General features: G+C 43.4%; 1 protein-coding gene across 5 annotated transcripts; it reads left to right on the forward strand.

The window, feature by feature from the left end:
- Positions 1-5,983: 5,983 nt before the first annotated feature.
- Positions 5,984-98,963, forward strand: FBXW11 (F-box and WD repeat domain containing 11). Of its 5 annotated transcripts, XM_081855541.1 has the most exons (15): positions 14,505-14,632; positions 27,843-27,922; positions 44,470-44,571; positions 63,667-63,729; positions 66,504-66,729; positions 75,858-76,044; positions 77,042-77,132; positions 85,629-85,766; positions 87,342-87,460; positions 89,197-89,446; positions 90,246-90,364; positions 91,276-91,386; positions 91,501-91,579; positions 92,475-92,662; positions 96,492-98,963. In XM_081855541.1, exons 3-14 carry the CDS (start codon positions 44,521-44,523, stop codon positions 92,634-92,636), a joined length of 1,596 nt encoding a protein of 531 aa, XP_081711667.1. In that variant the 5' UTR covers positions 14,505-14,632; positions 27,843-27,922; positions 44,470-44,520; the 3' UTR covers positions 92,637-92,662; positions 96,492-98,963. The 5 variants fall into 5 exon arrangements, with proteins under 5 accessions (XP_081711669.1, XP_081711665.1, XP_081711666.1 ...); XM_081855539.1 differs by lacking the exon at positions 27,843-27,922 and having other exon boundaries at positions 14,291-14,632; XM_081855542.1 differs by lacking the exon at positions 44,470-44,571.
- Positions 98,964-144,179: the final 45,216 nt, after the last annotated feature.

The following is a 144,179-nucleotide window of genomic DNA, read 5'->3' on the forward strand; positions in this document are numbered from 1 at the left end:
TCCTTTTATTTGATATGCATCTCTGGGTTATTTGTGGGGCATAGCTATTGGTTCATTTCCCCCTCAAAATAATAGTCCGGCCCCCTACAAGGTCTGAGGGACAGTGGACTGGGCCCCCCTGCTGAAAAAGTGTGCTGACCCCTGCTCTACGACTTTGCAAAAGTCAGAAGCCCTAAATGATGTGCAAGCTCAAACTTCACAAAACCACTAGGTGGCACAAGAAGATGAGGGAAACCCAAGCCACAATAGTACAGGATAATACAAAAGTTTTGGTTGGGATCTTATCTTACCTGTGTCCCCCATTGCATTGCTGTGTAGCATCTTTCCTCTCCGCAAACTGATCTGACAGGGATTCAGGAATGATCTGGGCTAGAATATGGAAGGGAATGTTGGCAGAAAGCATCTCCCTTTCCGTGAACAGAAGAGCAAACAGATCTGAGGTTATAATAGCCATCATGATGAGCAGCTTCTTGCAGCAAGGGCACTTTTTAACAAGTCATTTCTGGAAGACTGAACACCTCCGCCATGTTATTCTGCAGTCGGTGTCCTCCATGCATGTAATTGGGCTGAAATAAGGTTGCTCTTTTTCCTTCTGCCTTTGTCATCACCTTCAGTTTAGGCCAGGCATGTCCAAAGTCTGTTTTGGGGGCCTAATCCGGCCCACTGGTTGATCTAATCCAGCCCCTGTGACGGTATATGTCCTGGGTTAAAATCCTTTAAAAAGCTCAACAGCTCTGGGCTTAAATCCTTTTTAAAAAGCTCAATTTCAATCCTAAAAAAAGCTCGACAACTTCGGTTAGCCCTCATGCATGTTGACTTCATCAAATCTGGCCCTCTTTGAAAAAAGTTTGGGCACCCCTGGTTTAGGCTGATTGGAAGAGCATGCAACCTTTTGAATTTCACAGAATAGAAATTTCAGGTGGAATGGGAAGGGAGCCAAATCTTTGGCCTTTCAAAGCTGATCTAAAAAAAAAAATCAAAAAATCATTTCTGATAACAACCTGTTTATTTTGCATGTGGTGAATATTGTCACTCCTAGGCTGGGTCCAGGCCACCAGTTTTGCTAGCTGCAAGTTGCGAAAGAGTAAATGGATGGCTATGTGGTGCAGGTGTATGTCTGTACACCAAAGGAAGAATGCAGCTCTCCCCACATTAGGCTAGTTTTTCCCCATGGAAAAAGAGAGTTCCTGCATGCATGTTGTTGGCATCCATCTGCCTTGAGAGACAGTGGCGTCCGCCTCCGGGGGTGAAGTCAAACTGCTGCCTTAGCAACACCAAAATGACCTCCCCAGGGTGCAAGTCTGGGCAGTGTGTATGGAGGTCCTGGTCTGCCCAGATGATAAGACTGCCCTCAGCCTCACTGATGTGGCCCAAAGGGAAGCAGACCAAGACATTTGGCACCAGCTTAGCTGCAGGAGTTGTTTGGCAGGAGGAGTAGAGCCTGCCATCCAATTGTCTTCAGGACTCCACTCTGGAGTTTGTGAAGGGTTTACTCCTTAACCTTTTCTTCTCCTGAAGATATCCCCCAAAGCAGTGGAGGTTTAGGATCAGAGTTTTCCTTCTCCTAGATAGGCTACCTTTACATGTTGTCAAGCCCTATCTGCCCCTCACTTCCCTCTACAGTGGGTACAAAAACTGCCTTCTTAACCGTAGGACCCACAAAATTGGTCTCATGCGCTCAATCCACCAGAGCCTGTCTTCGCATGCTGGGGAAGTCCCCATCGGCCACCCTCACCCAGTTTATCTTTCCAGTCGAAGCCATTTCCTGGGCTGTGGCCACTGTTGCATGCTGACAGCTTCTAAGAGCCACAGGTGAGAGCTGAGTGCAAAGTACCCCAGGGGGAGCATGATGTGCCCCCCACCAGAGGTACTACCTCTCCTCTAACACGCACCCCTCCTGCATGCATACAAATAAATACAGTGGTACCTCAGGTTAAGTACTTAATTCGTTCTGGAGGTCCGTACTTAACCTGAAACTGTTCTTAACCTGAAGCAACACTTTCGCTAATGGGGCCTCCTGCTGCTGCTGTGCCGCCGGAGCACGATTTCTGTTCTCATCCTGAAGCAAAGTTCTTAACCTGAAGCATTATTTCTGGGTTAGCGGAGTCTGTAACCTGAAGAGTATGCAACCCAAGTTACCACTGAATGCACACTAGATATAAATAAGTCTGTCATTTCCAGTGTGAGAGATTTTTTCTTTCTTTTGGCAACCTGTGAGAAGGCAGGTCTGAGCAACTTAAGGTGGGTTAACAACTTTATGTTCACCACCCAGCTGTTTGCCTATCCCTTCCATTTTTTTATTTTTGTCAATTTTTTTTTCTTAATTTCCAAATTTGTGACAAACATATAACAACAACAACAAAAAAAAATCAAAAAAATCAAAAACAAGCAAACATAAATCCTAACTGTAATAATTCCATTTTTGTTAACATTGTTGGGTGACTTCCTCGAATCCCCCTGGCTGAATTTCCATATATATCATTGTAGCAGTTTTCCAAAACTAATTTAACCTAAAATTTACATTGTCAATTAACCCCTTTCTTTCTTTTCATTTTAACTTTAAACATATTATTCTATAACATCACATATTTAAATCCTAGGCCAATCTGATACTTGCAAGTAATTTTATTTAAGTTATCTTAACATATTTAGCTAAATAGTCTTTAAATTTCTTCCATTCCTCTTGCTATTCCTCCTCCTTCTGGTCGTGGACTCTTCCGGTTGGGTTGGCTAGCTCCCAAAAGTCCATCATCTTCATCTGCCATTCCTCCACTGTTGGGACTTCTTGTAATTTCCAGTTTTTGGCCAACAAAATTCTAGCTGCAGTTGTGGCGTACAAAAACAATCTAACATCCTTCTTGGGCAATTCCGAACCTGTTATTCCCGGTAGAAAGGCTTCTGGTTTCTTAATAAATGTATATTTCAACATATTTTTCAATTCATTATAAATATTTTCCCAGAAGTCTTTCACCTTGGGACAGGTCCACCACATATGATAGAATGTATTTTTTTTCCTTTGCATTCCCAACATAGATTATCACTCTTATGGTAAATCTTTTCTAGTTTTACAGGGGTTAAGTACCATCTATACATCATTTTCATGACATTTTCCTTTAACACCGTACATGCAGTGAACTTGACCCCTTTCTTCCACAACCTTTCCCAATCTTCAAACATTATGTTATGTCTGACATCTCTTGCCCAATCTATCATCACAGATTTCACTTGTTCATCCTTTGTGTGCCACTCCAACAATATCCCTTCCATTCTAGGCAAAATTTGAAAGCAAAACTCGCATCTGACTCCATTCTTCCCCTCCAAGTCTGGTGATGTCATAGTGGAGGGTTTATGACGGAAGGCGACCTATCCTCTTGCTCAGTGGTTCTGAGCGCTTTCTGAAGGAAGGGGCCGGGTTGCTGCACTAAGGCTGGGTATGTCTTTCTGGGGTAAGGACTCGGCGGGTTGGGTTGGATGGTGTTTGAATCAGTTTTCAGAAAGGCATGGTTTGCCCTCAGTTTCTGACACTAGCCACTGAATCAAAAATAAGGAGCCATGTAAGAAATAGTTTCCCCAAGATCTGATACAAGAATCAATAACTTCTTTAAAGCTACCATATTTTTCACTCCATAAGATGCACCCGACTATAAGACGCACCTAGTTTTTAGAGGAAAACAAGGGGGAAAATACAGTGGTACCTTGGGTTACACACGTTTCAGGTACCACTATAAATGCATATTAGAAAAAATATAATTGTTCTCCAAGCTGTCGTCAGCAGTTCAGAATGAGTCTCAGAAGCATATGAAGTGGCAAGTTGAGTATAGAATGGCATAATTCGTTCCAGAGGTCCGTTCTTAACCTGAAACTGTTCTTAACCTGAGGTACCCCTGTATTCTGAATGAAACAGTGGATGTATGATTTTTGTGGTTCATGCTGTGGCCACAGACATGTGATTTGACGGTGAGTTTGGGGTAGCCCAATGCAAAAATCCTGAGAATCCATGTGGATCCGTGCTTTGTAACCATGTTTCTGCGCCATTGCATCTTATGGAGGTAAAAATACGGTAAGTTTGCTAGAAGGTATAATTGGGTTGGTTGGTTGGAGGCCTTAAATCTGAAGTGTACCATAATTCTGGTGGGGTTATCGTCCACAATTGTGCGGCTGTATGTTCAGACTTTTCTAGGAAAGAGCTTCGGGGTTCTTGAGCGGTGATTGCTGCGTTGCACTAGATGACCCTTTAGGTCCCTTCCAACTTTACAATTCTATGACTTGCATGATGATTTTCTTCTTCTTCGTTAAATGATAGCAATGCAGTTCTTTGGGCATTATGAAAGTCCACAAGGCGGGCTCTTCTATAACCGTTCCACCTGCTTGTCCTTTATTTCTATGGTAGTTTCCAAAAGAGCATTGCTAGTTTCCCTCATTCTAGTTTTCAGAGGCTGTAGCTGATTGATACACAAAGTTCGCATGCAAGCTTAAAAAAATCACCACCACTGTTGTTTTAGGTTCAAAATCAGGAAATTGGGCTACCATCCTATTATCCACATATCTGGGAGTAAGCCCTGTTGAGTTCAGTAAGTTGATATGCAAAGGACTGCACGGCTGGTTTTCTGAAGGTTTATACGATGCTTGCTTTTGTACCAAACTTAGCTGCTGAAATGTGTTGTTGTTGTCTGAAGTCGACCCATTCCTCAGGCAAAATAGATGACACAAAATAGAAGAGACTGAAGTTGACAACTAAGCCTGGTTTTTTTTAGGACACAAAGTAGCTCTGAGATCGTAGACAAATTTCCCAGAAGAAAGAGCAAGATGTGTTTTGATTCATCCGGCTTACTTACTGGAAAGAAGGCTGAAAGGGTCAAATTTAGACAAATTTCAGAATATTTACTTGGTTTTTCATTTCTTTCTCATTACCCAGATATGGATAAATAGTGCCTGAATAGTTTGGGGTCGGGCTATGCCAACTATTAGGTAGAGACGGGCAGCAAGTGATACTGAGGGGACAGGAAATGGTTGTCAGAGAGCTGTGAGTGTGTCATGATTCTCTGACTGACGGTCGAATAAAAAGGTTGATTGATTGATTGTGTCATGTTTGTGCCCCTAAAGCCAACTGGCTGCCCTCAGATGGTGGATGCATCATTCTTCTCCCATCTTATCCTTACAACAACTCTTTGAGGCAGACCAGACTGATAGCGACTTGCCCTAAGGTTGGCCCATGGTCCTCATCCTTTAGCGGTGACTAAAAACTACTTTAATAATAATAATAATAATAATAATAATAATAATAATAATAATAATTTGTTTATACCCCGCCCATCTGGCTGAGTTTCCCCAGCCACTCTGGGCGGCTCCCAATCGAGTTTTAAAAACAATACAGCATTAAATATTAAAAGCTTCCCTAAACAGGGCTGCCTTCAGATGTCTTTTAAAGATAGGATAGCTGCTTATTTCCTTCACATCTGATGGAGGGCGTTCCACAGGGCGGGCGCCACTACCAAGAAGGCCCTCTGTCTGGTTCCTGGTAACCTCACTTCTCGCAATGAGGGAACCGCCAGAAGGCCCTCGGCGCTGGATCTCAGTGTCTGGGTTGAACAATGGGGGTGGAGACGCTCCTTCAGGTATACAGGACTGAGGCCGTTTAGGACTTTAAAGGTCAGCACCAACACTTTGAATTGTGCTCGGAAACGTACTGGGAGCCAATGCTGATCTCTCAGGACCAGTGTTATGTGGTCCCGGCGGCCTCTCCCAGTCACCAGTCTAGCTGCTGCATTTAAAAGAAGTGCTTCGCAAGTGTCTGTCCCCGGGTGCTAGCTCAGAGCAATATCTGCCGGCGATCTCTGGCAATTCTTGAGGCCATCAGCACTTGCTATGTCGACGGCATCACATTTCCTCCCGAGTGACCTTGGCCGTTCATCGTAGCACCTGAACTTTTAATTGCCATCGGCTTCTCTCCCTATGCTTACGAATGCACCAATCCATCCAACAGCTTCTCTCGCTGCCAGGGCCCATCGGAGAGCAAGTTCAAGCTGTCAGCCTACATCACACTGATGGAACGGATAAAGGATCATGACTAGCTGGCTGGGAGCAGGAGCCGACAGCTATGTTAGCTGACGGGCGTTTGGGAAAACAAGTCTTTGCTAACAATGCACTTTGCAGCTTTCGAGATCGGATGGGGCCCGCCTGCCACAACCCTGCTCTCAATCTGTGTGTCAGAATTTCTTGGTGAGTGTGCTTTGTTCAATGGGTCCCTTCCTCTTTCATCCGGGAGCATTCCATTGATACTTAACCAAGATGAAAAGATCCCTACAAAACTCTCAGCACCAGGGGAAGCAAGTTTCTGGTGCCCTTGACATGGGCTTTCATTAGCAAAATGAGGTGTTAGAATGGACTGTCCCACTTAAACTGCCGGGCTCTGGAGGACAGGAATGGGAGAATCTGTCGTTTTCAGTTTCTCCAAGGTTCTAATTTTTCCAGCCAAAGTCAGTTCTCCATAATCCTTTGTGATATTTTTTTTAAAACACCCTCATAAACCTTAGTGTGAATTCCTACTAATATACACGTTTTTGTCTGCAGTTTTGCCTTTTGCAAACCAATCCATGAAGCATGTTTTGTATGTTGCTTTCCCTAACGTGTTTCACTCGTATGTTACTTTCACAAGCCATTGTGACGTAATGGTGAGAATGTTGGACTAGGACCTGGGAGCGCAGAGTTCGAATCCCCACTCAGTCATGAAGTCCACTGGGAGTAACTGTCAGTCACTGTCTCTTAGCCTAACCTACCTCACAGGGTTGTTGTGAGGATGAAATGGGGAAGAGAAGAACCATGTGCACCACCTTCAGCTCCTTGGAAGATAAGGGTAGTATATAAATGTCAATTATTATTATAATTTGGGATGCGGGTGGCGCTGTGGGTTAAACCACAGAGCCTAGGACTTGCTGATCAGGTTGGCGGTTCGAATCCCCGTGATGGGGTGAGCTCCCGTTGCTTGGTCCCTGCTCCTGCCCACCTAGCAGTTCGAAAGCACGTCAAAGTGTAAGTAGATAAATAGGTACCGCTCCGGCGGGAAGGGAAACGGCGTTTCCGTGCGCTGCTCTGGTTCGCCAGAAAGCGGCTTAGTCATGCTGGCCACATGACCCGGAAGCTGTATGTCGGCTCCCTCGGCCAATAAAGCGAGATGAGTGCCACAACCCAATAGTCGTTTGCGACTGGGCCTAATGGTCAGGGGGCCCTTTACCTTTACCTTATTATAATTACTGGGTGGTATATAATGTCAATTCTTATTCTTATTATTATTCTTATTATTATTCTTATTTATACGCACACTTTAGTATATGCTCTTCTATGCACCTTAGTTGGGGGGAGAATTTCATTGCAAAATTTGAAAGTGTGCAAATTTCAAAGGCCGGCTGTGTTTCGGTTCACATGCTTTTTCAGAAAATGTGAACTAGGTATGTTCACCTTTAAATACAAACTGGATTGATTTCTCCCCCATCTCAACTGGAGGGTTTCTGAATGTTCCCTTATGTAAACAATGGGGGTGGGGGTGGAAACCACACAATTCCTGTGTAAGTATCAAATTAGCACAGCACAGATTGAGCAGGATTCGAGCCTTTCTCCCTGATATCCCAGGCTAGGGCTCTTTCCCCAACTCCTCTTTGGTGGGAAATATTTTACAACCAATAAAGGCACCCCATGCATAGTGGCACAGTCCATGGTACAGGCCCCTCAAATTTCTACCGCCTCATTATAGACCAGGTCTAAGCTAGGGGTAGGGACGCGGGTGGTGCTGTGGGTTAAACCACAGAGCCTAGGACTTGCCGATCAGAAGGTCAGAGGTTCGAATCCCTGCGACGGGGTGAGCTCCCGTTGCTCAGTCCCTGCTCCTGCCAACCTAGCAGTTCGAAAGCATGTCAAAGTGCAAGTAGATAAATAGGTACAGCTCCGGTGGGAAGGTAAACGGCGTTTCCATGCACTGCTCTGGTTCGCCAGAAGCGGCTTAGTCATGCTGGCCACATGATCCGGAAGCTGTACGCTGGCTCCCTTGGCCAATAAAGTGAGATGAGCGCTGCAACCCCAGAGTCGGTCACGACTGGACCTAATGGTCAGGGGTTCCTTTACCTTTACGCTAGGTGTATTTAAAACCACTGGTCTGCGGAAGGATCATTTTTTAAAAAATAAAAATAAAAATAAAACCACTGGTCTGAATTGTCCTGGGGAATCCCAGTCCTTTACCAACTCTGTGGGAGAGGGTAGCTCAGAAGAGGTCACCAACAATCATATTGAGAGACTGGCAAGTGGTCTCTCTACTCTACAATGGAGATGCTGAAGAGTTGGTTGGCAACCCTGCCTACAAGCTCAGTGGTGAAAACCCCCATTTTCATTCAAACATTGGCCAAGCATGGAGACCAGATATATAGGATGGATGAGTGTGCTGTGTAAATTCACTGCAGTTGTTATTATTATCCGCACAATATTTTAAACATACTGACAGATGGAACATCACTGAACGTAAAGGTTAATGTTGCTAAAGTTATAACCACCAGTGGAATCTCTTTTAAACAAAATGATTATCGGTGCAGAATTCAGACACTGAGAAAACAGAAAAGCATACAAAACAAAGCAAAACTTTGCCTGGGCACTGATGGCAGTCAGTGCACAGGCAAGCTGCAGAGACCTTTAGTTGCTTTCGTAAAAGCATTCAAATCAAACAATTTAGTAAGAATTAGCTCTCCCCAGACAGACTCTCTGACCTACAAATTCAAAATGGACACTAGACTAGTCCAAAGCAAATTAAAAAACAGAAAACAAAACAGATCAAAGCCCAAAGTCATGGGACAAACTTGAAAGAAAGAAAAAGATTAAATAAGGGAGGGGTGACATAATTTTTAGCTAACTCCAGACCTCAGTTCTCAGGGAGCCCTAGTGTTACTTGATCGCCTAAGATGTAAAGCAATTTCTTGAACAATGAAGAGCCTTGTGGTACCTTAAAGACTAATGAATTTATTGTGGCATAAGCTATTGTCTGGTGCATCTGAAGGGGTCTCTGGTCCATGAAAGCTTATGGCACCATAATAATTTTTTAGTCTTTAAGGTAGCACAAGACTCTCTTTTATTTCTGCTATAACAGACTAACATGGCTAGGCCTCTGGAAGTAATTTCCTGCAGGAACTTCATAGGTAATAGGATTACATCTCTAACAAAGAAATAAGCAGAAACACTCTGGGTGGCAGGTTTAGCTACCAAGACTTACACAAAGGAAGGGCTCCGAATTTGATGGGCCATTGATTTGGGCAAAGGAGTCATTGTAATAACCAGGAAGAACCATTTACACTTGGCAAAAATCATAAAAGGATGTTAATTAAATTCTAACCTACATTTTTTTCTATAGAAAGCGCTCCCCTCCCCCTGTTCTGAACCAGATACATCAGATCGCAGCAGCTGTGATGCTCATGGTATATTAGCCAATAATATACTACAACTGTAGAATAATATTCTGTAAACAATATTCCACAGAGTACAACTAGAATTCCTTCATAACATGAAATATTTTTATGACGTGGAGCTTAATCTCCTCTTTCGATAGCGCCATCCTATGCATGTCTTCTCAGAAGCAGGCTATATTGAATTAAGTGGTATTTACTCCAACCTAAGTTTGCACTGGCAAATTGGGGGTAGTTCAGCCATTCATCATGTCAGGGAATAAAAATTAATGTAACATTTTAGGGATTTAGTGCAACTAAGAATAGCAGTGGATATCTGAAAATGTTTTAGTTTAGATTAAATGTGAAGTTTAAAAACAGGTGGATAATTTCAAATAGTCATTGAATATGGATCCAAAACGGTCCATAGTAATTTCAATTGCCAGAGTAGGTATGGAAAAAGGTTCCTTTTTAAAAGCAAACTTACTGTTACTCTTTGTTGCCCCAGGGGTTGTTGCTTTTTCCTTTGGAAAATGCACATTCTTTTGAAGGGAGAACTGATTTAAGTTTACTCAATCATGTGATTCTGTCTTAAAATACCAATGAACTCCGTCCATAATGCAATTTTCTCCTTATTGTGTGCAGATGCCCTGAAACATAAATATTCTATATATAAACGATGAACAAGCTATAACCATATTAATCACAGTGTCTGGGAAAGAATCATGTGAACAGGACCTAAAAGTTAGGAGCGGGGCTTTTGTTCAGCCGGAACTCATCGGAACGCAGTTCCGGCACCTCTCAAGTGTGCGCCATTGCCATTCTAAGAGAAAAATGGAGGTGTTCACGGTGGGTTTGGTTTTTCTAGAAAAATAGCACTGGTAGGCTGCTTTGCTCTTCCCAGCTCATTCTGCTTCTGTTCTGTACTGAACCAAGACATAGTTTTGCTTGAGTGTCATCTGAATGTGGGCTCATGGTTTAGCTCTCTCCGCACAAATCACAAGCTGTAACCAAGGCTTGTCCTATGGTTTACACTGGCAGGGGTTGGCAAAGTTTTTGTGGCTTGGGCCGGTTCACGGTCCTGCAGACGCCGCGGTGGGCCGGAGTGGGCATGCATACACACACACACACACACACACACACACTATTTCTGGAGCTTCCTGCAGCCAATGGGAAGCTGGCTAGCATCATTGAAGGCGGTTCCCGCTCTGCTCCGTGCCGGTTTAGTGCGGCACACGGGAGCCGTCCGAGTGGGCAGTGGGGGTCCATGGGCCGGTTAAACAACCCCCATGGGCCGCTTGTGGCCCACGCGCCTTAGGTTGCTGACCCGGTTTACAGTCTGGGAGTTGTCTAGTAGAGCTAAGCACGAGCCTGGGTTTGAATGACACACTAAGCCAAACCATAGCTTAGCTCAGTACTGTGCAGCAGCAAAATGATCTGGAGAGGAGCAAAGGAACCTCAATTGCCTCTTTGGAAGACATGGGTTGGCACAGAGCGACATGCAGACTGGGCCAGAGTTTGTGCAGAGACAAACAAACACCTTCCATCAGATCTTAGGATACAGGCAGGATATGGGAAATGTGGCTACCCAGGTTTAAATTCCAGCTCTGTTATGGACCGATGATGCTGGGAACTGCCTCCCTGTAAGGTGGTTCTGTTGTTTTTGCAAACTAAGGATGAGTCAGACATGGTAGTTTTAGTTTCAGTGACTGTTTCGAGAAAAACTTGCAACTGAGATGTGGCTCTCACTTGTGGGTGGATCCATGTCCTAGAATCCACGTGGACCAACATTTTAGCAATCCATGTGGACCAACATTTTAGCAGTCTAGAGTTTGATATTCAGTGGAAGACAAGAGTGCCTGGAGCGCTCTGGTCCATGGGGTCACGAAGAGTTTTAGACAACTAAACAACAAAAACAAAGCTTGATATTATTAATGCAGAAGCACAAGTGAAGGACAAGTTTCCTGTATGGTAGTAGATGACAATACTCTTTTCTTGATTCATTTCAAGTGTGTATGTGTATCATAATTGGACCAGGTAACATAAGACTACTTAATATGTGAGACTCCTCCCCTTGCTCCTTTATAGTGCGAAGGAAAGACCTTTTTGGTGTGGCATCTCTGAAGTTCCTCCTGCCAAAGACCTTAAGAAGCATGCCAGTCACCTTCAATCTTTTCAGACCCTGGACCTGACGTTTAGCACAAATATTGAGACCCTTCTCTTATTTTATTTCCCATACATTTGATGGCGATAGGGTTGCTTTTGCACTCCATGTTAGAGGACAACACTGTCCAGTTCACTTCCTTCTTCTTTTGATAAATCCACCTTCACCAGGAGAGGGCTAGGCCGCTTTTTCTTCTTCTTCTTTCCAATATGGAGATTTCCGCAGCATTTTTCTTGTCACACTAAAGTCAACGCAAATTGACTGGTTACAGTGCACTCGGCCAGCCTGGTGAATGGTTCAGATTCTAGAGTTCTCTTAAACACACCATTAGAAATTTGGGCAAAACTTGGTGTTCACGAAATCTGAGAAAATAATGAGTTGAAAAAAGTATGCTTCATTGCAGATACAGCTCTGAAAAAATGTTAAAAAATAATTTTCAGAGCTATATTGATTGCCACTTCAGCCAGTTTTTTAGAACAGGTATTTTCAGACCCAGAAGTCACTTTTAACCCAAACAGGTATTTGGAGACACATTTATTAATCTTCTACCATTTGGTAGTGGTCTGGTCACGACCCATTTTGGATCAGGACACACACACCCAGTTGAAAACCAGCGTTTTAGCAGACGTACTCCCTTCTTTTTGTTGCCTGGCATGACTCCAGGTAAACGCTGCCTAGGGATCCCTGTGCCAATCTCAGTTGTGACGTCTTTTCCTTTTAAGAATTTTTTGTAAGCTATGCAGAGAGACTCTGGCTGGCTGCTCCTGAGAACATGATGCTGGAATGTGGCCTGATCCGCTGGAGCTCTTCTTGTTCTTTTGGGGCCTTTAAAACAGGATTGGAATTGCTGTTGTTTCACGTTGCCATTGTGTTATGCATTGGATATTTTCATTTCAGATTTTTACGCTGTTAACTTCCGCAGTATTTAAATTTGATTAATGAGGGTGATGTACAAACGGCATATACCCAACTCTTGCTGTGGAGCAACCCACCCTGGGCCACTTTCAGACCCTCCCAAATGTCCCTGGATTTATAGAAGCCGTCCCAGTTTCTGATCTGATCCTGGAACATCCCGCTTTCCCTTAGGACATCCATATTTTCATTGGAAGGTAAAGCAAATAATTTAGACAGTGCCTATATGATATCGAGCAACAGAATAATCTGGCCACAATAAGGAAATTTTGTCCATGGCATGATTATTTTCCACCTGGTCATTTTGACACTTTGGCACCCTGTTTGAAAAACACAGATGCGCTTTCATTTCGCAAGATTGAGGCTGTACTTGAGGGTTGATTTCAAAAAATTCCACTGGGAAAACGGTTACGTCCATGTGGAGATGGCAGTATTGAGTCAGTGGCTCATGTGCTTTTGGCTTGCACTCTTTATAGATTTGAGGAGTGAGGTTATTACCTCTCTACTATTGTCCATGACGGGTTGCTCAACCATTGCTACTGTGTCCTTTCTTTTAGCAGATCAAGATGATCAGGTGACAGCAAAAACTGCAAACTGGGGGCGATTAGAACAAGAGCTATTATTTTATTATTGATGTAAACCCCCAAAATGTACTTTCTATAGTTTTTACCTCTATTTTCAGTATTGTATTTTATTTTCTTGCTATGGCTAGTGGCTGATGCAAATAAAAGATTCTTCTGCTATCAGAGGATATGCAGTTTTGCGACCCTTGAGTCAAGGAGATAAGGGACTATATAAGATGTTTAATGGCAGCCCTGCGTAGGGAATTTTTAAAGAAATGTTGAATGTTTTATTCTGTTTTTTATATGTGTTGGAAGCTACTCAGAGTGGCTGTGGCAACTTAGTCAGATGGGCAGGGTATAAGTAATAAAATTATGATGATGGAATAGACACCCCTATTTTCATGGGAGAATACCTATAGCACAACATATATAAAAAAGCATAATAAAGCATTAAAAATATGTTATGCTTTATATATGCTGGAAGCTGCCCAGAGTGGCTGGGGCAACCCAGTGGAATGGGTGGGGTATAAATAATGCAATTATTCGTATTATTATGGAATAGGATGTCCCCATTTTCATGGGAGAGTAACTATCCCCACAGGCTTATGCTGCAAATAGTCCTGTGAGGACGAATATAAATGAAGTGAACCGATAAACATACATTGAGAAGCGGTAAATTACGGAAGGTGGGCGGTATACCAATGTAATACACAATAATAGCAATAATATTAAAGGGAATAGCCGCCCTCACCCTCTAGCGCTGCCATACACCAACGTGGGGCCCTCGGCGCCCTCACCCCTGAGGTAAAGGCGCCCACGACGGAGCCTTTTGTGAGGAAACAGCGGCCTGAGGCGCCATGAGGCAGCTCCACTGCGCCTGCGTTCTGGGCGCCTGCGGCCTAGGCCTGCTTTCCCCCCCGTCGCCGGCAGCAACCGGGACCCCCAAAAAGGGCCTCGCCCCGGGCAGCTGGGAAGAAGCAAAGGCGCAGCACGTTCCTTCGAGCCAGTTCTTTAAAAAAAATTAAAATAATCCGCCGTTGGGGGGGCAAAAAAACCCCTCCTCGCCACCGCTTTGCATGCCGGGAAACGTAGTTCCTTTAGCCCCTCCGCCGCGGGGAGCGCGAAGCACTCCCCCACCTCGGCGCTATGCATGCCGGGCCTTGTGGTTCTTTTTCCCGCCGGCCGGCGCAAAGCCTGTCGGGAGCCGTAGTGCCTCTCCTCCTCCCCCTCCCCCTTTGGTCGCGACGGCGGTTCCGACGCGGCTGCTGAGGGGGAAACGGTCGCCGCCGTTGCTAACGTTCGCCCGCCCGCGCGCCGCGTCGGCCCTTGCTGCGTCACTTCCTCTTCCGGGCGCGCGGCCGAGGAGGCGGCGGCGGGTCAGTCGGTCGATCTATCGGCAGCCGGCCTCCTCCTCTGAGGGAAAAGGAAAAGGTGGTGGTGGTGGTGAGGGGCGGGGGGTCGATACGGGCTTTTCTCTCCTCAGCCGCCGAGGAGGAGCCGCCGCCGCCATTCCCGCCGCCGCCGCCGCCGCCATGGAGCCGGAGTCGGTGATCGAGGACAAGACCATCGAGTTGATGGTGAGTATGAGGGGGCCGAAACCGACGCCGGAGCCCCTTTTCTAGCCGCCGCCTTCTTCCCTCAGGGCCCCAGAGGCGCGGGCGAGGCCTCGCGAGGAGAGGAGACGCCACAACCGGGCCGGGGGGGGGGAACCGGGCGAGAGAGAGAGAAAAGAGAAGGAACGGGAGGCGCCGGCGCGGTGGGAGCTGGTCTTTTTGTAGGCCTCGGGTTTCGCCTGCGCATCCTCCGCTCCCTCCTGCCTTTTCTTCCGTCCCCGCAGCGGGGAGCGGGGGGGGGGGGAGGAGGAGGGGGCGGGCCGGCCGGCCTCGCACTTCCAGACCCAGGTTTCTTTCTCTCCTGCTCTTTCATTCGCAAAAGGGATCCTCGGAAAGCCGCCTTTCGACGCTGCCCGTTATGTGTCAGCTGGGAAAGATGGGGTGGGGGTGGGGTAGAGATCCTTTTGGCCCCCCTTCTTTTCCCCACCACCCCGACCTCTACACACCCAGGGTGTTTCGCCTCCCTCCTCCCCTGTTGTAAGCCACCCAGAGTGGTTGGGGGCAACCCAGTCCGATGGATGGGGGTACAAATAATAAAAATTATTATTATTATTATTATTATTATTATTATTATTATTATTATTACTGTCCCAAGCAACCACAAGGTGTTGGGCATCTACGCAGGTGAAAGGCCTCTGGGTACATGTGTCGCTCCTCACCCCCTAAAAAAAGAGAGAGAGAATATGCTGAAGGTGACATTTGCGAGCCAAGTTGTCTCTCGCAGCGTAAGAGCCCAGTTTCGCAAAGCAAGGGGCATGGTTTGGAGGGGCGATGTGCTTGGGCTGTTGCTGTGTGTACATTCCAGCTTCCAGGCTCCTTAGGACTGCAAAGCTTTGATCAATCAATCAGGGTGATTGAACAGCCTAGTGGGTTAGATTCGGCCCCTTCTCTCATCCCTCCGAAAAAGATCATTGTTGGGGTGGATGACAGGCAAAGACTTTGGGCCTCAGGACTTCTGTGTGGCCTACTTGCCATGCAGAGAGGCTTGCACAGATGTGCTGGTTAAAGATGGTGGGTGTCCCCCCCCTTGCAGTGTGGTAACTTAAGATTTCATAATCATAAGTGACCATCTTCCAGAGATGCTGACCTCTTTCTTTAGAGTACCTTTATTGAATGTTGTTGATTGTGTGCACTTTCAATTGTAATTGGGTAATTAAAATTGGTCATCATATAAACATTAAGATGGTGATGCTGAATTGATTTTAAATCCTTTGTATCAGTTGGTAGCCTTAGTTCTCTTTGGGTACATTTGTTTTGGATGACTACTGAACTATGCTCTACCACCGTAGAAAGATAGAAAGCTAGTGTTCTTCTTGCTTACGTACTTATTTATTTTGGTACTTCGAGTTTTGTTTGTTTTTTAATGCAAAAGACTCTTTAGCAAGCAACACTTTGACACTTTTAGCCAAAAAGGGGAAATGTCTGTCATGGGATGTTGTGGAGCTGTGTTGTATATGCGCAATATGCAGTGGTCTGAAATGTGGCGTGCTCAACATATTATGGAGCACGCTCCCAGCCCTCGTGCAACATTTCTATGTCCAGAGGCGGACACAGAAAGTGGTTAGTTTTGCTCTGATCCTTGTAACTATGTGTCCTTAATGTCAGCTATACACCTTCTGAACATTGAAGAAGTTGGAGGTTTTCTGTTCGTTTTGTTTTACAATTAACATAATAATGAAAGGGCTTTAAAAGAAATCTGTTTTGAGTGGAATAATGTTTATACAAAACAATGAAATTTGTTATCTTACAAATCTGCCTTTGCTGATGGTGATTCCCTGGAGATCAGTTCGGGTTTTGTGAGTTCAAGTATGGATCACAACCAAAGAAGTCCTTAGTTGCAGTCATTCTTTGTCAAGGAAAGGTGTATAAAGAAACTTTCCATTTGTCTCTGTGATGGGGACAACCCTTCACATATGTTCTGGAGCTATTAAACTGGGGCCAGTACCTGATTATTACATTTTTAGTCACTTTCCTGTTGTCTTATATACAAACATGGTTGATAATGTGATGAATGTTCTTATTTGTTTATTTTTTCTTGGAAATTTTGTTTCCTTTTGTGTGTCAATACTAAAGCAGAAGCTCCTTTTATGGACTTCAGAAAGTGTGCAGAATAAATGTAGAATGTTAAATTTGTTTATCTTCATTTTACATTAATGTGCTGAATTTTCCTCAGTCGAACCATTCGTTTTACAGAAGCAGTATAATTTAGTGAAGTGCAAGGGCAAGACTGCTCAATTCTACATTGTTGGAAAAGCACATAGCAGATAAAATGGCCACAGGGAAAATGAAGAGGGTAACATTGCTGTAACAAACCCAAAGGCCCAATAGTAAAATTTGGTTAAGTAGAAGCATTTTTTTTAAATAAGAATGGGGTGAAGTGACTTGGCAGTGATCAGGAGAGTGCTATGAATTATATGTATATTTTATCTAGCCTTCTCTGTAATGAACATTTTACTGAGTTGTTGACACTAAACACTGCACTTTGCTACAGTTGGGTTTTGACAGCAGTTGGGATTTATTTAAGCTGACAAGCAAACTGCTAGTTTTAGGAAACATGTAAACTCCGTCTTAAGAATTCTAATCATGGTCAAACATTACAGTAATATTATGGTTGTGTGTTCTTGTATTTCTTAATCCATTAGTGCTGGTCAATATGCTATAGTAGCAGTATTTGCACCCACAGAGTACCAGATTCGGTATCGGGCATCATTATTAAAACGATTTTAGGACTAGGAAAGATCTGTATCTTAATACTTTGGAGAGCTGCTCTTAAACTATGCCCTCTAATGTGACTTGAGTGAAGCAAGCTAGCACCTTTCCCTTCCAGAAGGCTGTGGCAAGGTGGGTGGGAGGGACTGAATCCTAATACAGGTGACTTTTTTTTATCCTGGCCTTTCTCACCCATTGGGATCAGTGTACTAGTACAACAACTTGCAGTGGTTACCTTATAAGGTCCAGTCTGTTTTCTGGACAGCAACCCTCCCACCTGGAGCAGCCTGGAAACCAATTGGACAAACTGGGTTTCATTGCTGGGTAGTAGCTTTTTTCCCACTCCCAAGAAATTCTGTACTGGCGCAACCCCCACCCCATACAGATATGCTATTAAATGTTAGGAGAATGAGGAAATCCCAGTGAGTGAGTCATGACAGTGCCATAGGGAGGAGGAAGTTCTATGTCCTGCTCTGAAAACCTTAATAGTCCTTTCTGCACATTATATCCGGGAAGCCATAGCTATTTGACAACTCAAAGAAAAAAAATGTGTAAAATAAGTACTGACAAACAGCATTGCAGATTCAAAATAAGTGAACTGAATTATAGGGTAGTATGTTGAATTTTAGGGAGGTTTGTTGTAGTGCGGATCAAACTTACACTACATAGATATTGCCTCTAAGCACAGCCACATTTTTGTGGTGTTCTTGGAGCAGATTTTCCCCACTTGCTTCTCTTTTGGGTATGATTTCTTTCAACTCTTGACTGGATATTTGGTGTGGGAGTTCAAAATCAGAACGATGAAAGAAAACATTAAGATAGGTAAGGTACTCAAACAGACTCTGCATTTGTCTTGGACAGCAAGTCGAAAGCTCTTTTTGTAATATGAAATACGACACTGGATCAAGGCATTTTTTTTTTCAGTCTTCAGTGAGTTTGTCACATGGCTGCAGCATTTACTTTCAGTAATTGAATCATCAGTATGAAGAATAATTTGTTGAAGTGTTTGAACTTTGACAGTGTGGTGTTGTTGTTGACTGCTGCTCTTCAGTTTTGATAACATAGCAGTACTTTTTCTAAAAAGCGCCTCTGTGAAAACGTATACTGTAAAACTAGCATAGACAGGTATGATGAATCAAGCAGCCAATTCCAGGTGGCTTAATTTTGCCATTATTAATCTTAAGCATTCAAGTTATTACAGTGGTACCTCTGGATGCGAATGGGATCCGTTCCGGAGCCCCGTTTGCATCCTGAGTAAAACGCAAGACACGACCGCGTGTGCAAGTTGTGTTTTGCCGCTTCCGCGCATGTGCGTGACGTCATTTTGAGCGTCTGCGCATGTGCGAGTGGTGAAACCCGGAAGTAATGTGCTCCATTACTTGCGGGTCGCCGTGGACCGTAACTCGAAAACGCTCAACCTGAAGCACATCTAACCCGAGGTATGACTGTATTCTAAAAGTGCCAAAAATTATAGGCTTGTGGTGATCTCCAACATTTTCATGCTTGGAGTAAACGCGTTGAAATTGATGAACATAATCTGAAGTCCATTAATTTCAGTGGCCCTATTCTGTTACTAACGTTAGATACCATCCATTGTTTTACTGTCTTTGGATTTTAGAAAGGTGAAAAGCAAGCGTTTTGAACCTGATGTTCAGACATGATTTGTTTTTATACCAGCTTATTTATGGTACATTTGCTCGTTGTCTGTTGACTTTAAGGTGAAAGCTTTTTTTGGGAGAGAGGGGGATGACTCTTTGATTAATTACTTTTACAGATGTTTATAATTAAAATCAACATTATTTTTGTTCTTAAGCTTACTTTCGAGCAAAGCAAAGGAAGGAAATCTCTGAGGTTTTTTTTTTTTTTAGATTAATGGTTTTTCAGAGTTTTTAAAACATTTATTATATATGAGAGGCATAATGCAAATATACATGGAAATTCCATCTGACCTGCAAAATCAAGCATACGAACTACCTAGGTAGATCACCAAACATTAATGTTTTCTACTGTGGCTGGTCTTGTGCATGCAGCTTCTCTTTCGCCTGCCCTCCCTGTCTACCCATAAACAGCAGAAGAATTGCTTAAACATTAATCTTGCTTTCTCTCCCTCTCTTTCACATACTTCTCAAGAATTGCATTTCTGTAGTGTTCTTATCCAAGTGAATCCCGTTCACTGCCTAGAGCCCCTCCAGTTAGAAAATGTGAGCTGGGTGAGTGAGTTTTGCTCCTCTGTCACCTGGTGCCCTTCCTATCACAAAGAATTTGTCCTAGAGATCCCCACAATGATGCTTGGGCTATTTCCCATTTCCTGATCTTGCACTCCTTATAATCCCAGCAGAGGCACTTGTGATCTGTTGCTACCCAGCCCATCAGGAAATAAAGAATGCTTGGTTATCAAACTTGAGTGCCTGCTGTATTTGCTTAGGTAGAGAGAGCGAGCAGGACTGTGCAGGACTGCCTCAAAGGTCAGCAGATTTCTGAGGGGGAGGGCAGTCCAATTATATGTGGCCAATATTTTGATTGAGCTGAATACTAAACTAATCTAAGTTATATCTAAAATAAAATCTAGACACTGAGAACGCTCAGCTCCCAGTGGATGCGTACACAGAAACAACGCAGCATAAGCATTGTTTTGTAATATATGTAGAGCATACAAAAATGAGTCAAAATGGGAAAAGACAGTAACAATCAGTATATTTAGGAAAATAATAACTGTAGCTCAACACAATTCACTGTAAACTTTGCTGCTGCTCATTAACCAGGGCCTAGATTCATTTCCCTAACACTCCCATCAAGCTGATTGTGTTGGTCATGTGCATGATGAGAATTGATATGTAGAATTCATGTGGCAGTGATTACTGGAGACTTAGGTAAAAGATTTTTGTACCATATTGTGCCACTCTTATTATATATGAGACCTTTCCCGGATGTTGATCTCCACATGGTAGTGTGTTTTTGCATGCAGATGGTCCTTAGTGTACTGGGCTGCCACACGAGAGCAACTATGAATCAAAGTGGCCCCAAGCTTGATAGAGGACTCCAGGCAGGTCCCCGTTTGCACAGGGATTGTGTTCTTGGTCATTGCGTGCATCAGCAGGGTAGGCATAAGCCCACCTCACCTTGTTCCGGGGCCAAAAACGGCACATGTGTCAGGGGTCATGCATGTCTTCAGTACGTGCAAAGTGGGATTTGTCTGTACTTAAAATAAGTACAGCGACTATACTTCCCCATATGTTTGATGAACTGAGTAGTTGATGTTATTACGTTGGTCTTGATTTCTGCTAAGCATTCTTTTTCATTTTGATAATTTTCTTGTTTCCAGATCTTTAATCAATGGCTGTACCATATTCAGTTTTTGTTGTCATCCAGCAAATCCTATGCAATATTGTTTTTCACTTGTATATTTGCCATAGCTTACAGTAGCCTATATATTTCCATTAATTTTAAATTTTCCTCCATATTCTGTTAGGTTGCAATTCTGCATGAAGGCACTCTAACTGTAGCAAGAAAATGTACTGGTTTTTACCCATTGTGTGTGCATAAGCAGAACAAAGTTGCAATTTCTATGTGGGATGTTGTCCCTCTGAAGCCTTCTCTCTATACCCCCAAAATCTGCTCTGAATGGTCCCCCAGCCCTCTGGAGCAGATCTGAAGGAGATGTGGGGATTGCAGGATGGGGGAGAGGAAGGAAAAGTCCCATTGCGTGCACAGAAGTGCACTAATTTGCATTAATATATACTTTAGCAATAAGCGAAAATGAACAGACTGTAGCAGAGCATATTTCCATTTTCTCAGGACTGAAATTCAACAGAATTCGATGACAGTAATATTATGACATTAGTTTTTCTATATGTTTCACAAGTCTTTGCCATCTTGAACACCTTCTATGTGTATGAAATAAGGTTGGGGAGAAGGAGAGCTTTGGGAATATATTTAAAATGAACATTATATGAAGTTCTTACTTCTCTGTGTGTCTCTAAATCAGTTGAAGGCTGTTGCCTAGCAAGAGTGTAATTAACAAATGTTTAAACAAATGAAAAATCACAACTGAAATGCCTTCTTCCATGTACCCGTCTCCATCCTCCTCCTATCTTTCTGTCTGTCCAGCATTGGCGAGAAAATTGTTTTGCCCGTAACTAGAAAGGAGTTACTTTCAAAGACCAAACCTACGTAATACTTTGTTCTTGTACATTGTATGTCAGTGAATAGCAGCCTAGTTAAAACTATCAGAAAGAGCTGATAGTTGCAAAAAACAATTTACGGCTAGTCTGCCATTTTGTGGGTTTCTGAAATTCTGGGAACAGTGTTGCCTTTTTACAATGTGCTAGCAAAAAGCTGGCTACAGCATTCTGTACCAATTTTTTAATGATTGGCTGTTAACAGCTAATCCTTTGTGGGGTTTGCAGGTAGTCTAGTATAAAGATAATTGATGTTAATCATGATGTGTACCTGACAGGACCTTCTTTTATTGCTATCTCTATTCTGGATAAGTAGATGTGACAAGCTATTACTTGAATTTCTAGACAAAACAATGTTGCGAAGTCTCTATCAGTGGCTTAATTTTCTTGGTCTCTGTTAAAATTTAAGTGAAGGTGGCAGTGATAAATTTCCACGTCCTAGTAAGTTCTAATTCAGGTTTTGTATTACAGCAAAATTTAATCACACCTATGATGACCACATTTAAAGTTATGTGATATGGCAACTTAGTCCATGTTTCATGTTTTTTGTTACAATTAAAAATTCAGCTTAACTCTTGCTCAGACATAAAACAACTTAAGTTGGAGTAATATGCATTAGTATGAGGCAATGAAAGTGAGACTTATTGAGACTCATTCAGGACCTATGGATGCTGCATTAGACAGGACAGCCTGATATAGAAATTCAAAGTATCACAGAAATCTATGGGGGAAAGTGATGTAATTTTGACGCTAACCATGCATGCCATGGAGTGAGATAAATTAAAAAATGCACTGTACAGAAATACTTTTGCTTTTAAAATTATGACTGGATTGCTCAAGCAAAGCTATTAGGCACCTATGGTTTATAGTAGTACCTGGTGGTTGCTGTTTTTTTAGTAATCACTGCAGATATGATGGGCAAAATAGTCTCACTGTTATATTTATCGGAGATGGAAATTATACCGTTAATTTTTATATCTCAAACAGAAGTGCCATTCTGGATCATTCTTTCAGGGAGTCCTTGAGGAGGCATGAGGGTGACTGCTTCTGTTTGTTCCCTGCCTCTAGTGCTTAGGTGTATTCTGTCACTGTTTTGGATGTTCTGATTAGTTTTATCAGCTAGTAGCACAATGGCTATCCTCCATGATTTGGATTTTTAAGTTGTCTATCAGTGCAATCCTCACTGCATCCACTCAGAAGCAAGTCGCAGGTAAGTGGGATTATGATTGCAGCCTAGTTGCACTTGGTGTTAGTGAGTTCTGAAAGTTAAATTTGAAGAAATGTCACTCGTCTGTCCTGAGCCTACTGCCAGTCAACTTCACGGTGTTTGGCATTTCTCTGCTGAAACACTTTCCCTGCTTAAACAAGTAGCAACATGGTTACTTGTTACGTTGCAAATTATAGATGCTGCACTTCATTGCACCTCGGCAGACTCCTTGTTGCAAATGGTTGGTGGAGCTATGGAGGTGAGTATAAGTTCAGGTCAGCCTAGAATCATAGGCATGCTTACTGAAAGTATGTTTCAGTGAAATCAATGAGATGCTTGGTCATAACCAGTGAAGTGGGAATGAAAATTTTCTGCTGCACTTGCTTCTCCGCTGAAATTTTACCATTTATAGATATGTATGGTTTTATGAAATTAATTAGTAAAATAATGGATGTGTACAATACCAATAATATTTGGTGATCTAAAATCAAAGCTTTTAACTTTTTCAGGTGACTATCCCTAGGAAGTAGTTTCTTTATACATTTGGCTCTTAAAGATTCAGTGCCTCACATTATTTACAGTTTAAGAAGTAGAACAAAGTAAGGGAACTGATGGGAGTTGTAGTCCAAATATTCTGGAAGGCACTGGGTTGGGGATGGCTGTCTTACAAAATTGTGCATCGTGTGGAAAAAGAGGACAGAGAATTTCTCTCCTTGTTCGTAACACAGAAATTTGGGATCAGCCAATGAGATTAATTGATAGTAGATTCAGGATTGGAAAAAGCAAGTAATTATTCACAGAATGAATAATTAGCTTTACAGAATTTCCTGTTACAAAATGTGATGAGTGCCATGAGCTTTAGTCACATTAAAAACAGCTTAGACATGTTAATAACTGCTATTTAGCATTGTAACACCATTATTTTTTTTAAAAAAAGGATTTGGGTATTTAGAGATTGGTTAGCTTAACATTTGTTCCAGGAAAACTTGTGGAAATCATTATTAAAGTTAAGATTACCAAGCATACAGAAGAACAAGTCTTGCTGAAGAAGAAGGAGTGTGGGTTCCACAAAGGTAAGTTGTATCTAAATTTTTATCGGAGAGTGTCAAGAACATGTAAATAATTAGTGGACGTTGTGTACTTGGACTTCCAAAAAGCTTTTGGTAAAGTTCTTCTCCGGAAACTCTTGACTAAGTTTAGCAGTCATTCTACAGACCCTCTCAGGAAGGTCTCTTAAAAGACCAAGATGCAGAGAGGAGGTATAAACAGAATGTTCTCACAGTGGAATGATGTAAGAAGGGAGATCTCCCAAGGATTTGTAGTGTGACTGGTGCCTTCTAGGTGTTTAAAATGAAAAAGGGCTGTGAGCTGCTCCAAAAGGACTTATTCATACTGGGTGAGTGGGCATTAAAATGGCAAATATGATTCAGTGTAAGGAAGTATAATGTGATGCTCATTGGATCAAAAAGTTCTAACTTCAGTATGCCAGTGGAGTCTGAACTGGCACTGACTGACCAGGGAAGAGATATTGGAGCCATGGTGGATAGTTTAATGAAAATGTGGACTTATTATACGGCAGCTGTGAAAAGGGTGAATTAGAAAAGGGATTGAAAATGATTTTGCCAATATAATAATATACAAATCTGTGACGCAGCCACACTTTGAATACTCTGTACAGATGTCGCCACCATATCTCAATAAGGTTATAGTAGAGCCAGAAAAGATTCATAAGAAGGTAACCAAAATGATCAAGGGCTGGAGCAGTTTCTTCATAATGGAAGGCTGTCTGCATCATTTGGGGCTTTTTTAAAAAAAGGTGTAGCAGGTAAGTGTGTGATAGAGGTATATAAAATTCAGCCCAGAGTAGAGAAGGTTGATATGAAGATGTTTCCCTCTTACTTTCAAAATATTCGAACCCAGGGTTAACCGATGAAGCTGAATGTTGGAAAATTCAGGACAGATAAAAGGAAGTTCTTCACACAGCACAAAGTTAAACTATAGAATTTGCACCCACAAGATGTCGTGATGGCCATCAACTTGGACAGCTTTAAAAGGGGATTAGACAAGTTCATGAAGTTTAAGACTATTCATTGCTGCTAATCATGATGTCTGTATACTACATCTAGTATTGGAGGCATTGAGTGAATGAGTTGGCATCCATCTGTCTCTGGAGACAATGGAAGAGTGCTGATGAAGAGTTTTAGCACATGTTGTGACTGTAGAGACCAACTGAGGCAGATGAATGTGTTTTGGTTTACCTGCTACAAGTGCACCATGGCGTTCCTTCTGTCTGTGCTCCTTCTGGTGGTCATTCCTCCTTTGGTCACTGCTGTGGATACCCGACCTGACTGCTTGTCTCCAGGCACTGCAATCATCAGCAAGGGATTCCCACATGGCGACGTTAATGTTGCCAGCCTTCATGTCAAGTTTGGAAACATCTTTATAGGAGTTGGTCTGCCATAGGCCTAGTGACGGAAGCCAGCTCCCTGTAGAGCATGTCCTTGGGGATCCTGCCATCTTCCATTCTGTGTACATGACCAAACCAGCATAGATGTCACTGGGACAGAAGTGCGAACGTGCAAGAAATGTGTGCTTGGGAGAGCATATCTTTGTTTGAGACTCTGTCCTGCCATGTGATGCCCAAATCTTCCTGACACAGCACATATGAAAGGCATCATAGGCGTATATCTCTGAATACCAGTTGCTAGAAATTGTAAGTGGGGAGAGTGCTATTGCACTCAGGTCCTAATGGGCCTTTGGCTTGATCCAGCAGGGTTGTTCTTAGGCAACAGCAGGGGAGACTTGCTGCTTTCAGGCCCTACTGATAGGTGACTTGTGTAAGAAATATGATGACAGGATGTAGACCAATGGTCCGATTCAGCAGTGCTGTACTTTTGCAGACAGACACTGCATATTTTGACTTGATAGGGTTTGCGGAGAATCTGAAGCAGACTTGAATGAATATCTCTTCTTGGTGTGTCACGAGACGCCTTCCAGCAAGGCTTATTTATTGGACAAAAGGTTACAAAATGTGGAAGTTTCAATTGCAGTATCCTTATAAAGGTAACTATGTGTCTTTCTAAGAACACAGATGGGAATACTTCACGTAACTGAGAAATTGGGGAATATATATAAAAACCATGTGTTTCCATTCTCCTTTCTTAGCAGAGGTATGGGAGTGGATGGGATGCCGTTCTTTCCATACCTTCATACTTAATGTGCTGTTTCCCTCTCCATTAATGGGATTCAACGAAGCTTTTGACCCTCTGCAGTTTATAGTGGGAAGAAGAAAACAAAGACATAACATGTTTCCTAACTGTATTTAATTTTGACAATAAATGTATCATGTGGTTAAACAGATCCTCTGGTGACCCAACATCCATGCAGTCTTGTGTGTTAGCTTTACCTGCTCTGTCTTAATCTTACTAGTGACTTAAATCAACCCACATATATTGGGTAGTTGTGCAAATGCATCTGCAATGATACTTCCGTTGTAAATATCCATTCCAAGTGTTCTCTTGTTAAAAGAGGCTTCAGAATGTAAAAACCAGGCTTTTGTCCTAATCGCTAAGAAGTATCTAAAATAATTGATTATGCACAGAGTGCAATGAGTGGCAGCTGCTATTTTTCAATGTTTTTCTTTTATCCTGAGTTGATGTATCTGACAAAGGAGTTTCCATGAGGCTTCATTTGTCATCTTCATGGGCAGCACACTAACAAGCATTTGGTGAACATTTATATCTGGATAATCTAAGCAGCATCCGTCAAGGGAGCTAAATCTGATACAGTTGTCAAGGACCTGTGCTGTCAAGGACCTAGTTCACTGAGAGCTGTTGACCCTACATTGTGTTGAAATGTAGCCTTGAAGTGTGTGTGTGTGTGTTTCAGTTAAACCAGGTTTGGAGAACCTTTGGCCCTCCAGAAATTGCCAAACTACAACTTCCATTATCCCATGCCATTTGTCCTGCTTGCTGTGGCTAATGGCAGTTGTAGATCAGCAATATCTGGAGGGTCAGAGTTTCCCCACACCAGATCAAAAGCGAGGTTTGTGTTGGCAGTAAGAAAAAATAGGCACCAGAAGGCTTGTCAAGGACAGGTAGCAAGGCCTAGCTGGTTGCATGCAAACTGGGAAATGATATAATTAAAGTTTATAGGTTAAACAGAATAAGTTTGTCTGAGTCAATAAATAAAATAGGACTGCTTCCTTCATTTTTACCATGTATAACAGTGTATAATGATTGCATTCTCTATTGAAGGTGCCATTTTGTTCCCTTTTTAAATTTCCAGAGATAAGTGTTGCCACTTTTACTTAAGCTGATTTTAGATGTAGGGTCAAATCATTGGGCACAATGTCTTAATGCAGTCTTAGGCATTATTGGTTAAAACAAGCACCATGGGTACATACATGACATTGTGATAAGAAAGATGTAATTTGCTATGATCCAAAGAACATAGAAACTAGTTCCATGAGCCCAAGGGAGCTTTGGGCTGGCGTATCTTAAACAGTAGCTCCCATCTTCTGCAATGCTATATAGAATGCCTATTGGGAAATAGAAGGAAATTTCAGGAGTTGTTTGTGATTTGGCATGGAGGAATGCCCTTTCAAAGAAGAAAAAATAAAAAAATCATACTTGTCACACCAAAGTCCATAAGCACACTCAGGTTAACTCTTTTATTCCTGGCTATGGTTTGTGGGTCTGGCATAGATAATCTATAGGTACTTTGTATTTTAAAGAGAAATAGCATTTTTTTTATCCTATTGAAATTGAAGTTAATGCTTTCCTTAGGCCTGTACTGTTGTTTGAGATGTCATAGCAGCATGCATAGTGCATAACCAAGGTCATTTACTCTGGATCGGTTTTCTCAGGTATGAGGAAGTACAATTTCTTGTCTTTAATGTAGTTTCTTGTCTTAGATCCACCAATCCGGTGACCCATCTGATTTAATGGCTACCGGAACCCTGCTAGCTGTACAGGTTTCCTTGTCTTTCTAACAACATTAGGAGTGCATATTGGGATTTCGTTCAAGAAAAGAAGTAGATACACCAAGCTGAAGATGATTGGCTGCTCTCTTTTGACAGACAAGTGTGAAAAGGAAACCCCATTCGAATTTCCATTCATTCTGGATTGGTGGATCTGAAGCACAGAAACAGAGTTTCAGGTAAGATATTCCCTGTACTCAATAGTGTTACAAATGCAGAGTTTGGTTAACCAAAACTGACTGCATAGAGTTTATAAAAGCATTTAAGCCTTATATCATGGCAGGTCTGTTCAGTGTATTTATTTCACTATACCGCTTTCCTCATGGATAAGATTCCTAAATCATTTATCTCCAATGAAATGTCATTGGTAGATCTGAGTAAAATATGTGATTCTCTTAAAAAAATAAGGAAAGTCTGTTGAGGTCTAGTTTATGACTTTGTAGTCTGAGGGCTGGATTTTACTATCATTTTAATTTGAACAGCTGGTTGTAAAGTGTTCATAAGCTTGGTAGTTCATGGCGTACAAAAACAACTTTTAGCCAAATGAAAGCAGCTTGATTTTTAAGTACAGTGGTATGACATGTTTTGTCTTACCTTTGGAGAGTTGGAAACAACTTTGACACGCTTACGGTCACCAACAGTGTAATCCTATGCATGTTTGCTCAGAAGTAAGCCTATCTCTCTAAAGTGGAATTTACTTCCCAGTAAGTGTATTTAGGATTGCATCTCTATTTTTAAAGCTGTTTAGACAAAGCTCTGTACAAGGCTAACTTGTGTACCCCTTGTTTTCTGGTAGAAGTGACAAAAGTTTTCATTTTGGAAACATTTTTTAAACTTTGAATTTAGCGTTGCATGATTCTCTAGCCTGGGCTGAAGAAAGTGAGCAAATGTTTAAAGATTTAGCATTGCAGACCCACAAAAATTGCTAGTTCACCATTTTTAAAAACGACCGGGTACTCAGTTGTAGTGAAACATTTTCCCAGGCTTTTTATTAGTTTTTTATGTGCTCCCACCGGTGTTTGAAATTTGGTCCTATTCATGCAAAAATGCATGTGGTAAAATCTGTTGCACTCAGGTTTGAGTTCATTTTTCACTACAATAAGTCAGTTGCACACTATAAAGTCTAAAACAATTGTGCGGCAACTTGAAACGATTTGTTTTCACTTCCAGCAGTTACTACTCTGGAAGTTGTTTCATACAAAATCATTCTCCTGCCTCCAGGCCAATCCTTAACTACTGGTACTGAAAGGGGTCTAAGAAAGAACAGTTCTTGATAACACTCCCCCCCCACCAGCCATTTATTGTTATTTGAGAAAATTACCGTATTTTTTGCACCATAGGACGCACCAGACAATAGGACGCACCTTGTTTTAGAGCGGGGAGAACAAGAAAAAAATATTCTCCCCCTCTCTGCCCAGCGACCCTTCAGCAAAGCTGCAGGAGGTGCTGCGCAGAGAGGGGGAGAATTTTCCCCCTCTTGTTTTCCCGCTCTAAAACAAGGTGCTGTTTAAGGTGCATTTAGGCGGCTACCTTGGAAGCCTGGAGAGCGAGAGGGGTCGGTGCACACCGACCCCTCTCGCTCTCCAGGCTTCAGGTTCCTTTCGACCTGCTCTTTGGGGCTGGCGGGGGGAAGCCCACTACCAGTCCCAAAGAGCAGGTCAGGGAGCAGCGGAAAGGCGCAGCAGAGAGGCTGCTGCCATAGTCGCACGTCACTTCTCCAGCTGGGAGAGGGTCGCGGGGCTATGGCGTCTTCGCTCCATAGGACGCACACACATTTCCCCTTCATTTTTGAAGGGGATAAAGTGTGTCCTATAGAGCAAAAAATACGGTATTTCTGGCTTACAATACCGTCGTTCTGATCTCCTGCTTTCTGAGCCTCATATTCTTTCTCCACTGGTCTCTGTTTGACACTGATCCTCATATATGTAAGTAACTCCATTTGATAAGGGGATGAATTGAGTGAGCAGCCACTCTAAAACACAGATAAGCTTGATTCAGATGCCAAGCCAAACAAAGTGTTTGGAAAATGGACCTGTGCTGGCACTTTTAAGTACCTGGTGATTGCATCCAGGTGAGTTTTGAAATACCTTTTGCAGTTTGAAAGACAACCCCCACCCCTGGGGGAGAGAGAGAAGAGAGCAAATTGCATAATGTATTTTGGGGTGAAGCCTCTAAAGGCTACTCTGCAAAAGAAATTGAAAAATCCAATAGGGGTTGCAGAAATCGATTCTATATAGTTACTTTAAAAGCTATTTAGCATTTGACTCTTAATTTTCAAAGGGAACAGTATTTTGGAAACGTCTGCCCCATTCCCATTTTAGAGCATGATAGGCTTTTGCCTAAGGTCATTCTTAGATGCATGTTCTTACATTGGGTGAGGAATCTCCTGATCCCAACTGCTTCACACTTTTCTGCTTTTCTCTTTTGCTGTGACAGCTGGATCTGTTGCTGGACAAAATTGCTCATTCACTGATTTCCTCATCCCTCTTCCTTCTATAGCATGAATCACGAGGCTGCATAAAAACTGCTGCTTACTAGCTGTGTTTTTGTAGACTAAACTCTTGGCTGTGATATGAGTTTTGTTCCTACTACAACTTGTTCAGATTCCTTCTCTTGAGGAATCTCTTGATAGACATTTTACTATGTTTTGATATGTGTTGGAAGCTGCCCATAGTGGGCATCATCATCATCATTGAGGAATCACTGTTTATCTGTAGTACTCCTTGTCCATTTCCCATCTGAATGGTCCGTGTTTACAGCAGCATTTTTTGCAGTTGTGTTAGCCTTGAACAATGCTAAAGTCGCTACTGGCCTTGAATGTATTGAAGTGCTTGAAACCACCCCTTTCTGATTTTCTTTTTCTAGACAGGACTGGGGAACTCATGGCCCTCCAGGTGTTGTTGCACTAGAACTCCCATCAGCCCCAGCCAACATGGCCAGTGGTCTGGGATGATGGGAGTTGTAGTCAGCAACATCTGGAGAGCCAAAGGTTTTCCATACCTGTTTTGGACACTCTTATTTCTAAGATTGTCGTTTACTTGCTACATCCCAAGCTTTTCCAGAATCAAATCCAGTCAAGTTGTTGTCTAAAATGGCAGCTTACCAGTACTCTAGATCAGAGTTTCCCAAACTTGGTTCTGTTTTTGGATTACAACTCCCATCATCCCCGAACTAATTCCGGAAGTGGAGGAAGCGATACTTCTTAGATAAGCATGCTTTTGCATGAAGGTCTAGCAGGAGTGGGAACATTTTTCAGCCTCAGAGCTTCATTGAATGTGAAGCAGGGAGGAGCTATGAGTGAGGGGTGTGGCCTTGGAAGAGCATGTGCAGTTGAAGAAACTCAAGAGGGCCAGATAGAGACTCCAGGAGGACCATATTCAGTCCCCAGGCCCGAGGTTCCCAACCTTGATCTCTAAATTTCCAAGGTTTATTTAACCCAGATCTTCACTTTGCAACCTGTGGAACTAGCTTTTTCTTGATGAAGAAAATTTTCTTGCATGCTTAAAGAAAACACACTTAGTTGATTCACTCGGGAAAATAAATTTACATATACTTTATAGATACAAGGATCTGTATATTCAGGCGGCTCCCTCCATCTGTCCCACTCCTGGCAGTATGGGAGTAATGACAGTGGCTTATCTTACAGAATTATTGTCATGATTATAGCAGCATGTATGTTACGTAAATCCCTGTATTGTTGTTAGAGCCTGCATCTGATGGCTCAGGGTTAATTGTTTGTACGTTCAGTTTAGATTTTAAGTTTTATGGTAACACATACATGCCAATTAGACAGGATTAAACAAGTCAGGTGTTTGTGGGTTTTTTTTTTAATCTGACAATCACGGAAACATTCTAACACAGAACCATCAAATTAAGTGAAATACAACTGCTCTTAAGTTGGTCACATGCAGTCTGGAGATGGATGGAGTGTCTCTTGTGTCTTTGGGAGCGATCTGCCAGGTGTGGGTTTACACTGTCCAGCTGTGCATGCTTGCACACACACAAACACACACATACAGTACAGTGACAGCAAGAGACAGGAGACAGACATGGGAAAGAATGCACTGATGAGTCTGGGCTTGGGGCCAAACTAGACATGATGGTGACAGGCCTATGACTTACCTCTCTGCAATCTGTCTCTCTTGGGTACTCTTCAGTGTCAGAGCTTGGCTGAAAATCAGCGAGCTCAAGCTAGGAGGAAAGCATTTGAGAGGAGAGGGTATGGAGAGATGATTGACAGTTGTGGGCCACTTTCCTCACCTGCTTGCCCCCATTTACCTTTGAAATGCTCTGTAGGGGTGTGGCCTGCATTTAAACAAATGGATCAGCTACTATTGTGTGTGCCATTTGACCTGTAAGGGAGCCCTGGGAGCTTGGTTTTGGAGACTGTATGACAGAAATGAACAATCCATTCAGTTGTTGCATGTGAGAGGAGCAAACCACCAACACTGGCTTAGCACTATGTTCACACCAGAGATCACGGTTTGCATTGTTCCAAACAAGCCAAGGTTTGCTCTTTGCTTCCTGATCATGTTTTGTTTGATCAAACTAAACCAGAATTCTTGGTTCAGACACAGCAAGTCAAGCAATTACTGGTTTCACTTGCACTAGAGGAGGAGCAAGGTGGGAATGACATCAGTATTCATGATAAAGCATATGATTAGCATATGATTTCATGTGATGTAAAAACTGGGTTACTAGCCATGCTTAAGAGCTAGCAATTAAAGGGTTTAGGGGTCCCCAGTGCCTTTCTCAGCTTGCTCTAGTTTTTCCATACTACAGAGTGTTGAGCTGAATCAAGGAAAGAAATGTACCCATTGTTGTTTGAGCTGTTCCTAGATTTTGGTAGCGTAACTCCTGACTGATAGCTTCTGGAAGTAATATGCCTCCTGCTGCTGGTCCCTTATTGCTCACAATCCTTTGCAAATAACATGTTTTTATATCAGTTTTAACTTTGAAACGTTACTGCATTAGGTGATTTGCAAAGTTAAAGTTTTAATGCAAATATTTTATCAACTCAGACAATCTTACAGTTTCCATTCTTCTTACATACACATAGGTTTTGTTTCTTTGTTGTCTTGTATTTGCGAATGAAACTAGAACCCAGGTAGGCAACATGGTGCACTCCATATGTTATTGGACTCAAGCTCCCATCAGCTCTAGCAAGGATGGCCAGTAGTCAAGGATTATGGGAGTTTTAGTCCACGGCATCGGAGGCAACCACACTGCCTATCCTCAATTTAGAAGGAACACTTTGAAAACAATGAAATTAGTACCTTGCTGTCAGTTTGTACCTTCCTGTGTTGAATAGCTAATAATAGAAACATCCTTAGTAATAATGCTCTAGAAAGACAAAAACATGTGCCTTGAAGCTGATGAACATAGTTGACCTTGAACATCAGCAATTATTTTGGGGTTGCTGGCATATTGCTGCTAAGAACATCACTTCTTGACTTTTTATTGACTTAAGACTAATCTTGAAATGTAGTTCTTGAAATGCCTACTTGAATAAATAGTCTAAAACCTTTCATATTGAATTGCTTAGAGCAGCAGGTATAAACTGATTCTTGTGAAGTTTCTCTGCACTTTAGAGGGAAAGCAAATAATAGCTTAACAGAGATTTTTGACTGCAGGGTCTCATATTCTGTAATGGTATTTTGGTGTTCTAGGTGGCTTGGAAATATACCAGGTCCATGTATGCATATCAAGGTAAATCCAGGATTCCTGGTTTATCCTGGCATACTATGAATGAGCAACCTGCTCGTCTCTCACGCTTTGCTTTTCCCTTTGTGTGAGCAGCTTAGACTAACCAATAAGCCAGAGGTTTTCAACCTTTTGGTGTTCATGGCTCCCTTGGCCAACTGCATTCTTTCTGTGGCACCCCTTTGGGGCTCAGGAGCCCATTATGTCACCCCTCGCCTGCAGATCCAGCAGCCCCTCACCCCTTTTTGAACACACTCCTTTGTGGAATGTTCCTTCAGCCTCCTCTCTTCTCCCCTCTTCTTCAGAGTCCTCTGGACAGCCACAGCTGCCACCCCTGGTCTCTGAGCTGCTGCCACCCCCCCCACCCCAAAGAGAGGTGCCTTCTCACACCACCCAGCGGAGGCCTGGGAAGTACCCCCTGGCCAACACCAGAGGCACCATTCGCCTGGGGAGCTTGTAGCCGGACCTGCTGCAACAAACAGCTGTGCATGCCTTTGGGAGGCAGAGACCCAAGAGAGCATCAGGTGAGGGAGGGAAGGAAAGAAGGACAGAGGCCAGTGTTGCCTGTGGCACCCCTGAACATCATTCAGGGAACCCCAGGGTGCCATGTCACACTGTTTGAAAACCACTGCAATAAGCGATGGCTTATCATAATGTGCAAGCTTAGCATCCTGGGTTGTTGCTTCCAAACAACTAAACCAGGGTTTAATGTGGGCTTTCAGATTCTAGTTTGTGTGGGAGCAAGATTACAAATTACTTATTTGCAATGTGTAATATCTGCAGTTGGGTTTGGCTCATCCGTACATTAACTGCATGATTCCCTTGCATTGCAAGTGTGGCATGTGCCCACATGGATTTCCGTCAGGGCTCAACAGGTCACTACATGAGACTGACAGGGAGTTCCAGCACAAAGGTCTTCTTTTTGTTAAAAAACCAGATTGTACAGAAGAAGGAAGTGTTGATCTCCTGTCCCATCAACAGGAGGGATAGGGTGGACTCGAAACCCAAGTAAACAAAATGAAAAACAGATAATTTCCCCTGCTATTGTGCCCCAATGAACACAACATAGGACCGTTAGCTGAACTGACTGGTTCATTGTTGCATGAAAGGATTCATGAAGAAATACAGTGGTGCCCCGCAAGACGAATGCCTCGCAAGACGGAAAACTCGCTAGACGAAAGAGTTTTCCGTTTTGGAGGTGCTTCGCAAAACGAATTTCCTATGGGCTTGCTTCGCAAGACGAAAATGTCTTGCGAGTTCCTGCGGGTTTTCCCCCCTCCCCCCCTTTTTCTAAGCCGCTTATCTGCTTATCCGCTAAGCCGCTAATAGCGCTAATCCGCTAAGCCGTCAATGGGCTTGCTTCGCAAGACGAAAAAACCGCTAGACGAAGAGACTCGCGGAACGGATTCTTTTCATCTTGCGAGGCACCACTGTACATATAGATGCTGAAGTTGAACTGACCCATATGCTGCAATCCTAGATCTACCTATCTGGGGGCAAGCCCTATTGAACTCAGTGGGGCTTACTTCTGAGTAGTTGCTCACAGGATTTCACTCAGTGTTAAATCACTATCCTGGATCCAGTGAAGTTGGCTGGAAGCTAAAGAGGAAAACCCAAGATGGTTCTGCTTACTTGCTGTAGTTTCCTGGTATTTGTCTCCTCAATGATGCTCATGTTGGAAGAAAACAACAGCCTCACTTTGAAGAACAAAACTGCCCTTTGTGACCTGAGAACAATGTGGCTAAGTACCATACTTAACCTTCTGCACTCTTGTGACTTGTCAACAAATGAAAATAGAATTGATGTAGTATGTCAGTAGTGTCAAGGAGCATATGCTTAGCATATATGCAAAATGAGTCTGGTACTTCTTTCCCAATGTTTCACACGTGACTTCTGGTGTGGCATTCCTTGGCCTTGAGTTGGGGGAGCGGAAGGGAGTCACTTTTATTGGGACAGTAGTGTGGGTTCCAGAAGCATGTTTTCCTACGTAGACCAATGAAATAAAATTGCTGTTGCTAAATTGGGTTGTTTTATGTGTGTTTGTATTATTTTTTTACTGCTGGTTTTCCAAGGTTTTTGATGTTTTTTGTTTCTAATAGTTATGAACTGCCTCCAGTACGGAAGGTGGGATTAGAAATAAGCTCTCCCATGAGTGGTCAGCCCCCGTAACAAGGTTGTCATCATTTAGCAGTCAAGGCTTCACAGTTGCAGTGCACATGCAGTCTAGATTACATACAAAATACCTACATTTGTATACAAAATCCACATCTTGACAAAAATTTCCTAGGGTCACCAGGGGCCTGTTAGAATTATTAGGGGACTGCATCTGCCTGGGGCCATCTCAGCTGTCAGGGGGAAAAAACCGTACTGAACTTTAGTGGCACTTTCCAGGCATTTTGCCCTTGCGCATTTGCAATCACGGAAGGGGAAGAATGGAGCTGAATTTGCTCCCTCGCCCTTGCCATTCATGCATTGGGGGAGGTTGGGAGCAGGAGAGTCTGCTGCATACATGTAGGCTACCCACGCAATTTACTGCTCTAGTTTGCAGGATTAGAGATCGTAAAGGTAAAGGGACCCTGACAGTTAAGTCCAGTCACGAACGACTCTGGGGTTGTGGAGCTCATCTCGCTTTACTGCCCGAGGGAGCCGGCGTTTGTCCGCAGACAGTTTTTCTGGGTCATGTGGCCGGCATGACTAAGCCGCTTCTGGCAAAACCAGAGCAGCGCACGGAAACGCCGTTTACCTTCCCGCCGAAGCGGTACCTATTTATCTAATTGCACTTGGATGTGCTTTCAAACTGCTAGGTTGGCAGGAGCTGGGACCGAGGAATGGGAGCTCACCCCGTCGCGGGGATTCGAACTGCTGACCTTCTGATCGGCAAGCCCTAGGCTCAGTGGTTTAGACCACAGCGCCATAAGGAAAGCCTATAAGTATACAGCAGGCTACTCACTTCAGACGTCCCTCCCTCCATGTGGATTATGGGAGTGGTGTCTGTGAGTACATGGCAGCAGGGGTAGCAAGTTCAGCCCTGCTCTCCCCCTTCTCATTTGTAAACACATGGAAGGGAGAATGCCTGAAAAAAGCTATGGAGAGCAAGGCATGTAAATGTGTTACATCAGGGGTTCTATGCCCAGAAATGTATTGTCACCATCAGAAGTGATGGTGCTTTACACTGGGTTAGGCCTTTCTCAGTCTCTTCCCTGTAACATCTGTGTTGTAGCTGAAAGAGGCTCCTTGGGAAGCAGAGGTTATGGGCAGGGATCCAAGGAATTGTGGGATTAATTCCATGAGCCCAAGAGGGCTTTACACTTTTAACAGCAGCCTGCCGTTGTGCCTGGCAAACTGAGTTTTTGAAAACTATGAAGGATTTCAAAAGCACTTTGTCACATGATGTGGGGTGTGGGTGTGTGTGTGTGTGTGTGTGTGTGTGTGTGTGTGTCAGCTGTTTTCAAAGAAGAATGAGAAGCCTCAAGTTTCATGCAAGCCCATTCTGTGAGTCTAAGCAGCTCTTTAGATCTCAACCAGCAGCCCTGTTCCCTGTAAGATGCAGTCTGTTGCTGTTGCTACAGGACTGGTCCATATGAGCCAAGAGTTGAGACCTCTCAAATTGAATGGTGCTTTCTTAGTAGACTGGAAAAAAGGTGCATATACTGTCACCTATAAAAGGAACCAGCACTCCTTGCTGCTTAAGTCCTTGGTGATGTTTTAAGAAATATTTGTTTTTTATATCTTGTAGGGTTTTTATAAAACTATTGATGATGCAGCCAACTTGCAACCACATCTGTTACTGGCTCTCACTTTTAGAGCAATTTTCCTTCCTACCATGAAGCAATACATACAGTCCTTGTAAAATGGCCGTAATGATATGAACTCAGAAGTTGCCACTGATGTGACCAGCAGCAACCCATCATTTCTCTCCCCTCCCCCCCCCCCCATTTTCAAGGTGAATTTTCTTTAGAGTTAAGGGGAGAGAAGTCTTCTTTCCGCTACTAGTTAAGGGAAACTTCATTTGACTGGGACACCGTGTGTGAGTGTGTGTGTGTAAAATGTGAATTGCCCACATGTAAAATATGTGTGTGAAATACGTATTGTCTTTGCTCATCCTCTTGCTGCTCCGCTGTGTATGGAACGTCCTTTCAGATTGCCTGTGTGGTGCCATCTCTTTTCCCTTCTTCAAATCCCTCCTCAAAACCCACTTTTCCTGTGAAGCTTCCAGCTTAATTTCTCTTCAGTCCTTATCCCCCAGTGGACAAGTGTGTGTATTTACATGCTGCATTCATACTGTTTGCATTCATCCCTTGTTCACAGCTGTCTCTCCTTGTTGCCTTCCTCAATGTCAAAAGTTAGGCGATTATGTCCTATGGGCAAAAATATGTCTCTTTTTGTTAGTTGTTCTGCAGAAGAGATGTACACTAATGGTACTGTGTAAATGATGCAGTGCTGAGAGTGTGTTCCCTCCTAATAACACCACACTAATGAACCACTTGCAACTTCTGTCAAGTGAAATTGAGGGGTTCAACTAAAACTTAAAAGCCAAGCAGACAAAAGTCAGCCACGTAAGGCTAAACAAAATCTCCCTGGCCATTATCCTTAAAGGTAAAGATAAAGGGACCCCTGACCATTAGGTCCAGTCGTGGCTGACTCTGGGGTTGCAGCGCTCATCTGGCTTTATTGGCCTAGGGAGCCGGCGTACAGCTTCTGGGTCATGTGGCCAGCATGACTAAGCTGCTTCTGGCGAACCAGAGCAGCGCACGGAAACACCGTTTACCTTCCCTCCGGAGTGGTACCTATTTATCTACTTGCGCTTTGACGTGCTTTCAAACTGCTAGGTTGGCAGGAGCAAGGACCAAGCAACAGGAGCTCACCTCTTCGCAGGGATTCGAACTGCCGACCTTCTGATCGGCAAGTCCTAGACTCTGTGGTTTAACCCACAGCGCCACCCAGGTCCCCTATTATCCTTAAGGAGGGTTAATTCTTTCTAGGTAAAAGGAGGCACCTCATCAAATGACCACAGGGTTCTTCTTGCTCAGCTGTTCATTTCTCCCTGCCCAAAGACTTTTTTCCAGTCTCATCCTAGAGACAAATAGGGAGGGGATGGCATCAGACCAGAAGAATCTTAGCATATTGTTAAAGTTGTGAAGGAATGTAATGGCTTGATGAAACACACAGATGTTATGTTACTCGACTTCTATCAGAGCTGTGCAAGTTGTTAAATGCTTCCAATTCTTTGTTTCAAATTTAAGGTTTGCGCTTTCTCCCTTCCTCCTTTTTTTCATTTTGCAAGAAGGGGGAGGGGGACCCATTGCTCACTGATAGAGAACCTAGTTAGCACGTAGCTGGTGTCAGCTTCAGTGCCCAACATCTCCAGTTTGAGCAGGAAACCTGTGGCTTTCCACATGATAATGGACTTCAACTCCTGCCATTCCTGACCATTGCTCATGCTAGATGGGACTGATGGGAATTAGGAGTCCATCTGTGAATTAAATTATCTTGGAGAGCAGAATATAGAAGAACCCTGAGGGGAGCAGAATATAGAAGGTTCCCTGAGGGGTTGGCCAACAGAGTTGCCAGTACTGGTCTTGATGGGCCAGTGATCTACTTACCTGTAAGGCATCTTCAGATGTTTGTTTTTTACAGGAGCACTACTATTCAAAGCGTTTGCTGAGCTTAAATGCCAAAATGCTCTAGCTTGAACTAGTGTGTCTGCTGCCTACAAATGAACTGCCTATATTACAATGAAATAATCCTGTCAGTCTAAAAAGGTGCAGAAGGTTAGCGTTAGTAGCACACCAAAGTACACGAGAGCAAAAATTACGTTAATGTTTTAGAAAACATTAGAAACTTTTGAAGAAAGTTGCTGATCACATAGTCAAAAACAGGATGACCTGTACTGATAGGAATGCATTGGGTTGTGCATTGATCACCACTTGAAGCATGTCCAGTTTATGGCAATATGTTGTGATTGCAATAATAAATTCCCTAAATTATGTAATCACATTTAGATCACTTTTCAGAAAGTTCACATGTTCCATAAATGTAGCATTAAATGATTGTGTTTAATGTTTACTGCTAAATTAGTTTAGTTTGCTTTCGAACTGTGTTACCTTTAACATGTTTGCTTCCTGCTGTTCAATGCAAAATTTACTGATAGTTGATCTACCCTATGTTTTTCCCCCTTACTGAAAGGACTGTAGTGATTAGACTTACTTAGCCAAGAATGCTGACCTGCACATGAAGCACCAGTTCACTATGCTGTAAAATATGGGGAGATGTATGCCAGTAATTAAATTAAATAAATAAGTGCTAGCTGGCCAGCATATGTTGTTCTGGGAAGACATGTTTTTCCAGGAAAGATTGACCAGCAATACTGATGGGCGGTGTGATGCCCGCTTTGCTTTCTTGTTCTATAGTGCTTGGTTTGATTTTATTGCATTGACATCTGTGCAAGAACCATCTTTGTCTTGTGGCCCACTGTGATCTGGACTAATTGGGGAAAGGATTGCCTGTTTTGTGTAGATAAGATAAGCCTTTGAACCCTTCCAAAGTTAATTCTCTTGCTCATTTAAAAACAGACCTGATAGCAACATCCCCCCCCCCCACTTGCATGGGTTAGCACTTTTATTTACCGTATTTTTTGTACCATAACACTCACTTTTTTCCTCCTAGAAAGTAAGGGGAAATGTCTGTGCGTGTTATGGAGGGATGCCTACGGGTGGCGGAGGGGATCTGCTGCAGTCGTGAGCAGAGGATCTATGCTTCCCCTTCCTTCCCTCCTCCGTGGCTCGCTTTGAAACAGCAAAGCGGGAGAAGAGCCGGTGAGTGGGGAGGAGAGAGGGACAGAGAGCCTGCTTCTTTAAAGGAGCAAAGCGGGAGAGGAGAGGAGCTGCTTACACGAGTGTAAGCGGCTCCTGTCCGGTTGGTTCCTTTAAAGCAAGCAGGCTCTCTGTCCCCCTCTCCTCCCCACTCAGCTCGCTAAATAGCAGCAAAGTTTTTCAGCTCACTAAGCCGGGGATGAGCGGGGAGGAGGGAGAAAAGCAGAGCCTGCTTGCTTTAAAGGAGAAGAGAGGAGCCTTCTCCCCTTATACCCCTCTTCTTCATTATTAGCAGCATCCTTCTCCACCTATCCCACACATGCTCCTTGTCCCTTGAGTGCTTTTCCTTCCCTCCTCACTTAAAACGTTTACAAAGCACAGATCCACATGGATCCTCAGGATTTTTGCACTGGGTCACCCCAAATTCACCATCAGATCACATAGCATGTCCATGGCTACATCTTGCACCCAAAAAATCATGCACCCACTGTTGCCTGGGGCCGCAGTGGTGCAAAAAACGTGGTTACAAAGCATGGATCCACATGGATCCTCAGGATTTTTGCATTGGGCTACTCCAAACTCACTGTCATCACATGTCTGTGGCCACAGCATGAACCACAAAACTCATACATGCGCTGTTTCGTTTAGAATATTTTTTTTCTTGTTTTCCTCCTCTAAAAACTACGTGCGTGTTATGGTCGGGTGCGTGTTATAGAGCGAAAAATACGGTAATTAATAAGCAATTTACCAATTTACCAAAGTTGTGCAGGGACTTGAAAGCCGGACTTTTTGCCCTCTTATTCACTAGCATGAGAGGTAAATGGTAGTACCTGATGACCTTCTTATGACCACATGACTTGTGGCCTTAAATTGAAATAAAAGTACTTGATACGAGTCAGCAGTACTAATTTGCAGTACAGTGGTGCCTCACAAGACGAAATTAATCCGTTCCGTGAGGCTCTTCGTATAGCGGTTTTTTCGTCTTGTGAAGCAAGCCCATTGACAGCTTAGCGGATTAGCGCTATTAGCGGTTTAGCGGCTTTTAGCGGATCCGCTGATAAGCGGCTTATCAGCGGATCAGCTGATAAGCGGCTTAGGGCTTAGGAAAAGGGGGGGGAAGGGGAAAAGCCCCGCAGGAACTCGCAAGACATTTTCGTCTTGCGAAGCAAGCCCATAGGGAAATTCGTTTTGCGAAGCGCCTCCAAAACGGAAAACCCTTTCGTCTAGCGGGTTTTCCGTCTTGCGAGGCGTTCGTCTTGCAGGGCACCACTGTATTTTAAAATGCAAGCATTCTTGTATAAAGCAATAGCATTATTTGACCCATCCAGGGTGAAAAATTGACCAGTTTCACAGACACAGGAGCCACTCACACAGTACATTTGTCTTACCAGGATTCAAGTTCAGCTTGTTTTTCCTCATCCATCTCAACATTGCTTCCAGGCACCAATCCAGGGACTGCATGTCTTCTCCCAATCCAGATGTAATTGAGAGATAGAGCTGAGTGTCATCGGCATACTGATGGCACCTTGCCTCAAAACTAATGACCACTCCCATCAACTTTAGATTTGCATTTCTCAAACTGCAGCCCCAGTTTCTTCCAGTGCAATAAACTGCTTTTGAAACTTGGGAGTTTCAAAAGCAGCTTATAGTATAGTGGTTTGTTCTTTGCAATGCATAGATTTCTGTATTAAAGCCTTAACTTTTACATATTTGCTGATGTCAGAGGTGGTGTAAAATCTATTTACTATAAGTAAATATGCCTGTTTAAATTAAAGCCAGGGCAGTCAATGCTCAGAGCTTCCCTGGTGTTTATTACTGGGGGCGGAGGGGGGGGATGACTGGTTTTAGGTTTATTTGAAAGCCTATGATCCATTTTGAAACTTTAAAGTCTTATGATTTTAAACTCATTTAGTTTATGACCAGGATGAATTATCCTTAAGTTGCCTCTCTGTTAAGTATTTGTGACCTGGGTAGACTTACTTGGCCTGCCAAATTATGTAATCTGATGTTAAATTGTTTGGCTCATTAACAACTGATTGGGATTATGTGCTGTACAAGTTAATAAAATCTTAGTAGGGCTCAGTCCTCAACATCAACTTTGACAAACTTCTATTTTTCTTTAAACAGTAACACTTTCTGTCCACCATAACAGAAGAGCTATGTAATAGGCTCATCATAACTGCCTGCACTATTCAACTTACTTTCATTCCAAGTTAAGTATATGAGACTCGGAATGAATCATTAGAAATAGTTGCAGAGAAACTAATTGATTCAACGGCAAGTTACGCACAATAGATCAGCAAGTTTTTTCAAACACAGCAGTGAGAAACTTATGCGTAAAACACTGAATCAAGTTCCTCACTTGTATCCCAGTGCCAGATTTGTGATTCTCTTTTTTTGGGTAGTGTATTGGGAGTGGCTTTGTACAAAAAGTGATTAACACTCGAGAGCACTCTGGGCTCCACTTTCAAGGGCTCTGTTCTCATTTATTTCCTTTCGGAGCTCATAAATGCTGAAGTGGTTAGACCAATGAAAGTTACTAGATAATTGCAGCACTAAGAATTGCTACTCTGCAAGCTCCATTTCATTGGGGCTGTTGAAAACTCCAGTAGATTGGCGGATAAAATTAGTTGCATTTTGGTCCCATAAGAAATCAACTAGTTTTGACAAATTTAGGATCTGTTTACATCACTGAGATTCAAGAGCAACTAATTTGGGGCTTGTCAACACCAGTGTTTACTGTATTACCTTTTAATTTGCATAGTCCACATGCAATACCCTCAAACAACACCTGTCTCAGATTATGGAGATAATCTGAAAAACTGAGGGAAATTGGGTTCTAAACCACTCTCCTCAGGGTCACAGATGATTTTATTTGGGTGTTTTTTGGCTGGGTGACTCAATTTTCACTTTCTTCCATTCCCCTGTCCATGCCCACTACTTCCTTGATGCTCTCATTTCTTTCTGCCTGTGCTCATAACTATTTCCTGTGAGCTCCTGAACGGAGGTTCTTCCCTCCACCCCGGCCTTTGATCCCCATGATTTGCAGAAAACCGGAAGACTGCACAAGCAAATTTACAGTTGCTTGACTTGCCCACTTCATAAGTGGGTGGTTGTTTTTGTTTTTTTAAAAAAGCTGTCTGTGCACATGCATTGGCATAAAACAGCGGTGGCCAACTCCCAAGAGACTGTGATCTACTTACAGAATTAAAAACTGGCAGTCATCTACCCCCATTTTGGGGGGGGGGGCGGCGGTTCAGGTTAAAGTTATTGAGATTTTTTTTAGGGAGGAGGAAAGCCCCATTTTTAAGGGTTTTTGGGGGAAAAGAGGAACAGACACTCACTAACCAATTGCTAGGGAAACAAACAGCCTCACTCTGTAAACACCATCTTCCATTCTGCAGATGGTGCAGCAATGGAGGGCGGGACAGGAATCAATTTTAGCACTGCTAAGGAAGGGGACCCAGCGATTGACCGCGATCTACCAAAACCTCCCAGGGATCTACCAGTAGATCGTGATTGATTTGTTGGGACATCCCTAGCATAAAAGAATCAACAAATTAGACGGTAGGGACACATCCCAAAAGGAACACCTATTAGTTGTTTCCCATGCACAGATTCAAATATAGGCATTTGTGGACCACACTAGCCTAATGTGAATGGAGAAAAAGCACCGTATTTTTTGCTCTATAAGACGCACCAGACCACAAGACGCACCTAGTTTTTGGAGGAGGAAAACAAACAAACAAAAAAAAACCATTCTGAATCTCAGAAGCCAGAACAGCAAGAGGGATCTCTGCACAGTGAAAGCAGCAATCCCTCTTGCTGTTCTGGCTTCTGTGATAGCTGCGCAGCCTGCATTCGCTCCATAAGACGCACACACATCTCCCCTTTTTAGGAGGGAAAAAGTGAGTCTTATAGAGCAAAAAATACGGTAGATTAACAGCTAATTCATGCTCAAATGTGGACAATCTCTCGGTGTGAATTCAACCCAATTTATGCTTCAGATAGGGTAGGTTATGTATGCAATTGTAGTGTTTGGTGGATTCAGCCCTTGATTGATGATCTGGCTAAGCAGTTTGGAATGGGATTAGATGTTTTTGGTTGCTTGCCTTTGGTTATCCACTTTAACATACTAATAAGTTACCTGCGTTCAGTAACTTGTGGCATCTAACTGCTTCTTCTCTTCCTTCCTTTTTGTCATCCTGCAGTGTTCTGTGCCAAGGTCTTTGTGGCTAGGCTGCTCCAACCTGGTAGAGAGCATGTGCGCACTGAGATGCCTGCAGAGCATGCCCAGTGTCAGATGTCTCCAGGTGCCTTTCTTCTTTCTTGTTGTAAATGTGTTATGCTTATGCTGTGGTCATTGTTAAAATCTCGCTGGGTTCAATTTAAATATTATAGCCTTCTGAATGTTTTCTGTATGATCCTCTTCAGTTTTTTGTAGGAGCCCTCTCTGCATGATAAAACTCCTAATTTGAAAGTAGTACACATTTTGCTCTACCTGTTGCCTCCAGTTGCGATGCAAATAAGGCTTGCATGCTGCCTGTTTTTGTTTGTGAGTTTCCACAGTAAAATCATTGGAATAATTGATGAAGGGTGGTGTGAAAATACAAAATAAACAAATAAATCTGCCAAGCAAATACAATGATACATCAGTTTAATTCCTTTCTCGACTGCATTGAATCCTCCATGTATACAGCAAATCTTCCTGAGAAAGTTTCTGTAATGTTCAGAGAGAAGAGATTTTTAGATGGAAGAAATCAGGGGCTCTCTTGTGCCAGTGTTAAAATTCTTACAATAGTGCTAGCATGGAACCCACTTAAATGGCTTGAGTTTCTTTCAAATGAATGAATTTATTTCTTTTTAATTATGGAGCTTGAGAACATGTGTAAATAGCAAGATCACTAGCTCTGATTCTCTTCACAATGGTACATTTAGTTTTGTATAGGTATTGCTAAATAATAGCATATGGTAGTGGCGTTTCTTAAATTTTGAGGGCTTCGTTTGTGGACATAGCTGAACTAAGTATGGCAAATGATTAGTAATTTATTTGGGCCACTGGGATCATTTTAAATTGTCTCTAGTGGCCAAACTCAGTGGCTTATCCACCAGTACCTTTGTGCACTTCTCGCTCTGGGATTTCACTATGTGGGCTTAATTGGTCTTTCCCAAGTATGAGAAATAACTTTCACATAAGTTAGGCCACAGGCCATGCAGCAGGTGGATGGGACATATATTTGTGCTTTGAGATTTGAGGCAGCCCTGTTCTCTCTGTGTGTCTCTCCCTCCCCTACCCCTGTACCTCAAAATGCACAAGGAGAATAACTAGTGTTTTTAGGTGTGTTTTTTTCTGTTGACCCTAATAAATATCATAAATATGAGTTGCCCCAAGTCTTCTGAAACATGAATCCTCTATGCCCACAGAGAATAGTGGAATGTTGATCATAATGTAAATCGTAATTCTCTATGTTGGATGCAAATTGTATGTGACATACTGGATTTGACAAGGTGATTGGGTATGTTGTATGGAGGCTTTCCTGGGAATTTAAGGATACAGCCCTCCTTCTTCCATGAGTCATACAGTATAGTGAGATAAAGAAATCAAATAGGTTTCCAGTCCAAATTGTTAACCAGAGCACAACAAAACGCTAACATTTGTTTACTTTCTCTCTAGCTTATTTGCACCTAGATTGTTGATATGAGACTTTACTAAAAAACAACAACAACCAGACAATTGGTGTTTTTTGTGGATGCTTCCACCAGTGTCATGCCTTAGGACCCATATCTCAAACACCCTATATTATATGACCTCCCTGGATAGTGGCAGAACACTATCTTTAAAATACAGTGGTACCTTGGTTTACAACCATAATCCGTTCTGGAGGTCTGTTTGTAAACCAAAACAGGTGGTAACCCAAGGCACACTTTCACTAATGGGGCCTCGGAAAAAAAATTGTTCGTAATAAAAAAAAGGGTTGTAATCCAAAAAAAGGTTGTAAACCGGGACACGCACTTCCGGGTTTGACATCTTTGTAATCCAAAACGTATGCAAACCAAGACTTATGCAAACCAAGGTACCACTGTACAGCTATTGACCCTTATACAGTGGTATCTCGGTTTACAAACTTAATCCATTCTGGAAGTCCATTCTTAAACCAAAACCGTTCTTAAACCAAGGTGCGCTTTCCCTAATGAGGCCTCCCGCTGCCGGTGCCCTTCCACCATTCGGCTTCCGTTCTTAGACCAAAGTAAAGTTCGCAAACCGGGACACTACTTCCGGTTTTGTGGAGTTTGTAAACCGAATCGTTTGTAAACAGGGCTGTTCTTAAACCGAGGTACCACTGTATTTCATTTAGTTATCATATTCTATGTAAATAAAATAGATTTCCTTCTGTATATTCTGTCTTCAGATAGTTCCCTTCAGTAAGTTTATAGCAATGTTAAAGCAGACAGAAAGCTGTCCCCTTGTCATTCTTAACATCACTGGGATAGCTCAGATAGTAGATCATGAGACTTTTAATCTCGGGGCCAAGGGTTTGAGCCCCACATTGGGTAAATAGATTTCTGCACCGCAGGGGGTTGGATTAGGTGACCCTCGTTGTTCCTTTTAACTCTATGATTCCATTGCAAAAGTGCATATCAGCAGTTAAGTGATGTGTTAGAGAAATGCAAATATAATCCATTATTTGGTATCTTGATATGGTATAAATATAATACCACACTATCTCTTGAAAGTAAGTGTACAAGGTAATGTTTGAGTCTGCTTTGTAGCACTGGTAGCCTGCACTGAAAAGTACACCATATGCAAAATGTGCATTATGTATAGAAAATAGTGGCAAAGGAGTAAACAACTGATGGTATATTTTTGAACTGACACCTTCTAGCTGTGTTAAACATCAGATAATAAACTTGTTACATATCAAGGGGGAAAATATTCTCTATTTTCAGTTATTACAATGGAAATAGCAATCTAAATATCCATTTTGGGATTGACCAGCAGAACCTTTATCCAGTGGATGGCCAAATCTTTGAAGACTTCTTCTGCTAGTGTATGGGAGGCTTTCCTGACTACAATAAATCTAGCAAACCTCAAAAATTGAATTAATGCACACCAGGCAGTTACAGGGAACCAGGCAGAGGGCCTTCTCCATAGGGGCACCCTCCCTGTGGAACACCCTCCCTTCAGATGTCAAGGAGATAAAGAATTACACAACTTTTAGAAGACATCTGAAGGCAGTCCTGTTTTGGGAGGTTTTGAATGCTTGAAGCTTTTATTATGTTTTTAGATATGCTGTAAGCCTCCCAGAGTGGCTGAGGAAACCCAGTCAGATGGGCTGGGTATAAATAATAAATTTGTTGTTGTTATTATTGTAATATTATTATTGAATCAGATATGTGTTGGACTACACATGATAAATCCACCCTTGATCATTACCTGAAAATGCATGAGCCTGCCCTTGAAATATGTATGGCTGTGTTATTTGGTGGGAGTCTATTGCAAGCATGCTTCAGAGTTTGGGATGCTATGGATGACAATACAGGACTGCTTCGCAATGTGAGATTGTATGCATGAAAAGCAACCTTCTATTATCATTCTCTTTCTTTGTAAATGATTATCTTTTTATTATAATTGCTTAGCTATGTATCTAAGCCTTAGCTCTCATCATCACTCTTATCTGTGAGCTTCTGTCATATTTGTGTATTAAATAAATTGATCTTTGTACATGATGCTCTGTACATAACAAGGAAGGTGTCATTTGACTGAGAGAAAACTACAGAACCAGAGTTTTTATGGTGTCATTCTCTGTGGTGTAACATGGAAGTGTTTTGAGACCTTTTCTGTGTGTTTTTTAAACACAAATCTGTAGAGTGGAGTAAATTGTGAAGATGGCCAGCTATTCAGAATAGTAAAATTCAAAGATCATTCCCCTAAGGATCTTTCAGAATAGGGCAAGAGAATGCAAAATAAAATTCAGTGCTGATCATAAATAAATGGCATTTGGAACCATTATTCCTACACATTCACTCCCAAGTGCACACACAGACATCTTAATTGACTTTAACTATTTGATAAATACTTTGCAGTCATTTGAAAATGTCAACTGAGCAGTGTGAAAATGTCAACTTTGAGCAGCGTGATAATGAAGAAAGCAAATGTAATATAAAGAATTTAAGAACAGATAAAAAGCAAGCAATTGCCATCTTAGTTGTAGATTATTAGAATAGTAGGTACAATTTGGCTACATGTACTTGCATTTCGTTGACATTGCTTTACCTCAAACAGCATATCATTTAATTGGGAAAATTATGTTTAAGAAAGGCAAGTTAAAATGATAATCCATTTATTATGGAGAAAAACTTAAAAGGTGATAAATTTGCTTTTGAGGATGTGGTAGGTGCTTATAAAATTGAGTGGTGTGGCGAAAGTGAGTCGGGGAAAGCTGTTACCTCAAAATGCAAGGTCCAGCGTTATCCACAAGAGTTGTCTGACTGCAAGTTGAGCAGCAAAATGAAGTTCTTCAATGTCACAGGAAGCTATGGTAGACATTGGGATGAACAACTATAAAATCTTAGATCAATACATAGAAGTTATAAACTCTGTTAATCTGGAAGCAACCAGTTTCCTCCTTGCCCTTCCCTTATATGTTGTTGTTACATTCCTCTACTACCAGGCAGTCCCGATGGCTCTGTTTCTGTGGCTTTAGGTGTTGTTTTTTAATTTTTTTTAAAAAACGCTAGCACTTGAATGTAGCACTAAGAAAACTCTCAGTTCTGGTGTTCATTCTGTCAGAACCAACTGTCTCTGGCACAGTGGAGCAGCTTAGATTAACTACCTCTTAAACTCGTATTTTGCTGGGGGTCAAATACTAGGTTTTATTCTTTTGTTATGTAACCGTCCAGTCCAGTCCAGTGGGGAGTCAGAAGGGGCATATCAACCGCGCTTCCATTTTGTAAGAATTTGCCTCCATTGTAATAAGGAGGGGGGAATTGATTAGCCTAATCCTGGGGCCTCTTGGCAGTACAAAGGAGCTTTGCATCCCAAGCCACCATTGATCTGTCCCTGCCTCTCAAAACACTCTGTTTGAGGGCCGTTCCACAGGCATACCAGGGGCCTTTGCAGTGGGCATTGTCCACCCACTGGTGAAACTCCTGCCTGCTGGCAGAGATGCACCTTCTTCCACATATAGTGGTACCTCTAGTTGGGATCACGATCTGTTCTGGAGTGCCGTTTGCACCCTGAAAAGTCCTCAACTAGAGTGGCGCCTCTGCGCAAGCACAGAGTGCGAAAGAGCGCTTCTATGCATGTGCACGTGGCGAAACCCAGAAGTATACACTTCTGGGTTTTCCGCATTCGCAAGCCGAAAAGACGCAACGTGACCCTAACGCAACACGAGGCATGACTGTACTAACTTGCTCTGGCTATGTCAATTCTTTGGGGTGTTTTTAGTTCAGTTATTTGTTTAGTTTTCAGTTTTAGTGGGTATTTCTAAATTAGATCTATATTGTTTTGCTATAGGATGAGCTGCCTTGTGAAGGCTTGGACACTGAAGAGCAGGCTACAAATATTTAGATAAATAAAAAGTATGTGCCTATTTTTTCGGTTTATAGCATTCTACAGTCCTGTTGCAAGTCTTGATGGCTATTAATCTCTGTACTAGATTTGTTACTATATCTGTGTTGTCTCTGAGCTCTTAGCCCTTAAATATAAGGCAGTCTTGCGAAGAAACTTTCCTCCCCCTCCAAAACAAATCAGTGGTCCGCCTGCCCTTGTCATAGGGCATAGCTTAAGGTGATCAGTTTGGGTGGTACTTCACATCAGAAGCTAATTGCAGTGCTGTTTTCACACTCTTTGATCTGGACTATATAGTTACATTTATTTCCCATGCTGTAATGTGCCTATGTGAAAGACAGAGATGCAATTTTAAATGCGTAGCTTTTTTTAAAAAAAATGGTTTTTGGCCATACTGGAAGATGGATATACAATTGCAGGCATTACCTGCAATGAATAGACAAGTTCTATCTCAAGCACATTTTTAGCCCACCCACCATTTCCCCACTTGCACTTTAAAAACTTTTATTGATGTATGGTTGGAAAACCTTGTCACTTGTCAGTTGCATCAGTTTCAGTTTCTTCTGCCACAGTTGAAGCTGCTTGGAAATGCAGGTGGATTTAGTTTTTCCTGTTCAAAAGGTCATGCACACTGCTGCTCAGCAATACTTTTAAAAAGAAAAAGAGAGAGAAGTCATTGGTGAATCTGATTTCAACCGTTTCCGCTGAGCAGAAGTTGGACAATGAACTAAGGACTCAGCTAGATTGGTAAAATAAAAGTGTTTTATATGTGTTGCATGCGATATAACACCGTGACACCACATGGTGCTGTGGAACCCCGTCTTTCCCTACCAGATTTCCCTATATGAGTTAACAACATGTTTAACTGAATTGCTTCTTTGACGTCTCTGGATCCAGCCTAAATGGCAATGGGGCGCATTAGAAACATCTATGTGAGATTTCATCAGAATCCAGATTGGTTTTTACCAGGATAGGTAGGTGGGAAGGAGTGGCTTTATCTGCAACAGCTGAAAGGAATCTGTTTAAGCAGGGAAGATAGTAAGTTATGATCTGGCTCGTTTGCATTAACAGAAATGGTGAAAGATTCCTGAGTGATGATGAAAACAGTAAAAGGCACGAGTGATTTCAGCACTAGAAATACTTTTTTCTTTTCATAAAGACTTTCTGAAGCCACCATAGTTTTTCTCTACCAGCTAATACTCTCCAGCCTCTTCTAACTGAAGTTTGTCCAGTCTCCTTTTTGGTCCTGTTTCAGTTTTAGATCATATGCCTTCTGGGCAGCAATTATATTAGTTTCATGGCTTTGCACACTGCCTGACACCTTAGTGCTAAATAAATATTTTAAAATAGTAAAGTGCTGTAAACAGCAAAGAAATACAGGAATTAAATCCAAAGCAAGTAGTTGTTTTTATCCTTGGTTTCGAGGTGTGTGTGAGTAAAGTTGGGAGGTGCTGAGTGATAACCTGGTATTCTACCTTGTAGCTTACTTGATGTTCTACTGACCTACATTTGCCTCAGCCGTTGCGTGACAAAACTAGGTCAACTTCAGTTTCAGTTCCTAGGTTTTGTCCCATTTGGGAAAGAGGTGTGTTCCTTTTCTTAAGTTTCAAATACCACAGAGAGGAAGATGACAGTAAGCACATGAATAGAAATCTCTGTGCACTGAAAAAGAAAAGAGTATTTTACAGGTGCTCAGGAAAGATATTTAGTCTTAATCTAAGTTTGCGTACATTGTGTATGTAGAGTTTTGTGAGAATGTATTTCTTTTAACAGTGTTTTTCTTAAAAAACCGGGGTCAGACTTTGAATGGTAAGGTCCCATATTGTTCCCCAAAGTGGTGAAAAGTCTCTCACTTTAAATTATTGCAACAGTATCTGGACTGATCATATTATGCTGAACAAAACTGAACTGCTGTTATGCCTGCCCCATTTGGCTGACTGTTTGGGCAGGAAGCATGCTTTTATATGGCTCATTCATGCTTCTCGCTCGCTCATGCGAGACCCTGGATGAATGAATGTGCTTTCCCCACCCCAAAGGCTTTGATACCGTGGTGAGGGGCCCTTCAGCGCAGTGTTGTTTAGGCTGACAATTCTCTTTGCACTTTGTGTTTCTGTGTTTGTTTGGCGCTTGCTCCCCAAATTAAAATAGAAGGTTGAAGAAATGTAAAATTTAGGAAGATAAAATCAACTGTAGACTGATGATAAAGATTAGGAAAGAAGTAAATTGTTTTAGGGAGAAAAGGTCAGTTTTGTGCATAGCACCTTTTATTGCACTGGTTTTGGCCACTGTGATATAATGGGTAGTGTCGGACTTCGATTCAGGAAACATGGGGATGAAATCTCCACTAAGTCATTTCACCATTACCTTTCAGTCTGAAGATCAAATGAAAGAGCCCGGTATATGTTGCCCTGAAGTCATAAAAGCTTGGGTGTGATTCGGATGTAATGAACTGGATAATGGGATTGCAGTCGAAAATGTACTTTTATTGGATAATGTTAAGGGACTTTTAGACCTCTACCCCGTCCCCATTTCTCAACTACAAATATGACTACTTCTTCTTTTTTCCGATAGTTTGCAAGCAAACATGATATATGCTGTATACAGAAAATTGGATCCATTTGTGTCCTCTTATCAGTTGTGAAAGAATTCTCTTTGAACCAACAGAGGCTTCAGTGAATGGAAAGCGGGCTGGGTACAGGCAATTTTCTCTGATCCCACCTTCCCTCTTGCAGCTCCCTTTGCCATGCCAATACGTTCCAGAGGGTTGGGGGACCCTTTGGAACAGCAATGAGACGTGATGCAAAGCCTGCAGGAAGGAGAAAAGAGGGAATTTGTGAACCCCCCCCTTTATTGCTCACAGGCGCCTCTAATTGATCAAAGAGCCTGTGAGCAATGGTGTGACACAGTTGGATACAACCCAGAAAGCTTGAATTTAATTCTTTCTTTTCTACCTGCATTTGAAATCTCATGTCTGTCAATCCCCTCTTCTGTGTTCGAAAATAAAACTTTGTAAAGGCTTGAGGTTGCATTCTTCTGTACTTTGAAGACTGGTTAAGGTGTTAATATTTATAAATCCTATTTAACTATATCTGTTGGATTTAATATACCGTAAATGGCTAAAAGAGTTACTTATGCTTTTGGGATTCGTGTTGCTTTACTGAGTTAGTAATTATAATTCTCAAGAGACCCTTTATTCCTGTTTGCTAGGAAAGACTGCATGGAGTGAGTAAAACTTGCAGTTAGGCATTTCCACACCATTCTTTCTCTTATAATCATGCACCAAAAATTAAGATTATTCAGCACTTACATCACATTTTTAATTGCAGGGAATCTGGTTTTGAAAAGGTCATGACATCCTGGATTTTGTTTTTCCTGCATGATGTAGGATTTTTTTTAAAACAGTAAGGTGCAGTTCTAAAAGGCACATGTTTTTGCCCAAGCTTTCCCTGACCTATAAGATCAGACCCTATTTTTGTCTATAAATTCCCTGAATTCTTGTTTGTGTTCTTATATGCTTTTATAATACTATTTTGCTGGTTTATGTTGTATATTGTTTTAATTATATTCTTTGCAGTTTTCTGTTGTACAGTATTGAGATATTTTTTAAAAATATAACCGTTTATAAATGTTTTAAATAAAAATAAATAAAAAATTTTCCCTCCCCTCTGTTGTTTTCACCTGGTGCCTAAAGATATGTAATGGAGACACCAGACAAGCCTCTACTGGGCTATCAAAGCAGTTTCTGTGCCAAAACCAGGCCTAAAGCCCCATTGACATGGAGCTACAAAATCAGTTGAGGAAAATAAGTTCTATCCATTGCAATTCCAGTCTGCAAGATTTGTTACAGGTGTCTATGTGACAGCTAGTGCTGATGCCTGTAGTTCCAATGACTTGCAGCACAAAAAAAATGAATTCTAGTGCACGTGCTATTTTGGAGAATAGGGCCATTGCCTGGAAGCTTTCCAACATTATGTTTCAATTGCACTTCACATGTTAAAAGTATTTTGCAAGCCTTCGGGCAGGCACGGCCAAACTTGGCCCTCCAGCTGTTTTGGGACTACAATTCCCATCATCTCTGACCACTGGTCCTGTTAGCTATGGATTATGGGAGTTGTAGTCCCAAAACAGCTGGAGGGCCAAGTTTGGCCATGCCTGCCTTGGGCTTTAATCCAGTCTTGGGTTCAATTTTTCCACTTATTCAAACTTCATGCATTTGGGGAAAGTGCTTCCACGTCGTACACATATGAGTGGCAGTGTCACCCTCAATTTCAGGGGGTCATCACCCTTGGGTCCCTTTGCCCAAGGAACCAGGTGGAGGTGTTTGGATTCCACCCATTATCTCTCTTGATGGCAGCAGCTCTTCTGGTAAAAAGTGCCTTTGGAGACTAATTGCATAGATAGTAAGGAAGAGTTGCTACTCCGGTGAATAATTAAATGTGTGTTTATAGGAAGCCTGGTGCATACAAAATGGCAGATTTCGTGTTTACTGTGAGCCAATGAATAATGCTGGATAGTAGCCTTTGAAAGCAGTTGTTTATTTTGCTTCAAAGCCTTAGGGAGCTATTGTGTACAAGAATTATGAGAAGGAATGAAATCAAAACACTGCATGGGAAAGTATATCATGTTCACAAATCGTTCAGATTTTTCAGGTCGTGGGGCCGAAACAAGCTGCTCAAGCTTATTGATTAAGCTTCATTGGCATACTTTGATCCATGTCTCCGCACTATTGATGAAGATTGTAAGAAAGTAGGATTTGCAGATCGCAGTGCCTGCCACTGAGGAAGAGAAGAATAAAGGAAAAGGAGATCAAGAACCAGAAGACAAGATAGCTGAATATAGATTAGCAACACAGCACATGTTTCAATATTTGGACTTGGAAACAAGGTGGTTCTTGCACTACATGTTTTAGGCAGTCTGCAGATCCTAATACTTGTTAGTGCAGCTTTGCAAATACCTATAGGATATGAGCCCACATATTCCTCAGTAGGAGGTTGTGGCCTAAAAGAAATAGAAGTTTTCCAGGTCCAAGACGATGTTTTGCTGCAGCAGTGACATCCCCCACAAAAACCAAACAACTGCACTCTAAGAAGCTTAACAACTTTGGGTGATCTCTGCAGGAAAAGCTCAACAACTCAAGGGCAATCTTCCTCCCGCAAAAAGCTTAAGAACTCAAGAAATATTGACTTTTTAATTTTTCCTTCAAAAAAAATGAAAATAAGAATAGGGTTCGTCTTATACATGGAGGCATCTTATACACAGAAAAATATGGTAACTTTTGCAACAGTTATGTGGCTGTTCTTTGAATACAGAGCCAGAGGTTTGGAGAGAAAAGGAAATTAATCTAGAACAAATTTAGATAGAAGACAAAGTGAGGGAAGATGTATTTTCTATTGAAAGTGCAGAGAAAACAAGAAATAGTGGCTACCGGTGGAGAGAGGAAAATAGAGTGCCTGGCAAATTTTGAGAAGTATATTCTCAATTTAGTCTTAAGACGCACCATCTGAGGAGAGCCCTTGGCTGGTATGTAGACTCAGGATCCCAGCTCTTGTTCTTTACAGGTAGACTAGTTTGGATGAGGTATGCTTATTGATACTTGAAAATGGTAGACCTTAACTAAGGCCTGGTTATTGATTTTGACATGTTAAATTTTAATCTATAATGTGGTTTTCCTGCTTAGTTGAGCCAGTTCTAGATTCAATGAGGTATTTGTGGATACCTTGCCACTCTTCAGTTGTATTCTTTATCATAAGATAGTACAATAACTGATGGTCTCTGTAGCTAGTCATATAAAACATTTAATAGAACAACATGCTTAAGATTCACAAATGTGTTAAATAGTTTTTTGCCTATACAGTTCTGTTGTTAACCACAAAATATGAATAGTTAGTACCTTTGGTTTGCTAAATGGGCTTCCCTTTTCTCACTTATGTATTTTTCATGGTAGTTTGACAGGGATCCTTCATTATTTCACTTTGCAGAGGCCTTCATGCCTTTTACTTCCTGTTTTTAGATCAGATGGTGCTGGTGCTGTGCTGGCCACAGAAAGTAAGAATTCCGTAATTTCTTGTGGTATTTAATGGACTTACAAATGGCATCCATCAGATTGCCTAGGGCAGGGGTGCACAAACTTTTTTCAAAGAGGGCCAGATTTGATGAAGTAAACATGCATGAGGGCTGACCAAAGTTGTTGAGGTTTTTTTAGGATTAAACTGTCACAGGGGCCGGATAAAACCAGCCGGGGGGGCACATTAGGACCCCAAAACGGACTTTGGACATGCCTGGCCTAGGGAGATTACATACTTGATGTACGGATAGATTCGTGTGCATGCAGTCTCCAGGCTGTTGCCCTTGTGTTTCCCCCCAAGTTGTGTTGTGCTTTCATGATTGATCATACAGTTTTCTCCCTCCTTGCCTTAAAGATAAAAGTAAAGGGGCCCCTGACCATTAGGTCCAGTTGTGACCGACTCTGGGGTTGCGGTGCTCATCTCGCTTTACTGGCCGAGGGAGCCGGTGTACAGCTTCCGGGTCATGTGGCCAGTATGACTAAGCCGCTTCCGGCGAACCAGAGCAGTGCATGGAAATGCCGTTTACCTTCCCGCTGGAGCGGTACCTATTTATCTACTTGCACTGGTGTGCTTTTGAACTGCTAGGTTGGCAGGAGCTGGGCCTGAACAATGGGAGCTCACCCCGTCGCAGGGATTCAAACCGACGACCTTCTGATCGGCAAGCCCTAGGCTCTGTGGTTTAACCCACACATCGCCACCCGTGCCCTTTTGCCTTAAAGGGCCACGCGCTAAAATGCTGAAGGGAGTCAGAAAGCCTCACAGTGGCAGCAGTATGGTACCTGCCTTGGGATTTCTTCCTTCCAGTCGTGGAGCTTATATCTTTAAGTGTGGGGAATGTGTCTTGTTCCCATTTAGCAGGCACTCTTTGGGGAGCAGTCTGGTCCATTTAGGGAAAGTAAACCTCTGCATTCATCCAGACCATGCACTGCCCTTGCGCTGGACATGTGCATGGTGGGATTGGTTACTTTCCTCATGGTTACTGGGAGCCAGAAGCTCTTCATATCTCAGAAAGGGAGGTGTCAGCCATATTTGCAATCAGTATGGTGTCTTGTCCAATGTAGAAGCCCCATTCAGCAGAATTCATGTGGGGTGTGTGGGGCATTGAGTTTGGGGGTAGAGAAGTCTACTTGGAAGAGGAGGAAAGGAGGCAAAGCTAGGGTCATTGGAGGAAGAGGGGCAGGCAGTCAAGGAATTCAGGGCTTATGGCTCCAAATAATTGCTTGCAAGACTGGCATTTAAATTTGTACTTTATGCCTTAAAATACTGTACATAACAGAGCATGTTTGACATTTCAATTAATTACAGTATAAGTGTGTGTGTGTGTGTGCGCGCGCTGTACTTCACTATTCCCAAGCTATTCCCAAGGTATCCTGCCATCCAAATGAGAAATAATATCTTGTACAGTCATACCTCGGGTTGAAGTAGCTTTGGGATGAATATTTTCGGGTTGTGCTCCGCAGCTACCTGGAAGTAACGGAGCATGTTACTTCCGGGTTTCGCCGCTTGCGCATGCACAGATGCTCAAAATGACGGCATGCGCAGAAGCGGCAAAACGCGACACGCACATACGTGCAGTCGCGTGTTACGTTCGCTTCAGGATGTGAATGGGGCTCCGGAACGGGTCGCGTTCGCATCCAGGAGTAACACACTATTTCTGAGGGTGTTTTTTTCAGCTTACTTCCAATTTCGTGTGATGCCTTCCTCCCTCCTATTTTTTCCTCTTTCCATCAGCTCCCTAACTGGTGCCACTACCTTAGTACAACCCTTTATTTTATTTGTTACATTTAGGTTTTTCATCTAGTCAACGTACTGTGGCCAAAAGCTCTCTACAGACTGTTTTCTTCTGCCACCTTCTCTCTTCTTTTGTGTGACCAGGTTCACAGTTCTCTATGAAAACAGAGAGATTTCTTTTTTTACAGTAGATCGTGTCCGCATTAAAATAAATTTAGATTAATGCAGTTTGAAAGTTGCACTAGTAGAACTATTCTGTGAACCTCTGATGTTCTTCAGTTATTAGCTGCTAATGTTATTACTTGACTATGACACTCTTCACAGCATTCAAAAATGTTCACTCTTCGCAAATGAATAGAGACTTAAATTTATTCTAGAGGCTGTTTTTAGGGAACATTGTATTTGCTTAGGTACATAGTAACACGTTTCCTCAGATACAGTGGAGCACGGATGATTATTTTTCCTAAAAATGAGTAACTAGATGAAATGGAGAGGTGCTCTCCAACCATATGATATGAATATCCTTAGACCTTAGCAGTTCCCCTCTCCACATCAGTTCTGTACTTCAGAAAGGTGCTTCCTTTTCAATGAACAAACAGCTAGTTTTATAACCAATCTCATTTCCACTGTCTTCTGTGTTACTGTAATTGAACCTTCCTTGTTGTCCTTAAAAGCTTAACTAGTCCAGGCAAAGCCATGATTACAAACAAAACAGAGCAATCATGAATATCTCAGTAAAACATAAACTTGTATTTAGACAGTTTTTTTAAGAAGCATAAATTAGTGCATTGTAGCCATAATTCTTTAGGCTGCGGAAATGTATAATTTACTCTCAACATGGAATAAACGCCCAGTCTTTCTAACTGGTTTTGCCTGATTCTTTTATTCTCTCTAGCCTGCAGTCATACAGTATACCAGGGCAGCCCAACTTTTCATACCAAGTGGGCCACAAGAGTACTTGGGACATGCAACTTGCAGGCCGCACACTGCCTTGTCTTGGGTGGGGTGGGGGGGAGAGCAAGCTCAAAAATTGATGCCCATCCCCACTAAGCCCTCATGCTGCCTTCCCAAAACTGGTTAAGCAAGGTGTTGGGCTTTCGGTAGGAGGCATGATGCTCTGGCAGGGTCCTAGAGCCTTCCCATCTCCTTCCCAAAGCTGGGAAAGCACCAGCTAGGCTTTGGGAAGGGTGTGGGAGACTCTATGAGCCCTCCAGAACCCCCCCCCCCCACCTTTCTCAAAGCACAGAGCCTAACTTACCTGGTTTTGGGAAGGCAATGCGAAGGCTGCGAGGGTGGGGTGGGTCAAATGTTACTGAGGGCTGCCAAAAAACGGCCTCGGGGGATGTGCATTAGACCACTTTTCAGTATACTAAGAGTCGTGATATCTTAAAAAGCAGAGACATCACCTTGCCAACAAAGTTCTGTATAGTTAAAGCTATGGTTTTCCCAGTAGTGATGTATGGAAGTGAGAGCTGGACCATAAAGAAGGCTGATCGACGAAGAATTGATGTTTTTGAATTATGGTTCTGGAGGAGACTCTTGAGAGTCCCGTGGACTGCAAGAAGATCAAACCTGTCCATTCTTAAGGAAATCAGCCCTGAGTGCTCGCTGGAAGGACAGATCCTGAAGCTGAGGCTCCAATACTTTGGCCACCTCATAAGAAGAGAAGACTCCCAGATGTTGGGAAAGATGGAGGGCACAAGGAGAAGGGGATGACAGAGGATGAGATGGTTGGACAGGGTTCTCGAAGCTACCAGCATGAGTTTGACCAAACTGCGGGAGGCAGTGGAAGACAGAAGTGCCTGGTGTGCGCTGGTCCATGGGGTCACAGAGAGTCGGATATGACTAAACGACTAAACAACAAATAGTCTTGATAATTCCATTATGAACACACAGAACTAGTCAGATAACTCAGTAAAGCACTGTGATTTTTGGCTGAAGGAACTCCTATGCCTCCCCATTCCTGCTGTTCATAGGAACACTGCAGAATGTCAGAGTAATGCCTAGCATCCATTAGTTCCAGGGCTTGGCTAGCACATTTTAATTGTTGCCTCTCAAAATCCTGATTTTTTGATTTATTTATTTTTAATTTTCCTCCCATAGATAATCAGCCCTCTCTTGAGCCAGAGGCTGCTGTGCTTTAAGCCAGTGGTTCTCAAAGGGTGTGGCACATCACACTGGTGTGGCAGGAGAGGATGGCAAGTGTGGTGGGAAGATTCAAGGATAATCAGAGAAACTTTAAACATTTCAGTACAGTATGGTATAGTGTCAAATTAAAATTGTGTGTGTGTGTGTGTGTGTACACACACACAACCAGAAACAGTATCCATGCCTCTTCAAGATCATTGCTATAGTTCTCCATGACATATTGTTGTGAACACGGATTTTCAATTCTGACGAATATGAGATTACCTGGCAAAAGCAAACTCACACCTCTCATTGAGTTTGTATACCTACTTAAGGTACATATGTAAGAGGCTCGTTTATAATTATATTTTTGGAACAATTTATGTTCTTATATAGCTGCATTGTTTTATACTTTCTGGATGTTCCATGATCATATTATAAAGTAGTTGTGTTCTTTGTTATAAATCAAGCACTCCTAGGAGTTTTCTTTTTGTTTTCCAATGTATTTCTTATCAATAAAAAAATGAGGTGTGGTGCAAGCAAATTATTATTCTGAAAATGTGACCCATAGAATTTATTTATTTATTTATTTATTGAGAACCACTGCTTTAAGCACACCTTGATCTCAACATATGGAAACAGAAGGGATCAAAGTAAAAGCCCTGATATGATGAAAAGTTCTTCCAAAGAACTGTGGAGTACTTTCATTTTGCTCTTAATTGATTTCGCTCAGGTATACCCTTCTGGAAAGTCTAGCAAATAAATAATGCACTCTTTTAATTTATTTATTTTATTCAATTTCGATTCCACCCTTCCTCCCAAAGGAAGGAACATTGTCCTTTTAGATTGCAGTAATAGATGGATGGGTAAATAAAGAATAAAAGTTGCTTTATTTTCACGATTGAGCCGCCTCTTGCAGAATAATTTATTTCTTTTTTGACATAGCTATACACGTAAGCTATATTTGTGCAGACGGGTAAATTTTGAGTGGGTGCCTATAAAGCTGGTTTTCCTAAATAGGCCAATATTTCCCGCAGATTTCTGGTGTTGCAAGAACAGAGCCCAGAACTGTTGATGAGAGGAAGAAATGTGTTGGGGAATCAACCACAACTCCATTTGGGACTGTGATTCTGGTTTGGCTTTAAGGAACCCTCTTATGGCCAAATTACATAAGATGCCTGTTTCATCAAGCATGCTTAACCTAGCTGTTGTTATTTTGACGAAAAAGCAGCTACAGTGTTACCTTGGGTTAAGAACTTAATTTGTTCTGGAGGTCCGTTCTTAACCTGAAACTGTTCTTAACCTGAAGCACCACTTTAGCTAATGGGTCCTCCCGCTGCCGCCACGCGATTTCTGTTCTCACCCAAGGTACTTAACCCAAGGTACTATTTCTGGGTTAGTAGAGTCTGTAACCTGAAGCACCTGTAACCTGAAGTGTATGTAACCCAAGGTATAGGTTTCAAATTAGGCCTCTCACCAGTTTTCTGCTGAAGCCTCCGTCCTTCCTAACCCAACTTCTTTTTGCCCCGAAAGGTGTTGTTTTACATTAAACCGTACTCTTGGGGAGCAAAAACAGCCAGGAAGGAGTGGTTTTCATTAGAAAACCAACAGGGGACCCCAGTCAGGAGCATGTTCTGGGTTGCAGCCCTGCGGCTGCTTTTTCTCCAGAAAGGTTAAAAGCATCTTTTCTGTCCAAGCTGAGAACCTTTATATTCAACTTGAGTGTTTTTTTCAAATCTGAGTGTCCCAGTTTATGACTCATGTTTCATTGTACTGTATATCTGCCAGAAAGTACCAATTTTGATGCAGCTTTTGTTGTTTTGTATTTTCAATGTTGTGGTTTGTTTATTTTGTGAGTCACTCGAAGAACATGTGCTGTTGGGCCACTGTACAAATGTAGACAATAAATAATACCTACAATAAAAAATGGCTACAGGACTGCCTCTCCTGGTATGCCCCACGGAGAATCTTAAGGTCCACAAATGACAACATTTTGGAGGTCCCAGGTCGCAAGGTCTCAACTAGGGCCAGGGCCTTTTCAGTACTGGCCCTGACTTGGTGGAACGCTCTGTCACAAGAGACTAGGGCCCTGTGGGACTTGACATCTTTCTGCACAGCCTGCAAGACAGAGCTGTTCCGCCTGGCCTTTGGTCTGGACTCAGTCTGACCCTTATGTTTCCCTCCCCTTATGGTCTTGATTTATTGGCTATTTTAAATGAGGCTGCATTTTAAATTGCATTTTAACCTGTATTTTAAATAGTAGTTTGTTTTTTTGTTCCCCTCCTCTCTTTCCCCCATACTGTGATTTTATTGGTGTTAGCCACCCTGAGGGCAGGGTATAAATAAAAATTATTATTATTATTAGCATGATTGTTTTAAGCACATGACTAACTTCACATGTAGTTTGACCCTTAAAGGTAAAGGTAAAGGGACCCCAGAACATTAGGTCCAGTCGTGACCGACTCTGGGGTTGCGGTGCTCACCTCGCTTCATTGGCTGAGGGAGCCGGCGTACAGCTTCCGGGTCATGTGGCCAGCATGACTAAGCCGCTTCTGGCGAACCAGAGCAGTGCACGGAAACGCCGTTTACCTTCCCACCGGAGCGGTACCTATTTATCTACTTGCACTTTGACGTGCTTTTGAACTGCTAGGTGGACAGGAGCTGGGTCCGAGCAATGGGAGTTCACCCCGTCGCGGGGATTTGAACCGCCGACCTTCTGATCGGCAAGTCCTAGGCTCTGTGGTTTAACCCACAGCGCTACCCACGTCCCACAGTTTGACCCTTAGCACCCTGCTATTGCCTCTCCATCATTGGTCTGCTGCTCTGCATTATGAGGTCTCATAGCCAATGGTTGGGAGGAGATCTTTGGCAAAGTAGTGCCTGGGAAGGAGATCTGGGAGAGAAGAATCTGGCTTTGGGACACTGTTGTTGTGTAAGGCACAACAGATTCCTGCCCACGCAGCAGGATTTCTACTTCTCCTCCTCTCCCCTACAGCCCCCACTGCCACATGCCCCCAGAATCAGCTCCAGAGGGTTGGAGGACCCTTGAGAGAAGATGTGGGTGGTGGTGCAGATAGCTTCACTGGTGAGGAGTAGATAGAGAAATCCTGCTTCATGAGTTGGAACTGCAGTTGTTGTTGTCATCCATCTGTCTTGAAACATAATGGAGTGCACCTCTGTGTGTATAGTGTTGGATGCAACTCACAGTTGCATTTATCTTCTTACTTGAAATATGCATAGGTTGAAGAATCTGATATGTAGGAAGGAAGTAGTACTATATAGACAAAGGCTCAGAGTTCAATAACTTTATTATAGGTTCAAAGTTTTTTTAAAAGACCTTTGTTTTCGTACAAGGAAGTGTGTTGCTTAACATTTTTTTCATTATTCTCGGATGAGAAACTGATGTCTAAAATGGACTGTTTCCACTAAAAAACCAAACGAGAAGTGATCAAAGAAATTCCATTTCTCTTACTTTCTTACTCTTTGGTTTACTAAAACACTAAGCCCGCAACTTATGTGGGGGTTCCATTTTGGGGGTTGTGCCTAAAGCCAAAACTGCATATTCTCAAAACATATTGGGATCTGTGGTGGGTGGGTTTGCCAAAGTCATTTTCCCCAGAACCCCACCTCCTTTCTGGCCCCTTTTTAATTTTTGGCCACATGCAGATTGCTAAATGCACACAAATTAATTGTGTGTAAGTTGTAGACTTACTTTATATATCAGTACATGGCGAATCTACATAGCTGGGTATCAGTATGTAGAAACACAACTATTGCATGTATCTTATAACTATGAGTAGGATTGTATAGTGTTCAGAATTTGCTTTCTGAAATTGGTGTAAAATTTTCATAATAATGCAGAAGAAAATTCAGTTTAGATGTCTATTTAGTTTATATGTGTATTCTTTTCCTAGAACACATCAGTAATGGAGGATCAGAATGAAGATGAGTCTCCAAAGAAAAACACACTGTGGCAGGTAGGCCTCTCTACTTTTCTTTAAAATGCAGCAAATTGATGTCACCTTTCTCTTCTTCCTCTTTTATTATTGTTTTGGGATTATTACCTTTGGCATTTCCCCAGCCATAGTGTCTTCAGATGCTATTGGTATGCTTTTAAGTTTGGCATATGCAGAGCTACCAGACAAAATTCAGGGCTGTATCTCCATTCCAGGAATGCCTCATGTTGTGAACCACTCTGAGGTCTACAGGTATAGGGCGGTATACGAATATAACAGCAGCAGCAGCAGCAGCAGCAACAACAACAACAACAACTTGAAGTTATGGCTTGGATATACCGTATTTTTCTGTCTATAAGACGCCCCCATGTATAAGACACCCCCTATTTTGGGGGACTCCGATTTAAGAAAATGGGGGGAGATGGCCCCCATGAATAAGACGCCCCCAAATTTTGGACATTATTTTTTCGGGGGGGACGGGACCCTAGTCTTATATACAGAAAAATATGGTAATTCAACTTTCGGGTTTCTTGGTGGTCTACAACAGGGTGGCAGTTACAGAAACGCAGATGAATAATATAATTACTTTTAAGCTTCATCTTCACTTTTGGAAGGGTTTGCTCCTGGAGCTTTTAATAATCACAGCATCACTTCTCTGTTGGCCAAAATCCTTATTTTCTTTGCTTTGGGCTCCCTAATCTCAAATGGCACTTTACTCAGCTACAAATGCAGCCGTTTTGGAAGTGGGGTTCATTCAACATGCCACTGTCACTTGGCATTTATCATTGGGTGAGCTTGAAGGGGGTAGTGGTTGTGTGACACTAGCTGTTCTGGCTGTAAGATGGAAAGCGGAACAGCGCAGAACCTGCAGAGCTATAGCAACTACACTTTTAACACATCACCCTAACTCATTAAGGCTCAAAGGTATTGGGTTGTATGCAACACCGCACAAGCACTGTTCCCCTTGTGCAACAGACCTTTCCCTTCCTCCCCCTTTATGCAGATTTTGGAGTGTGCTCGGGGGGGGGGGGTGCCAGAGGAGAAAGAAGTTCTGTTGTGCAGAACTGGAATGGTTGTGTTGGATACAACTCAGAGTTGCAAGCTGATGGATTGTATTTTATTGGCCAAGAAATGTAGAATATTGCTGTGTGGTTATGGAAAAGTGGCAGGCTCAGTTTGCCACTTGGTTATCCACGCATGCCCTGCATGTATATCAGGAATTGCTACTCATTCTAGGCAAATATAAATTGCAAGGAAGTTAATAATAATAATAATAATAATAATAATAATAATAATAATAATAAATTTTATTTATATCCCGCCCCCCCAGCCGAAGCAGGGCTCAGGGCAGCTAACAACAATAAAACAGTACAAATGTACAGCACAAACAACACTCTAAAATCATTCATTATAAAATTAATTAAATTCAAGCCACTGGCCACCATTGGGCCAGAGCTCCGCGAAGATTGCCAAGGGAGTCAGGCTGTGCCCTGGCCAAAGGCCTGGCGGAACAGCTCTGTCTTGCAGGCCCTGCGGAAAGATGTCACAAGTCCCGCAGGGCCCTAGTCTCTTGTGACAGAATGTTCCACCAGATTGGAGCCACAGCCGAAAAAGCCGTGGCTCTAGTTGAGGCCAGCCTAACTTCTCTGTGGCCTGGGACCTTCAAGATGTTTTTATTATATATTTCTCCTAATAATAATACTTTTTAAACAACCCCTTAATAAGGGGTCAAGGAACAGTTGTAAGGTTCATATTTATAAGTTTTAAGAGGCTTTTTCTGAGTTCTGAGGTGGACTGTCAGTGTTCTTGCTTGATGTCTCAGGCCCCTGTGGGCTATCGCCAAAGTTCAACAGTCAATGGGTTTTGTCTAGTGCCTTTCTGCATGGTACTGTGAATTAATCTTTTCCTCTGTGGATCATGAATTTCGGATTCCTTGTTCACAAATTCTGGGCGTCTGTTTTGCCTTTTGCTGTCACTAGGTGGTGCTGTGAGTGCAATGATTGAGATTCTCATCAGAGATTAGGAAATTAGCTGACATGCTTGCTTTTAGTAGCCTAAGATTAATAACTGTGGAAATTACCCTAACAGCTCTCCTGTCTTTGCTGAATCTTATTTTATTTTGTGGACAACTTGTAGAGATTAGAACATTTTTCACAGAATACAGTCTAGTTAGAATAGGTGCCTGGCTTGATGCAGTTTCCAGATGCACTCAGATATTTGATTTGGTAGCTGACCCAGTTTGTTCAGGTTGGCTTTACGTGAAACCACACTCGTTATGTCAGACTGCAGCTCTTGCAACAGTTTCAGCTTATGAAATTGGATCAAGCTGTTGTGAAAACTCTTGTGCCTTGTTCATGCTGTACATCTTAAAGGCAGCAAGCTTATCTGTATCTAGCCACTTAACTAGCTAGTTTGTCTTTATCACTGTGTATATATACGTCAATCAAAAGTATTGTTTGTTCAAGAAACTGATCATAAACAACTGCTGGAATATTGTGCACAACTTATTCCTTTATGGGGCAGGGGGGAGATCAATGGACAGCAATTCAGATGCTGAAATCCATAATAGTACCCACATAGAAATGAAATGTCAAAAGAATGTACCAAATGTGTGCAGACTAATGTTTGGTGGGAAAATTCTGGTCCAGAGTGCAAAAAAGGTGCTCCAGTAGCTATTTTGTTTTTGATTGATTGATTGATTGATTGATTGTTGTTGTTGGTTATATCTAACCCTTTCCCCCAAACGTAGAATTTGAAATGCTGATATGGTTTAATTTTGTGTTCTTAAAAAACAGATAAGCAATGGAACTTCATCTGTGATAGTCTCAAGGAAACGACCATCTGAAGGAAACTACGAAAAGGAAAAAGACTTGTGTATTAAATATTTTGACCAGTGGTCTGAATCGGATCAGGTTGAATTTGTGGAACACCTTATTTCACGAATGTGTCATTATCAGCATGGACATATTAATTCTTACCTAAAGCCTATGTTGCAAAGGGATTTCATCACTGCTTTACCAGGTAAGCTGCATCACATTTAAAAGAAGGAATGTACAAAATGGGTGTGTGCTATGATCTAATATCATTTCTTGTTAATGGAGTCAGTACGGTGCATATTTAAAAAAACAGTCAGCTATGTCTGAATAATTGCAGTGGCCACTGGATGCCAGTATTGTTCCATCTAAACATAGAATATGCCTTGTTTGTCTTTAAATGGGATTTTATCTGCAGTGCAAACTGTATTTTAAACTTCTCAAACTTACATGCAAGACTTGTGCTGCATTTTTCAATGCTGTGTTTCCTAGCTACTGTTAGAAACTGTCTCAGAGGTAAAACAAGGTCCATACTTTTTCAACTAACCTAGTTATTTTGGTTTTTGTGTACCAGGTGCATTGTATTAAAACGAGCCTAGTAGCTTTTCTTTTTAAAAGTTTTGTTTCAAAACTGGATGGGTAGTTAAAGAAACTGATTCATACACTTGTTCGTTATGAGACTCAATATTCTTGTGCTAGATGTAATGCCTCATTGATCCTAGACAGATAAGCCCACTGAAGTTGTTGTGACTTCCTTTGACAGCTCTCAGGACTTGGATTGTAATTAGTTTTAGACTTATTTATGCTGATACGGGTCTTCCTATTCCCCAACATATTGATTAGATATATTCACTGTTTTGTGCCTAGTATAATATTGATATGGATGTCTTAGAATATTATAAAACCCTAGATAAATAGAGAGCAAGGAATGGACAGCTGCAGTAATGCCTGGCTTCCTTTTGTAAACCTGAAGACTTTTATGACCATTGTGCAATGAGTGCATTAAATTAACTTTCCTGCAGTTCTGGTATCTGAGCATACTGTCTGTTTCTGTCCTTCTCAGGGAGCTCAAAGCAGTGTACTTAAGGTGCCCAGGCAATCCTCTCATCCCAGACACGGGCCAGAGGCACTCCTAAATGACATATGAGTAACGATTCCTGTGAGTTTTGCCCACACATCCCAGCTAGTTGGAAACTGTAATACAAAACAGGCATGAGAAACTGGCTGTGTATCTCACGGCCTTGACTCATGAGGAAGGACCCCGTAACCTAGAGGGATGCTATAGGACAGAGAGCTTTTTATGGTATGGGGAGAAGAATGGGATTTGGGGAGGTGTTACTGTTGCACCAAAAGCTTGAGGATCTGTCTTTGAACCTGTAATGGGTCGCAAAACTTTCTATGGCAGGCACGTCCAAAGTCTATTTTGGGGGTCTAGTCCAGCCCACTGGTCGGTTTAATCTGGCCCCAGTGGCAGTTTTTTTCCTGGGGTAAAATCCTAAAAAAATCTCAACAACTTCAATCCTCAAAAAAGGTCAACAACTTTGGTCGGCCCTTTGGTCAGCCCTCACGGCCCTTCACTTCATCAAATCTGGCCCTCTTTGAAAAAAGTTTGGACACCACTGCTCTATGGCATGGAATAAGTGAAAAGGATAAGTGCTGCATGGGCGGCTGTCTGAGAGTGGCAGGTTGATGCAGCAAGCAAGCAAGTTCTGAATCTAAAAACAAGCAGAAGGTCAAAGCTGTATAAATTGGTAAGCGGTTAGACTCATCAGTATTAGGCTCACCAGACAGGTAATTTTTTTCTTTTTAAAGGTAGCCTTATGGTTGGCATTGGGCTGGCATAGTTTAGTTGAGTCTGCAGAAACTCTCTATGTGACCTTGAGGCTTTGCTTTGTTCACCCGAAACCTCTGTATGCCTTTCTCAAAATTGTAGGGGCTATTATTTACCTACAGAGATGTTGTAAAGAGAAAGAGCGAATATAAAAATGTTTCCTTATACAATGGCATGTGTCCTCCAGTGGCATCCTGAGAGATCTATTTCTAGTATATCTTTCTAAAGCATTTAGTCAAGCACAGATCTGTAGGAGTGATAATGGGCTTACCTGAAGAAATGAATTTTTGGACCTTTCCTTCTTCTCTCTGCTACACATAAGGGTACCTGTTGTTAGCCTCCTTTGTCACTTTCCCCCACTCCTGATTTCATAGTTTTTTCCATGCTCTTTCCATAACCTGGATCTAGCTCGCACCCTAAGCCAGGGCGGTCCAACAAGCAGCCCAGTGGACACATGCGGCCCTCAAGGCCTTTTCTAGCTGCCCTCGGCAACATTTGACACCCTCCCTCCCTCCACAGCCCTCATGCTGCCTTCCCAAAGCCAGGCAAGTGAGACCTGGGCTTTGAGAAGGAGGCAAGAGGGCTCTGACAGGGTCCTATAGCCCCCCCCATCTCCTTCCCAAAGCCTAGTTGGCACTTTCCCAACTTTGGAAGAAGGTAAAAAAGGTAAAGGACCCCTGACAGTTAAGTCCAGTAGCAGATGACTGGGGTTGCGGCGCTCATCTCGCTTTCAGGCCAAGGGAGCCAGCGTTTGTCCGCAGACAGTTTTTCCAGGTCATGTGGCCAGCATGACTAAGCCGCTTCTGGCACAACGGAACACCAAAACCATGCCGTTTACCTTCCTACCTTCCTTTATCTACTTGCACTTTTTTTTAGCGTGCTTTCGAACTGCTAGGTTGGCAGGAGCTGGGACCGAGCAACGGGAGCTCAACCCGTCGTGGGGATTTGAACTGCCAACCTTCTGATTGGCAAGCCCAAGAGACTCAGTGGTTTAGATCACAGCGCCACCCACATCCCTTGGGAAGAAGGTGGGAGGGGCTTTTTGCAGGCTAATACGTCTGTGGGCTTATCTGCAAAGCTGGCCTATGCCTGTTTCCTGGCTGGATGGGCCTTGCAGATATGGACCATGCCAATTTAGTAGTCCTGAAACTGTACGCCTTTTTAAAGCCAGCTGTAATATTTGGTCTCCTTCTGCACTGTTTTCCACAGTCTTTTGTATGCAAATTTTAGACCATCCATAGCAAAAGGCACTTGGAATTGCTGGAACACCATTGATCTCTGGCAATATTTTACCATCTGACATGTGCCAGCTTTGATTAAATATTAAATGTCTTGATTTCACATTGCAGTATCTAGAATCTTCAGTCATGTGCTTTAGAAAATTTCCATTGCCCATTTGGGGGAGGGAAGATACTAGAATTTAGGATCTTCTAACACCTGCCCATTGGCCTTTCAATATACTTTCTGTAAAGGTTTTGTTTGGTTTATCTTCACTGAGCAATGAAATGCCTGTCGTTTGGGCTGCATGAAACCTTGGTATTTGATACAAATTGTGCTTTCTGTATGAAGAGCAGTTTCCATTTCCTGTGACATGTTTGGTTAGTTTGCAATTGTAAGGATGGTGTTGTAATGCTAGCACTGTGAGCAAGCACCAAGTGGCATTGAAAGATTTGTGTTCTGGGGCAATCTTAAAATCTTACAAATCAAGAGGGGGGAAAAGATGTTTGCATAATTTTGATTATGGCACACACATGGCCTTGGCCGATTATCCTGTCAGCTGTTCTGAATTAATCCCATAATTGGCTAATGCCACATTAAAATAAAATGTTCTGAAAAAGATAGTCTTGTATAAACTTAAATAATGCTCAAGTTGCTCTCGCTTGCTACCATCCATTCTGGATTTTGCACCTGTCCGCATGCAGACAAGATGGAAAATAGTTGTGGTCTCTGGCTTCCTTTGAATGGAAAAAGTGATAATTATGATATGAACTTTCAAAAAATGGTGGTAAAATGTTTAGTTTGCATAGTCTGTTCTTGTCAAGTTAGTTTGTGGTTAGCAATGAAGGCGTATGCTTCAAACGAAGCAAAGATGTATTGTCATGCTGTGAATAAGATGTTGTTGAAATAGAGCCTGGAATTGACCCTGCAGGTGTTGTGTTTAGATAGCCTCAACTTTTCTTACTGCTGGGTTATATTTTCTTGAAAGTTTCGCTGCAGTGTACTTTTTCATAGAACATCAGACAGAAACAATGTCTTGTGGAGAAGGAGTGCTGCAGCCTGAATAACTGTACCCTTTTGCATTTTTAGCTGTTCTCCACTGCTTAGTTTGCTCTATGAAAAGGCAGTTTGCAACAGTCTGTCTTAGCACCTAGCAGGCTTGGATTGGAAAGACCATTTTGTTCATGGAGTTAGCTCTTTGCCCTTGAGTCCCTGAGAGAGCATTATGTGACCCAAGTGTACCTTTTGTTGTAAGTTAATGGTTTGAGATATCTGCCACTAGGCAGTTATTTCCTTTACCATAGTAGATGATTGTGTTGGACTCCAGATTCCCATTGGCCATAGCCAGCATTCCCAGTGGGTAGGGGTAATGGAAGTTGAAGTCCCAACAACAGCTGGATGGCTATAGGTTACCCAACCCTCGCTTTATAACCAGAACGGTGTTAGAAATTCACCAGGCGTATTTTGCACCTGGCTATCAGCCACTTAAGGGACGCGGGTGGCGCTGTGGGTTAAACCACAGAGCCTAGGACTTGCTGATCAGAAGGTTGGCGGTTCAAATCCCCGCGACGGGGTGAGCTCCCATTGCTCAGTCCCAGCTCCTGCCAACCTAGCAGTTTGAAAGCACATCAAAGTGCAAGTAGATAAATAGGTACCGCTCCGGCGGGAAGGTAAACGGCGTTTCATTTGCTGCTCTGGTTCGCCAGAAGCGGCTTAATCATGCTGGCCACATGACCCGGAAGCTGTACGCTGGCTCCCTCGGCCAATAAAGCGAGATGAGCGCCGCAACCCCAGAGTCGGTCATGACTGGACGTAATGGTCAGGGGTCCCTTTACCTTTATCAACCACTTGTCATCAAGTGAAGAGGTCTGCATGGTACCTGACGTCTCCACCATGTGGAGATGCATGCCTGTGGATTCTTGGAGCTTGATTGTTTTCATACACTAGCATCACACCTTGTAGAATTCTGTCTGTGATATTTTATCTGCACAATCAGAATAAATTTGAGGAACCAAAAAGTCGTAGTGAAAAATATGACTCTAGAGCTGTCTGGCCCCAAAATGGCAACTAGACATTCTGTTTTGATGACTGTAACCCTGGTTTAAGAAGCTATTTGGCACCTAGTTTCTAACACTGAACAAGAAGGATAAAAAAAATCCTTATGTTTAAGAAGCAAAACTGACCTGGGGCTATATATAACCTGCAAGTTAACTTTGATGGCTTTCCAGTTATCCTGTTTAGCTTTTATCTGTTTTTGTATTGAGTAGCTTTCAAACAGTGATGGTCTTTTGTGGCCTTAGGAAAGAGTTATTGAGCATATAAGGTAAATCAAGAATTCTAATAAACTAAAGTTAAGTTATATTTTAAGGGGGGAAACCAGTAATTTTAGGTATGGAATACTGTTTTCTGTTTCTATATGTAATACTAAGTATAATATATTAAATATTGTCATAAGCCAGTCATGTCACCAGCAGTGTGTGTTGTTTTTTTTAGTAGTACAGCAAACCAGGCACACACATGTCTGTGAACACTAATTTCAGTAAAAATACATCCTTTAGTTCTGTTCCACATGGGATAAATCATCACACTATATCAGTCATCAGGATTTATTTGTTCTGATTGGTTCTTTCCCACATGGGATCGTTAACTTTGGTTTTAAAAATGATTCCCTTAAGATAAAACATGGAGAAGAAGGCAGGAAAGGATATAACTAAAATCTGATCAACAATACTTTATGTGGAGATTTTATAACCGGCTCTTCAATTTCCAAAAGTTCCCAGAGCAGGAGCATCCAAAAAATATCTGTGCAATACTGTGCAATCCAAACCAAACTGACATAATTAAAATCAATACAAAATTGAAATCAATAAAAAGTGAGTGTAACCAGATATAAAGAAGATAATGGATAACTTACAAGTATGCTAACAAGGACCTTGCTCAAGTGTGTGTCAGATGAAAGAGAATTTCCCCAGCGTGAGACCAATAGTCTGGCTGCTGAATTCTTGACCAACTGAAGTTTCCAAACTGTCTTCAGGAGCAGTCTTCAAGTAGTTTGGTCTCCCCTCCAAAGAAGTTACTGTGTTCTGGGGTCTGGACCACATGTTCCACCATTTCTGACTCTTGTCCATGCTGGCTTCGTATGATGGGAGATGAAGTCCAACAATATCTGCAGAACCCAAGGTTGGGGAAAGCTGCCTTGAGCTGTCACTCAGCTTCTGAATACATCTGCATGGCTACACTACAGTGGATGAAACATAAACTGAGCATTCTAGCATTTTAATTAATGTTTATTATCTCATCCCTCAAGTCTGCTAGAGTCGGGAACTTAGCTCACTACCACTTTGATCAGTGGGATGCTTTTGATACAACTGTTCATGCAGGCTATAACATCTGTTGCAGTTTTACCTTCCTGTACGCAGAGAATTAACTGGTGATAAGGAATGCTCCTTAGTCTTTTTCTGTGAGGATTCTGGCAGGTCTGCCTCTTACTGGCCAGAATAGGTAGACTCCCATACATTATAACGCCTGGCCAATATCTATAGGAGGATGGGTTGGTCTACCTTGAACTGTAGAAACTGAAGTGTTTAGCTTTTTAATTTGGGCTCTGATTACTCATAAACTGCAACCTCAGCCTATATAAGCAACCAAAGTGTCCAAAGGTTGAATGTTGCTATTGGAAAGTGAGCTGCTGCTAGCTTCCATTATAAAGTCTTAGTTTCATCCATTAACTTTGGATTATAGAATTGTTTTGACCTGCTCCACGCCAATTTTGCTTTACCACAAGAGAGAGGATGCTTGTGAAGTCTGAAGGAAATTAAACTGTTTTTGAAATGCACAAGCTGTTAACATTTTTAAAATTTTTCTGTCATCTCTCAAAATCTCATTGCCACTTCCGTCTTCCCATCTAATAAAGTCACCACGGTTAGATGCCGCTGGCGCACTTCAGTATGAATGGCTTTTGTGGTTGGTACTTTTGTTTTTGTCTTCCATCTGTGTTGAGGAGGAAGCTTTGCCCTTTGATTTCAGCTGCCCCTGAACTATATAACGCGCAAGAGCACAATAGTTTCCTCATCAGATGCCAGAATAGTGTTGACACAGGGTTGTGGGTACTCTGTGCATCAAGGAAAATTGACTGGCCAGGTATTGAACAGACATGGCTCATGCCATCCTCGCTTTATTCTGACACTTTAAAGCATGGAAAGGGTTATAGTTCTGAAGCCTCTTCACTGACCACTGCAAATCATACTTAGCTTCTTTTTCTGGCTTCCAACCGGGCATTAGCCACACTTTACCAAGCTTGTCTTTGCAGCCGTAACGGCTTGAAACTTCTTGAAAACATCAAAGCCGGGATTCTCAGGCTACTGAATTCTGCAGCCAATGCCAAATTATGTGGTGGTTTTCCTTTGCTGGCATAGAAAGTGCATATTATTGGTTGCTAGGCTTGTACATGTTGAAACTTTAGAGCAGTGTGTCTAGTTCAGGATGGTAGCACCAGCTACTGAGCTGTTACTGCAAGGATGGCGTCCCCTGCTCCCAAAATCAGTTTCCTGCCAAGCAGTGCAAAGACAGAAGAAAATGCACCAAGAACCAATGCTCCAAAGAGCTCCAAATCTCTTTCAAGAGATCAAGAGAATACTTTCCCATTATATCCACCTCCACACTTTCTCAATGTTACCCTAAAAATGTGTCAGGAATGAAAGACCATGACTGTCAATCACCTGCCTTCCATAGTACTATGTTAAGTGGTTAATAAAATATCAATAACAGTTTAATCCTTTTGGACAATTGTCTCCTAGTTCTAGTGGAGAAGACCATGACATTTTCCTGACCCAAAGAATTTATCCCAGGACTTCTTGCTGGAACAGTGCTTGGGGGCTCCCCACCCCACAAAATAGTTATCTGTAGGATATGGGAGAACCTTGGGGCTCCCTGCCCCCCCAAAAAGAGACTTGGGTCTCTGTTCTACAATTTGGGTGGCTTTTCAATTTGTTGGCCAACCAGCATTTCAGTCTTCTAACTAGTAAAATACCATGTTTTTTAGATAACCAGTAATGGAGTTTGAAAAGCCAAGAAAATAATAAGCTTGCCAAGTTCTATCCATAACTCACTAGGTTCCTGGGAAGAGGGTTGTTAAGAATCAAAACACAGGCAGTCCACGTGGTGGTTAATTCAACCATGTTGACTCTTCCAGGCAAATATACTAATGTGTTAGACTGAAGGTTTGACACGTAAGAAAAGACCAACAAGTATCTAATGTATGCGGGTGTTATGTGTGTGGATGCACAGTTATTTTACTTTAGACAAATGCTCTGGAGAGAAATGGCTTGAGACTTCTAGTTGAATGTAGATGCTAGTCTGATCCAGCCTCTGCTTGTGGGCATGCCTTTGATAAAATGTTTTTTTAGAAGCCTGGTAACCAATGTTACCATAAAGAACGAAGGCCAGGATCCAGAGCAGTATGGAGCTTTGAACTGGAATGGCAAGCTCCTAGCCATATGGCATGCCACTTTCAAAACAGTTTTTGGGGGGTGATGGGATCTGTTCTTGGGGGGGGGGATGTAAAAACTTCACTGGGAGCAAGTGAGCCTTTGGGTATGCTTAAAGTAGCTCTTTGGATCCCAGCCCAGGCATTTTTTTCAGATAACATCATTTGGATCCATAGGCACTTTGTCACATAAGCCCAAGAGCTCCTCAAAGCCTATCACAGTGCTGTGCAATTTGCTATATAGTCAGTGTTACATCGCATTTATCCAAAACTGTGCAGTAATAAATTGGATGTAAAGGTAAAGGGACCCCTGACCATTAGGTCCAGTCGTGGCCGACTCTGGGGTTGCGGCGCTCATCTCGCTTTATTGGCCAAGGGAGCCAGCATACAGCTTCCGGGTCATGTGGCCAGCATGACTAAGCCACTTCTGGCGAACCAGAGCAGCACACGGAAACGCCGTTTTTACCTATTTATCTACCTATTTATCTACTTGCACTTTGAAGTGCTTTCGAACTGCTAGGTTGGCAGGAGCAGGGACCGAGCAATGGGAGTTCACCCCGTTGCGGGGATTCGAACCGCCGACCTTCTGATCGGCAGGTCCTAGGCTCTGTGGTTTAACCCACAGTGCCACCTGTGTCCCATAAATTGGATATAAATCTGTGAAAAAAGGCTAAATCTGTTGTGTGTGACTTTCCCCCTGAGGCAGCACAGCCTCATAGCATGCACAGTACATTTGCAGGCAAGAGAGTCATTGGCTATGAAAAGACTGACAGTGATTTCTTTTTCTTTTCTCTCTTGCTAGAGCAAGGCTTAGATCACATAGCAGAAAATATCCTTTCCTACCTTGATGCCAGGTCACTCTGTGCAGCAGAGCTGGTGTGTAAGGAATGGCAGCGAGTTATTTCAGAAGGAATGCTATGGAAGAAGCTTATTGAAAGAATGGTACGAACTGATCCACTTTGGAAGGGGCTATCGGAAAGAAGGGGCTGGTAAGTATCTGTGCAAAATTTGCTCCTTTGCTTTAGAACAGAAACAGTTCCAAGACACACTGGGCACATCTGGTCAACTTAAACTCTTAGTAGAAAGATTACATGACAGTAAATGACTTCAAAAGTTGCGACTTGTGTGCTCTTACTCCCCCTTTTTTGGTCTTCAGCCTTCTTGCTCCTTGACTACCTTTGTGCTGTAAATAGCCATTATGCCAACCACCTTAAGTGTGCATTTCTATGAGGTGGTAGAATATGTTAAACTCCATATGAGCAATGTAACTTGTACGCAGCAGAAATGCTAGGAGTGGTCTCCCAGAATTACACCCATACCCGGGTATGCTCCCCTGCGCCATCAAGATATGGGAGGAGCCATGCAAGCCATAGATGCTCTAGGCCCCACAATTCTTTGGGTGGAATTTAACACTGTACTATTGCAAACATTCTGTCTGCACAAGCATATTAGCTTGCCAGGCAGACCGATCCTCTCCCCTTACCTTCCCCCACCTGATTTTTCTGGATGCTCTCCTGACACAAATCCTGAGCCAATTTCAGGGGGGACACACGAGGGGGTGGGAAGGCCTGTTGTGCAAGTGGAAGCCTTCACACAGGTCTTCAGCTGGCAGGGTTTGTTAGGTGACTCCTGCCCTTTGGTCTTGCTCAGGAAGTTGAGGTGGGTCCGGTTTCTCTGCTACTATAGGAAAAGCAAAAACAGGAGGCATGCAAGAGCTATGCAGGCCCATCCTTACCCATGTCACTGCAGTTGTACGTACTCTTACCCCCAGCTCAGGTTATGAGCAGGATTGGGGGTTGGTGGGGCATAAGAAAAGACGGGCAAATATAACTGGACATCCTCTGCTTGTGGTTTGTTCTTGCCATAGCAACATTTGACTTGTCAAGTAGGCAGCTTTAAGGACTATAGCTTTTACCCTTAGTGCATTTTGCAAGGCTTGTTGTTTCTAAACGCGAAATTTCACCTCTCTCTTCTTTATTATTATAGGGATCAGTACCTGTTTAAAAACAGACCCACAGATGGCCCTCCTAATTCATTTTACAGGTCACTGTACCCAAAGATAATACAAGATATAGAGGTATGTTTTCGAAAACCTTGTTTTAAACTGTACTGAGTTTGAAGCTGCGTTTTCTTGAAACTTCATTCTTTTGCCATGCTTTTTAGAAATGTGTTTCAGTGTTACAAGGATCTTCGGTAGAAGTATTTAAAAAAGAATTATGCGAACGAGCAGCCGTGGATTTAAAGAATTGTGGATTTAAGAAGTGTTACCGTAAAGTAAGGAATTGAGAAATGTGAAAGTATCAAAGCAGAGTAAGTAAGTTGATGTGATAAACTCACAGTAACTTACTGAGTTGCAGGGGAAGAAGCTAATGTATTCTGATCCAGGTTTTCTGTGCACATGGAGCTGGTCTGCAGATGGTGGCCACTCCATTTATTACAGCAGAGGCAAAAGATCCATGTCTGTGTTCTTTTGTTCTCTCTGAGTTTGGTGTATACGTCAGCATTTCTGTGCCCAGAGGATCAGGACTCTTGGCCTTACCGAAAGCTGAACAGAGCAAAGCTTCCAATATTTGCAAATCTCTTTGCTCAGTTACAATTACTCAAATAGAGCACAGGAGAATTTAGCTTAGCCACTAATCCTGCCCTGTCACTAAAATAGGGCCAAGTAACTATTTCTGCTTTAAAATAATAAAAGTATTAGTAATATAAGTTGGGATCGTCAAATTTCTCCTTAGGGGTTTCTTTCTAATAGCATATCGCAAGCCTGATGATAATTGGAGTACATAGGTCTCAAAAGCTTTATTATCATGAGAATTTCTATTCTATCTAACCTTTCTGCTTTGTGCTTTTCTGGTGGTGAAAGCAAGGGAGAGGACAGTGGTTCAAAAACTGGGAGAGGAGGTTTATTCTTTTTCGCCCATTCCAAATGGGTGCTTAAATTGCAGGGGCGAGAGGGTAAAAAATGATTGGCAACCTCTGCTCTTTGTTACTTACCCAGCTATAACAAACAAACAAACAAACAAACAAATTTATATAGTATAAGTGAACATTACATTACAACTTTCAAATTAAATTAATTAAAGACAAGGTGCTGATAATGATAGACTGGATAATGCAGCCTGCAACGTTTCAGCATGTTGTGCTCCCAGATTTTAGTAGAAAGAACATTTTTGTACCCTACCCACACTCAGAATAGTCATACAGTGGTACCTCGATTTTTGAACGTAATCTGTTCTGGGGGACCGTTTGATTTCCCTCCCCCTAAATTGATACATTTAGAGGATTTTATTTCTTATTTGAAGGGAATGGTCTCTTCAGAGATCTTTGTTTATGAGTAAAAGGAGAGTATTTATAGCTTTTTAGTAGACCTGGGAGATATATCGCCCAGGACTGGTATGAGAAGCAGACCTCAATGTCGGCTTCACTCAGCAGTATATATCGCTGGTGAAACCACCACCATTCTTGAGTCCCTTTGCCAGCAGCGTCCGCTGGAGGGAGTCAACAGTGCCTTCTTCCAGCAGGCAGTGCTAGCAGAGGGACTCAGGAGCGACGGAGCTTTCAACTGTGATATATCGCTGAGTGCAACTGCCATCGCATACGAGGCAGAGGGAGAAACAAGCTGTATCAGTGAGGCGCTATTACATCTTGTGCCTCCCTGTTCATCTTGAAACTGCTTGACTGAGGCGCGTGCAGCTGCCCTTGCCTCAGTCGAGCAACATAGCTGTCAACTTTCAGATTTGAAAATAAGGGATCAGCAGCCTCGAAAATAAAGGGATAAATAAGGGATAAATAAGGGATAAATAAATAAATAAATAAATAAATAAATAAGGGATAAGCAGCCTCGAAAATAAGGGATCAGCAGCCTCACCTGTCCCAGGGACAGTCTACGGGATATCTAACAATCTGGGACAGCAGCGGGAAACGGCGCTGGAATAAGGGAATTTCCTGCAAAAAAAAAAAAGGGAAGGTTGACAGCTATGTCGAGCAGTCGGTTGCTGGCTCCGGCAGGGTGGGGGCTCCCTGAAACTGCTCAGCTGAGGGGAGCGTGGTTGCTGCTCCCCGCAGCAAGCAGTTAAAGGAACCCCAATGTTTAGCCCGCTTGCATGAAATGCAGCAGGGCTGTCTCAGCTGGGGAGGGGAAACCTTCTTGATCCCCAGCTGAGCTGTGCAAAGAAGTTTCATCGTCCCAGCCTGCAAGCGCCTGGGTGAAACCCCCTCAGCTCTCAAGGTGAGAGCTGGGGCAGTTTCACCCAGTGTCTCACGAGCAGAGGCCAAGGCATCTTGTTTTTTCAACATTGCAATAATAATAATAATTAATAATAGATAGATAGATAGATAGATAGATAGATAGATAGATAGATAGATAGAATTTATATACTGCCCTATAGCCGGGGGTCTCAGGGCAGTTCACAGAATAAAATCAAGATATAAAACCACAAAATAAAAATAAAAACAACAACCTAATAGCCCCCCCCAAAAAACAAAAACACACACATTTATATAGCCAAACTGCAATGTTTGGCTGGTGATACACCATGATGTTGAAAAGCTGGTATCGCCCAGCCCTACTGTTTAATGGTTACAGTAAAAAGATTGGCAGTAAGGTACAACGTAATACAAATAGTTTTATTAAATCTGTTATTTCCCAGCAGTCAATTTTTTTTATTTGTTTAAATTTGCAACCTGCACAGTTTCCAAAAGGTTGGGGCCGCTCATTCATTTTAAAAATGTTAATAGAAGTAAATCAGACATGAAAAATGCTAAGAACCTTTCCTAGCCTCTCCCCTCCTGCTGCTAGAAGCTAACAAAAAGAAAGTTTTTCAAAAGATGCTTAGGTTTGGACATCAACAGATCACCAAGGAGCAAAAATTACACTACTGTGGAGCAGCTATTTCTAGGGGGACACAGAGATCTGAGGCACATAATTTTTCTTGCTACTAATGTGAGCGGGAAACTGTTTAATTTATTGTGATTAGCTACATCAGTGCACTGATTCAGTTTAAAAGGAAACTGTTAAACTCAATGGCAGTGAGGAATTATGCATAGCAGAGTTGTAACCTGGCCTTTTTGACCCCTCTTTAAATTTGGGGCCAAAAATACATGCAGCTGCAAGGAGGAGTTGGCAAGTGACATTGTAGACTTGACATCAATGTGTGTTTAATCCCCAGCAAAAGTCTTATAAGAACACAGTGCTGTGCCTAAAACGCACAACATTCCGTTGTGTATTGGAGGGGGTGATTATTGGAAATAGGTAAATGGTTTATCTCCTTCCACAGTGGCAGGCAGTTGAGGGCAATAGTTTTATGAAGAGGCTTTCTTGCCTTCAGGGTGGTCCAATAACTTCTGGTACTGCCTGGATCCATTGTGCTGACCTGCCAGATTTAACTGTTTTAGGAACTCCCTTAAAGGGAAGACTACTTTTGGGTTCTTCCCAGGAAATTTTATTTAGGTATGCAAAACTTGTTTTTGTGGAAATCTGACTTGGTTCAGTTAATCATGTGCTTGGACACAGTCCCAAAATATTGTAGTACAATTTGACTCTTATTAGCAGACTGTGTTAATAGGCAGATTGCCAGGTGTACTGTTGATCTCCCAATTCTAAATCCCTGGGCCTTTTCCATATTATCCATGATGCTGGGCCAAATTCTTCATTATTCCTTTTGAATTAGTACAGATATAATTTATTCCTCATGAGCAGTTACAAACACTATATTTTGCTCTCCTGTCTTGTGACATATGGAAGCTCCCTGTCTCTCCCCTCCCCTGCAAGATTTTGAAGTGGGGATGGAGAATCTGGCCGGACTATTAAAAAGATTCCACCTATTGGACTCAAGGAAGGGAGGGTTAATATATCCACCTACATTCCCTCCGTCCGTCGAGACAAGATAGAAAAATGGATATATATCCATTCAGAAGTGACCAAGATATTGAAGCATTATTCACTACAAGGACTTCTGGGCACATCTGTTGCTTGATTTTCACTATATTTCGAGCCATGCTGGAAAGATAACACCATGAGCAATATGGTTCCTCGGAATAAGTAGACTAAAATGGAATTGCAGCCCTGTGAACACTTGATTGGAGAATCTCTGCCCTACTTGCCCTCAGAGTTCCTCCTCCTTCCACCACCGCCACCACCACAGACACTCTTATAGCTGCTATGGAGCTGTTTCAGGTGCTGTCTAGGGCAGGGACCAAAAATGAAAGTTAAGAGCTGCACACATGCAGCCTCCTTAGTGCTGCCTTGCGTTATGGAGATCGTTATTCCTGCTCCTCTTGTTCTTCCTTCTAATCAAAGTGACAGTAACTATTAAGGCTTAGAACGAAGATTGAGAGCCACTCATGCAGTTTCTATGGCTGTATTCTCTTTATTCAGTATGGTGCTAGGAATGTTGCAGAAAGGCATCCTTTACTTCTAGGCTGATGTCAATATCTCTGAGGATTAGTTCTCCGCTCTGATGTAGTAGATCTGTTGTCCGGGTGACACCGCTCAACAGCTGCAGGACAGGCACATATGACTTGACCATTTGTCCATACAAAAAACAAGCTCAGTGAAGAAAGTAAGAATATAAAGGAGAAGGTTAGGCTGGGTTTCTCTCTCGCTTAATACGTTTGTTTCTCTATCAAGGGTTTTGATTTGTTTTGTTGGTAAGAGCATTATGTCATATTAACCCTCAATTGCACTGAAACAGTATGGTCCAGACACCCAGACTTCCTACTTTAGTAAGAATTACATGCCTGGCTAGAAGCCTTTTTTAAAAAAAGAAAACCCACGTGTAATTGTCATAGCACAGCAGTACAGTACATAGTACAGCAGTGGCCCCAGGCTCCTGAAGGCAGTTGTAAATTACAAGGCTGATAAATTGGAAAGACCATCCGAGGAAAATGGTCGTTTTCCATAGCTGATGCTAGGACTGCCTGCACTCGATACTGAAATAAATAAAATAATCAATCAGGCAGCTCAAATTCTGTACTAAGAAAAGCTGGATTCCATAACCCCTATAAAGTCTGCAGGTTTTGCATAATTTCCCTCCACAATTCTGCCATTTTCAATATGGAGGATGCTGAAATCTTAACGAGAGGGGAAGACTCGTGTGGGAAAAGGTGGCCCCTAAGACCAATGACATTTAGGTCTTCATAGATCGCATCCCATCGCCGTGGAATGAGACCAGAGCTTAGCCAGTTCAGCAAGAAGATGACTTAATACTCCCCACCTGAGCCCAACTCCTGCTAAAGCCCAGGCATCAGGATTCAGAGATGGAGTATCTATCTGTACAGTCTTCAAGGGCAACCTCAATTAGAGTATGTTGAAACAATCCATGAGGCATCACAAGGCATCAGTCACAAGTATGGCAAAATGAAAGTGCACCAGTGTTAGGTGCTCCTGGTTCTTGGTTTTGTGATTGGCCTGTTATGCCTGCATCAGAGCTGCATATATTAGAAATATGTTTCATACCCACAGCCTCCAATGTGCCTGGTTACAGAGGGCTGCATTCAGCAGGGCCTTTTCCTGATGGTCCTCAAAGGGCCCACCCACTCAGCTATATTTAGTTCTCTTGAATCCTTCTGCTTTGTAGTCGCATATGTTTCTACTCCTGCCAATTTCTGTGCAGCTGTATACTTTTTGTGTATTGTGGCTACTTTCCCAGTATACTGGCAACTGACACGGCAAAGGGGATTTTACAAATTCTCAAAAATACAAAATATTTTCCCACAGTAGCAACACCACATTAATGTGTCTCTGAAATCACATCTACTCATAGAATTAAACTGTGCACCTGCATGGATCTTACTGATTCACAGCTCTCTGGCCCGAGGATGAATAACACGCTCCAGTTGCTTTGATTTGCAGCCCACATTTTCTTCTGGTAACTTTATAAAGGAGCTTTTTAAAAATCTGAAAATTGCACAAAATGGAAAGCATGTTTCTCCCTAAACCTCTTAGGTAGAATTGTTTTGACTGGTGTTTTATTTGGTGAACAGGCGCTTATGTGCAATACCTCAAGAATCAGTGGCATGCCAAAATATGTGACCGATTCAAGTGCCCACGTGGCCGGTGTGGAGAACTGTAAACAACTGAAGCACATATATATATAACCATATGAATTAGCCAGTTAATACTAATCAACTGGGTTTCTGTGTTGAGTACAACCTGAGTCTTGCAGGGCTATTTTATGCTCATCCAATATAGACTGAATTTATTTTAAATCTATGTTTCAATCAGTTGTTTGAAGGGGAGAAAAGGCAGGTTTATATGAAGTTCTCCATTTTATAATAAATGCATTTCCTAGGAGTGCTTATACTACTTAAGAGTACAGTCCAGAACTTGTGATCATGCAACTCCTGTGCCTTTTGTACAACCCATTTGTAGTGGTGTAGACAAAGAGGAACAACTGTGAAATTTACAGATTTCTCTTTGGCTTTGTGTTCACATGCAGAAAACAATGCAAGGTCACTTGTTTTAAGACAAAGTTAGGTGTGCACAATCTGGAATTATGGGTGATTAGCTACAGGGCAAAACAGTGTTTCCCCATGAGAGGGAAAGTAAATGTCCACGCTGTTTGGCTGTTTGCCACACTAGTAAACATATAATTACTGCAGAGCTTTCCAAACTTTTCATGTTGGTGACACACTTTTTAGTCATGCATCATTTCATGACACAGTAATTCTGTTTTACTAGCAAGCCAGAGGTTAAACTAACCCCTTTCCAGCCCTGGGAGGAGCGCAGGGAGAATTCACAGGCACATCTATACACTGCAGTCGACGCACTAATGTTTGGACGCAGTCGACACACACAGTTTGGAAAGCTCTGACCTCTATTCCCTCTATTTGCAAAGTTTGGAGAGGAGTTAAAATCTTTTTTGTTGCCAAAACTGCACCACTTCTGCACCTGAGAGAGGTACAAGTAGGCTTGGGGGATACTGTAATGTTTACAAAACACCTTTTTTGTGGGATGGAAAACCTCTGTAGGGAGTTGCAAACCCCACAAAACAATCCAAGATACCGAACATTGAATTAGACGGAAAGGAAAAGCAGGTAATTGGGGGAGAGAGAGGAATTAGCGGTCTGGTGGAAAGTTACTGATGAAGAAGAAGAAGGTGTGGTCATGGCACAACAAAATGTTACTGATTACTTGGCAGGCAGAAAAGGCTAGTGAAGACTCAAGACAAGGGGTACAGGAGGCAGTTATTTCTCTATGCCTCTTCCTCCATTGAATTGTGCTCCATTATTCCCCTTCTCTTTCTCCCTCCCAGGGAATTGAGCAAAAGAGGATGACAAAAGAGGCACATAGATATAAAAAAGGTACAGAGAACCATTTCATAGTTCACACCTGGAATTATTTATGTGTCTGTGTGAACCTCCCAGCAAATTGGATGGGTGATGCATAAATAAATACTAAGGGTTGCGTGAAACACTGTGCAAGCAGAGTTCCACTTGTGCAGTGGGACTTCCCCTCTTCCCTGCCCCTCGCACTCCCAAAATCTGCTCTGGAGCGTTCCCCAACACCCCCTTGACTTAAGAAGAAGAGCAAGTTTTGTTGGGTGCACAGATGTCTCTCGTGCAAGCCTAGCTGCAGTGTTGAATACAGCCCTAAATTATTTTAAAATGTCCCCAGGAATGGAAGTGAGAGTTGCCTATAGAAATTGGGGGAGAAATTCAAGATTTTAGCATAACCCAAGATTGGCCACCCTCCAAAATATCGCAGCAAAAAGAAGAGTTGTGCGCTTTCTCAGTTTTTATTTAAAACAGACACATTTAAAAAATAGTCCTGATTATGCAAATTCCTGAGAACATTCAGGGCACTGTCCCAGTATTTCAGGTTTGAAGAGACTCTTGCTGTGAGACAGTGACCAGGACAGCCCTATGGTGCCACACTGAATATTTCAGGGTAGGCTCTGAATGGTTTACAGCAGCCCTGTGGCATTGCCCAGAGGAATTAACCTTCAATAGAGGGTCTGCGTTTGGGCTGAGAGTTGCTTACGACAACCCTTCCATTAAATCCACTGCTTTTAATCCCCATGGTGCAAGTTGGGTTGAAAACGTAACATGCAGCAGCAGGGTAGTCCACTGTTAATATTGCAAGTTAGAGATTGGGCAAAAGCTGACCGGTTTGGATTCCCATTCTAAAAATCCCTCCTACCTCTCAGGTTGCTGGAACAGCCAATCTGTTCAAATTATCACATAAGTTCTCTTTCCAGGTTAATTCTGGCATTTAGGTGTCTCACACTACAGTGACTTGCATGTAGACGTGTGGTTTTCCTTTGGACAAACTGGGTTTGAGGACTGAATCGTCTTTTGCCGCAGAATTCTATGTTCATTAACTCAGATGCTGCTTTCTACCTGATATGACAACTCTGAGGGGGGGGGGGGGTTAAGGGAAGGCTTGGGATAAGTTAGAGAACAATCCTCTTCATATCTACTCATAGACATGTCTACTCATGTTCCATTATGTTCAGCGGTGCTTCCTTCCAGGTAAGTGGGTATGGAATTGCAACGTAGTGTTAAACATGTGTGATATGAAAACGTGTCGGGATTCTACATCACCCACCCCCTTTTTTGTGGTCTCTTTTAGACTATAGAGTCTAACTGGCGATGTGGAAGGCACAACTTGCAAAGAATTCAATGCCGTTCTGAAAACAGTAAAGGTGTTTACTGTTTACAGTATGATGATGAGAAGATTATCAGTGGCTTAAGGGACAACTCCATTAAGGTAAAAAGGCCTTTCTTGACTACTTTTCGTCTTGTTCTGGTGAGATCATTTGTTCACACCTGCCAACTCTACAATTCTGATTCATTGCAGCACAAAAGTAGAATATTGCTTGGTTGAAGCTGAAGAAGTCTTGAGCCCTTACTAATAGTCTAGAGTACAACATGCTGCCCATTGAACCTCTGCTACATTCTGCTTTTCGCAAGAAGAAGAAAGAGCAGATCTGAAAAAGCAGGATGTAATTCTTAAAATTTCTCTTTTGTTCCAGAGGTTTATGTATTTATTATTGATTAAGCATGTATTAAGGGACGCAGGTGGCGCTGTGGGTTAAACCACAGAGCCTAGGGCTTGCCGATCAGAAGGTCAGCGGTTCGAATCCCCGCGACGTGTGAGCTCCCGTTGCTCCTGCCAACCTAGCAGTTCGAAAGCACATCAAAGGGCAAGTAGATAAATAGGTACCACTCCAGTGGGAAGGTAAACAGCGTTTCCATGTGCTGCTCTGGTTCGCCAGAAGCGGCTTAGTCATGCTGGCCACATGACCTGGAAGCTGTACTCCGGCTCCCTCGGCCAATAAAGCGAGATGAGCTCCGCAATCCCAGAGTCAGCCACAACTGGACCTAATGGTCAGGGATCCCTTTACCTTTAAGCATATATTAAACTCTGTTATTCAGTTTAAAAGAGAATGCCCAAGGCAGCTATCACAGTATGAGAGCACGTCAGAGCATAACACAGATGAATACAATATATACCTTCTAAAAAAAAATTTTTGAACACATGCAAAAAATCTGTGCTTGTAGTCTGCCTCATTTCCTTGAATTAAGCATTCCTCATCACATGAGAGGAGAATGGGAACATGCTCATTGGCACTGTCCCTTTCATCGTGTTCTGGCGGCCTGTCTCTGCAGCCCCTCGATGTGCTAAGGCTGAAACTACAGTGGGGAGGCTCGTATAGGCTCCCCATACTGTTCATTCAGGGTTCTAAGCGACATGGGCACCCTATAGGGAGTATAGTGAATGTGTCCTTTCTGCGGATGTTGAGCCTCAACATGGGGAGGATGGCATTGCCAAGCTGCTAGGAATGTGGCAGAAGATACAAGGCAAACAAGCGTGCTCCCCATGCAGTTGGGAATGTGTGAACACGTGAACAGTGTTTGGGAAGGAGGAGAAAAGAGGTTTGGGGACTGGGGGCCATTAGAGGACTATAGATCTTAATGAAGTCACTTTTGCACCATCTTACCCAGTTCTACTTTCTGATGCTTCTGCAAAAACCACACGTGCATTCTCAAGCTTATTTGTAACCAGGGGAGCCAGAATATAATTTTTCTTTAAAATGTTGTAATGCTGGGGTATTAAGGAATAATGGCAGTCAGGATTCTGTGATTTTCTTTAAAAAAAAAAAAAACTCCCTCTGCACAATGCTATAATTCAGATATTCAGGTGAATTATGTATTTCTGCGTTTCCGGAAAGGCATAGAAAGTATAGAAAAAACAAGTGGGGAAACTGTGGACTCATTTCAACATGGCTTTAATGATAGTGATTCTGCAGTCATATAATTCTCTTGGGTTTCTGTTCGGCAGATCTGGGATAAAACAGGATTGGAATGTTTGAAAGTATTAACAGGACATACTGGCTCCGTTCTCTGTCTGCAATATGATGAAAGAGTAATTGTAACTGGATCTTCTGACTCCACTGTGAGGTGAGCATTTTTGTAGCTGCGAAACTGGTGAGAAGGATGATGCAAAGGGAAGATTCACAGCCAGTGAAAGGTACAACCTTTCTTGAGAAAAGAGGGGTTGCCCACCTAAATCTGGAATTCTCTAGATTCTCCCATATTCCTGGTACTAGTCAGTCTTGGGTTTACAGGCCAATTAAGCACTGTATCCAACTAAGCAGTTCTGCCAGCACAACAAGGACTTTTAGCTGTGCAGTGGAACGTCCCTGTCCTCCTCCTCTCCTTGCATGACCCCGTAAATCTGTTCTGCAGGGTTGGGGGAAAACCCCAGAACAGATTAATTAAATGCTGTGAATTATGGCTTCTGTCGTTACGATTGCAGAAACACTTCAGTCTCTGTGCGACACGTAAAATGTTGTTGGATGGGGACAGTTGGCAGAGGATAATGGGTTGGCATGAGGAAAAGACATAACCTTCTTCTGCCAGCCACATTTCCCAATAATACAACCAATATGTTGAATTTGGGGGAGACCTTGGGAAGACAGTTACAGAAGCTCCATAGAGGAAGGGCTAAGCACCCTCTCCCACACACCACTGCTGCCTTACATCATCCCGATGGCTTATAGCAGTTTGAGAGCCAACATTGCTTTCAAGACCTGGGTCTGCCCCTAGTCGTGCGGTTTTGTCTCCTAGCAGCCCTATAAAAGTGACTTCAAACAACAAATGGGCCTTAACCACCCTCGCTTAACCAAGACTCCACTTCCTCAGAGTCTTGTGAAAGAACAATGTTAAACAACAATTGCTGACCTCCTTCTACCGGTCCACAATAGAAAATGTCCTCTCATATTGTATCACAGTGTGGTACGTTGGCTTAACAGCCACAGACAGAAAGTCTTTACAGAGGGTGGTGAACACAGCACATGATATCATGGGCTGTCCCCTGAGCCCGCTAGATGACATGGCAAGGGATCGTTGCCTTAGGAGAGCGAGGGAAATGCTCAGGGATGATTCACACCCCGGCCAGCACCTCTTTAATCTTCTACCCTCGGGCAGGAGATATAGAAGTATAGTCAGTTGTACCAACAGGCTAAAAAACAGTTTCTATCCGTGGGCTGTTATGCTGCTGAACGGAAAATAATATAGTGCAACTGACTTTCAGGGTTGGTGTGTTGTGCGACAAGCACACAGAGTGCAATGAGACTAAGTGTTTGTGGGGGGGGGGAGGGAGGCTCGGTTAATTTCATTGTACACAGGTTGTACATTGACAATAAAGGTATTATTATTACTACTACTACTACTACTACTACTACTACTACAGTGGTACCTCAGGTTAAGTACTTAATTCGTCCTGGAGGTCCATTCTTAACCTGAGACTGTTCTTAACTTGAAGCACCACTTTAGCTAATGGGGCCTCCTGCTGCCGCGCCGCTGGAGCACGATTTCTGTTCTCATCCTGAAGCAAAGTTCTTAACCTGAAGCACTATTTCTGGGTTAGCAGAGTCTGTAACCTGAAGCGTATGTAACCTGAGGTACCACTGTATTATTAACTGCTGAAAGTGGACAGGGCTTTCTGAGCACCTGAGCATGGAGATGGACGGTGGTGTGTCTTTGCAAGAATGATGCCCTGCTACTGATGATATTTAGCAGTTTGTGGTTTGAAACAATCAAAGGCTCACCAGTACCACCACCCATGAAACTCGCTTTTGATTGCATAGCATTTGATCCCAAATGATTTGATGTGTGTATATGTGCTTTTGCAGAGTTTGGGACGTGAACACAGGTGAAGTCCTCAACACACTGATTCATCACAACGAGGCTGTGCTCCACTTGCGTTTCAGCAATGGCTTAATGGTGACCTGTTCAAAGGACAGATCTATTGCTGTCTGGGATATGGCCTCACCGACTGACATCACTCTGCGCCGCGTATTAGTTGGCCATCGGGCGGCTGTTAACGTCGTTGACTTCGATGACAAGTATATTGTATCTGCTTCTGGTGATAGGACCATTAAAGTAAGTGGACAACCAGTTTCTCAAAATAGCAAAGTCAGAAAGGAGTTATGGGAGAATAAGTTTGGTCTCTGACTGACGTGTTGCTGAAACATCCATTAAAGTAGTTTCTAAGGATAGTGGTTGTATGTCTGACATTCCCCATATGCAGCCTTTCTCAACCAGGGGCCCCTCGATCTTGTTAGATTACAACTCCCATCATCCTTAGCCAGCTTGGCCAGTAATGATGGGAGTTGTAGTTCAGGAACATCTGGGAACTCGCTGTTGAGAAAGGCTGCTTTAATGGCTTTAAGCTTTTTTTAGATATTTCCCTTTGTATCACACTGTTGTCATGAGGTTAAGTAGAGTAGAGTGGGGAAAACCTTATTCTTGCCCAGGGGCAGATTGTGACCTTCCAGCTCTCTCTGCCTAGCCCTTGAGATTCTCCCCAAGCACATCCTCTCCTCAAGTACTTTTGCTTGGCTGGTGTGTGCCTAGATGAAGGATGGGGAGATGGCGGGCAGGGTGTGTAGAATCCTCTGACTTTTTGCATAGCTGAAATATAGCCCAATGTACTAAGATTGGAGTCACACCCATTACTTTGGCCTCTGGCCACGCCCACCATTGGCATATGTGGCCCCCCTCCAATCTTCTCGGGGGGGGGGGAATGTGATCTATAGTCGGGGGGGAAAAGGGAAGGCTTTCGGAATGAAAACTGTATTTTGCCTTCATCTCATTTCATCTCTGTCTTTTAATGCAGAATTTCAAAATGTGCCAAATTGCCATTATATCTTTTGCAGTTAAATATTTATTTTCCTCTTAGGTCTGGAGCACAAGCACATGTGAATTTGTTCGCACTCTTAATGGGCACAAGCGAGGCATTGCCTGCCTTCAGTATAGGGATCGGCTTGTTGTGAGTGGATCATCAGACAATACCATTAGGTAAGGAATGGGTGGAATCTGTGAAGATAAATGGAAACAGTACTGTTTCATTGCAACCCCCTTTTCATTTGACTGCCCAAGCACCAGCTTCTAGTTTTTTGTCATCTTATCTTGCTGGATTTCATTTTTTTAAAGGTTTTGTTTTTTATGTATAGCCTGTCCTGTCTTTCTTCCATTGTGGAATCTGGGTGATACACGTCTAGTTCCTAGGAAGGCACTGATCAGACTCAGGAATGCTTAGCTTAAACTAGGTGGCAGCCTCACCTGCCTTCAGACCACCTCCAAGGGATCTGTGTGCTTTTCTCGGCCATTCTTAGTTCGGTTAGCTGTTTGTCACAAATTTGATCCCCTGTGCAAGTAGCAGTTGGCTGCAGGTGAGCTTCTAGCAGAGGAATATGCCATTGCACATGTACAAAGCTGCTGGCCTGTCATGTATGGCCAGTGTTGCACAGAGTTTGGCCAAATAATAATAACAACAACAAATAATTTATTTATTTATTTATACCCTTTCCAACTGGCTGGGTTTCCCCAGTAGCATCAGCTCAGAGGGGAGACAGTGCTAGGGTCAAAAGCAATTGGGACAGGCAAAGGCTGTATGGAAACTCACTTACCGTTTTGAAGAATGGTCTTAATGCAAGCTCTGCTTAGTACATTAAATTATTTTGAGCCAAGTAATCAAGCTTAACCACTGGTGCGAGAGGGAAGTAGTGAGCCCTACTCCAGGGAATCTGTCCAGTGAGGCCCCCAAGTGATTCAGCATCCACAACCAATATTGTGTTGAGTATAGCCTTTTCAGAAATAATCAGGTCAAGCTGTGATGGAAATTGCAAAAGGTATATAAGAAGGAATACATGCGTTGTTGCTTTTATTTTATTTTTTTGAAAAAAAGCTGTACGTGTTCCTTCTTCCAGGCTTTGGGATATCGAATGCGGGGCCTGTTTAAGAGTGCTAGAAGGTCACGAAGAACTGGTTAGGTGCATCAGATTTGATAACAAGAGGATTGTAAGCGGAGCCTACGATGGGTATGTGCTTGAAAGCTAAGTTCTGTTTTCACTTGGGAGGTTGGCTTTCTGTGCTTCTTAGTACTCGGAGGGTGTTGTAGTTTTCTCACTGCCTTTTCTCTCTTTGCTTCATAGCAAAATCAAAGTTTGGGACTTGCAAGCTGCTCTTGACCCCCGTGCCCCAGCAAGTACACTATGCTTACGTACATTGGTGGTATGTACATTAACTATACAGATATTATTGTACAACAGTAGTACATGTTGACCATACTTTTGTCTGCTTGTTTCTAAATCTACTACCTTGTAATGGAGTGGAAATTTGGTGTGCTTTTGCCAGAGGATGGCAATACCAGAACGGGCCTTTTCTGCGATGGCTCTCTCTTTTTTTAATTCCCAGGGAAACTCATCTTGCACCTTCATTACATATCTGTAGACACCAGGTGAAAACGTTTCTCTTTAACCAGGCTTTTTGCTGATTAGCATTCTATTCCCTTTTAAACATGTTTGTAGGCAGGCAATGGGGGCATTACTGGTGCGCCTTGTTTTTATTGTGCATTTTGTGTTCTCATTTTAGATCGTGAACTGCCCTGTGATCTTCACATGCAGGGTGGTACACAAATTAAATAAACCAATTAAATGGATGCAGTAATTGTTGAAAGCAAATATTTGGCATGTTGTCTGTGTGAAATCCAGCTCTTCCTGATTAGTCTCTAAAATGTCCCAAGGTGTCACTATTGTGCTAAATTACTCCAGTCCCTTTGTCTTCTGAATGATAACCTACACGCTTCCTCCTTCCTTTAAGAAATCCTTTATCTCATGAGGCTCTTTCTGATGTTAGTCAAACCCAGAGTAGACCCATTGAAATTAATTGTAGAATTGGGACCCTACGGGTCACCTTGTCCAACCCCTACAATGCAGAAATGAATGTGACTAAACATTAAATTCAATGGGGCCTATTCTGAGTTTGACTAACATTTTATAAAACTCATGATTGTCGCATTCATATTTCCTTCCAACTACAAGTGGAAATGAATATTTGAGTGCAAGTATGAACACGATAAACAGAGTCTTCTGCCCTCCTAACTGCAAACTCTTTTGCCATTTTTCAGGAACACTCAGGACGTGTGTTTAGACTCCAATTTGATGAATTTCAGATCATTAGTAGTTCCCATGATGATACCATTTTGATTTGGGATTTTTTAAATGTGCCCCCCAATGCACAAAATGAGACACGCTCTCCATCAAGAACATACACTTACATCTCCAGATAACAGTCTGCAATGTACTGCTCTCCAAGGTAAGCCTTGCTATCTTAAGGATGCCCTTTTTGTATCCACTATACCGCCAGCCCTGGCAGTGGGCCTGGCAAAAGTGAATTTTCGTTCATGCTTTCAGTGATATTTTTCAGTAGAACAAGTACGCACCATCTTTAGATTTAAAAAAAAAATATTGTCCAGTAGCACCTTAAAGGTAAAGGGACCCCTGACCATTAGGTCCAGTTGTGGCCGACTCTGGGGTTGCGGCGCTCATCTTGCTTTATTGGCTGAGGGAGCCGGCGTACAGCTTTCGGGTCATGTGGCCAGCATGACTAAGCCGCTTCTGGCAAACCAGAGCAGTGCACGGAAACGCCGTTTACCTTCCCACCGGAGTGATACCTATTTATCTACTTGCACTTTGACGTGCTTTCGAACCTTAGAGACCAACTAAGTTTGTTCTGGGTATAAGCTTTCGTGTCCATGCACACTTCAGATGCACTGAAACAGAAGTCACCAGACCCTTATATATAGTGAGGGGGTGGGTGGGGTTTTTCTCAGGATGGTAGTAGGAGATGGGTGATTGACTCAATGGGTATGGTAAACCTGTTGACGACTTAACGACTGCAATTAGTCCTACAGGAGAAAGCAAGGGGTGGTATGCAGATGATTAACATATGTAATGAGACAGGACTCCAATATCTCTATTAAGACCAGGTCTCTCCTGGACACGAAAGCTTATACCAAGAACAAACATAGTTGGTCTCTAAGGTGCTACTGGACAAAGTGAATTATCACTAGGGTATGCTCAAAAACTTGTGAGTGATAAACACACCTCTCCTCCTCTCTACCCCGCTTTCCCCAAAGAAGTGTATATGCCTCAAATGAGAGGCATACTTCTTTGAGGAGGACAGTAATTGTAAGGAATGGGGATCTAATGTCCCCTTCCCAGTCTCCTTGAGACAGTGTGTTATTTGGCTAGAGCAGGGGTCAGCAAACTTTTTCAGCAGGGGGCAGGTCCACTGTCCCTCAGACCTTGTGGGGGGCTGGAGTATATTTTGGAAAAAGAGGAAGAATGAATTCCCATGCCCCACAAATAACCCAGAGGTGCATTTTAAATAGAAGCACATGTTCTACTCATGTAAAAACACCAGGCAGGCCCCACAAATAACCCAGAGATGAATTTTAAATAAAAGGACACATTCTACTCATGTGAAAACACAGTGTTTCTCAGACTGTCCATGGGCCGGATCGAGAAGGCTATTGGGCCGGATCCAGCCCCATGGGCTAGAGGCAGTGAGCAATCACCAGTGAAAGGATTTCACTCCCATGCTTTCCTATTGGGCATCAGTCATCTGAGAGGCATGATCTACCATGGTTGTGGGGATCATGTACAACAGGAGATAATTGTGGATGGGGGTGGGGGGCAGTTGTAGGCAATACCTCTTTGCTGTTACAGGCCTTGGGCAATTTCCAAACCCTGGCTTAGGCTTGAGTTGCCCTGGAAACATAAACCCGTGTCTCCCTTAAGTAGAGAGAGAGGTAGGCAAGTCATTGAACAGCTGTCAGAAAAGTGCAAAACTCTGTAGCAAAACAACGTCCCCTGGAAGCTGGAGGTTTCAGTTTCTGATCCTTGGCATCTTCAGATGTCGAACTGCAACTTTGGGTGCCAGGCAAAAACATTCCTCTTCTCCCAGGCTTTTGGCTAATTAAACAGTCTATGGTCTTTTAAACTGTTGAGGTGGGGGGCAATGTTTCTGCTTGTTAATATGTCACCTACCGCATTTTTCGCTCCACAAGACGCACCTGACCATTAGACGCACCTAGTTTTTGGAAGGGGAATGCAAGGGAAAAAATATTTTTAAAGGGAGCACTGAGCTCTGACCTCCCAGGCTCTGCACAGCGCTCCCTTTCACAAGCCGCGTGGAGCGTGTGTGCGGCGCTTGCAGGCTTTTCCCCAGGAGGGAGAAGGCCAGCCCATCACTGACACACAGAAGCCGCACACCCTTTAAAGAGCGCACGGCTTTTGCGTGCTTTTCTATGAGGAGGGAGAAGAGACTGACGTGGCCAGTCAGTCCCTTCTCCCCCCTGGGGAAAAGCCATCAAGAGTCGTGTGGAGCATGTGTGCGGCTCTTGGGAGCTTTTCCCGCCTGCCTCTCGCCTGCATTCGCTCCATAAGACCCACACACATTTCCCTTTACTTTTTAGGAGGGAAAAAGTGTGTCTTATGGAGCGAAAAATACGGTACTTTTTGTGTTTTTATATTGTAAACTTCCCTGTGATCCTCAGATGAAGGGGTGTATAGAAAGAAATAAAAATAAACCATCCTTGCCTGCTTGTCCATGCTAGCTGGCGTTGATGGAAGTTAGAGTCCAAAAACATTTGGAGGGTCGCAGGTTTCCCTGGAGGGTGGAGCCACTGCCAATCCAAGTGGATTGTGCCGGACTGCCAGTGATCAGGCTCTGTTTAAAACGGCTTCCTATTCTGCAGTGTTTCCCACATCACAGGGCAGAAATGTTGCTCCATTTTATAAAGCTGTAAAATAACAAATATTACTAATGATAGAGGAGCCGTTTTATGTGCTCAGCTCAAGTAATGTAGGTTTCTAACTTTTTAACCAAATCCTGCACCTTTTCCCTTCTCGATGTCCCAAATGAATATGCCTTTTAAAGTCGATCATTTCTGACAACCCTGGCGCTCTTGGCCATAAGAGAATTTTATTGCCTTCTGTTGAATTCCTTTTTTATTGTAACAGGATCAAAATTGTTACCATATGATAATCTTAATATAATCCACTATTTAAACACTTTAGTGGGAAAAAAAAAAAAGTTTTAGCCTCTTAGCGGCGAAACTCCCATGTCCATAACTGAGCACCAAAGCTTGCCTCTCTTGGGAAGAAAAAAATATATAGAAGATTAGGTTTAATTACTTTGTGCTTAATTTCAGTAAGTTGCATTAGTTTCAGGAGAGCCAATAAAACACTGCACTTGTATAACTGTAATATTGCAGAGAGAACTTAACTCTTGCCTGCATTAAAAGGTCTTCCTTTAAATCAGTTGAATCTTTCTTGATAATGCCCTAGATCCAGAGCTGTCTTGTGTGGACACAAAGACACTTTTATGCAAGATAGTCCTATAGATGTCCCCCTTCCACTGTAGCTTTTTGTTCCTCATAACACACCATTCCTGCTTTTGACGGGTTGGCTCTGCTCAGGAGCTGCCAAGGGAGCTGGTCCCTGCTAGGCTTGCAGAGGAAAAAATGGGAAAAATTGCAGCCACAGCTTTACCTGGCTTACACCTGACGTCATACAACGTCGGTTGCAGGTCAGGTGAGCATGGATGGAAGACGGGGGAAGAAACCATCTCACCAGCCAAATATCAGCCACAGAATGTATTGGTTAGAAGTGGACAAAATGACAAATAACTAAATAAAGTACAGTGGTACCTCGGGTTACAGACACTTTAGGTTACAGACTCCACTAACCCAGAAATAGTACCTCAGGTTAAGAACTTTGCTTCAGGATGAGAACAGAAATTGTGCGGTGGCAGCAGGAGGTCCCATTAGCTAAAGTGGTATCTCAGGTTAAGAACAGTTTCAGGTTAAGAATGGACCTCCAGAACAAATTAAGTTCTTAACCAGAGGTACCACTGTACCAAAAACAAGCCAGCCCTAGGGAATTTAAAAGTACTTGCCAGACAAACTATGTCTTTAAAGAGTGGTGAAATACCACTGAAAAAGCAGAACAACCGAAACAAAGAGTTCCCTAAATGACAACTGTGACCAATGGTGTTTGTGGATGTGTGCACCGTTGCCTAAAATCTGACAGTAAGCAACTATAGACTGTTGAAATTAATTCAGACTTCTTCTTTTTAGGATTCCACAGTCTTTGAACTACTGGACATTTGGCAATTACACACCTGAAGACATCAGCCACCGCTAAAGTCAGAAGTGGTTCTAGATGCTGTGTAGATGCAAAGCAGCACAAGTCTATATCTAAACTTACCTTTTCAAGTCCTCCTCCACTCAGTCTGGTCTCCTCTGAGAAATTGACTAGGAATTCACTGAGTCCAGCTAGAAGAAATTCAGTCTGTCCTTCACTGCAATGCAAGATCCAAAGCTTCATGAGTAAATTGCCCATATACACTGAACTGATGGCTTGTTTTTCCAGGAGTAAATCAGATGTCAAGAAAGGACTTGACCTAATTTATATTTGCTTTGCACTTTTATCTGACTCTGAAGAAGAAAAACATTCTCAGTGAAATGTGGGTGCCAAACATACCCAGAATGTACAGGGCTTTGCTCTCAAAGCCACCCTCCTCCTGTAGACTTTACGTTTCACGACTGATGCGGATCCTCTTCTGTTGGCTAGGAGTATCAATTGGACTGATAGAGATATTTCTGAATGGATCAGTAATATTTTGGATGATTGTTTACTTATTTCTGCAACAGTAATTTGCTTTAATTTAACGATTGTAAATTGGGCTAGAGTATCTAAACTAGGTGTACAGCACTGTCCTTTCTTTTAATTGTGCTTTGTACTACAGCCCTCCTCCTCCTCCTCCTCCTCCTCCTCCTCATGTTTGGTATAGTCAAATCCTTCATGTGTGCTTGCCTCATAATTTCCAATACCGTAACTGTATAAGCATGTAGATATATTGTACATAAACATTGTAACCTCCAAGTGCTGGGAGTCAGGGTCTCCTGATACTGTATGCAGATTTCAAGGAATAAGTTTTTAAGCATCAAGGCATTCTTACTACTGGCACCATAATGGGGTTGGGATGAATTGCTTTAGAAATATTTCTCTGTGAATAGGAGGATTTTGGTATCCATTGGGATTTTTTTAAAAAAAGAAAAAGAAGAAGAAAAAATGAGGTGAAACATCTTAATGTTAAGCTTCAAGAACGTTTTTTTTTTAATTTAAGAAAAAAATTAAAGTTAAAAGTGGTTCTGATTTTCCATGCTGCAATATTTGCAAACCATCTTAAGCCGTTGGCCAAAGTTGCATACCTGGAAACAACTTTTACAATCCATTCAGATAGTCCTTGATCTTACCATGCTTATGTGTTGAACTGAAGCAGAAACTGCAATTCCACTGTGATCTTGTAAGAGAGATGGTCTGTGTTCCTTAACAGTTCTGTTGAGAAACCCGGCGTATTATGGCAGCGCGTCATTGGAATGTCTTCTTTAAAAGTATGACTGGTGGTGGCAGTTAGTCATATGCTTCCCTGTACAAAAGCAAACTTCCTAGTCTCTCATCTTTTTAAGTTATTGCTGGGCAATATTGTTTAGTGGCTTCTTCTTAATGCTAGTTTTGGAAATTATTAACTAATAAAATATAATACTGGATGGTCTAAGAACTGTGTAGTTGGCATGGATATGGACACTCATTCCTTAGTCATATGGTTTTGTATTTGTTTTTCCTTTGCCGCCACTCCTGATTTCTCTTTTCTCTTTCCCTCTCCCTTTTTTCTTTTGGTTGAGGGGTCAAGGAATGTTGATAACCAATATAAAAAAAGACCAATGAATGAATATCGCTTATTTTAGTGGAACAGCTGCGGCTGGATATTTCACTTGCACACCTGCCAGCTTGTCAGTCAAAAGAAAGCACACGTGAGATGTGAACAAAAGGCGCAACTTTTGGATCTGCTTCTGGTATTCCACTCTTTGCCTTCCTAGATGTTACAAATCAACTGCTTTTTGCATTCATGAATTTCCCCCCTCGGAGCACTGCTTCAAAGACTTAAGACATGGATATGATCAAATCCATCAGAGGATGCCTTTCCCATGTTCTCGGTTTTTAATATGGTTGACAGTCACACAACTGTCTTATGATAGCTGTAATATGAATGGACCCCCCCCCATTGTCATTGAATGGCTGTCATGTGAAAGACTTTCTATTGCAGCCCTGAAGAAAAAGGTATTTATGGAAAACTATCCTTTTTTAATGCATGTGTAAGATGAAATTCATGTTTCTTTTCCATGGGAAATAATGGTATTTGAAGATGCAGCCTAAACTACTTTTGATTGTGCTTGGTGTAACATAGCTGTGGAGTTTGTGACTGGCACCCAGGGAGCTTGGCTCCTGGGATTTAATGATAGTGATCCTGGCTGTACTCTGGACTTTGTTTCGCTAATCATTACTGAGCAGCTGTATGTTACTGCTAGATTAATGTTTCAAAGCACTGGGATAGTCTTATTCTAACTTGTAATTATGTTTGCCAGTTACCTGTTTGGAAAGTTTGTGTATGAACAGCTTATTGGACAACTGTTGAATTGTACAGATATTGTTCATGATATAAGGCTTTGTACTGTGGAATGTGCTTAATAAAAAAATTCTAAACACCTTTTTGTCCATATTACTAACCCAACATTATTATACTTCAATCAAGTTCTAATTCTGAATGGCTGAAATTTGTGTTTCCTGTGTAGTTTTGAATGGGCTTCTGTCATCAATCCTACCATCTCCAATATACACAAATGTTAGCAAAAGTAGAGTTATGTCTTGATAAAACATTGGTAGATCTGAGCCAAATGGCAGCTTCACAATCCCACATGAACTGAGGCATTGCTAAAACCTTAGAGACCAACTAAGTTTGTTCTGGGTGTAAGCTTTCGTGTGCATGCACACTTCTTCAAGATACACTGAAACAAAAGTCACCAGACCTTTATATATAGTGGGAGGGTGGGGTTGGGTTTTTCTCAGAATGGTAGTAGGAGGTGGGTGATTGACTCAATGGGTATGGTAAATCTGTTGATGACTGTTAACGACTGCAATTAGTCCTACAGGAAAAAGTAAGGGGTAGTATGCAGATGACAAAGAATAGCTTTAGCATATGTAATGAGTCAAGAATCCAATCTCTATTCAGACCAGGTCTCTCCATAGTTTTCAGTTTAGTAAGACCATGGGTAGGCAAACTAAGGCCCAGGGGCCGGATCCAGCCCAATTGCCTTCTCAGTCTGGCCCACGGATGGTCCGGGAATCAGCTTGTCAAAAATCAAATTAAGTGTGGAAATCCATCCATTAAACATTAGAAGATCACCAGGGCTAGCTGGCTAAGTCCTTTTGGGCCAGCAAGGAGACCAGGGGAGAATTAACTGTGGGATCCCAGAGCAGGTAATCTTCATAAAAATGGGAGGGGGAGGGAAGGAAGGGGAATAAAAGATCATTCTAAGTTCAAATTGAAAGCCAGGCGGAATAGCTTCCTGTGGAAGGAAGTTAAATCCTGCAGGGCCCTGGTCTCATGGGACAGGATTCCACCAGGTTGGAGCCATCACTGAGAAGGCCCTGGCCCTGGTGGAGGATAATCTGACTTCTTTAGGGACCGGGACCTCTAAACTATGATTATTCATGGACCTTAAGGTCCTCTGCAGGGCATAAAGTGAGTACAGGAGAAGTGTGGCTTACTGGCAAAAGGGGCAGCGGCTATCAAGGTAATACAGGACAAGAGTTGGACTTGAGGAACCTCAAAACCTAAGAAACTTTGCGTTCATGTAATGCTCCCATCGCATCCTGTTGGTTCCTTCCACCAGCACCCACATAGTACATAGTTTAATGATTCCTGCTGCAGTGACAAATGGACAGCCAGAAAGAAAAGAAAAGAAAAAGTGAGCCTCACATTTCGACTCCCTCCTGCCAAAAACCTTGTCGTTTGGCTCTGTCTTGGGGTGTTTCCCCTCCATCTGCACAAACAGAAATGGGCTAGCTTTGCACCTCAGGAATGAGAAGATAAAAAGGGAGATTATTTATTTTTCCACCAAAGTTAGAAATATTTTATAGAGTTTGCAAAAAGTTTTTTGTTTCAGGAAATTTCATCATGTCTCCAGGAAAAAGAACCCCTAATTGGCCTCAGATTTACTAACAACCTTTTCATTTTTGTAATCTGAGGAGTTGTAGGTCATCTCGAGGTGACTGTAGTTAGGGTTGGTTTAGTTCCTCTGTGAATACCTAGTCTCTGTAGCAGTTCCCCCACTTTAAAGAGAGAGAACCACTCTGGCCTGCTGTTCTAATAGCCAGTTTTTTTGGCAAAAGCTTGCATACCTTTAGCATATGGAAATATTTTCAAGAACACATACCAGGCTTTCAGTCTTAAAAAGGGAAACGCTCCAACAAATGAACAAATGCATATATAGGAGTTAAACAAAATGTTCACAATCCCCCCCTCTTTGAATTTTGTTTTAAACCGTCCCAAAGATTTAGCCTTTTATAAGAAATGGTGGCCTTTTATAAAGTGTTAATATGCAAAAAATTAGTAAAAAGTCATGAATGAACTGAAAAAACACAAGCAAAACCTTGCTAGATCAGACAAAGGGCCTATCTGGTCTCGTATCCTGTTTCCAGCACAGGTTAAAGGTAAAGGTAAAGGGACCCCTGACCATTAGGTCCAGTCATGGCCGACTCTGGGGTTGCGGCGCTCATCTCGCTTTATTGACCGAGGGAGCCGGCGTACAGCTTCCGGGTCATGTGGCCAGCATGACTAAGCCGCTTCTGGCGAACCAGACCAGCGCATGGAAACGCCGTTTACCTTCCCACCGGAGCGGTACCTATTTATCTACTTGCACTTTGATGTGCTTTCAAACTGCTAGGTTGGCAGGAGCTGGGACTGAGCAACGGGAGCTCACCCCATGGCGGGATTCAAACCGCTGACCTTCTTATCAGCAAGCCCTAGGCTCTGTGGTTTAACCCACAGCGCCACCCGTGTCCCAACATGGGTTAGTCAGATGTTTATAGGAATCGCACAAGTAGGATGTGTAGGCAATAGTGTTCTCCTGCTACCAGATATTCAGGCAGAACCAGGGTACTCTTGCATACCGAATCAGGAGCTCAGGGATTTGACTTAAGGCTCTAGTCAAATGCACATTTATGAAGAGCTCTGGGGAATCAGACCCAAGGCTAATCTAGTGCAAGATCCAAGTTCCCTCGCTGGTGTGCCAAATGGGGTTTCCAGAAGGAGGACCTTTCATTGGTGGCTTCCTGCATATGGAACGCCTTCCCTACTGAGGTGTGTCTTCCAAGAACCACCACCTTCCCGACACCTTCTTGGGGCCCTCTTGGTAGTTCCCCTCTTCTCAGAACTCCAGAGTGCCAGTTCTAGGGTGACTCCAAGTACCTGTTTAGTTGTTTTGCTTATTTCTTGTAGGACTGCGGTGCAAAAGAGTTGGATGTGGGGACATTCCCACCACATGGGGAGGTATGTGCCTGTAGAGGTAGTGCCTCTCCAGCATTTAGGCAAGGTTCCTGGGTGTATCCTGGACTCTTGAGAGTCCCATGGACTGCAAGAAGATCAAGCCTATCCATTCTGAAGGAAATCAGCCCTGAGTGCTCACTGGAAGGACAGATCCTGAAGCTGAGGCTCCAATACTTTGGCCACCTCATGAGAAGAGAAGACTCCCTGGGAAAGACCCTGATGTTGGGAAAGATGGAGGGCACAAGGAGAAGGGGACGACAGAGGACGAGATGGTTGGACAGTGTTCTCGAAGCTACCAGCATGAGTCTGACCAAACTGCGGGAGGCAGTGGAAGACAGGAGTGCCTGGTGTGCTCTGGTCCATGGGGTCACGAAGAATCGGACACGACTAAACAACAACCTGGGTGTATCAGCGCTAGTTTCCGTAGCATTAGGTACCACCTGTAGGTATGTTTCATAGTGGGTTCCAGCCAACCATGCCCTGCCCTCCCAACCTATCTCATCACCAAGGAAATATAATGTTGTTTTTTCAGAATAAATTTTTATTATTTTCTCAACACAGTTTTATACAATACATCAATCCACATCCATACTTTTAGCTCTGCCGAGCTTGTGACTTCCCTCCTTCCCTTCAACAGGTATCCCTTATTCTTTTTAATTGCGTATTTTGATACTAAACCTCTTATCTATTACATTGTAGGAGTTATTTCAGTCCTGCCAGTGTTTTTAAAGATTTACAATTATCCTTTAAATACACCATGAATTTACTCCAACTTTCTATGAATCTCTGACTGTCCTGATCCCGAATCATGCCGGTCAGCTTGGCTAACTCTGCATAGTTCATCATTTTCGTCTGCCACTCCACAATGGTCGGAATTTCTTGTAATTTCCAATTTTGGGCAGCATGTTTCTTGCTGCTGCTGTGGCGTACATAAACAGTCGTCCGATTTCTTGATCTCTTTCCCCATCAAACCCAGCAGGAAGGCTTCTGGGTTTTTTGGAAAGATATATTTAAATATTTTCTTAAGTTCATTATGAATCACCTCCCAAAAATTCTTAACTTTATTGCAAGTCCACCACATATGATAAAAATCTCCATCAGCCTCCTTGCATTTCCAACATTTTTTATCCCTCACCCTATACATTTTCTCCAACTTTACAGGTGTAAGATGCCACCTATAAATCATCTTCATCAAATTTTCTTTTAAAGCTGCACATGCAGTAAATTTCATATTTACATCCGATAATTTATACCAAGCATCCAATTCAATATTGTGACCAAAGTCTATTGCCCACCAAGAAAATATAATAAACAAATAGAAAGAGAACCTACCCAAGTGACGCTGACACAAAGCCCCCCTAAGCAAATTGTAATGGTTATAAGGGGTTGTTCGTGCGTAAGTTACCACCACTCCTGGGCCAGGTTGCCTGGTTTAACCTGTCCTGGCTGACAGCCCTTCACTCCGTGGCTGTTCAGTCGCTGGCAGAATCCGTCAGTGGGCGTTTTTTGAACCTCTTCCAGCAAAGAAGTTGTTTGACGCCCAGTCTCCTCCTACTCTCCCTGCGCAGTAGTCTTCTGCGCAGGGAGGGAGTGGGCAGAGGAGTGCCCGTGCTCTCCTCACTGTTTTCGGGCGAAGAGTCTTGGAGACCCCTCTCCGAATCCCCCATCTGCCCCCCCCTTCTCTACTGGTGTTGTGCTGATTCCCTTCCCCAGCCGATGAGCTCCCTCTCTCCTTGCTGGGCCCCTCTCCAGCATCGCTTGGGAGCCCTGCCTCCACCTCTGACTCTGATGTCAGTTCCCTGACACAAATGGATGTAAGTTCACCCCCCACCCCTTTCCCAGGAAGAAGGCCTTCTCGGTAGTGGCACCTGCCCTGTGGAACACCCTCCCATCCGATGTCAAGGAAATAAGCAACTATCTTACTTTTAAAAGACATCTGAAGGTAGCCCTGTTTAGGGAAGTTTTTAATATTTAATGCTGTATTGTGTTTTTAATATTTGGTTGGGAGCCACCCAGAGCGGCTGGGGAAACCCAGCCAGATGGACGGGGTATAAATAATAAAATTATCATTATTATCATCATCATTATTATTATTCCCCAGCCTTATACTGTATATCAATGTCTCACACTGAAAGTAACTGATCAGTAGAAACGATGCACGTACTTATGTAAGCCAAGAAAATCCTTAATTTTTTAAAAAAATGAAGTCCAGAGTGGGTTGAGTACAACCCTAGAGAGGGCATTCTCTCTGCCCCACCTCATTCTCAGACACACATCGCCACAGAGGTGTGTGGGGCACTTTCATAATGGAGTTTTCATCATATGCTGAAGACGTGCCTCTTAATTCTGGTGGTTGACACCTTATACTCTTGATTTTAATTTGTTTTAACTGTTTTAATATTTTATTTTTTAAAAATTGTTACCATCTGCCCTGGGACCTTATGGTGAAGAATGGGTAAGATAGATAGATAGATAGATAGATAGATAGATAGATAGATAGATAGATAGATAGATAGATAGATAGATATAGATGATAGATAGATAGATAGATGATAGATAGATAGATAGATAGATAGATAGATAGATAGATAGATAGATAGATGAGAGAGAGAGAGAGAGAGAGAGAGAGAGAGAGAGAGAGATGATAGATAGATAGATAGATAGATAGATAGATAGATAGATAGATATAGATAGATAGATAGATAGATACACAGACAGACAGACAGACAGACAGATAGAGATAATACACACCTCTTCCAAGTTTCTCAAAAGAATTTAGGGTGGTTTGGATTAATTTGTTGCATCTCCCTCTATTGTACTGTTTTGTTTTGGTTTGGATTTTGCTCTTTTTGTTGCTGCAGTTTTAATTTTGTGTAGTTTTTATCAAGACTGTATTTGTTTTATTTTTCTATACTGCCCTGTGACCAAAAAGTTGCACCCGTCTTTCCTCGGGAGACAATGGACGAGTGCGCCTTCGGGGGTGAAGTCCAACTGTGGCAAGCTTACAGCGCCTTCTGTGGCTGAAGAGACTGGCACAGGAGAGACATGTTTTGTTGCAGGTGGGGCAGATGGAGGCACTCAGTTTTGCTGCTGCAGGTGTACCATAACGTAAGCAGATGGTATATCAATATTCAGATGAATAGGGAATAAAGGAATAGAGCACAAGAGCCCTTTCCTGCTCATGATCCTCAGTGTCTGGTGTTAGGATGCATCTGACTTTGTCTAACCCCCTTTTAAACTGGTGCCCAGGCCAGAAAAAAGCCAGGGAAGTCCCCAAATAGGAGTTCCAACACAGAAGGAGAAAGGAAAAACGAAAGAGTGGGAGGGAATCAAATTGATTCCAAGCCAAAGGCCAGGCGGAACAACTCTCTGTGGAAAGAAATCAGATCCCACAGGGCCCTGGTCTCATGAGACAGAGCGTTCCACCAGGCCGGAGCCAGTGCTGAGAAGGCCCTGGCTCTGGTTGAAGCCAATCTAACTTCCTTAGGGTCCGGGACCTCTAGGGTGTTGCTATTTATGGACTATTTATGCTATTTATGGACTAGTTGATCTCTGGGATTCCTGCCTTCTATAGCAACAAGCTATAGCAACAAGCCCTAGTAATAAGCCCTTTGCCAGCTGATGTGCTGTCGGTGAGCACCATACGCCTGGAGGGATGTTTTCAGCTGTGATACAGTAAAATAATATGGTCTGACTCAGTAAAAGGCAGCATCCTATATTCTTGCCATGGCTGTGTGCACATCATACACTTAAAACACATTCTCCCCTGCCCCCCCCCCAAGAATCTAGAGAGCTGTAAATTGTTGTTGTTTAGTCATTTAGTTGTGTCCGACGCTTCGTGACCCCATGGACCAGAGCACACCAGGCACTCCTGTCTTCCACGGCCTCCCAGTTTGGTCAAACTCATGCTGGTAGCTTCGAGAACACTGTCCAACCATCTCGTCCTCTGTCTTCCCCTTCTCCTTGTGCCCTCCATCTTTCCCAACATCAGGGTCTTTTCCAGGGAGTCTTCTCTTCTCATGAGGTGGCCAGAGTATTGGAGTCTCAGCTTCACGATCTGTCCTTCTAGTGAGCGCTCAGGGCTGATTTCCTTCAGAATAGATAGGTTTGATCTTCTTGCAGTCCACGGGACTCTCAAGAGTCTCCTCCAGCACCATAATTCAAAAGCATCAATTCTTCAGCAATCAGCCTTCTTTATGGTCCAGCTCTCACTTCCATACATCACTACTGGGAAAACCGTAGCTTTAACTATACGGACCTTTGTTGGCAAGGAGATGGTGGTTTTTTTGCTGTAAATTACCAAGCTACAATTCCCAGCACCCTCAACACACTACATTTCCCAGGGTTCTTTAGAGGAAGCCATGTGCTTTCAGTGTATGCTTTGTACCCAGCCTGCAGCTAGAGTTACAGAGTTAACTCTTGGGGGGGGTGTGTGTGTGCGTGTGCGTGTATGCGTGTGTCTGTGTGTGCAACACTGCACAATTCACAGACGGGTGCACCCTCCCCTCTCTCCTGGATGGGAGTTGCTAAGTCATGCCGATGAGACAGATCCAACACTAACACATTCACACTCTGTCAATGGGAGGAAGTGAAGCCGATGATTAAATGACCCTGCTAAGTTATTGGCGCTGGCTTTGCGGCTGTACGTTCTAAATGTACGTTAAGATTCCAGCTGATGGGAGCACCAGACGGGCAAGCAGGGACAGGCAAAAAAAGGAAAGAAGAAAGAAAGAAAAAAACAAGAACTCAATTCCTCAGCTCAGGTTACGGACAAAGGCATGAAAGCCTCACCCCTTAATACATAAATTATGATCTATCAAGTAGACTAAAGCAATAATGAGGAGGGAGGGGTCACATGAGTAAGGCGGTGGAAAGGGGGAAAAGTAAACACAGTGACTAATGCCCAGACAGAAGTCCATGTCTGACCACATGAGATAGCACAGCTTAGTGCCTTCGTCTGAGCCGTGAGTCTAGACGATAAATCAAATGGGGTTTTTTTGTAAAAAGTTTTGTTGATAAAACACATTTTCTCCACAGCAGTTGGATTTAATATTTCCTGGATCCATAACAGTCTCTCGGCTCGGAATGGCAAATGTAGTTCCAGGACTGTGTTAATGGTGGCTACAATACCACAAGGGAAACATGGCAAGCATTTCTTGTGGGGCGTGTTGCGAGAAACCATAGTAGGAGCTTCCATTCCCTTCTTCCTTCCTGTTTCCTGTTTCTTCGTCCCCACTCCCCTTTGTCTTCTCTAGAACCTGCTTCTCCTGCCGACTCGCCCTCACTGGTCTTCCCATTTGTTTCCGTACATTTTTTTTTAACTGGATGCTTCATTCCCTTGGTCTCTTTTGGCACAACTTCGCAATTCAGCGACAATGACAATGGCCACAACAAGGGTTTGTGTGCATCCCTACCCCAGCGAGGCAAGGATGTGTGTGGCTGGAGTGTCACATAGCTGCTGACCTCAAAGAACAAAATACAGTGGTACCTCAGCTTACATACACTTCAGGTTACATATGCTTCAGGTTACAGACTCCGCTAACCCAGAAATAGTGCTTCAGGTTAAGAACTTTGCTTCAGGGTGAGAACAGAAATCGTGCAGCCGCAGCACGGCGGCAGCGGGAGGCCCCATTAGCCAAAGTGGTGCTTCAGGTTAAGAACAGTTTCAGGTTAAGAACGGACCTCCGGAACCACTTAAGTACTTAACCCGAGGTACCACTGTATGGGGATCACAAAACGCTTCTATTTAACTGCAAGATCCTGCCCTCCCTGGTGCTGCTCTGCGTTACAAATGAAGTTATGATGTCGTTTCTGAAATCTGTTTCTGGCTAATAGGGAAGAGGGAGTCTCTGCTGAATTTACAAACTTAAGAAGAGCTTGCTGGATCAGGGCAAAGGCCCATTTGGTCCAGCCAAATACCCTTAGAAAACCTGAAAGCAGAACCTGACCTCAACAGCCCTCTCCCCAGCAATTGGTCTTCACAGGCCTACTGCTTCCAACAGGACAGGCAGAACATAGCAATTGTGGCAATAAATAATAATAATAATAATAATAATAATAATAATAATAATAATAATAATTTATATCCCGCCCATCTGGCTAGGTTTCCCCAACCACTCTGGGCTGCTCCCAACAGAATATTAAAAACACGATATAACATCAAAGATTAAAAACTTCCCTAATGCCTTCAGATATCTTCTAAAAGTCAGATAGTTGTTAATTTCCTTGACATCTGATGGGAAGGCATTCCACAGGGCGCCACTACCAAGAAGGCCCTCTGCCTGGTTCCCTGTAACCTCACTTCTCGCAGGGAGGGAACCACCAGAAGGCCCTCAGAGCTGGACCTCAGTGTCCGGGCAGAACAATGGAAGTGGAGACGCTCCTTCAGGTATACTGGACTGAGGCTGTTTAGGGCTTTAAAGGTCAGCACCAACACTTTGAACTGCTACGTGGAGTTGCTGAGGAAAGTTGTTAGATGGGTTCAGATGGCCTCTGAAGCCAGTGGTGTAGAGTGGGGGGTGCAGGGGGGCCGGCTGCACCGGGCGCAACATCTGGGGGGGGCACACTCGCCGCCTCCGGAGTCGCCAAAGAGCCTTGGGTGCAGGCTGTAGCAGAGCCCCATGTCTCGCGGAACCGACGAGCTGTGCGCACGTCCGGGCTGAAGGCGTCCGGCAGGCAGCGGCTCTCAGCGCTCGCCGCGGTCCCCGCGCGTCAGGGCCATGGAGGGCGCGCCAGGCAGCCTCTCCTCACAGCCCCGCCGCCGCTGCTGCTGCAGCTGCTGGGCCAAGTTGCATTTTCCTCGCCTCTCTGCACTCCTCTTCCGGGCAAGCGGCGTCGTTTGGGCGGCAGCGCCAGCGGCAACTCGCCTCAGATCACCTGACACGGACCCGCCGCCGTAGCTACCTTACCGTAAATACCCCAGCCCAGGCAGCAGCAAGAAGAAGCTGGCAGCGGTGGCAGGTTAGGGGTTAGGGGTTAGGGGCGCAAATTACTTGCCTTGCCCCGGGTGCTGACAACCCACGCTACGCCGCTGTCTGAAGCCATTGTTACTGCCTCACCATCTTGCACCCTTCAGAATTAATTTCCTAGCACCATCAATGTCCACACCACTTTCCAGAGTATCAAGATCTTAAAATCTTTATGAAGTCCCCTGCCCTGGATCTCTTACAATCTTCTCTTATCCTTTAAATGCAAGAGTAAGGCTGTCTCCCCTATCCTCCTGGGCAACCTCTACTGGTTGACAAAAGATATTGTTTAACCCCTGTGCAAGGGTAAGTACCAGAAATAGGTTGAAATCATTATGATTAGGGAAGACAGCATTTCCATTTGTAAGTGTGCATTACCAAAAGGAAGTCTTTTGTCCCTGAGAGCAGCCTTCGTCCTGTAGCAACTGATATCCTGAAGCTGAGGCTCCAATACTTTGGCCACCTCATGAGAAGAGAAGACTCCCTGGAAAAGATCCTGACTCTGGGAAAGATGGAGGGCACAAGGAGAAGGGGACGACAGAGGACGAGATCGTTGGACAGTGTTCTCAAAGCTACCAGCATGAGTTTGACCAAACTGCGGGAGGCAGTGGAAGACAGGAGTGCCTGGCCTGCTCTGGTCCATGGGGTCACGAAGAGTCGGACACAATTAAATGACTAAACAACAACAATCACTAAAAGGAAGTATTTTTTCCCTGAGAGCAGCCTTCGTCCTGTAGCAACTCATATTTGCATGCAATCGCGGATTTTATCTAATATTGCTCCCACCCATTCTGTTTAACATCATACAGGAGACTCCCGAACCCTTTCTGATTTTGTAAAGGACTCAACATGCTTCTGCCTGAACACAGTTTAAGGAGGGGAAAGTGGTTGTGTTTATTTACCTTGAGGCAGAAAACATCCCAGCCAGAACAAGGATCCTGAACTCTCCCTCACCATTGGCACACACACATACCCTGGAAAGAGAAGTTCCATTTGCGTTTTGCAACGCTCCAGATGAACTGACCTCTGACACAAAATTAAACAACCTGACATTTCCCAGAGAGCCGTCTCCCAACTTGACCTTGGCTTCACCTGAGGACCGGGAAGTGGCTCAGACACAGGCAACCAAGCTCATTCACCAGTTGCCCATAGTTTGGGAAGTGTTCCAAACCTTGACCCTCGAAGTCTCCTGTTCTCTGACCTCCTTGCAGGCCATCTTCTGCAGCAGACAGGAAAAGCGAGAGTTCACCGAGAAGCAATAAATCTCCTCACCAACTCCAGGAGGATGTGGGATGCCAGCCTAAATTCCTGACATATTAACACCACCACCAGTCATTGGCCAATGCCTGTCCACCCAGGCCAGGCCAAACAGAAAAGTTCCTCTCAGAAGTTAAAATTAGAAACCAGATATTGTTCAGCTGGACTTCGTGATAGTAAAAATTGCTCATAGACTGGATCCTGCTTAACAGATTTAAAAAGTGGACTGTGTGTTACATACAGATGGAGCAGGGCTCTGGAAAGAAAGATCGTCAATATGCTGATGGCGCCCAGCTTTCTCTCTTTGTTCCATCCTTATCAGGAGAGGCATTGAAACCCACAGACTGGTGCCTGAAGGGAGCAGGTTTGTATTTTTGGGGTGCTCCTAGATACCCCATGATGACCTGAAGCTCAGAAGGCCCAAGTTGGGAGGCATGCCTACGTCCGTCTTCAGTTGGTGCATCAACTATAGCTTTTTCTCTCCAGAACTGGCCCTACTAAACATTTTCCAAGATAATAATGCCCACTCACATCATAAAGAGCTCATAACCCACCTACTCTCAGCAGCCAGAAACATCATAGCCAGACACTGGAGAGACCTGTCAGGAGCAAGTATGGCCCAGTGGTATCAAATAGTATGGGAAACAGCCTTATGAGAAAAACTAACCAATTAACTGAAACTGGTAAGGGACACCTGACCATTAGGTCCAGTCGTGGCCGACTCTGGGGTTGCGGCGCTCATCTCGCTTTATTGGCCGAGGGAGCCAGCATACAGCTTCCGGGTCACATGGTCAGCATGACTAAGCCGCTTCTGGCGAACCAGACCAGCGCATGGAAACGCCGTTTACCTTCCTGCCGGAGTGGTACCTATTTATCTACTTGCACTTTGACATGCTTTTGAACTGCTAGGGTGGCAGGAGCAGGGACCGAGCAACGGGAGCTCACCCCGTTGCGGGGATTCGAACCGCCGACCTTCTGATCGGCAAGCCCTAGGCTCTGTGGTTTAACTGACAGCGCCACCCATGTCCCCTAAACTGAAACATGAGGACAAATAGCTTGGCATGGCTCCCCTTTATCACATACACAGCCCAACAAGACAACAACAAGAATCCACCAACAGCATACAAATCAATCTGGCTAACCTGATTCAAGCACACAGACCCACACACCACCCACACATGAAAACAAATTTCACCACAGCCAATCAAAGACAACCAACCACCCCCAAGGCCATCCCAACCTCTCTCACCACCAAAGAAATACAAGCGAAAAGTAAAGGCAACCCACACAAGTGACACTGACACAAAACCCCACACATACACTAAGTAGAAGAATAGAAGCATAACCTCTTGGCCCCATGCCACTCACCTCATTTCTTCCTAACCTAACACTGTAGGTGTCTCACAACAAATGAAACTGATCTGTAGAAAACACAAGTTGAAAAAAGAGACAGTGGTACCTTGGGTTACATACACTTCAGGTTACAGATGCTTCAGGTTACAGACTCAGCTAACCCAGAAATAGTACCTTGGGTTAAGAACTTTGCTTCAGGATGAGAAGAGAAATTGTGTGGTGGTAGTGGGTAGTGGGTAGTGGTACCTCAGGTTAAGAACAGTTTCAGGTTAAGAACAGACCTCCGGAACGAATTAAGTACTTAACCCGAGGTACCACTGTATAGCTTTTTCTGGACAGGAATATCGTGCCTACAGCCTATCGATGCTCTGGTAGCCTCCAAGATGTTGGTTAAGAGTGTACTTTAGATGATACTACCCATGAAGATGAACCAGAACTTGCAACTAGTGCCCTGAGTCTGGCATGTTTGTTGTATGAATGAAGAAAGGCATTGCTGGCAGGTAATGGGGCGTATCAAGTAGATACTGTGCGAAGATTGAGACAAAAGTTGGATCAGGATAGTTATCCCTTTGGCCTTCTAGATGGGTTGGACTCCCATCCCTCCCAGGTACCGTGGTCAAGGGTCAGGAAAGTTGCGGAAATGAAGACTGGTTGTTGGGGCATAGCTAAAATTTACAAGTCAATGCTTGCCACAGGTCTCATCACCACTGCACAATGGTAACTTTGATTATAGGTTCATGTGATTTTGAGCAGAGAGGAAGAAGAGGGGAAGGGCTGTGCATTTAGTCTTGTCTCCTGACGCGGGTGGTGCTGTGGGTTAAACCACAGAGCCTAGGGCTTGCTGATCGGAAGGGTGGTGATTCGAATCCCCACGACAGGGTGAGCTCCTGTTGCTCGGTCCCTGCTCCTGCCAACCTAGCAGTTCGAAAGCACATCAAAGTGCATGTAGATAAATAGGTACCGCTCCGGCGGGAAGGTAAACTGCGTTTCTGTGCACTGCTCTGGTTTGAAAGAAGCAGCTTAGTCATGCTTGCCACATGACCCAGAAGCTGTACGCCGGCTCCCTCGGCCAGTAAAGCGAGATGAGTGCCACAACCCCAGAGTCGTCCGCGACTGGACCTAACGGTCAGGGGTCCCTTTACCTTTACCTTACCTGACCATTACTTTACAGTGGCAGCTTTTCCCACCTTTCTTTCCCTCCTCCAGGAGTTCTGGATGGGCTCTTTCCCTGCCAAAGACACATATGGACGGCCTTTGAATTTTGCAGAGAACCTTGGAATCGTTTTGCTCACCCAACCCGAAAGCGCCAAAACTTTATATGGCATCTTTTCAGGAAAGAGCACGGCGTTTCTCTGCAAAGTCAAAGTTCAGACAGAAGCAATATGGGGTTGAATTATATAGACTCTTCTTGAAAACTTTGCTATATGTAACTGCATCTCTGTAATTTGTTTTTTTATACTCAGTATACCCCATGTGTGATTCTGTAGGGGCTGCCATATGCCCTCTTTTCCCAGGACACATCCTCTTTTTCATGGGAATGTAAAATGAGAGTCATCATAGTTAAAAGTTTGTTGCTGTTTAGTCGTTTAGTTGTGTCCGACTCTTCGTGACCCCATGGACCAGAGCACGCCAGGCACTCCTGTCTTCCACTCCTCCCACAGTTTGGTCAAACTCATGCTGGTAGCTTCCAGAACACTGTCCAACCATCTCGTCCTCTGTCGTCCCCTTCTCCTTGTGTAGTTAAAAGTAGAAGTCAGCAAATTGGTCCTCTTTTTTGCTCTTCAAAATATGGCAACCCTACCCACGGTTATGTCTTAGTTTGCACACATCTTTAAAACACACACACACACACACACACACACACACACACACACACACTGCTTTTTTCTGGGGGTATGCTGGGGTACGCATAAAAAGTAAAGATAAAGGGACCCCTGACTATTAGGTCCAGTCGTGACCGACTCTGGGGTTGCGTCGCTCATCTCGCTATATTGGCCGAGGGAAATGGCGTACAGTGCATGGAAACACAGCGGTACCTATTTATCTACTTGCACTTTGACGTGCTTTCAAACTGCTAGGTTGGCAGGAGCAGGGACAGAGCAATGGGAGCTCACCCCGTTGTGGGCATTCAAACCACCGACCTTCTGATCGGCAAGCCCTAGGCTCTTTGGTTTAACCCACAGTGCCACCCGCGTCCCTCTGCAGGGGTACGCATACCCCTTAGCATTTTGTGAATCTTTGTACTTTTGTCCATTTACTGTACTTTTTTTCCTGATTTGAACTATAAAATGGTGATTTTCTTGAGTCAAAATGAGAGTACCCCTAAACGTGTTTTTTTTAATAGAAAAAAAGCACTGTGTGTGTTTATACCTTCCACAGAGAAAAACACACATGCGCCCTTAGAAAAATTGACAAGGAGTATTTCTTTCCAGTTTCTGCAGTACCATTTGGAGCAATGGTATCGGCCTACCAAGGACAAGACTTGTGGGCAACATGAATTGAGAAGAGGCTTTCAACACTGTCAACTGAAAAAAAAAAGTCTTGTTACAGCATGGAAGCGATTGCCCCCTGCTGCCATTTTGCCAGCCTTTCAGATCAAAACAGAGAACTTCTAATATGTTTGAGGTTTGCGCATCACTGCTTAATACTTCCCAGGAACATAGATGTTCATTATAAAATGTAACCAGACATGTTCCTGACTACATGATGGTTAGTTTATAAGGCTGTGTCCAAAATTGCTGGGAGTGTGCTCTTGGAAAGTGGCTTTTGCAGAGATGGGGAAACCTCAGACGTTTTGGAGGTTTGTTCTGGAAACCTTTCTTGGCTTGGAAATTGGACAAGAGTTTGCCACAGGATGGTTAGAGGTCTGGGCGGGGTTGATGTATGGGGATAAATTGCAGAGGCTAAGGATTGTTTTGCTTGGGAAGAGAGAGGCTTTGATGGGAAGTTATGGACTGCTTAAAGCTAGCAGCGAAAACGTGTAAACCATCAAATCCCTTTGTTTTAAAACTGTCCGAAAGTGGCACCCAACACCATCAATTCATCATGGAATCTCTCTCGAGTCAGGAAAGAAGTTGTGGGGGGGGAAATGGTTGAACTAATATGTGGGATGCTTAAGTAAAGGACAATCTTCTGTACCTATTAACTGGGGTCTGAGGAGTTGTTGTTGTTTAGTCATTTAGTCGTGTCTGACTCTTCGTGACCCCATGGACCAGAGCGCACCAGGCACTCCTGCCTTCCACTGCCTCCCGCACTTTGGTCAAACTCATGTTCGTAGCTTCGAGAACACTGTCCAACCATCTCGTCCTCTGTTGTCCCCTTCTCCTTTTGCCCTCCATCTTTCCCAACATCAGGGTCTTTTCCAGGGAGTCTTCTCTTCTCATGAGGTGGCCAAAGTATTGGCGCCTCAGCTTCAGGATCTGTCCTTCCAGTGAGCACTCAGGGCTGATTTCCTTCAGAATGGAGAGGTTTGATCTTCTTGAAGTCCGTGGGACTCTCAAGAGTCTCCTCCAGCACCATAAATCAAAAGTCTGAGGACTTAGGCAACTGCAAATAATGTACACAAGAAGAGCCCCAAGGTTCATACAGTAAAAGCAGATGCAAAATGGGCCTGATGTGCCTCAATAGGGAGCAAGTTCCATGTACCCCCACAACAAAGAGTCTGCCAGCCATGTTGTCCTGCAGGATGTTCCATTTCATTCCAACACAACCACCTGGTTTTTCATATTCCTGATCCAATGTTTAGTCCTCGGTTCCCCAAACTTGGGTCTGCAGCTGTTTTTGGACTACAACTCCCATCATGCCTAGCTATCGGGACCAGTGGTCAGGGATGATGGCATCCGTAGTCCAAAAACAGCTGCAGACCCAAGTTTGCGAAATTCTGATTTAGCCTGTAAGCATTCCATGCATGGTGAATTCTATGGCAGGAGACATTAAGGTAGGAACTGAAAAGCGTTAGCCACTGTTTTTGTCTCTTTGTTTTTTCTGAGCCTGCTGATCGTTGTGTGTTAGTGGCACTGTTTTATAACAACAACAACAACAACAACTTTATTGTCAATGTACAACCTGTGTACAATGAAATTAACCGAGCATCCCTCCCCCCCAAACACTCAATCTCATTGCACTTTGTGTGTTTGTCGCACAACACTGTCAGTTGCACTATATTATTTTCCATTCAGCAGCATAACAGCTCACGGATAGAAACTGTTTTTTAGCCTGTTGGTACAACTGACTATACTTCTATATCTCCTGCCCGAGGGTAGAAGATTAAAGAGGTGCTGGCCGGGGTGTGAATCATCCCTGAGAATTTTTCTCATTCTCCTAAGGCAATGATTCCTTGCGATGTCATCTAGCGGGCTCAGGGGACAGCCCATAATATTATGTGCTGTGTTCACCACCCTCTGTAAAGTCTTTCTGTCCATGGCTGTTAAGCCAACGTACCACACTGTGATACAATATGAGAGGACACTTTCTATTGTGGACCGGTAGAAGGAGGTCATCAATTGTTGTTTGACATTGTTCTTTCGCAAGACCCTAAAGAAATGGAGTCTCTGTTGGGACTTCCTAACCACCTGAGTTATATTGTTTTTCCAAGTGAGGTCTTCACTAAGGTAAACTCCCAGGAATTTAAAGGAAGAGACTCTCTCCACACAACCCCCCTGATATACAACGGGGCTAGTTCCCCTATCTTCCTCCGAAAGTCCACACCATCTCCTTTGTCTTGCTAATATTTAAAGGTAAAGATAAAGCGACCCCTGACCATTAGGTCCAGTCGTGGCTGACTCTGGGGTTGCAGTGCTCATCTCGCTTTATTGGCCAAGGGAGCCGCCGTACAGCTTCCGGGTCATGTGGCCAGCTTAACTAAGCCACTTCTGGTGAACCAGAGCAGTGCACGGAAACACCGTTTACCTTCCCGCCGGAGTGGTACCTATTTATCTACTTGCACTTTGACGTGCTTTCGAACTGCTAGGTTGGCAGGAGCAGGGACCGAGCAGGGGATTCGAACCGCCGACCTTATGATCAGCAAGTCCTAGGCTCTGTGGTTTAACCCACAGCGCCACCCGCATCCCTTAATATTTAGGTGCAAGTTATTCTCTAAGCAGCGTGTAGGTACTTTTTGAACCTCCCCCCGTACGCTGATTCATCTCCACCTGTAATTAGACCCATTATGGCAGTATCATCTGCAAACTTAATAATTGCAGTGGATGGATCAGATGAAATACAGTCATATGTATACGACGAGTACAGGTAAGTACAGGTAACCACGTAAGAAGTGGCACTCACCTCCAAACATTGGAAATAGAGGACTATGATGACAGCTAAATGAAAAAGCTTTGTGTTCAAGGGTCCAGCAGCACCTAGTTGGCTACCATCAGAAACAGATGACTGGACTAGATGGTCATCTGTATCAAGGCAATTTGGCTATTTAGGGCTTTAAGGTGAGTAAGACTTAGAATTGCAGCTTGGAGCTAACCGGCAACTGAGGACAAAGCTCTTTAAATGTGAGTTTAGTGGTCCTCCCTGTGTTAGTTAACCACCCAGCTGACAAAATAATAATAGGAAAAGGGGGGGGGGTATTTCTTAAAGAGTCGACTTCGGGCAGCGTGAAAGTCTTAAAGTTTTGCAAAGGATGGAGCAGAGCTGGGAATGGGTGGAAACTTCCTTTTCGGGAACAGGATTAGCTGGGGCTATTTTTTTATTTTAGAATTAGAAGGCATTCATCAACGCCACCCCCCCGCCTTCTGCAACACCCCTGTGATTAACAGAACTGTCCGCTGGATGTCATTGTTCCACTACTGAAAAGGGGCCAAGGAGTTTTACTGGCAATATGTTTGGCTTGACGAAGGCATATTATTAGCTCAGTATTTAACACATGGCATTTTCAGGTGTTTGGCACCTTTTCCACTTGGCTGAAGCCAGCTCAGGAAACAGGTTATGGTGCTTGTTTGCTTAGGGTGGGGAAGGGGGTTGCAGTCTTGACATTACTGAAGTTCTATCACTTGGCCCAAATCCGCAGCAGGTGTAAACCCAGGATTAAGCGGCGCTGCAGCTGTGCCTGTTGGTTCCAGACGAACAGATTTTTTGTTTTTTGTGTGTATTCCTTCCTCATCCTTCCGAAAACATGCTTCACGCTCTCCCTTTTCCTTCCTAGCATGTGACTTACTGTCTCCTCCATTCCATATGCCATAGAAGAGGGCTGGCCAACTCCCAAGAGACTGCGATCTACTCACAGTGTTAAAGACTGGCAGTGGTCAAAGGTCAAAGTTGTTGAACTTTTTTTTCCTTTCTAAAATTTTTATTCCTTTTCAACATTTATCACAAAAATAACATAACAAAATACAGAACAAGGAGGGAAAAAACCACACCACACTACAACAAACTAAACACAGAAGAGAAAGAAAGAAAAAGAAGATTATCTCTTCTAATATCCAACTTTCATCACATTGGTAACTGACTTCCTCAAATCCCCTCTAACTGAATTTCATTATATCACCTTTATAACAGTTCTCCAAGTTCATATTTCTAATAATATTAATTCCTTTCATTTACTAACCTCTTCTCCTTTATCAATATTCTATTCCTTAATATTTACTACCACGTATCCTTATTCTACCCCTAAGCCTATTTGTTACTTCCAAGGATTTTCTGTTTATCTTATATTACAATATTTTGCTAAATATTATTTGAATTTCTTCCAATCCTCTTGTGTCTCCTCTTCTTTCTGGTCGAGGAGTCTTCCAGTCAGGTCGGCCAGCTCCAAAAAGTCCAACATCTTCATCTGCCATTCTTCTATTGTTGGTATTTCTTGCGATTTCCATTTTTTGGCTAATAAAAGTCTTGCTGTAGTGGCATACAAAAACAGTCTAGCATCTTTTTTTGGCAATTCCAGTCCTAGTATTCCAAGTAGAAAGGCTTCTGGTTTCTTAATAAATGTATTTTTCAACATTTTTTTCAGTTCATTATACATCTTTTCCCAGAAGTCTTTCACCTTGGGACACATCCACCACATATGAAAAAAAGTACCTTCTTTTTCTTTGCTTTTCCAACATAGTTATCGTTAGTATGATAGATCTTTGCTAGTTTCACAGGGGTTGAGTACCATCTATACATCATTTTCACAATATTTTCTTTTAATACAGTACATGCAGTGAACTTAACCCCTTTCTTCCACAGCCTTTCCCAATCTTCCAACATTATATTGTGTCCTACATCTCTTGCCCAATCAATCATCACGGATTTAACTTGTTCCTCCTTTGTATGCTATTCCAACATGTCGAGCTTTTCTTAGGGAAGAGGGAAGCCCATTTCTTGGGGGGTGAAGGGCCAAAATGTTCAGCTTTTTTTAGGGGAGCCAAAGTTGTTCACCTTCTTTGGGGGGAGCCACTGATCTACCAGTGACCTACCACAGACGTCCAGTGATCTACCGGTAGATCATGATCTACCTGTTGGGCTTGCCTGCCCTAGAATCATAGATTGGAAGTGACCACAAGGGTCCTTTAGTCCAACCCTCTGCAACGCAGGAATCTCAACTAAAGCATCCATGACAGATGGCCACCCAACCTCTGCTTAAAAACCTCCAAGGAGGGAGAGTCCACAACTTCCTGAGGGAGACCATTCCTCTCTCAAACAGCTCTTATGGTCAGAAAGTTTTTCCTGATGTTTAGCCAGGTCTCCTTTCTTCTAACATGAAGCCATTGGTTTGAGTCCTACCCTGTAGAGCAGGAGAAAACAAGCTTGTTCCCTCTTCCGTGTGACAGCCCTTGAGATATTTGAAGATGGCTATCATGTTTCCTTTCACTTTCCCCTTTTCCATACATATCCCTGTATCCTTGAATCTGTAATAATAATAATAATAATAATAATAATAATTCATAGGTTCATAGAGGCCACCATCCTATTTTCACAGAGGTCAACTAGATGCTTATGGGAGGCCGTCAAGCAGAACCTAATTGCCCCATCTGTGATTCCCAGCAACTAGTATTCAGAGGCATACGAAACTAAACAATGGCTAGCAGCCATCGATAGTCTTACCCTCTATGAATCTACCTAATTCTCATTTAAAATCATCTACATTTATGGCCATCATTAGATATTGTGGGAGCAAATTTCATAGTTCAACTGTGTGCTGTGTGAAAAGGTACAGCCAAGGATTCTGGGGGAATGACATGGAAGTTGTGGATAATGTTATGTAATAAATAATAATAATAATAATAATAATAATAATAATAATAATAATAATTTATTATTTATACCCTGCCCATCTGGCTGAGTTTTCCCAGCCACTCTGGGCAGCTCCCAAGTTTTAACCCGAGTGTTAAAAACAACACAGCATTAAATATTAAAAACTTCTCTAAACAGGGCTGCCTTCAGATGTCTTTTAAAAATAAAAAGAAGAAGTGTGCATGCACACGAAAGCTCATACCTAGAACTAACTCAGTTGGTCTTTAAGGTGCTACTGGAAGGATTTTTTTTATTTTGTTTTTAAAAATAAGATAGCTCCTTATTTCCTTGACATCGGATGGGAGGGCATTCCATAGGGCGGGTGCTACTACAGAGAAGGCCCTTAGTCCGGTTCCCTGTAGCTTCACTTCTTGCAGGGAGGGAACTGCCAGAAGGCCCTCGGTGCTGGATCTCAGTGTCCGGGCTGAACGATGGGGGTGGAGACGCTCCTTCAGGTATACTGGACCGAGGCTGTTTAGAGCTTTAAAGGTCAGCACCAACACTTTGAATATGCAGGCTTCCCTCTTGTTCAACCCCCATCCCCTTGAACACTTGGCAGAGTCCAGGAAGCAAGTCCTTTTTCCTGGAATGTATCACTTTAGGCTACAGAGATGGGGATTACATATATGAATGCTTGTTTATATGAGAATCTCCCTGCATGCAGACTCCTAGAGAGTCATGGTTCACAGCAGACTTTCCCCCAATGGGCAGGGATTTTTTGGAAGTATAACTTCAAGGGGATGTTGCTTGCTGGGAGAGAAAACATAGTCTCACCTTTTATGCTTACTTTATTCCTGGGATACCTGCCTCCTCCCCCACCCTTGCATGTACCAACCTCAGAGCTTGCCAGACACTTTAGGATCAGGGGCAGATTTGGATTTATGAGTGAGTGACATATGTACTTGTCAGGGAAATGACATCGGAGCGAGAGGTGGAGGCAAGGCTCCAGAGCGATGCAGGAGAGGGGACCAGCAGAGGGGAAGGAATTCAGCGCAACACCAGTAGAGAAGGGAGGGAGATGGAGGATTTGGAGAGGAGTCTCCAAGACTCTTTGCCCGAAACTAGTGGAGAGAGCATGGGCACGCCTCTGCCCACTCCTTCCCTGCGCAGAAGAGTCCCGCGCAGGGAGAGTAGGCGGAGACTTGGCGTCAAACAACTTCTTTGCTGGAAGAGGTTCAAGAAACGCCCACTGACGGATTCTGCAAGCGACTGAACGGCCACGGAGTGAAGGGCTGTCAGCCGAGGCATGGTTAGCCAGGCAATCTAGTCAACAGTAACGGCAACTTACGCACAAGTAACCCCTTATAACCATTACACTACTTTTCAAGGTGATGACTAGAGGGCAGAGAGTGTGGTGGCTCAGAGGTTTTGTGGGTGCCAAGTGAAGCCCTCAAGACCATCTTGGTGCCCACAGGTGTCCTGTTGTTGACCAAACTGTAGGACTGATGCTTTTATGATTAAGAAAACTTATAACTGACCTGGCTAACTGGGTAGCAGGTTTTAGAGTATTTAAAATAAAAGTGGTCATCATATGTAACTGAACACACACACACACACACACACACACACACACACACACACTTCCCCTTCTGTTCCACATAGGAGACAACAGGGCTTGTGTTGCCAGCGCAACTGAAAAACAATGTATAGATTTCTTCTTCTTCTTCATTCACATTTGAGCAGATTTAATGGGCTGATTAGTTGATTAAAAATAATATGCACAATGGACTAAGATCTCTTTGTTCCGAAAGGAGGGATTGTGTGCATGTTAGTCAGTGGGGAGGAACTGGTTATTGCAGTCCCTGGTTGTTTAATTTGGGGATCAGATGCTGCGTTTAGGATTATGTCACTTAATTTAAATGACCTAAAATTGCAGACCCTCCTACATCTTATGGATGGAAACAGGGACATTTTAATGCTCCCATTTTCACATCGAGGAACGCATCAAGGTAACTTTCCTCCTTCCTTACACAGTTATACATTCCTGAAGACTTTCCCTAATCCTGCTACCTGCTATATTCATTTACTTTGCAGGAGCCTGTCCTGCACTGACTTTTGCAGCAGGAGTTTTTGTAAACTGCCCAGAACAGTTTCCTGTTTTAAGTGTATTTAACATGTTTCTATCTCACAGTGGATCTAGTTATACTTCTAGCAAGGTTTCCCCAATCTAGTGCCCTCCATATGTTTTGCACTGCAACTTACCATCAGCCCAGCACACACCTACCGGTGGTGTGTGTCTATATAATAGTTGCACGAGTCTGTCGTCACTCTGTTTTCACTGGCTGTTTTCCCAGGTTCTAAAGGCAGGGGTGGGGAGAGGTTGTCCTGGGAAAACAGAGGAGAAAGAGGCGAGCAATGGTGAGTTAATATCACCATGGGGAAAAGCAGGCAGGAGACAGCTAGGCACTCTGGAAGTAGATGGAAGACTGGGAATAGTAGGCAGCCTGGGCAGGCAACCATGTTGGTGAATCTCCTGCCTGTTTGCAAAAGCTTCCTAGCAGAGCAAGTATAGCATTCCCCAGGGCGGTGGAGGTTGAGAAGCTGAGAAAAGGAGGCACAGGAAAGACAACAAATGAGGCAGTTGCACCTGTGGTAAAGGTAAAGGTACCCCTGCCCGTATGGGCCAGTCATGACCGACTCTGGGGTTGTGCGCCCATCTCACTTAAGAGGCCGGGGCCAGCGCTGTCCGGAGACACTTCCGGGTCATGTGGCCATCGTGACGAAGCTGCAGCTGGCGAGCCAGCACCAGGGCAGCACATGGAAACGCTGTTTACCTTCCTGCTATAAAGCGGTACCTATTTATCTACTTGCACTTAGGGGTGCTTTCAAACTGCTAGGTGGGCAGGAGCTGGGACCGAAAGACGGGAGCTCACCCCGCTGCGGGGATTCGAACCGCCGGCCATGCGATCGGCAAGCCCTAGGCGCTGAGGTTTTACCCACAATGGCAGTCATCCTCACCACCTCATGAGGAGTGTGGTGTGAAGGCCCAGAGACTTTATCAGTGGCAGGGGAACACCTGATGATGATGATGATGATGATGATAATAATAATAATAATAATAATAATAATAATAATAATAATAATAACAACAACAATTTATTATTTACACCCCGCCCATCTGCCTGGGTTTCCCCAGCCACTCTGGGTGGTTTCCAACCGAATATTAAAAACAATACAGCATCAGACATTAAAAACTTCCCTAAACAGGGCTGTCTTCAGTTGTCTTTTAAAAGTAAAATAGTTGTTTATTGCCTTGACATCTGCTGGGAGGGCGTTTCACAGGGCGGGCGCCACTACTGAGAAGGCCCTCTGCCTGGTTCCCTGTAACCTCACTTCTCGCAGTGAGGGAACTGCCAGAATGTCCTTGGCACTGGACCTGAGTGTCCAGGCTGGATGATGGGGGTGGAGACGCTCCTTCAGGTATACAGGACCAAGGCCGTTTAGGGCTTTAAAGGTCAGCACCAACACTTTGAATTGTGCTCAGAAACGTACTGGGAGCCAATGAAGATCTTTCAGGACCAGTGTTATATAGTCTCGGTGGCCACTCCCAGTCACCAGTCTAGCTGCCGCATTCTGGATTAATTGCAGTTTCTGAAGCACCTTCAAATGTAGCCCCATGTAGAGCGCATTGCAGTAGTCCAAGCAGGAGATAACTAGAGCATGCACCACTCTGGCGAGACAGTCTGCGGGCAGGTAGGGTCTCAGCCTACGTACCAGATGGAGCTGGTAAACAGCTGCCCTGGACACAGATTTGACCTGTGCCTCCATGGACAGCTGTGAGTCCAAAGTGACTCCCAGGCTGCTCACCTGGTCCTTCAGGGGCACAGTTACCCCATTCAGGATCAGGGAGTCCTCCACACCAGCCCACCCCCTGTCCCACAAGAACAGTACTTCTGTCTTGTTAGGATTCAGCCTCAATCCGTTAGCTGCCATCCATCCTCCAACCGCCTCCAGACACTCATGGCAGCCATGTTGGCAGCCCCCAAATCACACCATTCCCTCAGAAACTTCACCACATGGATAATTAATTTCTGTCGTGCTGAACTGTGGTGAAAGCAATATATAACATCTAGGATCTAACAGGTTTTCAGTTATTTTTAGCGTCTATTTCCTTTTGTTGTATCTGTTCATCTCCAGAAGGTTTGTGTATTTTTACATCTGCTTTGGTCGATCCAGAAAGGATTGTCTTGGGCCTGAGCCGTGATCCAAATTAAAAATGGGCAAAAGGCACAAGTGCACGATGTCCTCCAGTTTTCTTTTCTCGGTGACACTGGCTATCTAGACCTGGCAAAGCTCCAGGAAGGCTTGTTGTTGTGGAGGGTTGTTGAGAGAGACTGAGATCAGCTACGGTGTCAGGCTCCAAATTGGCTGTATATTTTTCCCTGGCTGAGGACAGTGTTTGGCATTTAGCGAAGTTCTCTTTGTATCTGGAAACTGCTGAATAAGTACAAGATCAGAAAGCAGCTGAAAACATCCCTGCTGCAGAGGCAATCTGCAAATGGAATAGATATCCTGGGACGTTGCCCCGCTTAGGATTAATGCTCCAGATGTAATCTAAACAACTGGTGCGATGGGGCTGCTTTGTCGAGCCCGTCACACGAACAAATAAAAGAAATCTGAAGAGCAAAAAACAAGCACCCGCCACCCTTTGCTAAAAAGGTTTTTATTAAGTGCTGTTAGAGAGCCAAGATACTGTGACTGGTGTTTGTTATGGTAAGACTCAATAGAATAATTTCACGTCTCTTTTGCCTTCACGTTACCCTTTCCCCTTCTCTTTGGTTTAATGAAGCCACTCTATTACTTCAGCTGTTGCCATGTCACTCCCTGCTACAATTTTCGCTTGGATTTCTGGTGAGCTTTTCAATACTTGGCATCTTTTCTTCAAAAAAACCCCAGCAGCTCAGGTGATGTAACGTATGCTTCTCATTCCAGAATTGCTAACATATGGACGTAGAAGGCTGCCTTGCACTGCGTCAGACTATCAAGACATCTAAGCTCAGTGTTGCTGTATGATTCCAGTCTCTGAGCAGGGCGAGATTCCAGGGGTTCCAGGCATTCACCCAGGGGTCATGTTTTCTTCGGAATGAGGAACAGCAGAAACTGTGGTGTCTTTAGGATATATGGTTTATTTACACATATATATAAGCTGAGCCTGCGATGGAGGGGTTCACAGCACTAACACCCCAGGAGGGTCTTGCTTCTCCCATAGCCAGAGCCTTGAATTCCAACAGCTGGAAACAATGCCTTATGAGGAACAGCTAAGGGAGCTGGGCATGTTTAGCCTGGAGAAGAGGAGGTGAAGGGGTGATATGATAGCCATGTTCAAATATATAAAAGGATGTCACATAGAGGAGGGAGAAAGGTTGTTTTCTGCTGCTCCAGAGAAGCGGACACGGAGCAATGGTTCCAAACTACAAGAAAAAAGATTCCACCTAAACATTAGGAGGAACTTCCTGACAGTAAGAGCTGTTTGACAGTGGAATTTGCTGCCAAGGAGTGTGGTGGAGTCTCCTTCTTTGGAGGTCTTTAAGCAGAGGCTTGACAACCATATGTCAGGAGTGCTCTGATGGTGTTTCCTGCTTGGCAGGGGGTTGGACTCGATGGCCCTTGTGGTCTCTTCCAACTCTATAGTTCTATGATTCTATTCTATGAGCTCAACTCTCAGCTCTGGACTTTGCAAGGCACATACCACTACTGAGCTATGGCTCTTCTCCAATAATAATAATAATAATAATAATAATAATAATAATAATAATATTTTATTTATGTCCCACCCTCCCCAGCCGAAGCTGGGCGCAGAGCGGCTAACAACAGTAAAATGATACAAGATTCTAAAATCATTTCATTCTAAAATCAGTTCAAATCAGATTAATGGCAACCATTGGGCTAGAGTTCTGTGAAGATTGCCAATGGAGGGAGTCAGGCTGTGCCTTGGCCAAAGGTCTGGTGGAACAGCTCTGTCTTGCAGGCCCTGTGGAAAGATGTCAGATCCCGCAGGGCCCTAGTCTCTTGTGACAGAGCGTTCCACCAGATTGGAGTCACAGCCAAAAAAGCTCTGGCTCTGGTTGAGGCCAGCCTAACTTCTCTGTGGCCCAGGACCTCCAAGATGTTTTTGTTTGAAGACCGTAAGGTCCTCCATGGGACATACCAGGAGAGGCGGTCCCGTACAAGTGCAATACTTGGTTACACCTTAATGGACAGGATTCAGCTCACGGATCCAACCTACGGCAGCCCTGCATGAGGATTTCCACTTGATCAATGGGCTTTCCTCCACTTCCTCCCTCCCACACCCCCAAAATTGGCTCGGGTGCGTCTGTCAGAAGAACCCCTGGGACAGCATGCTGGGGGGAAGCATTTCTCTAGTGCAGCACTGAATTTATCCCAATGCTATTAAACCAGAAATAACCGGGGGGGGGGGGCGTCCCTTAAAAAAAAAGAAAATAGGATATAAGTAAAGGGAACCCAGTTTGAATGACGCTTGAAATCTAATTGGTTGAAGCTCTGTTTTGAAAATGTTTGGTTATCTCAAATCCTCCAGTGCGCCCATGAACTTGATAAGATGCCTGCATCAGCACATTGGTTAGTTCAGAAACGTGTTGGATACCACTGATGCTAAGGTCCCAAAGGGGTTGTGTTACACTCAAAGCATAGGCTGCTCACGACCTTTCAAGGGCAGCATCAGAGGAGCGGTCTAAGTGTGCCTTTCTTTGCGCTTGGTTTTAAGAATAATGAGTCTGTTACTTACTATGTGGTTTGCAAAAGATTGATGATGACACTGGTAATTATTCATTTCCTTTCTTTTAAGTGCCTGGACGTTGTAAATGCATCATTGTCACTTAGCAGCTGAGCCTATTGATTTATAACTATATAGATTAAACGAAGACAGCTAGTTCGGGAGAGAAAAATAGAAAGGTGCCGATTTGCATTTGCGATAAAAAACAAACCCGGGCAGCACAAACAATTTGCTCATGGTAGCAAGCCTGTTCCGAGGGAGGAAAATGTCTCTAATAGATCAGATCCTTTGAGTTTACTTTTTCTAATCTCTGTGTCTATACAGTTGGGGGCAGGATTTGGCCATGCTGACAGTGAGTATGATTAAGTGAGCCAAGACAGGTTTGGTTTTTCTAAGTGCTACATTTCTGCTAACTGCACAAATGTTGGTGTCCCCTCCTGCTGAAATCACCCATCTCTGTTCCTGAACTGGAAGTAACCCTTTACTGCTACAAAATGTAAGAAATTCTTCAGAAAGAGAACTTCTTTGAAGGATCAAAGTCTTCATAGCCATGCTGGTCCCAGACAGAGCAAGAAATAAACAATAAGAAAGGCAACAACTGTTATTAGACCAAGAGGTGTTTAAATCTAGGCTGCATCGGGAGCACCAATCTGAGCAAGTTGGAGTCAACTCTTTATTAACAAAAACATGATCTGCTGATTGTCAGGCCTAATGAACACAGGAACTCCTCCCTGATAAGTCTGGTCCCCATGAAACAGTTGCTGAGACTGAAGGTCCTCACCTCCCTAGAGCTGTCTAACTCTCCTCCTAAATCTCTCCTCCATCCTTCTCATGCCTCTTCTGGTTTTGGGAGACCAGCGGGGAGAGAAGCTTGCCTCTTCACCAGTCTGACCCATCTCTGCCTCTTGGCCTCTCTCCTTTCCTGCTTCAGCTTCTACTTCTGATTCTGGGCTCCTCTCTGCCTAGACCAGGCATAGGCAAACCCTGGCCCTCAAGATGTTTGGGACTACAATTCCCACCATCCCTGACCACTGGTCCTGTTAGCTAGGGATGATGGGAATTGTAGTCCCAAACATCTGGAGGGCCCAGAGTTTGCATGTGCCTGGCCTAGACTCTCCCAGCTCATCATGCTCTGTTACCTCTTCAGCTTCCAACATCTCCCAGTCTTCTCCCTCTTCTCCTTCTGACCACTCATCATTGTCCCATCACAACTCCCCAGGCTCTGAGCCTTCTTCCCTTGGGGTTTCCCCAGCTGGTTCCTCTCACCACTTCTCTGAATATATTTGAGGCCCAGCCTCCTCAAATATTTTATTGGGGGGAAGGGGAGAAGGGACCTTGGCCCCTAGGAGTTTACTCCGATGGTGGCAGAACACTAGTTTGTTTCACCCTCTGTTTTCTTGAGCTCATTTGAGTTTTCCACTCAGCATTTCTTAAAACACACAACAGTTTTGCAGGATACAGTTCTTGTTTTCTCTCTCTCTCTCCGTGTGTGTATGTGTATGTGTGTGTGTGTATGTACAAATAATACAGCACAAAGTGGGGCAACCCTGCTTGGGTTGTCATTGAAGGAGTTGTGAAACCTAAGGAGTGCTGCTGCTTCCTTTTTACCAGCCACCTTCTCCAAATGCATACATGGTTATTTGCATTATAAGAAATCCTTATGTAATAATAATAATAATAATAATAATAATAATAATAATAATAATAATTTTTATTTATGCCCCGCCCTCCCCAGCCAAGGGCAGCTAACAAGCAATAATGAAAACAAGCTGAATGAATACAACTTAAAAACAAAATTAAAATACAACATTAAAATATTGAAACATTAAAATATTAAAATGTAGCCTCATCGCAGGAGGAGAAAGGAAAAGAAAAAAGAAAGAGGGGGAGGGAATCAAATTGGCGCCATGCCAAAGGCCAGGCAGAACAACTCTGTCTTACAGGCCCTGCGGAAAGAAATCAGATCCTGCAGGGCCCTGGTCTCATGAGGCAGAGAGTTCCACCAGGCCAGAGCCAGAGTTGAAAAGGCCCTGGCTCTGGTTAAAGCTAATCTAACTTCCTTAGGGCCCGGGACCACTAGGGTGTTGCTATTTATGGACCTTGAGGATCTCCGTGGGGCATACCGGGAGAGGCTGTCCCGTAGGTATGTGGGTCCTAGGCTGTAGCGGCTACTCCCTTCTGTGGGATCTAGGTTTGTCTACATTGCAAATGAAGATGGCCAAGCTGCTTGATCTGCCACCTCCAGTCTCCTTTTCATCTCGGCTGAGCTACAAGTGTATGATGCAGCCCTCCTTTCATATTCCTCCCTTGCTTAATATCCCCAGATTTTGCTGACTCTGCTTTCCTTGCTTTGCTTCTTCTGCTGACACAATGTTCTCCCTTTCCTCCTCCTCCTCTTTCCTCTGTTCCTCCTCTGTACCCGACACTCTTGTAATTTAATCTCTCAGTCAATGTCTTGCTTTAATCAAGTCTCTGTCATGCCAATTATATCACACGTCTTCCCTGCCACATGTGCTTCTAATTCAGCCACATTATTAATGCTCGGCTAGCATTTCTATGAAATGCATTGTGGGACTAATCCCTCCTTGGCCGAAGCTGGCAAAGAGTAGCCAGGAATTGCCCTGTCCCCTTTTGCAGATGGATCTTCTGTTAAAGGAGGCCCGATGGCCACCGGGAACTCCCTCAGCACTTTCTTTGTGGGCAGGATTCGATCCTCAGCTATCCGTAGATACATGCATTTTAACCTGCTGGCTGATTGTGTTGGATCACGCTAGACTTGTGTGGTTTCCTCTACTGAGGATAAGAAACATGCAGCATTTAAAGTAAATGAAACCGAGGAAGTCAGGTTATCCCAGTGTTCCTTCTCTTTTACTGCTCTCTACCATCACCAAAGAATTGCTGCTTTTGAATTCTGGTGCTGGAGGAGACTCTTGAGAGTCCCATGGACTGCAAGAAGATCAAACCTCTCCATTCTGAAGGAAATCAGCCCTGAGTGCTCACTGGAAGGACAGATCCTGAAGCTGAGGCTCCAAGACTTTGGCCACCTCATGAGAAGAGAAGACTCCCTGGAAAAGACCCAGATGTTGGGAAAGATGGAGGGCACAAGGAGAAGGGGACGACAGAGGACGAGATGGTGGGACAGTGTTCTCGAAGCTACAAACATGAGTCTGACCAAAGTGCGGGAGGCAGTGGAAGACAGGAGTGCCTGGCGTGCTCTGGTCCATGGGGTCACAAAGAGTCGGACACGACTAAACAACTAAACAACAACAACAACCGTCGCTTCCGAAGACAGATGCAGGCAGAAGCTGTGGGTCCATTCCAGCCTTTTTACGCTGCCTCTGCCTCTCTCCATCTGCTTCTCTTGGTCGCCTTTTTTTGGGGGGGGGGGAACAGTAGGGTGTATCTGGGAACATCTGGCACACTCCCTGCACGTTCATATGCTTCTGGATGTTAGGGCTCATCTGATATGGGTTGGGGAGTTGCTTTTATGTCATGGCCAGATTGGAAGTTCTGTAAGTCCATTCTACAGTTCTGAAATTGGCAGCTGAAAAAGTCCTTCTCTCTTATTGGTTCTCTTTGATCATTAAGGGAGGAATTCAATATAACACTCTTTTGACCGTTCTGTCAGTGCAAGGATTTCTGCCACTCCTTTGCCCGGAGGTGGGAACTTTCAGTCTTGGCAACTGATTTTTCTGGAGTAGGCCCCACCAGTAATGAGCTGCTCTGCTCATTAGGCCTGACAACCAAGTCTCTGGAGATGATGTTTTTATTAATAAAGAGTTAGCTCCAACTCTGAACTGTGTGATTACTGACTGGCACACTCCTGTGACAGCTAGGGAGTGGTGGACTTTCTACTAAGATTTGTTGTTGTTGATGAAGCGCTATATGAATCTTCTTCAGTCAAGAAATAAAACAAAAATAACCAAGTGCCGTTGACTCTCAGAGCAGCTTTTTGTGATCTCAGCCAGAGACTGTTCCCTGTTCTGCTACCACAGAACCTTGAAAGATGTGCTAGGATTTGAACCCAGGACCTTCTGTGTGCAAAGGAATGTGCTCTCTGCCACTGAGCAATGGGCCCCCTCTGAGTTGCGGGTAAGAACGTCGGGAAGTAGCAAAGAGGCGAAAACGCTGCCGGATCGCTCAGACATCGTTGACAATGTGCGTTGCGCGACTGAAGTAATGACAGACTTATCTGTAGGCTTCAAATCCCAGTGCCATGGTGCATTTACCATTTTACGCAAGCTAGCAAAATTTCCCTGTGCCTTGGCGAATTAGTGTAATTGCTGGCAGATGTGGGCTCTCGATTAGTATTCCCAAATTACTCACCATTTCAAGGGGTCCCCTGAAACCCAGCTAGAACACATAGCTGAGAGATGGGAGAAGAAAGGTTGCACTCCTGGTTAATGGGAGCTGGCAGGTGGGAGGGACTTTCCTGCCCCTTGGAAGAGGCCAAAATCTGTAATACCTTTTAATGCCTCACCAAGAAAAAAGGGGAAAAAAACCCCAAAAACAAAAAACCTGGCAAGCATCTAGCTGTTCCCTGTGAAATGACACCAGTCTGATAGCTTCTCTTACAACTTGATCTCCAGATGTTAGGCTGGTTTCAAATAGATGCCACAATGGTGTTTTTAATAGTTGAGGTTTAGTGTTGAATTTGCAGCCTGTCACTCTGCTATTCCATGACCTTGTTGTTTATGCAAAGATGCATCTCGCATTATGGCAGGCGCATATGAGTGCTGTCACACGGCAAAAGCTTTTGAGACTCTTGAGAGTCCCATGGACTGCAAGAAGATCAAACCTATTAAAGCGATGACAAACCTAGACAGCATCTTAAAAAGCAGAGACATCACCTTGCCAACAAAGGTCCGTATAGTTAAAGCTATGGTTTTCCCAGTAGCGATGTATGGAAGTGAGAGCTGGACCATAAAGAAGACTGATCGCCAAAGAATTGATGCTTTTGAATTATGGTGCTGGAGGAGACTCTTGAGAGTCCCATGGACTGCAAGAAGATCAAACCTCTCCATTCTGAAGGAAATCAGCCCTGAGTGCTCCTTGGAAGGACAGATTGTGAAGCTGAGACTCCAATACTTTGGCCACCTCATGAGAAGAAGAAGACTCCCTGGAAAAGACCCTGATGTTGGGAAAGATGAAGGGCACAAGGAGAAGGGCATGACAGAGGACGAGATGGTTGGATAGTGTTCTCGAAGCTACCAGCATGAGTTTGACCAAACTGCGGGAGGCAGTGGAAGACAGAAGTGCCTGGCATGCTCTGGTCCATGGAGTCACGAAGAGTCGGACACGACTAAATGACTAAACAACAACAACAACATGGTTCCCACCCCCCTTCATGGATCACCGTCTTGCCATGGCGACGGGGCTTGAATATCTCAGAGAAGCTATGAACTATGCCGAACAGGGCACCCAAGATGGACAGGTCATAGTGGAGAGTTTTGACCAAACATGATCCACCTGGAGCAGGAACCGGCAAGCCACTCCAGTATCCCTGCCCAGAAAACTCCATGGACAAAGACAACAGGCATATAAAAGTTATGACACTGGAAGATGAGCCCCTCAGGTCGGAAGGCGTCCAACATGGTACTGAGGAAGAGCGGAGGACAAGTACAAGTAGATTCAGAGCTGATGAAGTGGCTGGGCCAAGGCCGAAAGGTTGTTCAGTTGCGGATATGCCTGGAAGCGAAAGGAAAATCCAATGCTGTAAAGAGCTACCAGCATGAGTTTGACCAAACTGTGGGAGGCAGTGGAAGACAGGAGTGCCTGGCATGCTCTGGTCCATGGGGTCACGAAGAGCCGGACACGACTAAACGACTAAACAACAACAACTTGGTTCCCACCAAACTTTTCCATCCCAGGTTGTCGTTGGGAACTGCTGGGTCCCTCTGTGGCTATCCAGTGTAGTGTGCCACCAAACTAAAAATGGTAAGCATAATGCTGGTGGTCAACAAAAGGGGTTCAAAGACTCTCTCAAGGCAAATCTAAAAAAATGTAGCATAAACACTGACAACTAGGAAACACTGGCCTGTGAGCGCTCCAGTTGAAGAACAACCTTTACCAAAGGTGTCATGGGTTTTGAAGACACCCAAACTCAGGACGAAAGGGAGAAACGTGCTAAGAGGAAGGCACGCTTGGCAAACCCTCACCGTGATCAACTCCTGCCTGGAAACCTATGTCTCCACTGTGGAATGACGTGTGGATCCAGAATTGGCCTCCACAGTCACTTACGGACTCACTGTTAAAACCATGTTTACGGAAGACAATCTTACTCAGCTACGAGTGACCGCCAAAGAAGAACCACTGAACTGCAGGGGTCAACTTCTCAGTTAAGTATTTCTTCAGTTCCCAAACTGACTCGTCCCACCTGACCTCAGGCAAGAAAGGTGTGCAAGGCCTTACTGTTGCAGCCAAGCCTTGCTCAAGTAACAAGATATCCCTGAGCTTTGTCATGTTCCTTCCTTATCCTTGGGTCCTGAATCCTGGCTTGCTTCTTTCTCCTGCCTCCTCCCTTGGTCCTGGCTGGCTCTTCAGTCCTGACTACTGGCTGGTCTCATGGTTTCCAGTTCACCTCCAGCTGCTGCCCAGAACCTAACTTTGACGACAATCTGGCTCATGACTAGTTTTGGTTTCTCTCCGTTTTCATATCTCAAATTCAGATCTCCACATTTCCACATCAGTTTGCATTTTTTAGAAAAGTCTCCAATGAAAATTCACCAGCATCTGAGTGCAAGTCCAAAATGTGTCCAATCTTGCCTAATGTACAGCATTTTTGCATGTTCTCTTTCACCAACGGATGAATTTTTATCCACATCTTCTTACACGATTCTTGGCTGGAGAAATGCACTGCAGAAAATACAGTGAAGTGAGAATTTCAAAGGAAGGACATGTTTTGGTTCACGTATTGTTTCGGAAAAATGTGAGTTAGGTAAGCACACCTGTAAATGGAACCTGAATCTAATTGGTTTCCCATCTGTACTGGTGAATGATGCTGCGAGTTTATAGGAATCGATGTTAGAGATCAAATCAGAAACAAAAGGATGGCTTTTGTAAATCTGGGACTGTCCCTGGAAAATAAGGACACTTGGAGTATCTGTCATACCCTCCAACATTTCTCTGATGAAAATAGGGGTGTCCTATGCAATGATGATGATGATAAAAATTTTTTATTTCTCGACCATCTAACTGGGTTGCCCCAGCCACTATGGGCAGCTTCCAACACACACACACACACACACACACACACACACACACACACACACACACACCATTTAAAAAACTTCCCTATACAGGGCTGCCTTCAGATGTCTTTTAAAGGTTGTATAGTTCCTTATCTCCTTGGCTCGGGGGGTCGCAAAACTCCATTCCCTCCAACATTTCTCCGATGAAAATAGGGACGTCTCAGGGAAAAGCGGGACATTCTGGGATGAAATCAGAAACCAGGATGGCTTCTGTAAATCTGGGACTGTCCCTGGAAAATAGGGACACTTGGAGGGTCTGTGGAAAAGGTCTTTAAGACATGCATTTCATTTGCTAACCTGGTCCTGTTTAGCATTGAGTGGAGTGAATATTCACAGAAATCAGGTCTTTGTGTGGTCCAAAGCATAATGAAGTCTAGGTCAGATGCTTGTGTGCCTTGCCATTGTTTCTGTGCAAAGTGTAGCCACCAGATCCAGCATTCCAAAACCAGAATCCTAAACAGGGATGAATAGAGCAATCCACAAACATTGTTATCCGTGGGATTAATGTAATATGGATTCTGCTCAAGCACACGAAAGAGTAACAGACACAGCATTGTGGGACATCTTGGGACCACAAATGGAAATATTTCTTCAGGCTGCTGGGCCGTAACTCACTGGTTACCATATAACACCGGTCTTGAAAGACCTACACTGGCTCCCAGTACGTTTCCGAGCACAATTCAAAGTGTTGGTGCTGACCTTTTGTTTCCTGCTTGGCAGGGGATTGGACTCGATGGCCCTTGTGGTCTCTTCCAACTCTATGATTCTATGATTCTTTTAAAGCCCTAAACGGCTTCGGTCCTGTATACCTGAAGGAGCGTCTCCACCTCCATCGTTCTGCCCGGACACTGAGGTCCAGTGCCGAGGGCATTCTGGCGGTTCCCTCACTGCAAGAAGCCAAGTTACAGGGAACCAGACAGAGGGCCTTCTCGGTAGTGGCGCCCGCCCTGTGGAATGCCCTCCCACCAGATGTCAAAGAGAACAGCAACTACCAAACTTTTAGAAGACATCTGAAGGCAGCCCTGTTTAGGGAAGCTTTTAATGTTTAATAGGTTATTGTATTTTAGTGTTTTGTTGGAAGCCGCCCAGAGTGGCTGGGGAAACCCAGCCAGATGGGTGGGGTATAAATAATAAATTATTATTATTATTATTATTATTATGGTAGAGCAACTGCTTTCTCTGCAAAAGGAACCTGAGTTCAACTCCTTCTAGGGCTGAGAAATTCTGAGGAGTGGCTGCCAATCAATGCAGACAACACTGGCCTAGACGAACCCAGCGGCCTGACTCAGAATCAAGCTGCTTCCTAGGTTCCTACTTGTGGCAGAATGGAAATGAAAGAAAGTGAAATGTAGTTGCCATTTCGTCTGAACCCACACCTATAAATCCAATGTTTTACTGCCACTTAAGATGCCTCGGGGTGAGTTTTCGCAGCTTAAGCTTCCATACAAGTGATTATTCACAGCAAATTACGATATTTCTTTTCTGGAGTTCCTTTAATCTGCCGTCTTTTCTGTTCTCCTACTGCTTGCTGTTAAGTGCTGAGTGGTAACTTTTATGACTTTATAGGAACCTAGAGCTCATGGTGTGTGTTTTTTTGAGCTGGCTGACACATGCCTGGAAAGATTTAAATGTATCAAGCTCTGATCCCACTGCTGGGAGTTTAACAAATTCTTCTCTGACTTAAAAAGGGTCAGATCCGTTTGGTATCGTTGTACTGCCTGGTTAGGAAGCAAATATAATCTCTGGGAGCATTTCCTCCCCCCTCCAAAAGAAGACGATTATATGAGACTTTTGGCCCGCAGGTTAGCATTTTCTGCCTCCCCCTCTTCCTAATTGTTGTAGAGCCATTATTACATCATTGACATTTGGGCCCAAAGGAAGAATTTGATGTAAATACCTCCAGTCAACAAGCCATTGTGTCATAGGGAACTCTCAAAGATGTTCAGCGCCGTAATTAACAACGCCAGCCTGGAACAAATGCCCGTGATTTATAAGTGACAACCATGAAGTCTTTAGGAAAAAATGGTGAAGTACTTAATGGGTCACCTTTATTATTTTTCCTACCATAGATACCCTTGACTCAGAAGTTATGTCACTCTGCCTGTATGCTTCGGTATTATTTACACGGAATAAAAATGTCACTGTGCAATTGGCTGACTAGCATTCTTGAATCTGTTTTCTGGTTCTCAGTCTCAAAGGAGGCAAACTGAAGAAGCAACCAGGCAAAAGAAAATTTCAGCAGTGATGAGGGCACCAGAAGGTATTTACTCAAAGGTACCTGGAAATGGATAAAGGTCAAGGGCCAGCCCTTATTCCCTTTGAGGGCAATCCAACATTCAGGAGGGATGCATCTTGTAATGTAGTTGGGTGACTACTCATAAACCAGAAGAACACAACTTCTCCACAATATTCTGTGCAAAATATGGTTTGAAGCTCAACATCAAAAACATCAAAAAAACGAAGATCAGGGCCACTGGTCTAATCACCTCCTAGCAAATAGAAGGGGAAGAAATGGAGGCAGTGAGAGGTTTTACTTTCTTGGGCTCCATGATCACTGCAGATGGTCATAGCAGTCACGAAATTAAAAGATGCCTGCTTCTTGGGAGAAAAGCAATGACAAATCTAGACAGCATCTTAAAAAGCAGAGACATCACCTTGCCAACAAAGGTCCGTATAGTTAAAGCTATGGTTCTCCCAGTAGAGATGTATGGAAGTGAGAGCTGGACCATAAAGAAGGCTGATCACCGAAGAATTGATGCTTTTGAATTATGGTGCTGGAGGAGACTCTTGAGAGTCCCATGGACTGCAAGAAGATCAAACCTATCCATTCTGAAGGAAATCAGCCCTGAGTGCTCACTGGAAGGACAGATTGTGAAGCTGAGACTCCAATACTTTGGCCACCTCATGAGAAGAGAAGACTCCCTGGAAAAGACCCTGATGTTGGGAAAGATGGAGGGCAGAAGGAGAAGGGGACGGCAGAAGATGAGATGGTTGGACAGTGTTCTCGGAGCTACCAGCATGAGTTTGACCAAACTGCGGGAGGCAGTGGAAGATAGGAATGCCTGGTGTGCTCTGGTCCATGGGGTCACAAAGAGTCAGACACAACTAAATGACTAAACAACAACAACAACAATATTCTCCAAACATTGAATTCATGGAAGTCCCAACGGCGAAGGAATGGCAGATGAAGATGATGGACTTTTCGGAGCTATTCAACCTGACTGGGTCGTGACCAGAAGGAGGAGGAGTACCAGGACGATCGGATGGAATTTAAAGACTATTTAGTTAAATATGTAAATATAACTTAATTGGAAAAACTTGCAAATACCAGATAGGCTTAGGTTTAGGATTGAAATATGTGATGGTAGAGAATAATATGTTTAAAGTTAAAATGAAAAGGAAGAAAGATGTTAAGTGACTAAGTTAATTTTATGAGAAAATTGGTTTTGGAAAACTGTTACAATGATATACAATGAAACTCAGCCAGGAGGATTCAAGGAAGTCATTTAACAATGTCACTAAGATTGGATTAAGTATAGTTAAGATGTTTGTTTGTTTGTTTAAAATTCTGGAAAATCAACATTTTTTTAAAAAAAAACCCAAAACATTGAATTCACTCAGGCCCAGGGTTAGCAGCTGGCACCGTAGAGCCTTAATATAACACAGGCCCCACACACAGTGCTGATGCTCGTCCTGACCCCACACTGCAGGCCAGGGATCTGGGTCTGCAACGTTTTATTTAAAGTTTCACAAAGTGCTCTGGTTGCACCCATGAGGAGCAGTGTTAAAGTCACAAAGTTTCATAAAATGTGATGTCTGTATGCACTGAAGTTAAAAATTGTGTACAGGTTTGCATTTGCAAAGCGGAGAAGTCTGCATCGAGAGAGAGGTTCCACTCTAGGTGAAAGCGGAAATCTAGCATTTCTCCATTTCAGAGGTAATATTTCAAAAGCTTGCTGGACCGGTTTGACCAGAGGCTACACAGTAGGACAAAGGAGATCTGCATATACCATGGGGCAGGCACCCCCAACCTGCGGCCCTCCAGATGTTTTGGCCTACAACTCCCATGATCCCTAGCTAACAGAACTAGTGGTCAGGGATGATGGGAATTGTAGTCCAAAACGTCTGGAGGGCCGAAGGTTGGGGATGCCTGCCATGGGGGAAGCAAAGCAGCTCTCAGCTGTCTAAAAAGATTGTCTGTCTCCAGCTTCTTACAAATAAGCACCTGTATCAAATATAGGCTGCGAATGTTTGGCAGAATATTCATGGAATTTCTGCAAATCCCTCTTTTAATACAATAATCTGCAGTAATCTTTTTTTTAAAAAAAATAAAAAGCTCTTACTGTGGAAAGATGTAAAGGAAATTTGCCACATGGGGGTTCCGCCCCCTATTGGATTATTTTTCAGATGCGAAGGAAACAGTAAAATGTTAAGCCAATGAACACCAAAAGAAATGTTGGGAAATGATAATAAATAGCTTTAGGAAAATAAACTAATGATAGCAATCTTTGGGTCTGATTCATTTTAGAGATTGTTTGCTATAACCCTCGTGCTCCCTCTGTTCCAACGTGAGTGGCACAGTCAAAATTGTACATCAAGCACACCACCCATGTGCTCAATGGATGCTTCCTTCCTTCAATGCTGTCATAGGTCGCTTCCTTCTGTCAACATTCCTGAACCGCTCCCCACATGCAGCTCATCTGTTGCAGCGTCATCAAAACCCATTGTGACACCTTGCCCCTTCTCAAACAGTTGAAAGTTTTCAAAAGAGAGGTAGCCAACAAGAGGCCATTGAGATGGGTGGCTTGAGGCCTTTCTCCTGGGCATGGTCGGCCAATTGGTGTTAAAGAAGGATAGAACTTTCTTTATGTATGCTACAACAGCAGCAAGAATACTTATTGCAAAGTACTGGAAGACACAAGATTTACTCACCCGGGAAGAATGGCAGATGAAGGTGATGGACTACATGGAACTGGCGGAAATGACTGGCAGAATCCGAGACCAAGGAGAAGAGTTGGTGGAAGAAGATTGGAAGAAATTTAAAGTTTATCTACAGAAACATTGTAAAATTAAGGAATGTTAGAAGGATGTTGGAATGAAGTAATGTGGTTTTAGCAGAAATGATATAAAGGATTAAGTAAAAATGGATTGTTAATTGGTGAAAGAACAGAATGTAAAATTATAGTATATTAAGATAAATTATTAGGATAAAAATAAAGATGGAAAGGATTTGCTGAAATATCTAATTGAATTAGAATACAAAAAAGGGAGGTGTGAGGAGGTCAAGGAAATAAGCAAAGGAAAGAAAGTTATGTAAAGGATTGATTTGTTTTTTTTTTAATTAACGGTATCTTTTTTCGTGTGTTTTTTCCTTTGTTCTTGTATTGTTCTGTATTTTTCTTTTTTCTTTTTCTTCTTTTTTCTGTTTAAATATGTTCTTTATTTTTTCTTTTTGTAACCTTTAAAATCTCAATAAAAATCTATTGGAAAAAAAAAAGAGATGGGTGGCTTGAAGCTATGCAGGCAGCAGTTTGGAAGCCAAGACCAGATCTACATGGACCTGACTTCCAAGGTTTTTGCTCTCTTGATTTCCTGTTTGGTCAACCCATCCACTGGAGCACATCCAACCAATACTCTGGGGCCTCTCCATGTCTCACTCTGGCCATCCTCTTGACAGTCGTAGTGCTAGCAGAGACATAGAAATGTGGTCAGCCTCCACCACTGTGCTATTGGCAAGTAAGTGACAATACTTACATCACCTCTTCTCTGATTTTTTCACTTCCTGTGTTTAGTTTAATGTGACATGCCCAGAGTCAATTTCAGATGAGAAGAACCAACTTTTTAAACATTTCCTAGTTCTCTCTTTCTCTCCCCCACCCAATTTTTTTATTCATTTTATAACACAAATAAAAAACACAAACAGAAAAGACAAACAATACGAACAAATACTTGCCATATCCTTATTTTTCTAAACATTGTTAAGTGGGCTTCCCCAAGTTCCACCTATCTGATTTTCATTTTACTTCATCTTTAGCAGTTTACATATATCATAATTTCTAACCATCTTTTTTTTTAATCACACTTAAAATAACTTCACATTTTATCACTTACAAATAATACTATTTTAAAATACCCTATCTTCTACTTCTAACCCTACAGGCTATATCCACTTCCAAAGCTATTCTAAGGTTTAAATATTAACATTTTTTTTTCAAATATTCCTTAAACTTCTCCCAATCTTCTTCCACCGTCTTTTCTCTCTGGTCTCGGAGTTTCCCGGTCAGTTCGGCAAGTTCCATATAGTTCATCATCTTCATTCTCTTTCTCATTCTCTCCCAATCTCTCCATCTCTCTCTCCTGCCATGACTAGGGATGAGGGAGCAAATTTGATTTGAAGTCAAATTGACCGAATTCACAGTTTCCAAAACAACATATGAAATGAACACACAGCTATCCTTCAAAATGTGCACTTACCCAAATTTTGCTGTTTGCTTTGCCAGCTAAACCATCTTTACAAAAATGTAATGGATGTATGGGGTTGCTCATGCATAAGTTTGCCACCACTCCTGGCTAGGTAGCCTGGTTAAACCTTTCCTGACTGGACAGCCCTTCACTTCGTGGCTGTTCAGTCGCTAGCAGAATCCGTCAGTGGGCGTTTCTTAAACTTCTTCCAGCACAGAAGCTCTTTGACGCCAAGTCTACGCCTACTTTCCCTGCGCGGAAGTCTTCTGCGCAGGGTGGGTGTGGGCAGAGGAGGACCTGTGCTCTCCCCTCTGGTCTCCAGCGAAGAGTCCTGGAGACCCCTCTCCGATTCCCCCAACCACCCCCCCCTTTATCCCTGGTGTTACGCTGATTTCCTTCACCAGCCGATGAGTTCCCTCTCTCCCTGCTTGGCCCTTCTCCGGCATTGCTTGGGAGCCCAGCCTCCACTTCTGGCTCCGATGTCAGTTCCCTGACAAAAAAGAAACCAAGCACAAACAGTTCTTCAGAATTCAGAACATCTCAAAACCATATTACATCTTGGGAAGAAGGATGTTCTTTTGACCTCAGAAAGTATGCCAAATAATAGCACACTCCTTAACCAAGTCTACTTAGAAGCTAACCCTACTGATTTCAGTGGGGAATACACCCATGTAAGTGGGATTAAGGTAAAGGTAAAGGGACCCTTGACCATTCGGTCCAGTCATGACTGACTCTGGGGTTGTAGCGCTCATCTCGCTTTACTGGCCGAGGGAGCCGGCGTACAGCTTCCGGGTCATGTGGCCAGCATGACTAAGCCACTTCTGGAGAACCAGAGCAGTGCACGGAAACACCCTTTACCTTCCCGCCGGAGCGGTACCTATTTATCTACTTGCGCTTTGACGTGCTTTTGAACTGCTAGGTTGGCAGGAGCAGGGACCGAGCAACGAGAGCTCACCCCGTCATGGGGATTCAAACTGCCGACCTTCTGATCGGCAAGTCCTAGGCTCTGTTGTTTAACCCACAGTGCCTCCCATGTCCCTGTAAGTGGGATTAGGACTGTGATATTAAAGCAAAAGCCCCTATGTTCTTTCTCCAGCCATTAATACTTGGTGGTCCCTGAGACCTCTGTTTTTTTGCAAGCAATGTGCCGGTGGCAGCTGCTATATCAGAAAATAATTATCTGCATCCTTTGTTTATTAAATCACCCATAGAGTTTAATACTACTAATGCTACTAATTTTTTTTTAATCAGGTATAATTTCATATCCCATTTTTTTATATTAAATCTATAACCTTTCCTCGTAATTCCTTTAGCACTTCCACCACACATGTTAATAATCTCATTCTTTCCAACACGATTTTGAGTAATTCTTATTTATTCTACTTACCATGTCTGGAGTAATATGTCACCTCAGTGTTATTTTAGACCAGTTTCCCTTTATATTTTTGGGGAGCCTGCGAGATCCTCCAAGGTTGCCATGAGGATATTATTTCTGACATCTTGTGTTGCTCGATCATGTATTCTTTCTCCTTTTTAGGCTCCTAACCATATTTCAAAAGCAGACAATAAATTCCAAATAATAAATGTCGGATTTCATAACCAGTACCTTGAATTCTGTTAATTCTCTAATAAGATTAGCTGTTATATGATGCTATTCAAACTATGGTGGATTTTCTGAGTGTATATATTTTCTAATTTCAGAATAGGCAATCATATAATTTCTTTTAAAATAGTCTGAATAGTTTATAACTGATTAGTTTATATTTGAATACAGTGGTACCTCTAGATATGAACGGGATCCGTTCCGGAGCCCCATTCGCATCTAGAAGCAAACGTAACTAGCGATGGCACGTCTGCGCATGCGTGCGTCACTTTTTGCAGCTTCTGCACATGTGCATAATGTCATTTTGAGCGTCTGCGCATGCGCAAGCGGCGAAACCCGGAAGTAACAGAGTGCTCCGGAGCACTCCGTTACTTCTGGGTTGCCACAGAGCGCAACTCGCACACGCTCAACCCGAAGCGCATTCAACCCAAGGTATGACTGCAGTTTCTTCTTTCTCTGTGTTCTCTTTATCAGAATCCAAACCTTCCAGGTCAGATTTTAAGAGGGATCTATGTGGGCTTAATAAGTCTATAGAAGAATCAAATATATTTAGCCAATTTGAGATGATCTTTTACCGACTTTATCTTAATGACATTATAACCTCAAAGCAGTTTGTGTAATGGAGTTCTTATCAAATCTCTCTCAAACTGAGATACTGGATTGGGATTGAGTATCCATTTCACCATTTTATGTACTTTGTGATATAATACAAACTCAGATTTGTGATTGCCAGAACTCTCCCTCTTTCTTTCTTTCTTTCTTTCTTTCTTTCTTTCTTTCTTTCTTTTTTTCTTTCTTTCTCTCTCTCTCTCTCTCTCTCCATCCATCCATCCATCCATCCATCCAGGGTATTTGATTTAACCCTTCTGCTTTTGTTATTCCAGAGATATTTCTATGAGTTAGAGCACTGCTTAATTTTCTGAGTATATACCCAGCTCCCAAGAGGAGAAAATTCCTGAACAAATGGGGTTGGGGGAGGAGAGGAAATGGAAGTTCTGATATTTTAATTTCAATGAAATGTAAATTTTAGTTCTTTTGCAGGAGCACAAGGTCTTGCATGAATAGGACAACTTTGTTGGATACAGCCCAATATTTAAGGGCAATGCCAAAACTCAAAATAAGGAGCTGATGTCTTCCCCAATCTACTCTCTTCACCATATGGCCAACTATGTTACTCTCCAGGGCTACAAATCCCAGGAATATTGATTGACTCTGACTCCCATCAGCCAATGGTCAGGGATGATTGGACTTTCAGTTCAACATCATCGGGGGGGGGCACAGGTTCCCCATCCCTGCACTACTCTGTAGGTTTATTTATGACCTGTCAAAGTTAATTGAAAAAAACAAGCCATTTCTGTCGGAATCACCTCCTTCTGGTGTCAACCATACTGGAAAGCACCGAGAGATTACAGGCCAAGTTCATCTATCACTGCGTGGTTCTGTGAAATTACATCAGGCTTCATCTTGGTCCTTTAAACGCCACAAGCCATGAGTCAGATGTTACAGATGTGGTCAAGGACTTGGCAAATGGCGCAAAGCTCTTGGCGGATACATCGTTAACATCATGAAGCATTTAGCAGGCATTATTAAACATTATGTGAGATGTATGGCGGATGTTATGAAGGCTGTCAAGAACTTGGCAAAAGATGCGGACCTCGTGAAGCTCATGAGAGGCACTATAAATGTCACCAGGCATCAGGCAGACATTTAAACATCACAGTAACTACTTGACAAACACTATTACGTACATAATGGGGCTTTTGTAGCAAAATTGTAAATGGCAGTTTCTAAGCAGAAAGTGGCTTATCTGGTGATCAGCAGGTGGGATCACAATCTCGGTGGAGTCCATTGGCTTTTCAGCCTGTGAATACCTAGTTCACAAATGTTATACTTAGCTCCATCATTCAGCCTGGACACTGAGGTCCAGCTCCAAGGGCCTTCTGGTGGTTCCCTCCCTGCGAGAAGTGAGGTTACAGGGAGCCAGGCAAAGGGCCTTCTCGGTGGTGGCGCCCGCCCTGTGGAATGCCCTCCCATCAGATGTCAAGGAAACAAACAACTATCTGACTTTTAGAAGGCATCTGAAGGCAGCCCTGTTGAGGGAAGTTTGATGTTTTATTGTGTTTTTAATATTCTGTTGGGAGCTGCTCAGAGTGGCTGGGGAAACCCAGCCAGATGGGCAGGGTATAAATAATAAATTATTATTATTATTACTATTATTATTATTATCATTATTACTATTAGCTATGTAATTCCTAGTGACTGAGCCATGCTGTGCATACTTTCCCCTACAAACATGGGAACACTGCTGGATCAGAACAGACCTGTTTAGTTCAGCTTCCTGTCTTCCAAAGTGGCCAACCAGATACAGTGGTACCTTGGGTTACAGACGCTTCAGGTTACAGACTCCGCTAACCCAGAAATAGTACCTCGGGTCAGCGGCGTAGCGTGGGTTGTCAGCACCCGGGGCAAGGCAAGTAATTTGTGCCCCTAACCCCTAACCTGCCGCCGCTGCCAGCTTCTTCTTGCTGCT

Source organism: Podarcis erhardii, assembly GCF_964252035.2.
Source record: "Podarcis erhardii genome assembly, chromosome: 3".
In the NCBI taxonomy this organism is placed as follows: Eukaryota; Metazoa; Chordata; class Lepidosauria; order Squamata; family Lacertidae; genus Podarcis; species Podarcis erhardii.

Bases quoted from the DNA above. Each gene is read 5' to 3' on its own strand.
- FBXW11 (XM_081855539.1), top strand. From the start codon at position 14,588: ATGGAGCCGGAGTCGGTGATCGAGGACAAGACCATCGAGTTGATG. The intron at 44,572-63,666 runs GTGCCTTTCTTC...TTCTTTTCCTAG, and splicing joins CCAGTGTCAGATGTCTCCAG to AACACATCAGTAATGGAGGA. The intron at 90,365-91,275 runs GTAAGGAATGGG...TCCTTCTTCCAG, and splicing joins TCATCAGACAATACCATTAG to GCTTTGGGATATCGAATGCG.